General features: G+C 40.3%; 5 protein-coding genes and 1 pseudogene across 8 annotated transcripts; 3 read left to right on the top strand and 3 right to left on the bottom strand.

Annotated features, from left to right (window-relative positions):
• The first annotated feature begins 2,908 nt into the window (after positions 1-2,908).
• LOC148097975 (uncharacterized) lies at positions 2,909-16,305 on the top strand. The gene is made up of 3 exons (XM_087831089.1): positions 2,909-6,488; positions 8,151-8,235; positions 15,510-16,305. Exons 1-3 carry the CDS (start codon positions 2,909-2,911, stop codon positions 16,303-16,305), a joined length of 4,461 nt encoding a protein of 1,486 aa, XP_087687215.1.
• A 15,295-nt stretch (positions 16,306-31,600) lies between these two features.
• On the top strand, positions 31,601-36,033 carry LOC148097974 (uncharacterized). Its single transcript, XM_087831000.1, has 8 exons — positions 31,601-31,638; positions 32,461-32,550; positions 32,998-33,287; positions 33,777-33,918; positions 34,381-34,637; positions 34,713-35,028; positions 35,176-35,406; positions 35,979-36,033. Exons 1-8 carry the CDS (start codon positions 31,601-31,603, stop codon positions 36,031-36,033), a joined length of 1,419 nt encoding a protein of 472 aa, XP_087687126.1.
• Positions 36,034-37,821: 1,788 nt separating this feature from the next.
• On the bottom strand, positions 37,822-45,431 carry LOC118453533 (uncharacterized). The gene is made up of 15 exons (XM_087830842.1): positions 45,309-45,431; positions 43,219-43,377; positions 42,970-43,011; positions 42,060-42,178; positions 41,591-41,765; positions 41,376-41,501; positions 41,047-41,090; positions 40,886-40,955; positions 40,543-40,757; positions 39,762-39,942; positions 39,509-39,592; positions 38,713-38,858; positions 38,350-38,591; positions 38,155-38,264; positions 37,822-37,971 (listed from the first exon to the last, which is right to left on the bottom strand). Exons 1-15 carry the CDS (start codon positions 45,429-45,431, stop codon positions 37,822-37,824), a joined length of 1,986 nt encoding a protein of 661 aa, XP_087686968.1.
• A 687-nt stretch (positions 45,432-46,118) lies between these two features.
• Positions 46,119-50,020, bottom strand: LOC148097973 (uncharacterized; annotated as a pseudogene).
• A 377-nt stretch (positions 50,021-50,397) lies between these two features.
• Positions 50,398-70,849, bottom strand: hps3 (HPS3 biogenesis of lysosomal organelles complex 2 subunit 1). Of its 3 annotated transcripts, XM_087830344.1 has the most exons (25): positions 70,560-70,849; positions 69,906-69,983; positions 69,744-69,815; positions 68,351-68,444; positions 68,087-68,160; positions 66,973-67,185; positions 66,091-66,160; positions 65,783-65,871; positions 65,447-65,561; positions 64,969-65,122; positions 64,806-64,888; positions 64,119-64,293; positions 63,786-63,867; positions 63,439-63,596; positions 63,152-63,253; positions 60,260-60,368; positions 59,925-60,142; positions 59,399-59,576; positions 58,875-59,108; positions 58,491-58,688; positions 58,169-58,357; positions 57,943-58,047; positions 54,573-54,779; positions 54,372-54,459; positions 50,398-53,110 (listed from the first exon to the last, which is right to left on the bottom strand). In XM_087830344.1, exons 2-25 carry the CDS (start codon positions 69,954-69,956, stop codon positions 52,983-52,985), a joined length of 3,186 nt encoding a protein of 1,061 aa, XP_087686470.1. In that variant the 5' UTR covers positions 69,957-69,983; positions 70,560-70,849; the 3' UTR covers positions 50,398-52,982. The 3 variants fall into 3 exon arrangements, with proteins under 3 accessions (XP_087686470.1, XP_087686467.1, XP_087686468.1); XM_087830341.1 differs by lacking the exon at positions 63,152-63,253 and having other exon boundaries at positions 50,399-53,110; XM_087830342.1 differs by lacking the exon at positions 63,152-63,253 and having other exon boundaries at positions 50,399-53,110; positions 64,969-65,119.
• Positions 70,850-73,815: 2,966 nt separating this feature from the next.
• bcar3 (BCAR3 adaptor protein, NSP family member) lies at positions 73,816-141,686 on the top strand. Of its 2 annotated transcripts, XM_087831092.1 has the most exons (19): positions 73,816-73,913; positions 80,200-80,338; positions 85,438-85,552; positions 103,418-103,613; positions 103,721-103,978; positions 111,081-111,123; positions 128,322-128,450; positions 130,047-130,172; positions 130,269-130,385; positions 130,630-130,859; positions 131,535-131,635; positions 132,567-132,701; positions 134,173-134,397; positions 134,540-135,177; positions 137,235-137,350; positions 138,205-138,376; positions 138,667-138,778; positions 139,960-140,163; positions 140,267-141,686. In XM_087831092.1, the coding sequence occupies exons 2-19, from the start codon at positions 80,249-80,251 to the stop codon at positions 140,443-140,445; spliced, it is 3,186 nt and encodes a 1,061-aa protein (XP_087687218.1). In that variant the 5' UTR covers positions 73,816-73,913; positions 80,200-80,248; the 3' UTR covers positions 140,446-141,686. The 2 variants fall into 2 exon arrangements, with proteins under 2 accessions (XP_087687218.1, XP_087687217.1); XM_087831091.1 differs by lacking the exons at positions 73,816-73,913; positions 80,200-80,338; positions 85,438-85,552 and adding an exon at positions 95,900-96,054.
• Positions 141,687-144,179: the final 2,493 nt, after the last annotated feature.

Here is a 144,179-nt window from a genome sequence, read left to right as displayed (position 1 = left end):
TTCTATTTGAGTAAAAGTTATTATGAAGGGAGAAACCCCAGCACACAATGAAAAACCTGTTTGACTGCCACATGAATAGCTTTAGTTGCTAACTGCAATGGCATTTTAGTTGGCTGACAGCACTAGCACGTTAACCCAGTTGTGCTTTCAAAATTCATTTCATTTTATACCCACCAGCAGTAAGGTCAAAATAAAACAACTAATATGACTTTATGTACACAAACTATTGGCATTTCTTAAATCTAATCTACAATTCACAATTTATATTCTATGTTTTGTGTTACTAATTGTGTCTTTGTTAAATTCAAATACAACCCTTTGCCTATGACTCATAAACACTAAGTGATGTACTCCTACAGAGTGATTCATAGCCTACAATGAGAATGAGAATTTTACTTAATAAGATCATGAAGACACTACAAATCAGACACTACCAGATACGACAAACTAAGTTAAACTTCTAGAGATTGTAGTGACATTAACTGTTGAAACTGGACTGTCACCCTGTGATGCTGCATAGTGTAAGGCCCATAGTGTAAGTGTGTGATAATATTAATAAATAATTAAAAAGTAAAAATGAATTTTTTCCTACATTACACAGATATGTATTTTCCCATGCACATACCTATTTTTTTCAGTTTCTATGAACGTAGTCTCTGTCACAAATCCTTAAACATTCCTTTGAATAGTGGAGGGAGGAGCATTTCATGATCTAAGTACAATGCACAATCAGACATAAAAACAGTCTGCGCTGAGAGCAGTGAGAAGTAACTACAACCATCATGGAAAGAAAAATTACTTGCTGGATAATACTGCTTGGACATTTTCATGCAGCACAGAGTAAGTATTTATTACAAGTCATATCTGTATCATTACTTGTGGGATACTAAGAACTAAATTATATTTATTTTAATCCATATTTATTCCATATTTCCACAAACAAGCTCAAACCTGGACTGAATTGTTGTTTAGCTGTTAGCCATTACAAAGTACTGAGTAACGACAGGGTAAGTACATGCACTAGAGCTAGAAGAAAGTATCATACCCAAAGCACATTTAGGTTACATGTATAAAATAATACAGTACCTTAGTAAATTGGGTCGGAGATGGATGGATCAACAGCTCTAGATTGCATTCTGGATAATACATTTTGGACAATATCCATGGAGATGAAAGGGACGTGCAAAGAAAACCAAAAGATTCCATATAAATAAAATGGTAAAAAGACTGATCAGCATTGTTTAATATGACTGGTAGACAATTTCTTGTGGCATTTATACATTAAAATAAAATAAAGGAAGTAGTTAAAATTATACATGGAGCAAACAGATCAAATTATAATATAGAGGGTATTATTAACCCTTTCGCGCATAGAGGTCACTACAGTGAACAGCTATTCAAAGACTGTTTCCTTGTATTTGTGTCAGTGTTGAATGTATACTTGCACAAACTACTACATTGGACACTCATGTGTCACTCTATACCCTGCCACCCACTGGTCTTTCAACATTATTTTCATTGCAATTATTGTCATTTAACCCTGTCATGGATGAATTATGACAACCTCCAGTAGCTGTTTTTGATAAGGGTGACATGGGCGGTTGCCCAGGGCGGCATCGTGGTGGGGGCGGCGTCACAGGCATCTCCACCAAAAGAGTTGCTCGTACTCATGCTGCCCCAACATCAGCCAGCGCATTTTGGAGATGGCATAGGCACCGATCGGTTTTCAGTCGTCCATTTGCTGGGAGTAAGGGGCGCCCACTGTTTGTGAGGTGCACCTGCTGCTTGCAGCACAGGAAGGAGAGGGTGGGTTGGCAGGGGATTTACTGGCTGGCTGGAGCAGCATTTAATAACCAACTCGCAAAATAAAACAAAATAAAAACAAACCAACAAACACGAAAAAGCCAGACATTATGATACAGACTTACCGATGTTTTTTCGAAATTCTATAAAGTGAGCGCAAGAGCCCTCGGTGCGCCTGCTTGCTGCTGTGCTGAAGTCAAAGTAAACTTTATTGTCATCTCCGCTATATACAGTACAGTATAAAGAGAGACGAGACGACGAGGCTCCAGTTACAACAGTGCGAGTAAATGTCACACAGTGGAAATTTGTGTTTTTATGTTTTATCAATCTGTGTATTGGTACATAGTGTTGATTTTATTTGCATGATTTGATTGTGATATTTATATTGCATGTTTGTTTATTGATATTTATATTGCATGGTTTTATCCTCATATTTATATAATGTATTTTAGTGTTGTTGCACAATATTCTTCAAATCCACTGTGGACTAAGCAGACAGTTGTAGACACCTGTGAGGTGGGGGCGTTCCCCTAGGTGGCCAATCAGCCGCCAGGCTGACCTGTTAAAGGGAGTGCAGAGACAAAAGAACGACGCACGAAAGGTGAGCAGGAGAAAAAGAAACGTGTGTAAGCCCACACATGTTTTGGAGGAACTGCTTCCTGACTGTGGGGTGCCACGAGCCTTCGGTGATCCAGTCCCAACGGCATACTATGCATACTCTCTCTCTCTTCATATATATATATACTGTATATATATATATATATATATATATATATATATACACATATATGTGTGTGTGTGTGTGTGTGTGTATTTATGTTTATCTAGTTAGATTCAGTATGGTTCCAACCACAGTTTTTACAGTAAAATATGTTTTATATGTATGTACAATCCTTAATATACATATATGGAGGTTGTCAGAATTAATGCATGAAAGGGATAATAAGTAAAGCGGTTCCACTGCTTTACTCTGCTATAGTACGCACAGTACAACATGAAAACTGTAGTGATAAGTAAAAGTTTATGTTAGGGCTGGGAAGTCAAACTAATTTATGGCGGTCTTCAAAACTATTTAAAACAAGAATAAACTTTTGCATCAACAGTCATGACGAAAGCACAAAGCACAACGCCAGAAACCACCACTACAACAGGAGCAACGAACACCACAACGACACCAACAACAACTGCAAGTGGACATCCGACATCCACAACAACACCTCCAACTATGACAACAGAACTACCAACCACCACAACAGCCCCACAAACCACCACAACAGCACCACTGACCACCACAACAGCACCACCAACTACTACAACTCCACCACCAAGCACTACAACATCACCTCTGACCACCACAACAACACCATCAACTACAAACACAGGGCCTCTCACCACAACAACAGCACCACCAACCACTACAACCAAAGCACCAACTACCACAACAGGACCTATGACCAGCACAACAACACCACCAACCACTACAACTGTACCTCCAACCACTACAACAGCACCACCGACAGCCACATTCACAACACCAACCACTACAACAGCAGCTCCAACCACCACGACACCACCACCAACTACAACAGCACCTCCAACCACCACAACAGCTCCACCAACCACTACAACAGCACCACTGACAACCACACTCACAACACCAACCACTACAACAGCAGCTCCGGCCACCACAACAGCACCACCAACAAGCACAACAACAGCACCACTGACCACCACAACCACAGCACAAACTACCACAACAGCACCTATGACCAGCACAACAGCACCAATAACCACTACAACAGCACCACCGACAACCACACTCACAACACCAACCACGACAACACCACCTCCAACCGCCACGACACCACCAACCACTACAACAGCACCTCTGACCACGACAACAGCTCCACCAACCACTGCAACGGCATCTCCAACCACCGCAACAGCACCTCCGACCACTACAACAGCACCACCAACAACCACACTCACAACACCAACCACTACAACAGCCCCTCCAACCACCACAAAAGCACCAACGAGCACTACAACAGCATCACCGACCACCACAACGGCAGAACCAACTACCACAACAGTGTCTCTGACCACAACAACAGCACCAACAACCACTACAACAGCACCTCCAACCACTACAACAGCACCTTCGACCACGACAACGACATCACTAACCATTACAACAGCACCCCCAACCACCACTACAACAACACCTCCAGCCACAACAACACCACCAACCACTACAACTGTACCTCCAACCACTACAACAGCACCACCGACAGCCACATTCACAACACCAACCACTACAACAGCAGCTCCAACCACCACGACACCACCACCAACTACAACAGCACCTCCAACCACCACAACAGCTCCACCAACCACTACAACAGCACCACTGACAACCACACTCACAACACCAACCACTACAACAGCAGCTCCGGCCACCACAACAGCACCACCAACAAGCACAACAACAGCACCACTGACCACCACAACCACAGCACAAACTACCACAACAGCACCTATGACCAGCACAACAGCACCAATAACCACTACAACAGCACCACCGACAACCACACTCACAACACCAACCACGACAACACCACCTCCAACCGCCACGACACCACCAACCACTACAACAGCACCTCTGACCACGACAACAGCTCCACCAACCACTGCAACGGCATCTCCAACCACCGCAACAGCACCTCCGACCACTACAACAGCACCACCAACAACCACACTCACAACACCAACCACTACAACAGCCCCTCCAACCACCACAAAAGCACCAACGAGCACTACAACAGCATCACCGACCACCACAACGGCAGAACCAACTACCACAACAGTGTCTCTGACCACAACAACAGCACCAACAACCACTACAACAGCACCTCCAACCACTACAACAGCACCTTCGACCACGACAACGACATCACTAACCATTACAACAGCACCCCCAACCACCACTACAACAACACCTCCAGCCACAACAACAACACCAACCACTACAACAACACCAACCACCATTACAACAACACCAACAACCACTACAACATTACCTCCAACAACCACTACAACCACCACTACAACAACACCACCAACCACTACAACAACACCAACCACTACAACAGCACCTTTAACCACCACTACAACAACACCAACCACTACAACAGCGCCTCCAACCACCACTACAACAACACCACCAACCACTACAATACCACCAACCACTACAACAGCACCTTCGACGACAACACCGACAACTCTAACATCTACAACAGCACCTCCAGCCACAACAACACCACCAACCACTACAACAACACCAACCACCGTTACAACAACACCAACAACAACTACAACAGCACCTTCAACCACCACAACAACAACACCAACCGCTACACCACCACCGACCACTACAACAGAACCTCCGACCACGACAATGACAACACCACCCACTGCAACAGCACCTTTGACGACAACACCGACAACACTAACCACTACCACAGCACCTCTGACCACTACAACAGCACCTCCAACCACCATTACAACAACACCACCAACCACTACAACACCACCACCAACCACTACAACAGCACCTCCAACCACCACTACAACAACACCAACAACCACTACAACAACAACACCAACCACTACAACAACACCAACCACTACAACAGCACCTTTAACCACCACTACAACAACACCAACCACTACAACAACACCACCAACCACTACAATACCACCAACCACTACAACAGCACCTTCGACGACAACACCGACAACACTAACATCTACAACAGCACCTCCAGCCACAACAACACCACCAACCACTACAACAACACCAACCACCGTTACAACAACACCAACAACAACTACAACAGCACCTTCAACCACCACAACAACCACCACTACAACAACACCACCAACCACTACAACAACAACACCAACCGCTACACCACCACCGACCACTACAACAGAACCTCCGACCACGACAATGACAACACCACCCACTGCAACAGCACCTTTGACGACAACACCGACAACACTAACCACTACCACAGCACCTCTGACCACTACAACAGCACCTCCAGCCACATCAACACCCCCAACCACTACAACATTACCAACCACCACTATAACAACACCAACAACCAATACAACAGCACCGCCAGCCACAACAACACCACCAACCACTACAACAACACCAACCACCATTACAACAACCACGACAACAGCTCCACCAACCACTACAACAACACCAACCACTACAACATTACCAACCACCACTATAACAACACCACCAACCACTACAACAGCACCTCCAACCACCATTACAACAACACCACCAACCACTACAACACCACCACCAACCACTACAACAGCACCTCCAACCACCACTACAACAACACCACCAACCACTACAACACCACCACCAACCACCACTATAACAACACCACCAACCACTACAACACCACCACCAACCACAACAACACCACCGACCACTACAACAACACCAACCACCATTACAACAACTCCAACAACTGCTACAACAGCACCTCCGACAACAACAACAACACCACCAACCACTACAACAGCACCTTCAACCACCACTACAACAACACCACCAAGCACTACAACAGCACCATCAACCATTACAACAGTGAATGGTGAGTCTAATTTCTTGGAAAAATATATAGCATAATATGCTATATATTTTTCTCACAGTGTATATGATAATGACACTGAGACTTAAACAGATACCGTATGGCTGAATAGATCCTAATGTGTGTTAACACCATGCTTGTTAAATAAATGTCTAACATACTACACAAAGTGAATGGGTTAAATGCAGAGATGAATTTCCCCACGGGGATCAATAAAGTATACATTATTATCATTATTAGAATTTCGATCCATAATGTTTTGGTCAAATTTTTAATACATTTTACAGAGTTGGTGTGACAAGGGGAGCATCATCACAGATAATTCTTTTTTTAGTAACAGTAGCATTTGCTTTCTTTTTATAACTTGAAGGCAGACTCTCCCCAATGATTTGAAATGCTAAGGACTTTAAATACCAGTCTCTTGATTGAGAAACCTTGATTTTCGCTATTATCTATTATGAGCTATTATTTACAGCCAACCATTTTGAAAACAGTCTTTTATTTAATATAAACTGTGGATATCTCAGGATGTGCACTAACTAAAACAATTAAGCTCATCTGCCATTTACTTAGTATAACTCGGTATAGCTCAGAATAGTTACCTTGTGAATTCCTTGGTTACCATGTTTGGTAATTCAGCAATAAAGCTGCATTTAAGGTTAGTTTTGCCTGTATGTCTGCATTTTGTGTCCTTACTTTGCCTGCGTTACACAGTACATAACAATGGGATGCGCCTCCCTGTATATTCCTTAGAAGTATTTATCCCATACTACCTGTTCTGATTGGCTAGTAATTGCAATGACCACATTGGGCAGACCTACCACCCAAATAATTTGCACTATTACGTAGTCATTATTCAAACACATCTTCTCCCTTAGGGGCATATCTCAACCTGCTAATGACCTGGCTAGCTAGCTTAACTGTCCATAGACAGAAGTGTTTAGCTAATTTCTATTTCCAGCTGCTAGCTGCCTCTTTTTTGTTGTGTCATCCTGAGTATATAACTCAGAGTAAGACACTGTACCACACAACCTCAAGTGAGATTGTTTATTTGTACAGTTTAGCAGGCCAGCCAACAACGTTGTCCTTTTCGGGTATAGTTAGCAATGCAATTAACATACACTATTCTCACTGTTAGCATTTCAGTCAGTGAATATAAATTCAACCGTTTGCTATCTCACAACATAGCAAATGGAGATTCTCGACTGTGTGTTTGTGGAGATAACATATCAATTAGCCTCCCCTACTCACAGAATGGATATTCAGAATAACCAGACTGATATTTTGTGGGCCATCATATCCACTACATCATGTTATGAGGGGAAAAAATGCCCCAAGCCACCAGGGCAGCAAAACAGCTAATCCCAGTTTTGCTGAAGTTGTTTTAAGAGGTGACAGTCTCATGGAAGGACAGTCTTATGGCAGTAGCCCAATACAAGGAGCTTTTTCCCTGGATTTTGAGGGGGACTGAGAAACATGGAGAAGCACTGCTTACTTCACATGTCCAAAGAAAGATGTTAGTTCCAGCCTACCTCAATCTATAGCTACCACACTCATGTCAGAGGCAGACCACTTTCAGACTGCCGTAACTGAAAGTCACTATGAAGTGGCAGCTGTAGTGGTAAGGGCATTAATGTGTTTACTTCATGTTCGCTGCTTACCTAGCAGAGCTATCCAAGGACATGGCATCCAAACCTGACTGGAATCTGTGGGAAGAAATCACCGAGTTTACTGATATTTGCCTCCATGCGTAGCACTGTGCCGTCCAAACCATAGGTAAATCTATGGGAATGATGGTGTTGCTATCAAACCCATCAGAGATAGATTATGTGTCTTTTTATGAGCAATATCAGTTTGCTGATCCTGATCCAGTTGCTGTAGAGTCTTCCGGTTTGAGTCTGATGGGCCAGGCTTGCCATCCGATATTGTGTGTGTGAATGTTATCTGCAGCCATCACACATTCAAAGAGAGAAAGCACTGGGGTTAGCCCAGGCCTTGTCTGACATGCAGACAGCTCTTTTGATGAAAAAACATGGGCTGCACAAAAGAGCATGAAGAAAACAAATCATTTACAGCAAAAGAATTATGACAAAGAAAAATAATAAACAGTTCCTGCCTCTTTAAAGAAAGGAAAACAATGTTCTTGTTGAACTGGATAATTCATTAACTGGCTTTGCTCATATATTCCAGTCTTCATGTTCCAAATGTATCAATTTCTGTGTGCATATCACATGATTTGACCAGAAGAAAGACGTTGCAAAAAAGACTGTCACCATCTCCAGTTCATGCATATTCATTCTTGCATAGGTATTGATATTAATTTCAGAAAACATTGCAAATTATATTGATTAGACATATTTTTAATAAAGTTAAAATAGTAAAACAGCCCTCTGGCTGGACTCATACCCGTATTTGTGTGACATAAATAACAAGCGGGCTTTTTTTTCTTCTAACAACACCGAGCAGGTAAAGCTGTAAAGGTTTTCCCGCATACATCTTGGTCACTTTGTCTGTTTAACATCTGCTGCTGATTTAGAAAGCACACCTATATTAACTGGTGATACACTTCTGAGAACAGAGGGGGAAAAAGTATCTTTTTGGGGGTATTTTTTGTGATTTGTGTGTCAACCACAGAGGACATACATGAAAAGATCCTCTCAGGAGGATAGTCACAGTTTAAAGTGCTAATAATTACAAATGATGGTTTCTGTGAAAAACAAATCATTAACTTGATAGTCATCAATTGACATTCATACCCTTGTGCACTCACTTTGCTAAAACCCAACCCAGCCTATGTGCCTAGGGTGTTTGCATCATCTGATCTCTTACCTTAAAAACATTCTCCCTGCCCCCTTTTTCTTCTTTTGAAAAAAATAAACTGGTGACTATAATGCAGCCGCTGCCCCCCACACCCCCCCCCCCCCCCTTCCAAACCTGGAGCTCCATTTAAAGTCACTGATCATCTCCAAGTGCTCTATGGTAAACAGAAGCAGGCCAGCTGTCTGAGGAAATCATACATATAACTGAGCAGGCAATTAAACTGTGAATATCACCAGGTAACATGGGTGTGTTTTTAAAAATCAGCAGCAGGCTGTTTTTCTATTTTAACTTTATTTAAAATATTTTTAATCATCATAATTTGCATTGTTATGTGAAGATGATATTAACACCAGTGCACATATGCATTTGCATGAACTGGAGATGGCAACCTTCTTTTTCTGCAAGGTCTATCTTTCTGTTGTATTACTGTTATATTGGTAACCAGGCTTACAGTACACAAGCTACTTAAGGTGTGTTGTTCTGCTAAGGTCGTTCCACTCACCAGCTAGTTAGAATTGGTGGAATGAGACAAATGTTTGTGAGGAAAACACAGGGAGGTGCATCCCATAGTGAGACGTCTCACTTATGCTACTCTGAGAACTGAGGTTATGCAAGTAACATAAAGTTTTTAATCATATTGTTCTAAAAGAACCAGAAGTGTGTCACAAAGTGAGACTGAATTGCATTTATAAAAATGTATATTCTTTATATTATTTTATTATTGACTTCTAAATGCAATGTTTTCAAACTCTAATGCCCTGCAAGCACTGGCACATATGAAGATGAGGATAACTACCTACGGAGAGGTCAGCAATGCAACCATCATTAAACTTATTAAAGAGGTATGCCTATAAAATTCTATTATTATATTCATATAATATATTTAAAATTTGTTTTCTTTGTGGATTATTTAAACTTGCTTTTGAAACTGAAGTAAATATTTAGATGTTTAGTCTTTGTGTTTTCTCTCTTTTTAGTTTTTTAGCAACCAGATCCTGAATGGAACAGCCCACAGTCTCTCTGTGACAAATATTCAACAAGTGAGAGTTGGCCCATAAAAGCATTGCATGGACAGAAGTCAAAAGTGACTGAATAAAGACAACAATTCAAGGATGTATTTGGTTTAACATAATGTGAAGCAGCAGTATGACTGAACTGTCATACTACCTCTTCACATATCTTGAAATAAAGCAAGACATCAATTTACAAGTCAAGAAAAGAATTTCTGAGTAAAAAAGAAGATTAAATTACAACCAGCTTTGTAATTCCACACTTTTGCTTGTATTTTACATAAATGTGAGAATTGGAAATGTGCTCTTGGTGTGAGTGTCAACTTGCAAAGTATAATAGAAATCTCAAACCAGGAAATTTGATCTGTCACAGATTTGTAAGAGGCGTTATCAGTTCTTCAGCTCGAGAAGCAGAGGTCACTCTGACAAGCCTGGTAACCAAAAACTGTAAAGCTGGCTTCTTGCTTATATAGACAAAGAAAAGTGAGTGAAGCATACCAAGTGCATGAATACTGTCCCTCAAATCGAGAAAATCAATTGTCTGGCAGATATTACTGGCAGAACATGTTATTATGAGTGATTCTGTTGTTCTCAGGTCACCTTTCCAGTTCATTGGCAAGACAGAATTTGAAAGCATTCCTTTGTATTTTACTTTAAAGAATAACTAAAATTTGGAGGATGTACAACACACTGTGTGCAGAGAAACTCTGAGAAAGTTTCTGTCACAAGCATCAGGGATCACTGCAGTCTGGAGAGAATGGTCAAGAAAAATCCATCCTTCTTTTGATATATGATAAATTTGAATAAAAATGAACTAATGCCTATACGTGTGAGTAACTCCTACAAAACCTCCCGTTTAGTATAACTTATGAGAGGTTCACTCTGGGTATTCAGGTTACAAAGTGCTGGCAACCTAATGCAGTTAACAAACGTGTCGCCAAGAGGGAAACTACTGTAGAAAAGCAGTCATCTCCTCTATGAATAGCTCAATGGATGGTGCTGGGGAAAAGTCAGTAGGTGGCACCATAGTTGCTCTTGTTGCAAAGGCCAATATCTTCCGTAATTTGGAAAGTCCTTCTTATTCTGCAAAACAGAAAATGAAAACAATATGCTTTAAGGTATCTTTATATTATCTCATTTGGCCTAAATAAATTGCCAATGTGTTTTCCTGAATGGACACAAAATGCAGACACAATGTCTAAGTTCATTGTGTTTGTTTATAGAGAATGATTTGCAAATAAAGACAATTGAAACTTCAGAACGTTAGTGGTAGCAGGCAACTTCAAGCCGTCTGATCCTCAACCTCCCAGTGACAAAAGATGCCCGTCAACACAATTGCTTCTTCCTTTGACTTTAGTAACTCATGCGTTTCATCTTTCAACAGTCTCAAGGAACTATGTAAAAATGTTATTAAAACTGAGAGGATACTTAAGGAGCAATGGAAGCTGTGTAGTCACCGTTATACAAGTATGTTATGTAATATATAAATTACAGAAATGTGTTTATTGTAAACTAAATTGCCAATTATTTTCTGCATCCTGGAAAAAAATCTCTCCAGAAGGTAACAACCATCTGCTCAGCAGCTCTTCTGTTCCTAGATGAGATAGATGAAAAGATCATCCACCTAAATCAACATCTTCCTCATTTTTGCCTATTTTACCTGAGAATTGTATACAGATCATCAAGTTGTGATCATAAGATATCCTTTGGAAACATGCAAGGCTCCCTTCTGCACAGCAGCGTGATTTATATTAAATTTGTTTTTTGTTTGTTTTTTGTCTGTTTTTTTGCTGATTTTGCTCCAGCAGTATCTGTTGAACTGGCACTTTTTCTGCACTAAAAACGGAAAATAAAACACAAAATTAAATACATCAGCCACATAATCATGTTACAGAATTTGAGAAACCGGCCATGGATAACAAGTTAATGCAATTTATGTGTCATACTCATCACAGAAGTTTAAAGCCAAAGTTTTATGTTGATTTGACATTTCTGGAAAGCTATAATCAAATTTAAATTCTGTGGGTTTGCTGCTCACATGTGACTCTCCAAGCTCACAATAATAGCTTGATTGAAATGCTTATCATCTGAAGAACTGCCAGAAAGAGATGCCATTAGAGTTAAATATGAAGAGTAATCTTCATCATTAACACTCATGGTAGGGATGTAATCACTTCTTGCCATGTAGGCTTGATCACAAATGCTGCTCCCATCACTTCCTTGCTTTGCTCTTCACCTTTTACCAACACTCCCGGCAATCCACTTGGTGCCAGTATCATTTTATTCATCACTGCTTGTGCCAGGGTCGTCACCTTTAACATTACATCTTCTGTTCAGTGTATCACAGACCTTAAAACGCTACTGGTGTATTTCATATGTTTTAAATAATAATGATTTATATCTTTCGCTTCTTCATTTTGTAACACTCATTACACGAATACACACAGTATCAATAAACAATAGTATTTTGCTTGACATCCTCTGGAATGGGTTCAGCAAAGCTATCCTTGATGTGTTTCACGACAGTTTGGTTGTCCAAGGTCTTCTGGAATTCTTCCCCATCTTGTTCCAGTAGTCCACTTCTCATCAGGGTGCCTTGGTTCCTCAACACCTGACGTGGACCTTGTTAATCCGGGTGACGTCCGAGCCAGTATGGCTTCTTATTTATTTTAACCTATTTACGATATGATGTAACCATGACATACAGTCTATTACTTGAATTGTTACGGCAAGTGGATCAGACTCAGGCACAGACTAGAATCACAAATTAAAAGTTCTTTTATTTACACAAAAACACCAGGTTCAGAACATAGGTGGGGGGAAAGCCAGGGGTTCCAGTGGTCCACGGGAAAGATTCAAGGAAGAGAAGAGTTTAAGGTTTAAACTCTGTTTTAAATCATGTATGTGGAAAAAAGCTTTCTCTTCCCTTTTGTCTTCTGTGAAATCAGCAGTTCTGAAGCTTGGACTCAAGACATTGAAAGTTCCAGCAGAGACACTAGACGGACTGACCCAGCCTGACCTCTGAACCTGCAAATTGGTTGCATGTTTTTCATTGTCTTCTCTGCTCATTTTTGCCATGTTAGATGGTTAACTCAGAAAGATTTACATTGTACTTTCACTGAATGCCCAGGGGATGCTGCTTTCCTGTTCTGTGATTGTAATCAACACAGTACATGGGGATAAGTGCATCTTCTGATCCAGTTGTGGTCATCCTTCCTCCGACCTCTCCTTACCAAAGATGAGAACAAAATCAGCACTAACTCAGAGTAGGTTAGTTAGATAAGTATAGTTGAGGTGATTTGATCATTGTTTGTAGTTGAAGAGTCTGGGTGCTAAACTGGTCTGCATGCAGTCTACACTGTTCACCAACTGAACACACTTGTCACATCACGGAATGAATGTAGCTATAAATTAAAGAAAACAGATAGAATTAACAAAGTTGATTGTAACAAACTTTCTATTTGAGTAAAAATTATTATGAAGGGAGAAACTCCAGCACACAATGAAAAACCTGTTTGACTGCCACATGAATAGCTTTAGTTGCTAACTTCAATGGCATTTTCGTTGGCTGACAGCACTAGCACGTTAATCCAGTTGTGCTTTCAAAATTCTGGGTTTAGGAATTAGCTTTAGCTGCGTACTTTCAGTTTCATTTTATACCCACCAGCAGTAAGGTCAAAATAAAACAACTAATTTGACTTTATGTACACAAACTGTTGGCATTTCTTAAATCTAATCTACAATTCACAATTTATATTCTATGTTTTGTGTTACTAATTGTGTCTTTGTTAAATTCAAATACAACCCTTTGCCTATGACTCATATACACTAAGTGATGTACTCCTACATAGTGCTTCCATTCACAGCCTACAATGAGAATGAGAATTTTACTTATTAAGATCATGAAGACATTACAAATGAGACACTACCAGATACACTAAACTAAGTTAAACTTTTAGAGATTGTAGTGACATTAACTGTTAAACACTGGACTGTCACCTTGTAATGCTGCAAAGTGAAAGGATGCTGATGTTTCTAAAGTGTGGTGCATTTTACTATTAATAACAAAAAACAAAAAATTACTTGTTGTACATTACAAATACATGTATTTTCCCATGCACATGCTTAGTTGTTTCAATATAAATGAAACTAGTCTCTGATAATAATTGTTTAACTCTCCCTTTGAATAGTGGAGGGCCGAGCATTTCATGATCTAAGTACAATGCACAATCACACCTAAAAACAGTCTACTCTGAGAGCAGTGACAAGTAACTACAACCACCATGGAAAGAAAAATTATTTGCTGGATAATACTGCTTGGAAGTTTTCATGCAGCACAGAGTAAGTATTTATTACAATGTGGGATACTAATAACTAAATTATATTTATTTTAAAGTAAATAAATGTTTCTAGATATTTGCATGCTTTCAGTGCAACCCCCAAAAATAACTAATATTCTCATTAAAAAAAATTCCAACTAATGTCCCGATGAATTCCATATTTATTCCATTTTACTCTAAACAGGACCAAAATTTTACTGAACTGTGTTTTTTTTTGTTCCACATCAGTAATTTAGTAATCAAGTATTTTAGTAATCAAGTATTCAATCAATTATTCCATCGATTAATTTGATAAGAAATAATTTTGGATTAATAATGAGCGAGAATAAATATTCAAAAAATAAAAAACACAGCTCTTTCAAATTGAACTGCACTTTATTTTCCATTTTAGATACTGCTATCTTTTAAAAGTTTCTTTTACATTCCATACAACAGCAATTCCGACCACCACAAGTGCAATAACTATACCAACCATAATCAACATGACCGTTGCTACAAACACTATAGCAGAAAATATTTAACACTGTTATATACTAACAAAATGCATATCTACAGTACAAGAAAAACTTGTAGGCAAAGTGCAAATGATACAATAAATAATCATGTAAGGGTTGGAAAGTCAAACTGCTTAATAGTGATCTTCAAAACTGTATCAACAGTCATGACAACAGCACAAAGCACAAGTGGAGCATCAACCAGCACAACTGCACCTCCAACAACAACTAATGCAGCTGCGACTACCACATCAGCAGCACCAACAAGAACTACAGCAACATCAAATAACATGACCGCGGCACCAACCACCACAACTGCAGTACCATTTATTACAACAACACCTCCGTCCACCAAAACAGCAGCTCCAACCATCACAACTGCAGCTCCAACCACCACAACTGCTGCACCATTCCTTACAACAGCAGTTCCGACCACCACAACTACAATAACGATACCAACTGCAATCAACATGACCACAGCTCCAAACACTATAGCAGCAGCACCAACCACCACAACTGCTGCGCCATTCCTTACAACAGCAGCTCCAACCACCACAACTGCAGCTCCAACCACCACAACTGCTGCACCATTCCTTACAACAGCAGCTCCAACCACCACAACTGCAGCTCCAACCACCACAACTGCTGCACCATTCGTTACAACAGCAGCTCCAACCACCACAACTGCTGCACCATACCTTACAACAGCAGCTCCAACCACCACAACTGCTGCACCATACCTTACAACAGCAGCTCCAACCACCACAACTGCTGCACCATTCCTTACAACAGCAGCTCCAACCACCACTACTGCAGCTCCAACCACCACTACTGCAGCTCCAACCACCACAACTGCTGCACCAACCACCACAACAGCCACTCCAACCACCACAACTGCTGCAACATTCCTTACAACAGCAGTTTCGACCACCACAACTGCAATAACTATACCAACCGCAATCAACATGACCGCAGCTCCAAACACTATAGCAGCAGTGCCAACCACCACAACTGCTGCACCATTCATTACAACAGCACCTCTGACCACCACAACTGCAGCACCAACCAATACAACTGCAATAACATTCATTACAGCAGCAACTTCAGTTATCACAACTTCAGCACCACCCACAAAAACAACAGCCACAGAAGGTGATTCCAGTATATTTGAAAAAAGTATAGAGAGCATATTTATATATTAATATACATATTAATTAGAAAATTACTAGCAGCAGCCAGTAGTACGCCTAAGCCTAGTAGATGCAACTATGACATTCATTTCAAAATCCTACATTTTCTTTTTCTCGCGTTAATGGATTGACAAGGTTTTTAGAAAACTTGACCTCTGAACTCTAACCTTGAGGTTGAGGTAACTGAGATTTATACTCACAAGATTTTTAGTAGACACACCTGTGGCATTAATTTGCATCTCCTACATCCTACAATATGGAGGGAGGCGCATCCCATAGTGAGACATCTCAGGCATGTTACTCTGAGAACTGGGGTTACGTAGGTAACCTAAACTTTGCATTTGTGTTAGCAATTGGTTGAATGAGAATTTTTAAAATGAAATTGTTACAAAAACGTTGTCCTATTGCCACTGGCAACAAGTTTGTTCTTGTATGTGACAAAGGGAGACTGAATTGCATTTACAATATATTATATAGATAATTTGGCCACATGTTGTTGTTGTTTTTTTTTTAAGTGCAGGGCTCAAATACAAAGGCAAACCTCAAATTGATAGAAGTTTTCACTTGTAAATTTTGTTGTCTTTTCACATGTGAAAAGGGTTACATATCAATTAAAAGTTCCACAATTATATGTTCTTTTATTCACTCCTAATTGTAGTGTTTTAAATCCTAAAGCCCTGCAAGCACTAGCACATATGAAGATGAGGATAACTTTCTATGGAGAGGTCAGCAATGATTTAATGACAATCATTAAACTTCTTGAAGAGGTATAACTATATAGAATTATCTCTTATTTACAATGAATTTGCTTTGTGGATTCTTTAAACTTACTTTGAATGATAAGAAAATAAGAAAAACATTATTGGTATTTTCTTTCTCTTCATTTTTTTAGCAACCAGATCCTGCATGGAACAGCCCACAGTCTCTCTGTGACAAACATTCAACAAGTGAGAGTTGGCCCATAAACGTCTTGCATGGATCGAAGTCCATATGAAGACATAACATGTTTAGCTGCATGTTCCATAACACGTTTAGCTGCATGTTCCATAACACGTTTAGCTGATCTTTCTTACTAAATTGTTGGCTCTCTGAGTGGAGTCCAAAGAACAATGTGGGCTTTATAGACGCTTGGTAAACTTTCTGGGGGAAAATGGGTCTTGTTAGAAGAGATGGTATCCATCTCACTTTGCATGGAGCAGCTCTCATTTCTATAAATCTGGCAAAATTTAATAAACCCCCAAAACGTGACTATCCAGAGGGACCAGAAAGCAGAGTTGCAGTCTTACACACCTCATTGCAGCTTCTCTCCTCCCATTATCCCCCCAAAACCACAGCCTCTTAGAAACTATGCCAGCTCCCAAATAGACAAAAACAAAGTAAAAATCTGCAAAGAATGACTTAAACATAAAAGAATCACAAAGAAAGAACATCACAGTATCCACATCTGCACCAAATAGTAAAACAGCAAAATGTAGATTATTAAACTTCAGGTCTCTGTCTTATAAGTCCCAGTTAGTACATGAATTAATAATTCGACAAACTGCTTTACTCTGCAGAAAACCTACAAAAACCTGATAACAGCAGGATAATTATATTAATTTAAATGAATCAACACCTCAAAATACAAAATCCCCAAAGTACAGGCCGAGGGTGTGTGTGGTAGCAATCGTCTCACTAATCTAGAAGATCATCATTTACCTTGGAAAAATAGTGTGCTGCTTTATGAAAATAAGGCCTTTGGTGAAGCTAGAACATCTTACTATTTATTCATGAATTTCTTCACAAATAAAATTTTAACTATTAGAGCAACAATTACTCATAAACAGGCGTAACATTATGTTCTGCTACTTTCAGTAACATTAATATTCATGTAGAATCTTTTTCTCCAACTGATATTTCTGACTTACTAATTACTTCCTCCAAACCATCAACGTGTCTTTTAGACCCCATTCCTACAAAACTGCACAAAGAAGTCCTGCCATTAATTAATGCTTCAGTCGTAAATATGATCAACCTATCTCTAATAATCGGCTATGTACCACAGGCCTTCAAGCTAGCTGTAGTTAAACCTTTACTAAAGCCATCTCTAGACCCAGCGGTCTTAGCTAATTATAGGCCAGTCTCCAACATTTCTTTCATATCAAAAATGTGGACTCATCTCATCTCTGTGTTTATCCTGCTAGACCTCAGTGCAGCGTTCGATACTGTTGACCATTATATTATACTATTAGAACAATTAGAACATGCTTTAGTTATTACAGGTACTGCACTGCAGTGATTTGAATCATATCTATCCTAGAGATTCCAATTTGTTCATGTAAATGGAGAGTCCTCTTCACACTCTAAGGCTTATTATGATGTTCCACTGAAAAACCATCAGCTGATCCAAAATGCTGCAGCTACAGTACTGTCAGAGACTAGAAAGAGAAAGCATATTTCTCCCATACTGGTTTCCCTTCATTAGCTCAATCCAGAATCGCATTTAAAATACTGGTCCTTACATACAAGGTCTTTAATAATCAGGCCCATCTTAATTTAATGTCCTTATAGTAGCTACCGTATCACCCCATTACAATACTTCACTCTCAGACTGCTGGCTTAATTATGGTTTGCAGAGTATAAAAGTAGAATGGGAGGCAGAGCCTTCAGTTTGGATTCGGGAGACAGACACCCTCTCTGCTTTTAAGATTAGGCTTAAAACTTTCCTTTTTGAGTAAGCATACAGTTAGGACTCAATCAGGTGACCCTTAGTTATGCTGCAATAGCCCGAGGCTACTTGGGGATTCCCATGATGCATTGAGTGTTTCTTCTTCAGTCACCTTTTCTTTTTTTTCTTTTTTTTTTGTTGCCTGTCCGGTTTTGCTCTTTTGCCTTCAGAATTATTGTCTAAAGGCGAAGAAAGATGCCCAACGGATTTACTTTACCAAATGGATCATCCCAGCCTTGCCGTAATGGTCTATTTGATTCACCTTTTATTGTTTATTTTATTTTATTTTCACTTGCTAAATACGGGACAGAGTTGACTGGGGAAAAGAAAGGGGAGAAAGAAAGAGGGAAAGAAAAACAGCGGAGAAGAGGGACGGGGATAAGGGGCAAAAAACAAAAGCCAACAAAATAAGCAGACAAAAAATACATATAGCAATCACCTGGATCACCTGTTGAGAAAGAAAAAAAGAGAAAACAAGCAGAAGAAAAAGAGAGCAAAATAATAAACAACATCACGATGATCTATGGGAATATAACAGTAAATACTAAATATTAAACATTCAGTCACCTTTTCCACTCACATTTTTTGTTTGGTAACATATGTGTTCATACACCTCTCTGCATTTTATTATTAGTTATTACCTTTACCTAACAATATAAAACGCTTTGAGAAATCTTTTGTTGTGATTTCTTGCTAAATAAATAAAATAAATACATAAATAAAATGTGCTTTTTGGTTTGGTTTTGGATCGAAGACCAGGAAATTAGATCTGTCACAGATTTGTAAAAAGGTGTTTTTGGTTCTTCAGCTCGAGAAAAGCATGCTTCTTGCTCCCTCCTCTTCTTTTTATATAAACATGGAAATCACAGTGAGTGAAGTGTACCAACTGCATGAATATTGTCCCTCAAATTGGGGAAAACAATTGTCTGTAAGGTATTACTGACAAAACCTGTTATTATGAGTGATTCTGTTGTACTCATTGTACTTTAAAGTACATGTATAACTAAAATTTGGATGAGGTCCAACACACTGTGTGTGCAGAAGAACTCGGAGGAAGTTTCTGTCATGATTGTTTAAACATCATTTGTCAAACTTGCCTATCTTGCTATTCAAATATCAATTACATATTTATGTCGGGAAAAAATATTTTGTTTAGTTTCTTTTTTTGTTGTTGTTCTTCTTGTTTTATAGCTATAAGCCTATGCAATGTATATATTTTCTATTTAACCAAATTACTTTTATTCCTAATAATTTTTGGAAGAAGATTTTATGGTTTAGTGTAAGTAACCCAAAACTGTCTTTAACACGTTCCCAAGTAATGTTTTACTGTAATCACATTACACTTTTCAGTAACATGGTCATACAATGTGTTACTGTGCTAAATTCAATAATCACAGTTACAATTGTGCCATTATTTGTGCTGCAAAGGTTCTTCCATTGTCTGCTTGAAGGACATATAGATAGAAAGCATCAAACGTGCCTTTTTCTTCCTGTGCACTTGCACTGCCATCACCTGATGTCAGTTAATGTGGCTGAAGGTAAAATGAGATGACAGCCACTGACATCTCCTCAAAGAGGGTAAGCCACAGAAGGTCATTTTAGGAGAGATGCCTGTTCACAGAGTGCTGTGTCAAAGAATATGGAACCTTGACATCAACAATGGCTGCAGTCTGGAGAGGATTGTCAAGAAAAATCCATTCAAGAAGTGGATCTGAGGCCCATGTCAGTGCCACTGAACATAGATGCCACCAGGAAAGGACCTACAACTGTCACAATCCTAAGACCAAGCAACTCCTGAACCAGAGACAACACCTCAGCCCACATAAAAATTTATATTCTGCAGAAAAATGTTCTCTGTAAGTGTTAAATGGATTAATGCTGCATATGCGTAAGGTCGAGCTCATTTTAATACTTTCTATTCTGTTTAATTGGAGTAATATCTGTGTTCCTGAAATCACCTCATATCAGTTCAGTTGGCCTAGATTTATTTAGTTAAATTTTTAGAGCAGCTAATTTAAAGTTTCAAGTTTTATTGTCATGTACAGATAAACAGTGTAGCCACATTTTAATTGTTTGGCTCGTGCTCCTCAGTTTTACATGAGCATACAGAAAGTGTGGAGTTATATTAAGAAGAAAATAGCAGTAATAATAATGATAAAAGAGAAAAAAGAGAAAAATAAATAAATATTTAGAGAATTTAAGACAAGTTGTGCAAGACCTGTGCAATGAGCATTTAAAGACTTTAATGACTTTACCTCCAGTAAGGTTTTTTTATTTGTACAGTTTAGGAGTTCATGTAGCACTTTCCTGTGGTCACTCCGGCAACCAAACTGACCTGTTGGGAACAGTTCTGCCCTCTGTTCCTCTTTCACCTCTTGTCCCAATGTGCTGCTCCAGTAGGGGAGGAGTAAACCAATGATGATCTCAGGCTGTGTTTCTCAGCCTCACCTGGCACTGTCACCTGAACACAATGCACCACCTCCTCTGTAGCTGACCCACAAACCACATACTCCTACTGCTTGACTAGCGAAGGCAAAGGGCCATTCCAACCTGACCTGAAAAAAAGCAGCAGTGGTCCTCTGGAACAAGCCAAAGTTGGCCCCTCGCTGCCACCAGAAGGCTCAGCGCCTCTCCAAATAGAAGTAGCAACCGCATATAAAAATATTGGACAGCTCAAATGCAAACTTCTGTAGTTTTGAAAGACATGTAACACTTTTCACATGGAAGACTAACAACAAAATTCACAAGTTTTAAAATCTTATGCTGTTTTATTCACTTCTGATTGTAATGTTTTTAAAGTCTAAAGCCCTGCAAGCACTAGCCCACATAGAGATGAGGATAACTACCTATGGAGAGGTCATCAATGCAACCATCATCAACGTTCTTGAACAGGTATGCCTATATAAAATTATATCTCATTTAAAATAAGTTTGCTTTGTGGATTCTTTAAACTTACTTTGAATGATAAGAAAGTGAGATAAACATTTAGATGTTTAGTCTTTGTGTTTTCTCTCTGTTTAGTTTTTTAGGAACCAGATCATGAATGGAACAGCCCACAGTCTCTCTGTGACAAACATTCAACGAAAGAGAGTTGGCCCATAAAAGCTCCATGTGGACAGAAGTCAAAAGTGTCTGTATGAAGACAACAATTCAAGGATGTCTTTGTTTTAACATAATGTGAAGCAGCAGTATGCCTCAGCTGTTTTATCATATCTTGAAACAAGACACAGTTGTAGACACCGGCTGTTTCCACAAGCCATCAGATTTACAAGTCAAGACAATAATTTCTGAGTGAAAAGAAATAACAAACAGTTTTGTAATTACAGACTTTTGGTTGTATTTTACATAAATGTGAGAACTGGAAATGTGCTTTGATCTGTCAGAGATTTGTAAGAGGCGTTTTTTTTTTTCAGTTCTCCAGCTTGAGAAGCAGAGGTCACTCTGACAACCCTGGTAACCAGAAAACTTTAAAGTTGGCTTCTTGCTTCCTCCTCCTTTCTATATTAAAAATAAGTAAAATTACAGTGAGTGAAGCATGCTAAGTGAATGAATACCAAACCTCAAAATGGGAAAATCAATTGTCTGTTAGGTATTACTGTTATTATGAGTGATTCTGTTATACTCAAGGTCACCTTTCCAGTTCATTGGCAAGAAAGAATTTGAAATCACCCCTTGTTTGCTGAATGTTGTGTATTTTTACTTTAAAGTATAAATAAAATTTGGAGGAAGTCCAAAACATTGTGTGTGCAGAAGAAGTCTCAGCAAGCTTCTCTTGCTGTTGAAATGTCAGGTACATATTAACTATAAGTCTCATGGGACCACCACTCTACCTACTGAGCTATCCCTGCCCCCAAACTAAATTTGTTTTAATTATTTTGCACTTTGTGGTGTAATATATACTGTATAATATAATGTATAATGCACTTTTGGATAACAATTTTGGGATTATAGCAGCAACATTCACTAAAAATGTCCCCATCAACATGTCATTTGGGCCACTGTGGCCAGCCCACCTGGGCCCGACTGGGCAAGCCCCCATGTACTTTTATTTGAGCCACCAAGTGGCTACTTTCGGCTACTTTCTTTTTCACATGGGATCACACCACAGTTGATGTGGTGACACCAGATGCCCTTCTTCACACAACCCACGATAGATTTATGTTTTATCGGGCGATCGTGGCTCAAGAGTTGGGAGTTCGCCTTGTAATCGGAAGGTTGCCGGTTCGACGAGACTTGGTCAGTCTCGGCCGTTGTGTCCTTGGGCAAGACACTTCACCCGTTGCCTACTGGTGGTGGTCAGAGGGCCCGGTGGCGCCAGTGTCCAGCAGCCTCGCCTCTGTCAGTGCGCCCCAGGGTGGCTGTGGCTACAATGTAGCTTGCCATCACCAGTGTGTGACTGTGTGTGTGAATGGGCGAATGACTGAATGTGTAAAGCGCTTTGAGGTCCTTAGGGTATACACATACAGGCCATTTACCATTTATGCCACTTCCTAAGTTTGAAACAGCTTGAAAGCTTGTTAGTCAGTTAACCCACAATGCAATGTATTCTCACAAGGCAGGTATTGGTAGATGAGAAATCAAGCAATCCTAAAATCAATGGCTATATAGCCAATAGTATTTACTCACCCATCATTCAGGTGTTCCAATCATTTCCATGGCAACAGATACATAAGATCCAGCACCCAGACATGCAGACTGTTTCTACTAGTGGTGTGTGCGGATCCTTCCGATACCAGTAATTTATGTTCTAGAATCGATTCTCATATTAAAATATCGATATTTTAGTTCTTATGGGTAAATTTGTAGTTTTTCATTAACTGGAACACAGTGGAAAGAAACTACATCATTCGGATCGTCTAAATTGGAAGGAACTACTTCCTCTCACGCCTTTCATAGTCATAGGCAAAATACAGTTGTATAAATGTGTCGCAGTGCCTGGCATGCGCACTCACAACAATAGCTGAGCATAAACGGAGTCATGTGTGAAGGTATTTCACCTCTACACTAACCTCTACTAACCTCATCAACCACTAACCTCATCAAAAGCCTCAGAGTAAATCATATCACAGAATATGACGAGCTTATGTTGAGGCAAACTGAAGAGGAGGAGAGGGACAGGTGCTGATAGGGGGAGAGAGACGTCTCTTGCAGAGTCCTTCAGTGCTGCAGGCAGGCAACGTGCTTCAACTTCAACTTCAGGAGTCTTTTTTCTATATGATTATTCTGCATTATTAAGCAATAAGAACAAGTAGTCTGATGTCCTGTAATCATTATGAAGCTATATTATTATATTATTATGACAATTACATAATACAATTATATATTGTATTATTTTGGTATCGATCTGATACCAAGTAAATACAGGGACAGTAATGACAATGCCAATACTTTTATGTAATAAATTTATGTAGGGAAGAGCCGTGTATCATGACTCATAAGATTAATTTGACTCATTAATTTGCAAATTTCTAACACAATTCAATGACAACTAAATCACTGTTAATAAAACAAAACACACCTTTCAGCTTTTCGCGTAATTTGAAACTGGTTTTTTTTGAAGACCTGGAAAGTAAATGTGTCTATCTCTAAAGCTCTTTTGGTCAGCTCCTGTTCTTTTAATGTGTTATATGCTATAAATAACATTGATATGACAGTCAACACAAAAAGCTGACAAAAAGATTTTTCATCGTGCATGTTTGAGGTATATTTCTTCCAAAAAAGTGATTCAACACAATTCAATATTGAACGTAGAAGAGAGAAGCAAAGTATCAACCCTATTGTGCTAGTATAATGTTGATATCATTGATATTTGGATCGATTTGCTCAGCTTAAGCCAGGGCTCAAAATCCAGTTAAGTGTCGGAATTGTAGATCAGAATTAATAATCACAAAATATATTAATAGATAAATGCAAAATACTAAAGCACACTAGAAGTGACAACATGTTACAAGCATACATAAAATAATATTTACAATAACTATAATTGTTGGTCCATAAAACCTCATGTGCACAGTAGACTAAAGTAAAACTATGAAAGCAACAATTCATGAGTGTGTTGGTGGATTTGTTTTAGCAAATGTGGAGCACCCGCTCGCAACAGTCACTTTATCCCATCATGACATATATGTTTCATGTTGTGTAAATACAAGACATCAGCTGTGTTGCAGGGATCCCAAAGTAACATCCACAACACACCAGATTGGTAGACTTAGTTTCCAAGTGTAAGAAAGTATTCCAACTACACAGAGCATTAGATGATCTAATAAGTTTTATGATCATTTTGTGAAATTAAATTGTGTTGGGTTATTATGGTTGTTTGTCATTTAAGTGTCAGCTTGCACAGTACATCAAGGATATTAAACCAGAAAATCTGATCAAAGACCATTTGAAAGAGATGTCATTAATACCATTGTTTTACTGCTATAAAAGCACATCTCACTCTGAGAAGCCTGTCGACTAGGAAAATAAACTTCTCACTCACTCCTCGTCTAAACAAGGAAATTGACTGCTGTAATTTTAGTGTGGGGAGCATACCAAGTGTTTGAGTGTTGTATCTTGCACCTGTTGTATGACAAAAGGCCTCTGGAAATTTTATCCTGAACTATTATTCTACTATTCATCTTTCCAGTTCACTTGAAAAACTTAAAAGCTCTCCCTGTGTATTGGTTATTGTGTACTGTTTGTATTGTGCTTTGAAATACTATAACTAAATTTAGAGCTGGTCCAAGACATTGTGTGTGCAGGGGAACCTTTTATTATGCATCATTAGTTATAATTATAATTCTTAATTACATTTGTAGATACATTGGCACAGATATCTATATGACAATTTAAATCTGGCACACAAAAAACAAACACAAAAAAGATAAAGAAAAATGCAAGTATAGCATTTTTCACACTTTGACGTTATTGTTGAAATATTTATTCATGTTTCAAAGTTCCCTAGTTTTATAGTATAAATTATTTTAATTGTTCTGGCATAGAGCAAAATAAAAAATGTCATGCAGTTTGGGAAAATGGAGCAACAATTGCATATTTTTAAACAGGAAAGTCAATGAGAATTTGTGATTTTTGTCCACAATTTGATACATGAGTAAATAAATCTTAATCTTTACCACAGTTGTCACATGACTGTAGGAACAGTAATGACAAAGCACAAGAGCAGTGAATCTAGTCCAGGTGTAATATGCGTATGCTGCCACCTCCTGATGGAGCTGAGGAGGCGCAGGCTGAAGCCCTGGAAGGTTTCTTTGGACAGAGGCTCCAAAAAAAAAAAAAAACAGGACAGATGAAGCTGACAGCAGAGACTGCACACAAGACCAGGAGCAAAACCATTTACAGAACAATGACTAAATAAAAATAAACTAAAATTATATTTTTGTCAAACATCAACAAGTTATTTTTTAACTTTTCAAAAGCTAAATTAATAACTAACACAAACACCTATGTCTAATGTTTTTTTTATTATTATTATTTCATTCATTTAGCAGCAGCAGACTGGGTGCGTATCTGCTTTATTCAGTGCATGCTCATACGAAAAGACTACATTTGTCTAGTAATTACACTTTCATAACAAATACATTTTCATCGCTGCTTGCTTTTGTACTTTTCTCAATTAAACTATTAAAAGCTCTTTTAATCAAAGGTTGGTGCCTTAACATGACTAAACATTTTAGCCATGATATCTGTGCCTGTGTTACTCACTCTCACAGTTTACTGATGCATTTTGCTAAGCAGGCTAACTAACATTAGAAAGAACTGAACTTGCATCACTTGAATGCAGAGTTATTATGCAAACATTTTGGTGATTAGACTTAGATGAGGCATCATAGCAGAGCAAAGAAGCTCATAATAACAGATGACGCACATGAACGCTTATAGACGCGGATCTTTGAAGCCTACATGATAACATTATTCCAGCAACAATGTGGAGATCAACTTTTTTTTAGACCCAATTAAAATCAATTAACTCAAAAAGATCCTCTAGAAAAACGTAGAATTCTGGGAACAGAATTTAATACACTGAATCATATGAACAGCAAGAAAGTACATACACAAAACAGCAATACAACACATAGCAAAGCAAGCAAAGCAAAACCCCAGGGTGTAAAGCCTTAAACACAATTCTGCTTTGTGTTTTTAATGCTTAAATAATTATTAAATTACACAGGGCATAATTAAATGTGATGTTATATAGAAAATTTTATCTGGCAGACCAATATACAGCATTCTAAACAGATAAGTCACGTCTCTCTCCAGCAGTCGTGTGTGCTGCTGCAGCTGATAGTGAGCTCAATCAAATTGGCTACCATCAAACGTTAGCCTGTCGTTCATCATACAAATATGTTGGAAACAGAAAGTAACCAGAATTCCTGGCAGAACAGCTGCCACTCAAGCATACACCTCAGAAAAAAAGATTGCCTGAGGCAAAGTTTCATTATCAGCCTGATATTTCCTGCACTGAATAAGAAATAGAGACTCAATTATTTGGTTTGGTCAGTCACTCCTAAATTCTGGAGGTAGTGTCTAATAAACCCACTCTGTGGGAGCGAGCGTTGTCCTGTATGAGAATAAAGTTGATTACCAGAAATGTGGAGATATGGGATTTCCAATTGTTGCAGAAACTTATCTCAATAGCTCTCTGAACTGAGATTGCCTCCAATGATGACAAACCTTGCTTTTTCAGTGAGGGAGCTGCCTCACTAAAAGCTCTTATGCTGTTGATGCAGATATCAGGAAAGTGTCATCTGCGTCTTCTCCACACTTTGACCCTACATCCAACTGCTGTAGGCAAAATCTGGACTCGTTGCTGAACTTAATTTCCTCCACATGTTCAGGTTTCACTGGACATGTTGTCAACAGTGGTGATGATGGTGAATTGGAGTCATGGCAGACCTCCTGGCAGCTTTATGAGACCATAGATTGACATGCTTGATCTTTTCCAGATTGCCTGGTAGAGAACCATTGGTCATATCATCCCGTAAAAGTGCTGACATGGTAAGGAAAGTCTTCTGATGTTGTCTTGTTGGGATGCCAGCTTTGCCTTCATCATACTGTGTCTGACATGCCCTGTTATATGGAACTTGGCCTTTAATTTTGGAATAGAACTTGAGTGTTATTCCTTAATATTGCTGCAACTTGATTTTGTAGAACACCAGCTTGAAGATGTTCTATGCCATCTGTCAAATGCAGCGTTGGGTAAGTTACTTTAAATTAGTAACTTAGTTACATTACTAGTTACTTCTATCAAAAGTAACTCAGTTAATTCAAGTTACTCGTTACTTTCAAATTAACTAGTTACTGGGGAAAGTAACTTTGGTTTTACTCAGAATTCTCTTGTTAATGTGTTGCTTCCATAACTTTGCCAGTCTTCTAGCTTGCTTACTTGCCACAAGTGCACTGTGCCACCTACCAATAGAAAGGAAAAGATAATGTGCATATTTCCACGAGAGAAATCCCACGCCTGGACCGTCATTGACCGCTGCCATGATTCTAGCCTACAACACAGCGGCATGTGCGCTTTTTACATCCAACACAAAAACTGCAGTCGTGGTGCTTTCGATTGTACTCAGAACTCGGAAATTCTGCCTTCCGAATAGGAAGATGTAGGCAACACCATACTGCAGATGAGCTGCATACAGGGCTGGACTGGGACAAAAAATCGTCCCGGGCATTTTGACTAGAGACCGGCCTGCCATTATAGGAAAAATCATAAAGCCTTTGAATGAAAACAAACGCTGTTGTGACAGTGATGTACACTGTTTTGATGGTATATATGCATCAATCTATCAATCGTTTGTTGTAAGATTCAAATAATTATTTTTTAAAAGCTAGACATTTTAAATGACATAACAAAGAAAAGTATTTCCTTGTGCCCACCTCTCCCTGTTAATGCCCTACCTGGCCCCCTGGCAAAACTTTGCTAGACCCGCCCCTGCACAGGTACCAGCTGTCAGCTACTTAGAAAAGGATCCTGGTGTTATTTGTCTCTCAGAAACAGTTCATAACTTCCCTTCAACTCATTCATGACACCTAAAAGGTAAACCTGTTTCTCCATCACCTGTTCAGCTCTGATGGTTCAGTAAGGACATCTCCTGGTTCCCTCTCACCACATATCCAAACCAACATCATGACCAGCAGCTTTACAGCTGTGGCTCCAGCAAACATCAGCTGATACTAGAAAGTAATATTAAATAAATTCTAACAACAGCTGATCAAGCTTAAACTGCTGCTGTTGTTTAGCGCGACATCCGCAAAGTGGGCAATAAACAAACAAGAGAGAAAAGCCGATCAGCTGTGCAGCAAAGACACAGAATAAATCCAGCTTTGTATCTTTTTCATTGTAGCTGAAGTCCGGGACAAACTGTGTTTCTTTTCACCTCAATACGAAACGCGTAATATTTTCTCTGAATACCAGATGGGACGGTTGGCAACTCTAATAACTTATGAACAAAATAAAGTTTAACATCATTAACTTCATAGCACCCACCCAGCTGTATAGAAACTCCGTCATGCTAGCTAGTACACTAAAACACCAAATCCACACTTTTAAGCTTAAATTTCAAAACTTAAATTTTAACTACTGATTTTATCTACTGTTCTGATTTTTTTTAATCAATTTTAAATCATGCTTTTTATTTGTTTTTGTTTTTAATGTCTCTGTAAAGCACTTTGAATCACTTTGTTGTTGAATTGTGCTATATAAATAAACTTACCTTACCTTCCCTTAAGGAAAAAGTCAGAATAACGAAAATAAACTCCACCTGAACTTGGTTTATATCTGACCCAGATAGACTGCAGGCCATAACTTCTTACCTGAAGTTCAGTTCACACTCAGACCGGCGGCCGCCTCGGGTCTCTCTTCCTTCTGCGTCCCCTTTCCCTCATCCACCTGCTGGCCTCCACCACTTGCTAATGTTACTGAATCTGTGGAAGCTCCGCGATAGCCACCACACGAAGTAACGAGTAACGACCCTATCTAAATCCCAGTAACGACTAATGCGTTCGTGATTTTGGCATAATAACTAGTTACCGTGCTCGTTACCACAATAATAACATAGTTACTGTAGCGTGTTATAACGCGTTAGTCCCTACACTGGTCAAATGTGGCACGCTTGGTGCAGACACCAACTGACAGCTGTAGCAGGGTCCATGCTTACAGATGCTGCTAATCAGACAACAGTCAGGCACCTGATAATCAGCACCTGGCGTACCAGAAACTCAGCACAAGTCAATAGCACATACTTCACATGCAATTCAAGTAAATAAATTTGAGACTGGCACTATGCATAAATTTAGTCAATAAATACATACAAGTGGCAGCCCCTACAAACAAACAAATATGTCAAACGATATATATGAAAGAACACAAGTTTATTATACCAAGTGATAAGCAGCACACAGGAAAACTTAAATAAGAGTGTAAGATTGCCATACATCTCATAGGAAGAGTAATAGCATTTTAATATAATTACAAATGCTTTGAACCTGGCAACTGCTCTGCCAGGAAAAACAAAGTTACTGAATGAATTAAATGAGAACTGTAAAGTGTTCAGTAATTACAGAGATTAGTGGTGGCTAAGGTGAAAAGCAGGATGACCAGAATAACAGGTGAGCTACATTTTATGAAAAACTGGTTTGCCAACTTCCGTGACAATTTCCAGTAAATCATACTATGACATACGTTGACGTTTTTTAGTTCAGGTGAACTCACATGGCTGAAAGCACTGTACTTCCCTCTTGACCTTGGAAAGTTGCTTTTATATCCACTGTGTTGTTTGTGTGTGCTGTTTTTCTACAATTGTTAAACAATAAAAAGAAAGTGCAAGCTACACCTGTTGAAAACAAATGAATGGCAAGTACTGAGCAAATATATATAAATATCTTTTTAAAAACCCAATGTATTTCAGTTAATTCCACAGGAAGGAAAATAAGTTCATACTGAGCAGTTAACCATCAGGGTGCAATCAAGGATCTGGCTATTTGTTCTATTATGATGATTTGTAGTTCCTTGGAAGCTTTAAAATGTTAGTCCTTACATACTGCATCAGTATTGTCATAACTCAGTCACTCAGATTCGGAGATTGGCAAAGCTGAAGAGAATTTCACAGCAAATCTATAGTAGAATATTAAAAAATTGAATACTGCAGTTCTCAAGCACTTCCAATATTAACTTGAAGTAAAACTAATTTCATCTATGCTTCCCCTGTTACTACACTTAACATACTTTTAATGAGGAAAAGCTCTCAGTATATGTACCAGTACTCCTATCATGCACTTAAACATTTAGTGACATTTACTCATTTTGAACTTTGTGGAGCATTTTTACTATTTAAGTTAACCTGCATTATATAAAGATGTAAGTTTCAGTGCACATACCTTTGGTTTGTGGTTTTTCAGGTCATGTGACACTCTTTAATAGTGGAGGGAGGAGCAATTCATTTCATCTAAGTAAAGTGTGCAGACACAGAAAACACACAGCTAGAGTCTGAGACAATCTGGGAGTAGTGAGTAGTAGCAGAGTTCATCATGGATAAAAGAATACTTTGCTGGATATGTCTGCTGGCATATTTTCAGACATCTTCGGCACAAAGTAAGTGTTCATTGCAAGTTATAGCATTGTTTGTACTTTCTTATATTAGACAGCTTTATTGGAGTGATTCAACTACAACAAATGTAGTACAATACTAAAACAAAATGATAATAGCACAGACTCCACGAAATATTAATAATCTTTTTTTTTTAAACTGTAGTACTGTGAGCAAAATTTTGGTTACCTCCGAGAACATACATCCTGGGATCACTGGAATGCACAAACTCCTGGAGAATGAACACTTCAGTGATCCCATGTAACAATATGACTAGAGCATCCAAGGTGCTCTAGTCATATTGTTACAATTTAATAAACACAAATAAGTTGGGGAATTTATTTGTGTTTATTAAATTGTAACAATATGACTAGAGCACCTTGGATGAGTAGGTTTAATGACAGTTTATTAAACTGTAACATTGGATTGGGTGTATGATATATGTAATGATATGGCATATAAAAAACATTTTCAGTTCATGTTTTTTAGAAATCAAATTTTCTGTCTACAGATGGCTTCTTTGAAACTAAGTGAAGTTAAATATTTTCATTCTCTGCTGACCACACAGCACATATTCAAGATAAAGCTTAACATGTTCAATAAAGCTTACCTTAAGTTAGTGCTTCTAAGCTTGTACTTGAAACTCCTGTCAATATCAAATGATTGCATGGAATGACTTTGAGTTGCTACTAAGATTAGTAGACAGATTATTTTCTGTCGAGTTATTTGGAGAGGGGCCAGCAGTCTGCGGCTGTTACTGAAATTATGGGCTGAAAGTTTCATGGTGTTAAGTCATTCTAATCTGCGCTTGACTCACTGTCTTTAAGCAACTACAACTGCAGCACCAACCACAACAACTACAACTGCAGCACCAGCAACCATAACTGCAGCGCCAACCACTACAACTGCACCAACAACCACTACAACTGCAATGCTAACCGCAACTGCAGTACCAACCACACCTGCATCACCAACAACAACTGCAGCACCAACAACCACTACAACTGCACCAACAACCACTACAACTGCAACACTAACCACAACTGCAGCACCAACCACACCTGCATCACCAACAACAACTGCAGCACCAACAACCACTACAACTGCAGCACCAGCAACCATAACTGCAGCAATAACCACAACTACAGCACCAACAACCACAACCACAACCACAACACTAACCACCACTACAACTGCAGCCCCAACCACAACTGCAGCACCAACCACCACTACAACTATAACACCAACCACAACTGCAGCACCAGCAACCCCAACTGCAGCACCAACGACTACAACTACAGCAACAACCACAACTGCACTACCAACCACCACTACAACTACAGCACCAACCACAACTGCAGCACCAACCACCACTACAACTGCGGCACCAACCACCACAACTGCAGCACCAACCACTACAACTACAACACCAACCACAACTGCAGCACAAACCACTACAACTACAGCACCAACCACCACCACAACTGCACCACCAACCACCACTACAACTACAGCACCAACAACCACAACTGCAGCGCCAACCACTACAACTGCACCAACAACCACTACAACTGCAACGCTAACCGCAACTGCAGCACCAACCACACCTGCATCACCAACAACAACTGCAGCACCAACAACCACTACAACTGCACCAACAACCACTACAACTGCAACACTAACCGCAACTGCAGCACCAACCACACCTGCATCAACAACAACAACTGCAGCACCAACAACCACTACAACTGCACCAACAACCACTACAACTGCAACACTAACCGCAACTGCAGCACCAACCACACCTGCATCACCAACAACCACTACAACTGCAGCACCAGCAACCATAACTGCAACAGTAACCACAACTACAGCACCAACAACCACAACCACAACACTAACCACCACTACAACTGCAGCCCCAACCACAACTGCAGCACCAACCACCACTACAACTATAACACCAACCACAACTGCAGCACCAGCAACCCAAACTGCAGCACCAATGACTACAACTACAGCAACAACCACAACTGCACTACCAACCATCACTACAACTACAGCACCAACCACAACTGCAGCACCAACCACCACTACAACTGCGGCACCAACCACCACAACTGCAGCACCAACCACTACAACTACAACACCAACCACAACTGCAGCACAAACCACTACAACTACAGCACCAACCACCACCACAACTGCACCACCAACCACCACTACAACTACAGCACCAACAATCACAACTGCAGCGCCAACCACTACAACTGCACCAACAACCACTACAACTGCAACGCTAAGCGCAACTGCAGCACCAACCACACCTGCATCACCAACAACAACTGCAGCACCAACAACCACTACAACTGCACCAACAACCATTACAACTGCAACACTAACCGCAACTGCAGCACCAACCACACCTGCAGCACCAACAACAACTGCAGCACCAACAACCACTACAACTGCAGCACCAGCAACCATAACTGCAACAGTAACCACAACTACAGCACCAACAACCACAACCACAACACTAACCACCACTACAACTGCAGCCCCAACCACAACTGCAACACCAACCACCACTACAACTATAACACCAACCATAACTGCAGCACCAGCAACCCCAACTGCAGCACCAACAACTACAACTACAGCAACAACCACAACTGCACTACCAACCACCACTACAACTACAGCACCAACCACAACTGCAGCACCAACCACCACTACAACTGCGGCACCAACCACCACAACTGCAGCACCAACCACTACAACTACAACACCAACCACAACTGCAGCACAAACCACTACAACTACAGCACCAACCACCACCACAACTGCACCACCAACCACCACTACAACTACAGCACCAACAACCACAACTGCAGCGCCAACCACTACAACTGCACCAACAACCACTACAACTGCAACGCTAACCGCAACTGCAGCACCAACCACACCTGCATCACCAACAACAACTGCAGCACCAACAACCACTACAACTGCACCAACAACCACTACAACTGCAACACTAACCGCAACTGCAGCACCAACCACACCTGCATCAACAACAACAACTGCAGCACCAACAACCACTACAACTGCACCAACAACCACTACAACTGCAACACTAACCGCAACTGCAGCACCAACCACACCTGCATCACCAACAACCACTACAACTGCAGCACCAGCAACCATAACTGCAACAGTAACCACAACTACAGCACCAACAACCACAACCACAACACTAACCACCACTACAACTGCAGCCCCAACCACAACTGCAACACCAACCACCACTACAACTATAACACCAACCATAACTGCAGCACCAGCAACCCCAACTGCAGCACCAACAACTACAACTACAGCAACAACCACAACTGCACTACCAACCACCACTACAACTACAGCACCAACCACAACTGCAGCACCAACCACCACTACAACTGCGGCACCAACCACCACAACTGCAGCACCAACCACTACAACTACAACACCAACCACAACTGCAGCACAAACCACTACAACTACAGCACCAACCACCACAACTGCAGCACCAACCACTACAACTACAACACCAACCACAACTGCAGCACAAACCACTACAACTACAGCACCAACCACCACCACAACTGCACCACCAACCACCACTACAACTACAGCACCAACAACCACAACTGCAGCGCCAACTACTACAACTACAACTGCAACTGCAGCACAAAGCACCACAACCCCTACAGAAGGGTCAACCACCATTCAAAGTATGTGATTTAAATTAATTCAGAAAAGTACTTAATGTGTGCAACAGTTTCTCTTCCTACCTTCTGTTGTCCTTCCAACATTCACACTCTAATACTAGGGTGGGGAACTCCAGGCCTCAAGGGTTGAAGTCCTGCAGGTTTTAGATATCACCCTGGGTCAACACACTGGAATCAAATGATTAGTTCATTACCAGGCCACTGCAGAATTTCAAGACATGGTGAGGAGGTAATTTAGCCATTTAAATGAGCTGCGGTGGATCTAAAATCCACAGGACACCAGTTTGAATCTACTCTACTGTTCTGGAGTTCCCCCACCCAGGGTTGGACTGGGACAAAAAAACGGCCAAGGCATTTTGACTAGAGACCGGCCCACAAAGTACTATAGGAAAAGCCATAAAGCCTCAAACGCTGTTGTGACTCCTGGTTTCATCTAAAAATCTAAAAATGTTATAGTGTAATTGTTTCAGTATTGAGGGAAATGTGCCTTATAGCAATAATCAAATGCATTTTATGATGTATAATGGCTTTACACTTACCAATTATACTGTTAAAAAAAAATTCAATTCCAACAGGCCCACAAGCACTTGCACATCTAAAGATAAGGATGACTACATACGGACAGGTTAGCAATGCAACCATCATTGCCCTTCTTGAACAGGTATAGCTATATCTTAAAGTTTGCTTCGTACATTCTTGACTTATCAGTAATTTCACACACACAAATCATGTCTTAAAAATTCAAATGTTTAATCTCTGTGTTTTCTTTCCATTTAGTTTCTTAACACCAAGGTCCTGAATGGAATACCCCACATTCTCTCTGTGACAAACATTAAAAAAGTTGGAGCATAAAAATTGAATGTGGACACAAGTCAAAAATGAAAATATGAAGGCAAGAGTTTAACAGTGAGTTAGTAAATTTGTTTCAACATGATCCGGAGCAGCAGTTTGCCTCAGTCGCTTCATCATATCCTGAATGATGAGTACATTGGTGTGAGAAGGAGACATCAGCTGTGCTGCAGTGGTCGACAACCAGATGGGCTTGGATTGCTCTGTGAATGTATGAAACCTAAACCTGGGTGAAAGCAGATCATATTTAAATATCAATCCCCTTACATGATAATTTCTGAAATTAAATCAAACTGCAGAAACACAATACTGTAGGTCCCATGAATTACAAATGTGCTTTTGGTTTATCATCTTGTAAAGTACAATAGGCATCTCAAACCAGGCAGCTGGCTAATAATGTCAATACTTCTCCTATTTTAGACCAAAAGAAGCAGATGTCACTGACGAAATGGTGACTAGGAAATCAAATAATTTATATGCTTTGAAACAAAAAAAAATTTATTTATTGGTTACATGTTTTAGTAATATCACTTATGAGTCATTTAAAAGTACAGATCCGGAAGAGCATTCAGCTTTAATTGTACTGCACACACAGCTTGGCCTCTGAGAAAGTGGGTGACACTCAGTGGGTGAGAATTCCACAGGTGTTGAAAGGTGTTAGCTTACTGCTCACCGTGTCAATAGAATTTAATTAAATTTCCATAACAAATTCTTGTTAACTCGGCTTTTCCACATGGAAAACAAGGAAAACTATTACCGTTGGTGCATAAATACTGCACCTTAATGAAGAAAATAAATCCGTTTTCAGATATTACTGACCAACAACACACTTTTTTACTGTTTTTCAGAATTTGTTTTTGTATGTCTGCTGATTTGTACTGCACTTTAAACTGTGACTAAATTTTACAAACTTGTCACTCCTGCTACTAAAGTCTCATATACACAGAAATATCCGATTCTGATTATTCTGAATAAAGAGATATAACCATTTGTAATGGCCATTCTTTGTATCATTTATTCTTTCAGAATTCTTTTAAAATGAAACTTTATTCAACTTGTGAATTTAAAGCAGATTTATACCCATATACAGAATATCAAGAACAACAGCTGTTAGAAAATACAAGAGAAAGTGAAAACATAGCTTGCTATTCAACGTTAAATGTGCTCTTCGTAAGTGCCATTTTAATAACTAATGAAAGAAAACACACACACACCTTATCTGCATCAACAAATAAACTCAACATGGATCCATCAAAGCTGACTTGGCCCTGCCAAAAATATCTAAGACCTTGTGTGTTGAGTATCATTCCTTCCCGTTCTTTTAAAATACATGATTCTACTTATCAGAAAATGTGCGCAGGTTCTATTATAAACACTACACGGTTTAAAACCATCAGACTCTGAGGTCTTTACAAAATACAAACACTGGTCTAATACAGCATCGTGTCACCAGCACCAAAGTGCACACAGAGCAAATTGCATCCTTTTAGTCATGTTGTTAACATCACACAGAAACGTTTAATCTCCAGTGAGAGGGAATTCTCTTCATAATCTCATTATCACTTCTCTTCAGTTGTCCTCTCCGTCTCGCAGCAATTTATGCACAGCTCTGTTTAACAGGGCCAGCAGGTCCACAGCCCCAGCCACTCCCCTTGGCAGGTAGAGCTCCAGAGAAGAGGAGGCGGCATGAGGCAGGCGCACATCTTGCACGCTGGCATCCTGAAAAAAAAAAGAAAAAAAAAAAAAAAGAATAGTGAGGGAAATGTGACAAAGATTCATTTCTAGACAAAGGAAAAGGAGCTATATTTTATCATCTTGGACAGTTGATGCTGGTGGTGATTCTTGTGAATTTGAATCATAATTAAAGGCAGGATTTTAAGGATTTTTATGTTAAACACCAACCTGAGAGTAAAAACACAGAGCGATGGATCTGGGGAAGCCAAGAGGAGGCAAACGGTCAGCTCCTGTGATGAAGGTGAGGAGGTCTTCAAAGGAAAACTCTGCCTTGCCATCTGATTGTGCAAACAGAGACATATTTTATCTAACCTGAAACACTAGGAGCATCTTTATTCTTTCCACCACACCCTCCAACCTTACCACGCACTAAAGTGAGGATTGTTTCCCAGTGTCCAGCTGTGGCCTCCTCATCTGCCCTCAGCTGGGCGTCTGAAGTGCTAAAGCTGATGGTAAAAAGCTGCTTGAACTCTTCCAGACTCAGAGGCTGCTGCGGTGCACTCTTCATAACTGGGGCAAAAATTTCCCAGTGGGACTGAACCATGTCCCACAGCCCACCACAGCTATTCAGCCCCTCAGTAAACTGGGAGATCATTTTAGTCACCCTGAAGGACAGCAAGTGGATTAAATTAAACTTTTGTATTTAGAAAGGGCAACATTTGTATGCAGCTCAAGTTGAAACTGTCGACACCATGTGTAGGATGTACGCATTTGTGTGTGCACTACCTGTCGTAGATGTAGTGTTTTACCAGGCGACTATAAATGGCTGGCATTTCATCAGAGTTGGCTGAACAGATCTCAGGGATCCCACAGCGTGACACCCAGTCGCACAGACTGGGAGACAGCAGCTTTACATCAGTACAACTATGTAGCTGTGAGAGCAGAGGAACATTTGTGTGCGGAGCACAGAAGGCGATTATGTACACAGGACTGAGGGTTTAAAGGTGAGAAAAAAAAAAAAAACTGCCATACAAACAGTTCATCATTCTACAGCTGAAGGCAGAAGCAAGATGATGTTATTCAGCACTGTAATTATGCTACAGTCACATTAGGAAACCACTACAATTGCCATGGTATGTGCAGTGATCTCATCGAAATGGTTACTTAAGACAGGGACCAGGTCTGTGACCTGTGTTCAAAGGGACTATCACACATCAGGAGGGTGATTGAATGGCAGTAAGATGCAGTCTGCTATCAGACTGTATTGAATAGCGTCATTTGGCAGTTACAAAGTCTTTTGTCATCTGTTGCTTTCTCTACTACACAGAAACTCACAGTTCCCAGTTATTTTTAGTGTCCAAGAAGAGCTTCACAAATATGAAAAAGAAGGTTGTTGCACATCCAACTTATCCTATTTTTACTCTAGTGTGACTGAGCATCAATAAAATGTACTTGATATAACTGGTTTATATTAAAATCATCATTATCCAAACCAACCATGTATAATAACACAGGTACAGCAATATATCAAGTTTTTAAATATGTTACAATTAGAGTTGTGAGTTTTCTTCTTGTGTGCTACCTCTTTCAGTTGGATTTGGACTTCGGTATCAATAATGTCCCGCCAGTTGAAGTCTTCTAATGTTATACTGTGGCAACACATCACCTGTGACAGTAAAATAAGCCATACAGACAAAGATTGTGCTGGTAATACCTGACACAGCTACAGGGCACCAGAAAAAGTAATCTAATATCACATTCGCAAAGAATAGGCAATACTGTATGACAAATTCTTGTAGTGCCTACACTAGCACACATTCAGTTAAGGACTCTACCTGATACAATGCAGGGTGAAGGCAACAAAGTCCAGGCCCACCCTGAGCCAGCGACCAGCCAATGAGAACCCCAGCTTCATAGTACTTCCTCTCTTCAAGAGCTGTGAAGTTGCAGGTCATGAACAGACTTCCTGGAAGACCCTCAAACACACAGCTGTGCTGCAGCTCCAGCAGAATCAGCCTGCATGAGAAGAAATGTAGACATGAATTAACAAACGACACCTTTATGCTTTGGTGTTTTGGCGGAAACCTCTTTCAGAAGAACTGAGAACATTTCTCTCAGAATGGTGGAGCACCAAAACAAACAAAACAAAACAAAAATGAAACCTAGATGCCATTATTATGTCATTCATCAAAGAAAAAAAAAATGTATTACTGTAAATACCATCTGTTCACATATTTGGGGTTTTGGACGGTTGATCAAACAACACAATCAGTTTAATACCACACTGTCTTCTGGGATCCTGAAATATCATGATGAGCATTTGACACAATTTTCACATTGTTTACTGCAGCCCCAAAATGTATAGAATATGATCCTATTATAGACTACATGCTACCAGAAGGTGGTCCATGTGGAAATCTTTTTGTGAGCCAGTTTTCCAATTACACACACACACACACACACACAAAAAAAAGTGAATATTAAATCTTGATGAAATTCATACGGTTATGTTGGATTAGAGTTTGAATAAATTAGCTTCAGTATAGAAAACAATACAACTTATTTTATGCCTGAGGCCATCAGCTCCAGCAATCATTTCAGGGAAATGGTGAGGACCTGAAAAACTCCCCGACAGGGGCCTCGTGGCCGTCGGGCTCTTCTCCACTGAAGGAGATAACAGGCGTCGCCCTGAAGCAGAAGTCGGGCCTCCTCACCACCTCCAGAGCGCCGTGGAGTAGATCTGTCCGCCGCACCTGGATGTGAGTTTTCAGTCCTGGATCTACGTTCTCCTGTCTGAACGCTCTCAGGATGGTGTCCAGGTCGACAGTGGACTGCACACAAAAGATGCAAGTTTAACAGGAGACAAAGATAATAATAATAATAATAATAATAATAATAATAATAATGCAACAAACTGAATTTAGGATTGACTTTTTTATCTTTTATCCTCCAAACTCACTTTCTTTGTATCCCTGCAGATGCGAGGCTTGATTATTAGCTCACTTTTACCATCTTGGCAGCTGTCTGTGCTGTCCCCCCAAAACACACACAAATTCAGATAATGCAGCTATTTAGTTTGTCAGTAATGTAAATGTGTATTCACAGGAAATGTTTTCTTGCCTTTTTACCACAAGTGTCTCACTTGCTGACCCTTCAGATTCTGTCTGTAAGAAGAAGAGAACTTTATAAACTACAGACAAAAAGGAGGCAGACTGAGCAAAGCTAAAGCAGATTGGAGAAATAAACAAAATAATTAAAGATCCCGTGTTCCCCAGCTCACAGGAACAAGGTGTCCAGTTTTTTCACAGAAGCCAAATGATCTTTAAACTGAATCTTAACACACAAAGTTGTCTTTATGGCTTTTGAAATATAAAAAAAATGTATCAAATCCAAGTCCTACTTTTATAATGATCACATCAGGGTATTAGTAATGAAGCAGCAGTAGTTACCTCTGAGTAGTCGTGGTGGCTCAGGATATATAAAGCACCATGTTCAGAGATCCTGAGGACCTGCTCTCCAGTCCAGCCCTCTGAAGGGGTGTCAGGGACAAACAGCGCTCTGGAGCTCTGCACACACTGGAAACAACCAACACATTTAGCAATGCTCTGTGTACTAAAATGAACAGACTTTAAGACACCTCAGGCAGAACACATCTCACACCCACCTGCAGATATGTAAATGAAAACTTTTGTTCTGCCTGTTTTACAAAGTGCCCCTGAAAGAGCATCGCCAGTCGACCCTTCACCTGAGTGGCTGACCAGCTGTGGTCAATGGTGATGCGAGCAGTCATTACCACGGCTTCCAGAGCTGCTTGGTCTTTATTCTTTGGAACCATTTGTCTGGAAGAACAGAAAATAACATTTACTTTACTGTTCATAACATTTTTCAGTGGAGTAGATTCAAACTGAGCTATGTAAACACCTTTTATTGCCACAATCATCGCTTTAGAAACAGTGGGAGCTACTCAAACATTCACTGACCTAAAATGGCATTTTGAATAAGATTTTATGGTATTCTGGTCATTAGATTAAAAAAAATACCAATGCCAATAACCCATCTAAAATTTCTACCAATACCTTCCTTATTAGTATTGTTGGTTAGTAAGGGCTATTCTTTCCTACATAAACACTCACCTGTCCAGCTGTGACATAGAGTGTCCTCTGGGTAAACAGACCACATCTTTAACCACCAGTCTTTTCTTCTGAGGAATCAGTCTCTTCCATTTGAGATGACCAGCTTTGTTAGAATATGGCTGAAATACACAGAGTAAACCCTCAGCGTTACATGTTGGATTCACGAACAAGAGAATATCTTAAAGTAACAATGGGGCAAAACTGTGCAGGAAATGGGAAATATGGTTTCCATTTTGGCAGAAAATAAAGTTTGAAAAAACTGATTGAACTTTGATTAAAAAGCTTAAATCGTTGATGATAAATAATGTGCTGGAGACTGAAGTTAACATTTTTCTGACTCTGCGCAAAAAGATGAACAGATTCATCAATATTAAGGTCAAGCCTACAATAAAAATAAAAATATAAAGTAGTAGTAGTAGTAATGTAGAGAGCAAAGGTTTTTTTAATACACTTGAAAGTGTGAATATTTTCTGAAGGAAATTTTATTTCAATCTTATGATGTCTAATTCAGTTTTTTACCAAATCCAGCTCCATCCCCATATATCAAAATACACTTTGAATAATATAATATAAAGAAGAAGCTATTGTCCACCTGGTTTGGGATGAAGAACCAATTTCATATAATACAGACGTTAACCAATGTTAGGGAGGCAATTTAAGCTCCTTGAGTCAACTGTTGTTCTGATTTGGTATGAACTGATTTGAATTAACATTGCTGTGCTTTGTTCTAATTCCAGTAGGGGAACTGGACCACTGCACCATATAGTTATATACTGTTTGCACGGCTCTCACTGTTTGTATGCAGCATCCCTGCTCTAGAGTCCAGGCTGCAAATCAAATGCCTGAGTCGGTGATATGTTATGAAGAGTCATGACATATCAGTAATGAATAAAGGATCCCCTGACTTTACCATTGCTGGATGACTCTTCGCCTTTCTGATAGAAGGAATCACCTAGAGGAAGGAAAAACAAGAAGGGTGAATAAAAACAAGAAATGTGAACTAAAAAAAATTAATACAAATAAGATGAACATTGTAGAGAAGCAATAAAGTAAAGTAAAAGCCCATTCCTGGAGGTCCTGACCATGGGATGTCTTTTTTTCTACTACAAATGTCTTACTTTCTTACCAAGTGGTTTATAACTTCTGCCTTATTACTAACCTCCAGCTCTATCTCTACTTCTTGTTTGCAGACCACAGCAGAGCACTGAGGTTCTTCCTGGTCTGGGGAATCTGTTTCAGCCTGGTGTCTGGGTTGAGTTTGGACTTGCAGCTTATGGGCTTCCTCTGAGTCAGAGAACAGAGAACTCGCCATGTATCGCTGTGTACAAGAGGAGGACAAGGAGCTGGCTTATTATGTATGAGCACACGAATGATGCAACAAAAGAATATGTGAGTCCGCATCATTAACCATCAGGCAGCAAAACACCATTGTTGTTTTGAATACATGAGTTGTAGTTTCAACATTGTGGAGCCACTACAACATCAGAACAATTCTGCTCACCGCAATGATTAGAGCTGATTAATCACAGTGATTTGAAATTATGGCTTTGGCTCTGGTTCAGTTGTCCTTTTGCTTGATTGAACAGTTTCAGTGATGTATCTGAAGTAACACTGATTGTTGGAATAACAACAATCAGTGATATTAGATCATGTTGTGGCTTGTAGTCTAACTTGGTGCTTTTTGCTTGACAGGTTTGACAACAGATTGTTATTTAGCTGTACCAACAGGATTTCATCAATTTTATATCAGAAATTCTTGAGAGAGTAGTAGTAAAGCTAATCATCTACAGAGAAATGACTTATCTGAAGAGTTTCGGTCAGGTTTCAGAGCTCATCAGAGTACAGAAACAGCTTCAGCAATGGTTACAAATGGTGGCCTCTGACAGTGGACTCATCTCTGTGCTTGTCCGGCTAGAACAGATTGATACTGTTGACCATAAGATTTTATTACACCAATGAGAACATGCAGTGGATATTAAAGGTACTGCACTGCAGTGGAATCATATCTTTCTAACAGACTCAAATTTGTTCATTCCATTTACATTATACATGTTTCCTTTAGGCCAGAGGGCCACTTGCGGCTCACGTCATCCCTATATCGGCGTGAAGAAATATAATGCAGTTTGGCCCTTTAAGTTTTTTTTTTTTTTTGTTCAAGAGGATTTCTTTGTTGTTGAATGCAACGTTAAAATAAGTTCTTTAAAAAAGCAGAAAAATGATTTAATGATGGCAAACGCGTCGAGTGATTGTCTGTGTTAGTTCAGTGAGAGTTATTTGCAAAGAAAACAATTTTCACTTGCAGTCAATAACTAATGTCTGCATTATTATTTTGTTAGATTCAAACAAAGTTATAGCAAAAGTGCTGCCATGTGTTTGGCCAGAAACACAGTACCAATTTGTTTATTTGGTAGTTCAAGAAAGTCTTCAGTTAGTTAAGAGTAAGAAGAAAAAAATGTGCGTTTACGTGATTGATGATGATTGTTGTCTTCCCATTCATTTTCTCTGTTGTACCATTATAGGGTCTACCTTACAATATAAAAAGCGTCTAGGGGCGACTGTTGTTATGATTTTGCGCTGTATAAATAAAATTGAAGATGAAGATGTCTTGTTGATGCTAGAGGTGAGAAAGCATATGGGCTACAGGAGCAAAAGTCCACACCAGGTGCCACTCTTATCAGCTAAGACCAGGAAACTGAGGCCACAATTTCCATGGTCCCAGAAAGATTCAGGAACAGAAGATTGGAAAAATGTATGCATGTACGATGTAGGAGACATCTTCTAACACATTTGGTGCACTTGGTACCAACTGAGATGTGGTAGAACAAGAGATTTGAATCACGAGTGTAGCTGACAAATCTGCAGCAATTATGTTGTTGAAAAATGCCATGAAAGCAGTTCTAAATTGAAAAAGGGTTTCCATCCCAGTACCAGCAAGGTGCAAGTGAAAGTAAAGTCTGAATGGAAACGCAGAACAACATCTATACATCTACAGTTCTACATACAAAGTAAAACCAAACAGGTTTGGTGAGTATCTAAAACAATACCTCTCTGTACTGTCTAGAAGTAGGATGTCGACCCTTTAAGGTGTATTTATATGTTAGTTCTGAGGTTAGTCAAAAGATATTGGATCTGATTATGATATACCACCACTCTGCTCATCATATGAGCTTTAAAAAGTTTCCTGATGGGGTCAGCACTATTTATAAATCACACATAATGTCTTGTAGTGAAGTATTTAAAAAGACACACCTGGTGAACGCTGTGTTCCTCCTCTTCCTCCTGTGTAATCAAGACCTTACAAGGCTCCTTGGAAGAAAACACTTTCATTTCAATGTTTTCTTTAATGACCAGTGACTTCTTCTCACACGCCATCCTTCCTAAAATGACACCGTTTACGGTATCTAACCTTTGCTTGTTCTTTATTTTATCCTTATTCTTATTACCTCTTTTTTGCAGGCTTCTTGTGACTCAAAGCTGATTTCATGCTAATTAAGTGTTATCTTGCTTAGCTGAGAGGCTACCACCAAACATCTAAACAGGTGAAGTTTCATTACCTCAAGCTGCAACCCATCAGTCTAAAGCTGTGGTTGGCTCACAGTTGTGCTCTCAGGCTGTGATTGGTTGTGTGGATAATCTAGAAGCTGATATTTGTGGGAGTTCTGTTCAAAAACAGTGTGACCTTTGAAAGGACGGTTTGTGTATAGGAAATGAATTACTGCTGTACCACGTGTGAAACAAAATAAAAAATGAATTGAAAAAAAAGCTCTGCCTGATTCAAAAGTAGCTTTAGAAGTACAACATGTGGCCCAAGCAATGCCACTTTGTCTCTGTAGAGCTTGAAGGAGACTTGTCCTCAAGTTATAGACACTGTCATGAGAAAAGGTCACTAATCATGCTATCCTAAGAATTTCTTTCATCATAAGGCTGATTATTAAAATACTGCTCTTAAAGCTATCATACCATTATTAACAAAAACATTCATTTACCTTATTAAAATATGGACTGCAAGGAGAAAGTCTGTAACACATTATTTCAGAATCCATATTTTTATTTCCTTCTTTAAAATTATTATTCAGGCTTAATTTTCATTCACTTCAACTTTCCTGTTAAAAGTACTGCAAAAATTAATTGTTACAACATGTAAGTTTACAAGTAAGACGTTTCAGGACCTTTGATTTGAAACTGTGTAAAATAACAGCTAAAACATCATAAAGAAATTACTTGGGCTTAAGCGTGAGCTTTGGTAGCAGGTACTAGGAAACAATGATTCCATATCTAATTATGTTTATTCATTTCGCTGAGACTGAGGCGAATAATAAAACTCCACACTGAACAGACTTTAATCAGCAGGATCAAAAACTGAATATTTACCATTTAATATCCTTCATGAGGTTCAAATGGATCTGATGAAATGTCACATGGATAAATGGAGTTAGTATCTTTGTGTATTTCTTGAAACTTAAATCAGAAATTTGTTTTCACGTGGAAAGACCTGGTGTTGGATGCTTTCACCAACACCACCTTCTTTACGCTTTCCCCTTGATTCCTTCAATAATGTTTCACAGACAGTCAGAGCTCAGGGTCCTCTTGGTGTCACCCAAGTGTCCATCAACAGTGTGGTTCCCTACTCCCTGCAGGGTCTTGAACACGGACCTGTGGCAGCTCAAAAGTAGAATGGACCTTAGCTGTAGAAATATGGGTATGGCATTCATCTCCAGGTTTTTTCCAGCCTTACAAATGCACTTGAAGGGAATCTGTCATTCTTGACTGACCTCAAGCCCTTAGTTTATCATACCATGCAGAATTTAAGTTCTTCTCCAACAAGGAGACCATGTCAGAGGCTCTGGGCTGCATTATCTTTGCAGTACAGAAACTGTGATTTGGATTTGCTATATCCACTCCAGTCATTGCATCTGAAAGTGCAAGGGATAAGGCTCTGTTCAGATAGTGACTTTCTCACTGGCTTGGTGACACAATAAAACAAGAGTATGAAGCAGCACGTGTGCCTGCCCCCCAGGGGAAATCTGTGCAGTGGCGTCCCCAGACAACATTTTACATATTCACTAGGTTCTACTGTCTTAATGTGGCCTTTGGGTCCACGCTGGGATCAAGTGTTCTGCCATTAGCATTTCTTCCTATTGACACTGCTTTGTCCCATCATCACCTTTCAATTCTAAGGTTTTACATATAAAAATAAAATAAAAATTGTCTGGTCTTTTTTTTTTTTTACACAATTGGGTAGATATAACCTCAGGTGAACAACATATGAAATAATGCGCTGTCATTATTTAAGAAAAGCTAAGCCAAATGCAGAAGGAGTAAGTGAATCGCTTAAAACACCTTACTGCTGCCACAGGAATTAAAAAGGAAAGCAGCAACCAGGTGCTTCTATTCAAATGCTTTTGGTTAACCGACTAATTTTCTAACTATTTAAAGTCCATGGTTGTGTAGTGAGATTCATTAGTGGAAAGACTTGCTAGTCCTCTCTGGAGTAGATCATCATTAGACTCAACCAGCTAAACATGTTAAATGTTTATTTTATTTTGCACTTTTGTTAAATAAACAATTAAACAGTGGAATCTGTTGTGTGCAATTTTACACCTGAGGTTATATTTAAATTATTTTAGAAGCTCCTAAAGACCAGATTATTTTTAAAAAATCGTGTTCTGATATTAAAAGACAAAAAAACATCTGACAGAGGGGGTTTTCTTTTAACTATGTCTGCAAGCTATCCACTTTGTTTACTGCCACTTGCAATCAGGAGGGAAGGGAACAGAAATTATGATGGTGGTCCTGTGTTCCCTGATAATGGTGATTCGCGGCAGTCACTCCAAATGTCTTGGACAAGATTCTGAGAAGTCGGGTGTGAGCTACGACTTGGTATTTCTAATGTTACCTTTGTTTATCACATTATCTAACTTCCAAGAAGTCTTGTGCATTTCCTTTTCACTGTCATGGAATGCATACTGCTCCATGCACCACCGTTTTCCCTGAGATGACTGGAGGCTGATGTGTGTCCCAAGTTTGTCCCAAAAAATTGATTCTGTTCATCTGGACGTAGCGTTTTCAGTCGGAGAAATGTTTCGTCACTTTTCTAAGTTCTTCAGTCTCAGTTAACTGCAGGTTTCCCCAATCTTATAAACAGTACATTTGCATAATGACTGAAACTAGCACCACTGAATGAACAATGGGCTGTGAGGTCAGTTCCCTTCATGCAAATTGTCATGACCATTGATCAAAGACCACTGATCAATGGCCATGAGTACAATTCACAGCGAGTTGGGGAATGGCTGCAATCACAGCATTGTAAGATGGCAAAAGATGGACCCTTTGGCCCCCTCCTCGATTCAGAGATGGTCTTTCCCTTTTCACATAAATGGCCTCCTTGACTCCCCGTTCAAACCCGCGTTCCTCCCTGTCCAGGATGTGTACATCCTCATCATGGAAAGAGTGTCCACTGGCCTGTAGGTATAAATAGACTGCAGAGTCCTGGCCTGACGAGGTAGCTCTTCTGTGTTGTGCCATCCGCTTCGCCAGAGGTTGTTTGGTTTCCCCGATGTATAAATCCTGGCAATCCTCCTGCACCTAACAGCGTACACTATGTTACTCTGTTTGTGTCGGAGGACCTGATCCTTGGGGTGGACCAATTTTTGGCGCAGCGTGTTTTGGGGTTTAAAAGCCACAGAGACCTGGTGTTTAGAAAAAATGTGTCTCAACTGCTCTGATACTCCTGATACATATGGGATCACTACAGGTTTTCGCTTACTCAGCAGTTGTCCTTCTCTCCTGGATCGGCTGGAGCTTTCTTTAGGTGCCTTCCCAGCTTTGACAAATGTCCAGATGGGATAACCACATTTACTCAGGGCCTTCTTGATGTGCTGTTTTTCTGCCTCCCTGACCGCTGTGTCAGTGGGGATGGTGTTCGCTCTGTGTTGTAGCGTCCTGATGACACCCAGGTAATGCTCCAATGGATGATGAGAGTCAAACCTTAAATACTGATCCGTATGCGTAGGTTTACAGTACACGTCAGCTTTTAGATGTCCCCCATTACTGATGGAAATCTCACAGTCCAAGAAGGCGAACCTGCCACATTTCATATCCTCCCTGGTGAATTTGATGTGTTGGTCCACCGAGTTAATGTGATCCATGAAATGTGGTACGTCCTGAGATTTGACTTTCACACAGGTGTCATCCACATACCTGAACCAATGGCTTGGTGGTGTTCCAGGGTAGGATAGCAAAGCCCTCTTTTCCACTTCTTCCATGTACAAATTGGCAACGGTGGGTGAAACTGGGGAGCCCATGGCACACCCATGTTTCTGCCTGTAGAACTGACCCTTGAATGTGAAGTAGGTGGAATGAAGACACAGTTCCAAAAGAGAGTGGTCCTGTTGCTGAGGTTGGGGTCATTCTGTAATCTCTTACAGACCTCCAACGCTTCCGTGACTGGAATGCAAGTGAAGAGAGATGTAACATCGTACGAGACCACGGTTTCATCTGCCTCCATAATGACATCTCTCACCTTCTCAACACAGTGTTCTGGGTGTTCTGGATGTGGTGTTCAGAGCTGCCTACCGACGGGTTGAGGATCGAAGACCTCCCATCCCAGTGTTCCCTCAGTGGTGCTGGTTTCAGCCATTCTGCAAAAGTACTGTTTATAAGATTGGGGAAACCTGCAATCAGCTGAGACTGAAGAAATCACTTGGATAAGTGACGAAATGTTTCTCCCACTGAAAACACTACATCCAGATGAACAGAATCAACTTTTTTGGGATTTACTTACCAGGGTTATGATAATAATAATTGATTGCTTTTTGGGGCCCTCAAAGCACTTTACAATTCCACTATTCATTCACTCTCACATTCACACACTGGTGGAGGCAAGCTACAGTTGTAGCCACAGCTGCCCTGGGGCAGAAGCGAGGCTGCCATGTCGCGCCATAGGCCCCTCTGGCCATCAGGTGAAGTGTCTGTCCCAAGGACACAACAACCGAGACTGTCCGAGCCGGGGCTCGAAACGGCAACCTTCTGGTTACAAGACGAACTGTAACCGATAACGATCGCCCGGGTTATGAGGAATCAGCTGTGTGAAGACAGATTCCTCATAACCCTCACTTGACTGCATTCCTCTGCTCAGCTTTTCCTCTTCCTTAACCTCCTAGGACCTGGCGTCCACATATGTGGACATCACATTTTGGGACGTCTAGACCAAAATACTTAATTTTTTCCCATTTTTTTCTACAAGGGCCTGATATCCACTTACGAGGACATTATACTGCCACTGTTCTATCAAAAATTGATACAAATGTCCTCATATGTGGATCTCATTTTTCTCAAAAACAAAAATTAGGTAAAAAAAAAAAAAAAATCTGGTAATTCTTTGTTTTTACATTCTTTAGGTCCCAATCAACCCAAATAGCGAAGAAAAATTAAAAATGCATGCCATGAAAGAGTTCGGGTCTTAGTTGTTGATTTACATGATGAAATATTCAAATAAGTTTTAAAAGGCGTTCAATGGAGAAGATGTAATTGATTATGATAAATGATTTTGTTCACATAGACATATGAAACCAATATTTGTTCTACTGTGCTTATTGTTTACCTGAATCCTAAAATGTTTGCAGAACCCAACTACTTCACAAACGCTTTCTGGTCGCTTCAGCTGTTCATGGAAAGCATAGTCAAAGTAAACTGTCATTTGAGAAAAAAAAAAAGTGAGCTGGTAGACTGGTTGGCAGCTGCTTGAATACAATATCTCTATGTCTGCTACATACTCAGATGATATGTAACACTTGTTTGTGACAAACAGGTTTAAAGTTTCTGTGGCCAAAACTAAACTTTCACACTCTGTGACAATAAACAGTAAATACAGCAGGAAGAAGATGCCGGTATGTGTTGAGGTATGTATTTACCGTTTATCTGAACAGCGTTATCACTTAACAGACATCCATGCAATTGTTTAAAAAAATAATAATCAGTGGACAAATCAGTGCTCAAAGGTCACTCACCTCTAAATCTCCACACTTAAGAACTTTAGTTAAAAAAATAAAATAAATTGAATGTTCCTCTGCAGTTCTAACAGTAAAAATCTGAATTTTAAAGTGTTTCATAAACATATAGACTCACCAGCCACTTTGTTAGGTACACCTGTTCAATGCTAAGTACATTCTGATGAGAGAAGTAGCTCCAACTCAGTACTAGCAAGGTGTACCTAACAACGTGGCCAGTGATAGTAGATTATGAACGGGAAAACAAAACGATATCTACATATCGACAGTTCTTCAAAAACAACCCCACCCCCACTCCATAAAACCAGATAAACAGGCTTCAGCCCTGAGGAGGGGGATTGCTAAAAGCTCTCCATGACCTAAAGGGGATACTATGAAGCAACTTCAGTGTAGGAAGGCTTTCTTGGCATCGCTCAGACATATGAGATGGTAACAGAGGTTATCAACAGATCTTGATGTAGAAAACCGAGAGCAGCTTCACTAGTAATCTGGGCTTTCCACTTCAGGGTCGAGAAACTTTAATAACATACAAGAAAATATCGTGCCAAAAAGCAAAATGAGTGAGGTGGAACAAATCCAGCAAAAGAGAAACCGTGCAGGAAAGTGTCTTAATGCCTGCTCAATCATCCAGGTAAGTAAATCTCCAAAAGTTGATTCTGTTCATCTGGACGTAGCATTTTCAGTGGGAGAAACGTTTCGCCACTCATACCAGGACTCTGCAGTCTTTTTACACCTACAAGGCCAGTGGACACTCTTTCCATGATGAGGATGTACTCATCCTGATGAGGAAGGGACGCTGGTTTGAACGGGGAGTCAAGGAGGCCATTTACCTGAAAAGGGAAAGACCATCTCTGAATCGAGGAGGGGGCCAAAGGGTCCATCTTACAAATGCTGTGATTGCACCCGTTCCCCAACTCTGAATTGTACTCATGGCCTTTGATCAGTGGTTGTTGAAGAAGCCTGACGAAACGTTTCTCCCACTGAAAACGCTACGTCCAGATGAACAGAATCAACTTTTGGAGAGTGCAGAAAAAGTGTTAATCTTGTGAATTTATAACTGATTAATGCCAATTAAAAAAAACAACTGGTAAGTGACCAAACATAAAAGAATATGTGAACATTTGCTGCATCAGTAACCAAACACCTGTAAATTCCAGTGACAATGTGAGAGAGAAAGCATGAGTAACCTAACTGCATGGTTTAGGTTAAGTGGTGTTACTAACGTACCAACCAACAGGTCTGCATATATAAAGTTCTCTCGGGTAGTGATCTAACCATGGTGCGTGCTTTCATTAACAGAATTTATGATAATGGCACTGGTTTTAAACCTAAAACTCTAAACTCTAAACACACCTCACTAAGCCATTAATCTCACATAGCATGGGGTGGCTGTAGCTCAGGTGGCAGAGCGGAATCAGCCACTAACCAGAAGGTCGGTGGTTCGATCCCAGGCTGCTCCAGTCTGCATGCAAGATACTAACCCTATGATGCTCTCCGATGCATCCATCGGAGTGTGAATGTGTATGAATGTTAGATACTTAGCAAGTAAGCAAGCACTTAGAAGTGAATGGGTGTGATTGGGTGAATGAATTAGCTGTATAAAGCGCTTTGAGTGCTCGGACAGAGTAGAAAAGCGCTATATAAGAACCAGTCCATTTATCGTTTACATAGTACACCCCCGGCAGGCCTGTTCCTGTATTTGTTCAATCACATCAAATAGGAGATATGTCCACCATAGTACTCTAAAGCCTTTGAGTTTAGTTGCACAGTGCTTATAATACATGATTGCTTGATCTCAAACAAATAGTTTAAATACTGCAAGTTGAGTCATCCACAGTGGCTGGCCAACAAACACAACTCTGAAGACTCTTCTGAAATGTTTTCTCAGTATTCATTGTGTGTGTGTATGCACACTTCAGGCCAGCACTTGTCTCTGGCTGCACGTCAACAGGTGTGGCAAGAAGTATGATGCTGTGCCATCATCAGGGATGAGCTCCAGGAATTCTGCGGGGCTCATCTCCATAGCAACTACGACAAGCGTCTCTGTTGACAAAAAACAAGTCTCATTAAACTCAAGTACACACACACACACACACACACACACAGAAGATGTTACTTCCTCATACTTCTAGTTTCTTTGCCAATATCAGTAAGTAATTTCCTGATATTTCTTTAATTCCCATCATAATATATCCACTTACAGAAGTGGCTTGGGGAGTGCTCACACCAGTCTACCCAAGCCTGCTGCACCCTCAGAGTTCACTTTGTTTAATCATATTGTAATGAATTGCTATTCATTCCCCAGCACAGATCTCCAACACTTTCCCAATGACAGACGCCTCTATAAAAATTACTGCAAGAAATTAACAAATATGTGAGAGGACACGTGTCACCACTTCCCCAAATAAGACACATAATGCATAAAAACATCAATTTCCCTGTGCTTTTCAAAAGAACCCGAGTGAGGAGAGTAAGTGATGGGTACTCTGACCAGGATAGTTTAGATGAGTGTGAATGCTCGCCAGTGGTGGATTAGAGAAGAGAATCATGCACGGCAACAGTACCCAGTGTGAGTACACCTTTAGTCAAGTTTAATGGAGGCTTGGAACTTGTTGGTCAGTAAAGCTACATTTAATGTGCAGACAGGATTTAAGAAGCTGAATGACTGAATGCCTTTCCCTAGAAATGGGACAGAAGAGCAATTTAGTTGCTGAAGTTACAATTTACTGATGTTCCCTGAACACATTTCATGCAGGCAGTCAATTCTGCTTTTGAAAAGATTGACTGTGTCTGTTCAAAACATGACTACACAGAACAGACAGACTGTGGGTTTGGGCTTCAACCAAGATGAATGACTGAAAAAGTCGCTTGGCACACAAAAACAAAGACCAAACAGTAAAATAAAATTACATCCAGCTATTTTTTTTAAGACCCAGTTTAAGTTTTAGACCATTAAACTGATTAAACTGTTGAAACTGTTTGAAGATCTGGACTAAGATGACTTCATTGCTTGTCATTTTAAAATTGTATTCTACAGTTTAAATGATTCAAATCTTTTCCCTGAGCACGTAATCCATTATTAATTATAGGTTTCTGAATAGCTGAGGATGTGACTTAAAGTAGGGATTTAATGTGAATTCATTTCATGTCAAAAATGTTGTCAAACCTGCCAGACGGCTTTGCCGCGTAATAAAATTATAAGTCTGAACAATACAAGGTCATTAGTGAGTCATGACTGACGAAAGCACAGCAAATCCTAATTGTTTTAAACGAAAGTGAAAGTTCTTTGGAAAAATACCTCTACCTTTGAGAGCAGCCAGGAGGATGCTGTTGTCTGAGGCCACTCTTGTGCGATGACAAAGCTCTGGGAGGAGCTTTTGCCACCAAAGTGCCTGCGGAGATTAGACATGTGATTGAGACGGGAGTTGAATTAGGTGCGAAATTAAAAATAAACTAAAAAGTGTAGCTACAGACTTCAAATGTAAGCCCCGTGATCAGTACAGACCATGTTTTTCTCCTGTAACTGGTGATTGGCGTAGGGTATGATCGCTTGAGGACATCTGTCCAGCAACTTCTCAATGCTCCTATCATACTGCCCCCTTCTGGTAGCGCAAAGGAGGTGAAGGCTGAAGCCCCATAAGGTTTCGTCTGACAGGCGCTCCAACAAAGGCACGACGGAGCCCACAGACAGAGATGGACCACACAGCAGAGACTGCACACACAAACGGGAACACTTAAAATTACAATTACAGAAGAACAGCAGCTAGATTTTAAATTAAAGTCCACGAGAAGAAAAAGAAACATAAAGAAACATAAATAAACTGCTATATGTCACCAAGTCCACTACTGATAGCACAGATAAATGTTTTCTCTTCAAATGTCACTGACCTACATATTTATTGCAACAAGTTCACAAGCCATGGAATGCATGATGGCCCCGTATTACTATAAGTTCCAGTAATGACGGTGAATAGGGCCTCACCCTATGTGGAATGCAGCCATCAATTGTACACCTGTGCTTTGCCAGCTGAGACAAGTCAAACGTTTGCCACAAACAAAATGTATTTGTCACTGTGGCGGCGCGTTGTCTGCGGTGCCTCTGCAGGGGAGATGGAAGCGGTTCCTGACTGTCGTTGTTGTAGTCTGTATGTAATTGGCTGGTGGCTGAAAAGCTGCAGCTGTGTGTGTTTCAGAACAGCAACCGTGTGTGTTAGTAATAAAGATGCTGAAAAGCATTAAACTGTCACACACTGAAAGTCACCGGGGGCTGAAAACCTCAGTTACTTCAATGGCCAGTTGAAGATGGCTCCAAAAAACAGCTCCCAAATTTATAGCAGAAGGAAACATTTACAGCAACAAACAAAATAGATTTCCCTCTTCATAATGAATGTACTGGGGATATTTGTTTTGTTTTATAAAAAGGCATAAACCACAACTATCAGCACTTTCTCAACAGGAGTTTCATTTACTGCTGTAGGAGTACTGAGGGTTTTATTGTAAAAGCATTTAAGGGTTTTATTGTGAACAGAAAAAAAGGGGTCTGTTCACAACCGAGTAGAAGAAATTGTGTTTCCTGCACAGGTTGGGCAGCAATTCAGTGATGTCTCAGTGGCTGCATTAGTCTGTTATACACTAAGGTCCAACTATATTTGTTTTTTTCTTCTTTTACCTGTTTACTGAAACATCTTCCAATTATAGTTATATAATGGAGATCAATGGACTCAGATTGCATTTGAGGATATCCACATTCAGATTGGATGAAGGGTTGAGGAGTTTTAGCTTGTTAACATGTTCCACCCTCTTTTTAAAGTAATCGGACAGTTAACTCAAATGCCATTTCATGGGCAGGTGTGGGCATTTTCTTTGTTATGTCATTATCAATTAAGCCGATCAAAGGCCTGGAGTTGATAGCCCTGGTTTTTTGCTGTAAACCGACAACATGCGGTCAAAGGAGCTCTCTGTGCAGGTGAAACAAACCATCCTTAAGCTGCGTAAACAGAAAAAACCCTTCTGAGAAAGTGGTACTATAGTAGTGATGGTGTGATGAAGCCCCGTGAATGTGTCAAATCTTTCCGGCCAATCGGTTCACCAAGAGGCAGATCACACAAAGCAACGTTTAACAGCTCATTTGGATGTGCTGACATCTGCTGGTCATTCCATGTACAGCAGCCCTACTGTGATAATGCAAGGGGCTGACATAACAGTCGATATATAAATGTAAAAATGTATCAATTGGAGAATACCGATATGAGGTCCTGTATAATATAAATATACACACACACACACTAACAAATTATTTAAATGTTTTAATTGTTTTTTTTAATTTATGCAAATTCTCATGACCATTGATCAACAACCCCTGATCAAAGACCACTGATCAATGGCCATGAGTACCATTCACAGAGAGTTGGGGAATGGCTGCAATCACAGCATTGTAAGATGGTGAAAGATGGTGAATGGTACTCATGGCCATTGGTGGTCTTTGATCAGCGGGCCTTGATCAGTAGTTGTTGATCAATGATCATGAGAATTTGCATAATTATGATGAAGGAACTGACCTCACAGCCCATTGTTCCTACAGTGGTGCTAGTTTCAGTCATTATGCAAATGTACTGTTTATAAGATTGGGGAAACCTGCAGTCAGCTGAGACTGAAGAAGTCACTTGGATGAGTGATGAAATGTTTCTCCCACTGAAAACGCTACGTCCAGATGAACAGAATCAACTTTTGGAGAAAGAAAGCACTGCTGAACTCAGCAACGCTAAAAGACCTGAACACCCACAGGAGACAACAGTAGTGGATGATCACAGAATCATTTCCATGGTGATGAGAAAACCCTTTCACAACAGCCAACCAAGTGAACAACACTCTCCAGGAGGTCGGCGTATCGATGTCCAAGTCTACAGCAAAGAGAAGACTGCATGAAAGTAAATACAGAGGATTCACTGCGAGGTGCGAGCCACTCATAATCCTCAAGAATAGAAAGGCTACATTGGACTTTGATAAAAAAAAAAAACATCCAGAAAATCCAGCCCAGTTCAGGAAAAATACTGTTTGGAAAAATGAAACCAAGATTAACCTCTACCAAAATGATGGAAAGAAAAATGTATGGAGAAGGTGTGAAACAGCTCATCATCCGAGGTAGTGTGATGGCTTGGACATGCATGGGTGTTAATGGGACTGTGACACTGGTGTTTACTGATGATGTGGCAAAGGACAGATGCAGCCAAATGAATTCTGAGGTATTCAGATACACTGTCTGCTCCAATCCAGCTAAATGCAGTCAAACTGACTGCGCCGTGTTTCGTAATACAGATGGACAATAGCCCAAAAAAATACAGCCAAAGCAACCCAGGAGTTCATTAAAGCAAAGAAGTGGAATATTCTTGAATGGAAAAGTCAGTCATCTTAACCCAAGTGAGCATGCATTTTACTTCTTGAAGACTAAACTTGGGACAGAAATCCCACAAACAAACAGCAGCTGCAGGGAAGGCCTGGAAGAGCATTAAAAAGGAGGAAACCCAGCATCTGGTGAAGTCCATGAATTCAAGACTGTCATTGACAGCAAAGGGGTTTAAAAAGGTTTTCAACCAAGTATTAGAAATTAACATTTTATTTTCAGTAACCTTTGAGCACCTGAAATGAAGGGATTGTGTTAAAAAACGCTTTAGTTCCTCACATTTTTATACAATCTTTTTGTTCAACCCACTGAATTAAAGCTGAGAGTCTGCACTCCAGCTGCATCTGAGTTGTTTCATTTAAATATATATTGTTGTAACATAGAAGCAAAATTAGAAAAAAAGTTGTCTCTGTCTAAATATTTATGGACTTAACTGTATTGAATCCATGCAGTCAAAGCAGACTTTAGAAAATACCTGCAGTTTGTGCAGCGCCTCCAGGTGTTGGGAACTGGTAATGTCTGTTGGACTTAGAAGAATGAGCCATGGATACAAAGCACCGTAATGAGAGCACGAGTTGATCTGGAACAGACACAAACATGGGAGCAGCTGATTGGGTGAAACTCGTGTCTTTAAGATCTGGTTATTGAACAAATTAAAAGAATTGGGGGGTTACTAAACAGAGACCACCAAGTAGCCGTACCAGGTCATCAGCACTTTTCAGTGACTTGCGCTTTGGAGCCGTGTGCTTTTCTGACTTTGTATTTGTTAGACGGTCGATGTAGACAGAAGCCAGCCGAAACAGAAGCTCCTGAATGACAGCGTCATTTGATGATGCCATGAGCATCGCCTCCCAGAAATCGACCTGCAGGCTGTTTTCACAACGCAGCTCCTAAAAGTGTAGAAAGCATCAGATTCTGTAAAACTGAAATTAATTTTACATCCAAGTGTAGAAAGGCAGTAATACAAATCAGCGGGTTGATATACTATCCTCCAGGCACTGCACTTCCAGGTGCCAATAGTACCTTGAATATGTGATCGGCCTCTTCCAGCTTAACTTTGCTGTTCTCATGTAAAGCCACCATGGCAGCCACCAGCAGTCCAGGCTGAGAGTCAGCCATCTGGCGGGTTAAAGCTGTGGGATAAACACGTCTATGCTGGTTTGCACATCCACCATAGAGAAGCAGCCTTGGCTCCTCAATAAACCCGTACACTAGCAGCATCTACGCACAGAATGGAAAGGGACCAACTTTCTTTATTTTGGTCCATTTTGTGTGGAAAAGTATATAATATAGAAAAAATATGGACATACAATTATAAAAAAAAGAAGCAATATCATGTAGCAAACTTTGACCTTGCACTGCACCTTGAGCAGTTAGTACACCAAAGAAAACAAGTGAAATCCTGACCTCAGCGTGTCTCTCCATCAGCTGTGTGTACTGCTGCAGGTCACCCAAACGCAGCATCATGGTAGCCATGGTGATTGTCAGTGAAACCGACACGCCCACCGAGTCCTCCAGATTTTGTAAAATTTGCAGCGTCCGAGCAGGACTGACATTTATCATGCAGGGGCTGGTGCACACGCTTATGAGCATTACAGGCTCTGATTGGCTGAAAATGTCAATGACCTGATCAGCTGCTTCCTGCAGGGAAAGAAAGATTAAAAAGGTTTCTTCATTTTCATTCCCCGTCTCTTTTGATTCAATATTTTATATTTTTTGTTCCCTTACTAATTTCTTAAGGTTTGTTGTGCATATTTGTCATGTTTAAAACAAATTTTAATATTTGACAAAGACATTCTAAATAATTACAAAATGGTTTAAAATGATTATTTAAATTATTAAGGGAAAAAAGCTGACCAAACCTGCCTGGCCCTGTGTGAAAAAGTAATCTCCTCAACTTGTCAAATCATGCTCATTTAGATTTTGTGTACCTGACTGAGGGTCTGCTCCGAGTCTTCTAACAGGAAATGTTTCAGGTAAAACAGGAAGCCAGGGCCATAGGAGGAAGGGCTGCCCGGAAATGGCCGATTCCTGGACATGACCTCTGTGAGTGACAGACCAGACATCCTGTAGTAGGGCAGAGCAAGGTGACACTCCTTCTGACCGCCCCTTAGAGAAAAGAAGAGATTAAAAGTTTTGCTGAAACAAATTTTAATAAAATAGCCAGAAAATACAAAAACTGAAGGTAAAGGTGTCCAACAGAGTAAAATCTCATTAACTGAACACATTTAAAAACCCATAAAATGTTATTATCAATGCAGAATGTGCATGGACCTTAAACTTTAAAGGCTAAAAATAACAGAGGCTTCATCAGTGCCCTCATTAACCATTAAATTAAAGTGTATTTAGGTTATTTTGTCAGCGAGTTAAGCCAGTGAACATATTAAGGAGACATTTTCTACACATTCAAAGGGATATTAGCCCTCTAACCTGCCTGCAGGAGAGGTTGTGTGTTACCTGCTGAAACTGTCTCCCAGCTGGGCACAGTTCTCCCTCAGCGCCTCCTCCAGCACTTGTCGATCTGTCCTGTGATCTGCTGGGCCACCTGGGCCCGTCTGTTGCTCGTCTGATGCGTGTAGTAGAGCAGCACGCAGGAGGAGGTGAGCTTCGCTGAGGAGGTGTCGCAGACTCTGGGCCTGTGGGTTGGTCTCTGCATAACGCTGACTGTACTCAACCTGAAAAACGCACACAGACAAATCACAAGTGATTGCACAGCAGGTCTGTATTTGTTTAGTTTTTCATATTCATCATCAACAGTTGCGCAACACACAATTCAGGCAAATGAGAGTTACCATCTCCTGGTAGAGAGTAAAGGGGGTGACGGTGTCCACAACATAGAGGTTCCATCCATGTCCCGCTGCACGGCTTTCTTTGGTAGAAGACACCGTCCACCTCCTGCTCCTGAGATCAAACATTACACAGCAACATATAGAAAAATTAGCAAAGATTTTGACCATTGAGTCACAACATACACAGGAAGAATCCTGTACTTATACCCACCTTTGTTGTGATCTACTGTAGATATTTTAACTATAAAAAAAAAACTGCCTTTACAGGACACCAACAAGACAGTACAGACACACACAATAAACTAAACATTGCACAACAAGAAACAACAAACCAATAAACAAACAAGATATTCCCAGGAAAGAAAAACATTTTGGATGAAAAACAACAAAAACAAAAATATCCAAAATACACTGGATGGGAAACAAAGTGCATATTGCTGAAATGCAGTACTACATTTTACAAATTCAAAGAAATTGTTAAACTGGGCACACACTAAACAACTGTCAGAATGATCATGAGGACATAATCTAGCCTATAAGATCCGCTTCATTTGCTCTCAGTTAGTTTTTAGAACCAATTATTGCCTGTTGGTCTTTAAACAGGTTTATCATTTGACACCAACGAGTACAATGGTAGCCTGGGAGACTGTAAGCGCCCCTGGCTCCTCGCTTAGTAACTCTGCAGTAGGTCTGGATTGATACACCACTTTCCATTTAATTATTAGTTATTAATGATGTTTTTATCCTGTCTTCCTCCCCTGCCATCTGGTAAACTGCAGATTATACCTAATTTTTTGGCACATTTAGATCACGTGAAGCTACATGCGCTGTGCTACATCAGTGACTAACACTTCACAGCATAATTCAGCTGTTTGTTAAGTGTCTGCCCAGCTTTAACAAACAGTTAGTGAACAGGGTAACAGGAGCTTCATACCAAGGGTATGTTGAGGTGTTTGTTACACGGTGAGGGGCTTGTGTGTGCATCTGTGTCAGTCAAAGAGAAAGAGTTACAGGAATCCAGGAACCTCTGTGATAAAATTGTCTTTTTAGGTCAATTCTAGCACGATTAGTTTGTGAGAAAAAAAAAGACACAAACACACACTGAGGGCAGTTAGGCAGGTTACCATGGCTAGGTTTAGAAACTAAAACAGGAAGTGCTGTCTCTTTTAGACCAAGCTGCAAAACTCACACAAACACTTTAATCATTTGGTTTTTTGGGGCGATCGTGGCTCAAGAGTTGTGCGTTCGTCTTGTAATCGGAAGGTTGCAGGTTCTAGCCCCGGCTCCGACAATCTCGGTCGTTGTGTCCTTGGGCAAGACACTTCACCCGTTGCCTACTGGTGGTGGTCAGAGGGCCGGCAGCCTCGCCTCTGTCAGTGCGCCCCAGGGCGGCTGTGGCTACAATGTAGCTGCCATCACCAGTGTATGAATGTGTGTGTGAATGGGTGGATGACTGGATGTGTAAAACGCTTTGGGGTCCTTAGAACCAAGTAAAGCGCTATACAAATACAGATCATTTACCATTTTTTAAACAGAAATGACTGACTGCATACTGTCACAGGGTTTCTGAACTTCTTCACAACACATGCAACTTACTTGCTTAACGACCTTTTCTGCTAAGCAGTTCTTTATTTCTTATGAATCCAAAAAAAGTGATTTTAAATTTTTATATAATTTTATATTTGCCTTTCTTTATTTTCTATATCAAACGGCATGATCACTAAGTTCTTATTAATGAAATAATATGTTGTTCGTGATATTAGGTTATGCTTTTGGTATATTTGCATTTCTTTCTGTCTGTCAACACAATAGCTGGACAAGTTTTGAATGGATGCTGATAAAAGTTAGTAGAGTCGGGTCATGTTAACAATACGTTCAAATTCTGCCTTACACCCACCGAGGTCCTTAAAATCAACACCATGATTTATTGGTTGCCAAAAAGCTTATAACTAAGAAACTACGATTCTTACAAGTGTGGTATGTATTGTCAACATATAGAAAGTACCGTATAAGTGTTTAAAATTTAAAATTTGACCTCTGACCTCTCTTTCATGATCAATAGATTGATCTGAAGGTTGCACGGCTTTTAAAAACAATGTTTCTTAAATAAACTTGTGATCAAAAATTTATTTTACTAAAAAATGAGTTGAATCCCACACATGTCCTATATTAACATAAAAAAATAGGTTTCAGCAGAGCAAATAACAAACACCTTCACGCTTTCTTTATTTTTGCTGCACTGCAAACTCCTTAAAGTACGTTTAAAAAGAACAGAGATATACAAATATACCGAAAATACAATACTATTACCTTAAAGAGTAAATACTGCTTAGAAAGTGACCTCCCTTGGTGGAGGTTTGTGTTCTTGGAGTGCTTTTAGTTTTTTAAAATGTTTTTAATGGATTTCCTCTAACCTCTACACGGAAGCAAAGAAGAATCATTTAGTTTTTGAGGTGGCTGTAGCTCAGGTGGCAGAGCAGGTCAGCCACTAACCAGAAGGTCGGTGGTTCGATCCCAGGCTGCTCCAGTCTGCATGCCAAATATCCTTGGGCAAGATACTAACCCCGCGTTGCTCTCCGATGCATCCATCGGAGTGTGAATGTGTATGAATGGTAGATTACTTAGCACTTAGGTCAGAAAAAAGTGCTTGTGTGATTGGGTGAATGAATTAGTTGTATAAAGCGCTTTGAGTGCTCAGACAGAGTAGAAAAGCGCTATATAAGAACAAGTCCATTTACCATTTAGTCTTGTAACATAAGAGAAACAAGGGTTACAGAAGGGGACTTTATAAGGATTTCATTTGAGAACGAGAGTGTTTTGAGGGTCTCGTCATTGCAGCTTGGCCTGAAAGTGACAACAAGGACGGGGGTTGGATGGGTTTTGGGTTTGTCTTACAGTAAGGGGCGTGATAGAAGGCTCTCCAGAGCTGGCGTGGTTGCGGGATCAATTCCCACCGCCAGGAAAATACCAGTCAGCATGTTGTGTTCTTTCAACTCGCTATAATAACAACACACACGTACACACATACAGCAAACAGGCTCATAAATGTTCAAATATTTGTGCGTACATGCATGCACATGCAGGTAACTGCAGGGAAGTATCTGAGGTCAAACCTGAAAAAGCCTTTAAAAATCAAAAGGCGTACAAATCAACATGGCGGCGTGTGTGTGCGTACAACTTACAGGCCCCTGCGCTGTGTGCCGCGTTCTGTCTCCCCCGGTGTCTCTGCGTCGGCGGCAGAGAGCAGGATGACATGGCGCCCGTACACGCACATCGACCGCAGGCCGATGAAGAGCTGCATCCTGAGCGCACAGACCTCCAGGCTGCTGGGTGGGCAGGCCTTACAAACACAAACACAAACACACACGCGTAAATGTGTCTTTACAGACATGTAATAACAATCCATACAGATATTAGCGCCACCAACTGGATCTCTGCAGTGAGGGGAGCACTGAGGCTGAACTTTCTTTTAAATTAGCTTCACTTATTGTAAATACTGTAAATGGCGCGAACAGTGCCAGGCTCATACCTTCATGGTCGTATCGATGTAGGGGTCTTCAATCCTGGCTGCTAGAGCTGCACATCGTACTGTAAAACACTGCAATGCACTCCTACCAGCCACACAGAGAAATGTACTTGTAATCCACGAAGAAAGTAAGAACCACAGATTAAAAATTACACACCAACTTTTCTATATTTGGGTATAATTGGAATATCATGGAAATAAGGCTTGATGGGTTTGATGAAAAAGGTAATCTATCTGATGTTTGGTGAACTGTTGAATTTAGAGCCCTATTTTTTTGAAACCCTGTAAAATGTAAATACACACAGAATGCAGGCTCCTTCAAGGCTGCAGACATACTTTGTTATGACGTGCAACAGGTGGTCTGTTAGCGCCGCCTCCAGGACCTTCTCTGGATACTGATATGCTGACAGGAGCTCAACTCCACCCTTCAGACTGTACAGGTAGCCCGTGGTGGGGAGGGAGAAGAAGCAGAACACACATGTCGCTTCATTGGGAGACACAGACTGGTTACCTGGGGAGAGAGTAACAATCCCTCAAAAACAATGATTGGGCAAAAACACACACAAGGACAAAAAGAAAACGGATTATTTTTTACAACATGAGCAAACTGCACCGAAATGTGAAGGTGCTGTAGAAATACCACAGAGATATCTCTATAGCAATGAAGCTTTACATGCACTCATCACGGGCATGAATGTCATGGTATGACACTTTACTGAAATGCAATGTTTTTTAAAGTCATTAAGGATGTGTGCTGCGCAATCATTTCACACTAGAGCAAAACAAAGAGTTCAAAACATCATTAAAAGTCCAAAATTACCATGAAATTCATGCCTGTGATGACTGAATGTAAACTCCTGAACAGACTACAATGTCTAAGAAAAAAAAATTCTAACGCCATTTCTCCTCATTTCATAACAGATCATCTTGCACTGTTAACTTGTAGCATCAGCTACTGTTTCTTCACTCCAGTCAAGAAACCTGAATCTTGTCACAAAGCACCGACACTGATGTGGTACTCACCAGTGAACAACGGGTAAAGCTGCAGGGAGTGAAGCTGCATCTCATCCATGCTGCATCCTTGGAAGAACTCTGGAGAAAAGTGCCTGCAGGACCGGAGGGAGTTCAGTCAAACCTCAGCTGGGAGAAATATTCTTAAGGAACAAACTCAGAAGTGCAGACACACCTGAAAAGAACGTAAGAAAGTGCATACTGCCTTCCTTCTTCCAGCCCGGTTTTTTCAATGCTAACTGGGATGTCGCAGTCTTTAGCTCGATCGCCAAGTAACTCCTGGTGTCTCGGAACAACCAGAAAGTCAGCCTGGTCTTCCAGATATTCTGCTGTCCATGCAGAAAGATCACAGATCGCATATCACAGGTCACGCCTACATTTGATAAAATTTCTCATGCTCTGCTGCATGTGGACAATGTAAAAATATGAGCTTGAATGCATTTTTTATGTTGTTTTTTTAGTATTAAATCTGTAGAATAAAAACAAAAAGAATGCTTGAGAACTCTGTAAAAATGTCTAATTGTCAGCTTTAGTAATGTAAGTCATATTCATAAAGGTTTCTCTACTCATCCTTTTCTAGTTAAATAGAAAAAAATAAACCCCAAAGCCATGACTTAAAACACATTATAGAGCATTTACATGTGTGCCGTTACCGTTATTTGTGTCCAGTGGTTCCTCCAGAGTTTGGGGTTCAGAGGTTTCATCCAGTTTTAATATCAAGACTTCCAGCTCTCCTTGCACAGCCACATATGTTTCGCACAGTGCCACCTAGCGGTCAAAATATTTAGGAATAAAACAAAAACAAAAACAAGGAAAAATGCTCAAGTTAGAAATTTCCCAGTACTACAGAAATTGTTCTCTTTCTCTCATTATGTAAATGCAAGCTATCCACTCAGAAAAGGCTTACATTTTTAAATATAAAAAGCAGTGAACATGCTTGATATAACAGTTTGACACAGCCACAAATAAAAATAAGTGAAGAAAAGCACCTGCTTAGGTGTGAATTTTGGAAGGTGCAGGATGACGGAGCGTTCAAAATCCAGGACGGAAAGATTCTGGCTGGAATTTGAAGACTGAGCTGTTGGTAGAAAACAGGCCTATTGAATAGAAGCTTTTTAGTCCTAATTCACATCTAATGTAAACTCTTTGCTATATGAAATAAAATACACACGGCTCATTGTAAGACATCCTTCCCTGATCAATGATCAGATGATGATTTGTAGATAGTTGCGAAACAAAATGAGTGTTCGACTGAAAATATCTTAATAAATTAATAAATGTGTGTTTTTTTAGTTACCTTGACTCTGACCGCAGCGCTGCCGAGTGTTTGGCCAGCTGCTCTGAAGACTCTGATTCTCCTGATTTTCCTCCCAAAGAAACAAACATTATTCCAGTGTAACATAGTGTGTAGGTTATCAGTGAGTCTGCTCATTTTCGATGAAAGACGTTACCACAACATTTGATCTTTTTACAGCCAGCTATTAAAATAAATGGTGCTAAGCTGCCACCTTAACAAAACCTTAAAGTACCCTAAAGGTACTCATTATATTTGGAAAATACTTTAAAATCTTCTAAAAAAGAGTGCAAGTTATCAACAGTATGTGCGGAAAAAAAATCTTTATGTCCAAGACGTCCATATTATATTGAAGAGATATTATTTAAAGCAGGGATGTTAAACATAGGGTGTGGGGGCCTGAATCGGCCCATTAAAGACTCCCATCTGGCACACAAGACAACTTCAATTTGAATGAAGGAATTCATTTTTGGTTCAGTCCTGAAGAATAGGACTTTGGTTCTGATATAGAGCTTTTTTTCCCCTTAACTTGAGCACTCAAAGCACCGTATCACAAATCAGTACCACAAAATGGTGTATTGAATAAATGCAGCATCCATTCTGTCCTGAGTCCAGCATGAGAGGAAGACCAAATCCCAACGGAGATGCTTAAGAAGCACTAAGATTAATGTGGAAGGTATTGTGGAGCAGCAGACAAAGGTTGAAGCACCTTGAAATCGACCCTTATCAGAGAGAAGCTACACCGGTTTGCACAAAAGAGTAACACAAACTTAAATAAACAGTCTTTAACAAATTAAAGACATTATTGAATTGTAAATTTAAATGCAGATAAACTCCATAACGGCAATAAAGCGGGTAAACTTTGATTAAGAATTGAGTTCTTACCAGGTTCTGCTGGTTGTGTTGTCTCAACGTAAAGAGAACCAGAGTGTTCTCAGAGCCAACCAGCAGGTCTCCTCTAACCGGGCAGCAAGACACGGCAATGGGCCGCTCTGACAGAGGGATCTCAATAATCTCCATCTGCACTCCACCCCACACAGATGCTCCACCCAGCAAGTGGCCCAACAAACGAACCCCAACGCGGGCCTTCTCCTCTGCCTGAACAGAGGGAAAATAAGGCATTAACATATTTCCCAGTGTGTAATTAGAAAACAGCAATATACATGACAGCTGCAGACTGCCTTTGGTGGAATATAATTTGCTTATTTCTTCTTGCTCTCAGCATAATTTATCCATAACTACGCACATGTTTAAATGCTCTTTATACCATTTGCTTTGGCAGTCTGTCTCTAACATAGGTAAGCTTGGACATCTGACCATTGAGACTGATTGAGGGTGCTCGTGACCTCAATTTGAAGGTTTTGTATAGTGTACTGTGATATGAAGATAACAGGATGTACAGTTCAAATGAAGACAGCTAGCTAGAGAGCTAGAACAATCTGACAACCACATCTGAGTACCAGTTACAAAAAATTCACAGTAAAAATCTGACAGATAGTTTTTTCTTACAAAAGCTTATTATATTCCTCAGTTTAATCACATTAAAGCAACATAAGATTTATGTATAGAACCATAATTAAACTAATTCACAATGAGCCGAGTCAAGTTTGCCATTCCAAAGAAACGCATTGGAGATGATCTGCATCCATTAAAGCAGACTGATAGACTGACTGACTGATTATGTGTTAGCATCTATCTGCATTCATAATCTAGATGCTAGTTATTTACAAACCTTTGCTACGCTTTGTGAGACTGACCGCAGCCATTTCTAGGTGGACTGCAACTGCTTGGAGACAGGTTGCATACCACCAGAGCGAGGTAATCCTAGTTAAAGGTGGTGTGCATTCAACTGCTGGGCAACCAGTTGGTCACTGCAACTACTTGCAATCTGCCGCCGAATGAAAAATCACCTCGCAACCACTTTTTCCCCTAACCACAAGGAGGTTTCTGTCCTATTTTTACTCTTGGGTGATTTGGACTCGAGATGGTTCTTGTGTACCTGGTAACGCCAGTTGGTGTAGGCTCTCAGGTAGGTGGCATTGTTCTTTTCCTCAATGGTCACCAGGTAGTCTCCTAGAAGTGAGTGAGCACAGAGGAGGCAATGATAAAACCCAAGATTTTTCAGTGTCTAGTGTCTTTGTTTTTGATGCCTTTCCAGTTTACACTGTCATCACTTGAAGCCATTTTGCTCACATATGGGAGACAGACAGCAAAAAAGTGCATGTCAGTACGGAGGGTAGAGGAAGACAGGAAATGTCTTTACCTATCTTGCTATGCTGGATGCTCCTCACAGCGCCCATGGTGGAAAAGCGGCAGATGAGGGGGCAGCCCTCCACCTCCAGATTGTACGCCTCCACCTGGATTCAGTTCAGCACAACAGTGTCAGGCTACTACAAAGGGTTAGTTACTAAATGCTTAAGTAAGATGAGGAAGACAAAACATCAATAATAACTAGGGATGGGTACCGGTGTCCGGTAGTAACCAGACCGAAAAGCAGCGCACATTTCGGTGCTTTATTTCAGTGCTTTTTTTTTTCCTGAGCTGTGATACACTTTAGATTCTAGCCAATCGTTTTACATTTCCGAGGATAGTAGGCGGGTCCAGGTACGTACGTTCTTTTAGAGCAGAGCTACAGATTAAAAATGCCCAAGGCGAAGCGGTCAAAAGTCTGGCTGTACTTCACAGCAAAATATGCAAACTCAGCAGCCTGCAACAAGTGCTTTAAGCTGATACTGTGATACTGTCAAAGGAGGTAACACCTCAAATCCGATGAAACACCTGGCGACGTATAGCATTTTTTTAAAAGCCGAGAAATGCGCCGTATTTGATAGCTTGCTGCGAGACCTCACACCGAGCACATCTACTGCGGGTGTGGTGCCTGTTATCAGACCCGGAGTCAGCAACATCCCCCAAAAACCCGAAGAGGAGAGTCCTGGCCCCTAGCCCTGCCAGTGTGCGTGAGTAGCTTAATGTTGTTCGTGTGTAATTTACGTTGAGTAGGTTAACCACGCTATTACCTTAATGCATGTAAGGTGAACTAGCAAACATCATCATAGCTACATGCGGCTGCCTTCTTGTTTCATGGCAGATACTCCCTTCACCCTGGCCAAAAAGGCTAAAATGACCAAAGAAAAAGTGGAAAACAGTTAAACATGAGAGGTTTTTGGACAAAGTTTGTGTTTTTTCCATTGTTTAAGCACTGCTTCCAGCCAAGAATGATACCATATATGCCCCATAGCTGCAGAAAAGGCTAACATTGTTATCTTTTTACAAAAAAACAGCTGAACATGAGAGGTTTTTGGACCAATTTTGTGTTCTCCATTATTTAAGCACCGGTTTGAGCACCGTTTAAGCACCGGCACCGTTTCAAAAGTACCGGTTTGGCACCGGTATCGGATAAAACCTAAACGATACCCATCCCTAATAATAACCTTTGAGCATGATGTAATTCAAGTGGTCTGGAGCAAAATTAACCCGTCCCAGTGTAGTTAACGGGACTGATATGCCCTCAAATACCTTTGCACATCTGGTGGGAGAGGCTTAACACAAAACTGACTGTTTTATCTTATTTTGCCTCGCTACCACCAAAGTTATTACTAAAATAAATACATTTTTAAAAAGGTCACAAACTGTAAACATAAGCACATTAAAGCAACCTTGCATCCTCCAGTCGCCACCACAAAAATAGCTCCACCTCCACAGCAGACCAGTCCGGGTTCCTTCTCCACCTGAGCCACAGAGAGGGAAAGCAGTGAAGACGAGCGTAGGTAATAAAACACGGCTGACACGGGATCAGCGTCAGTCAGGTTTCACTTTACCTGCACAATCTGCTGAGAGGAGAAAGGATGGCAGTTGTAGACGTGCACCATGTTTGGTCTTCTTCTGGCAAGAGGACTCTGTACAAGGTGGAAATTTAAAACAAGAACAAAAAACCAAAACATTAGTTAAGGTGCTTCATTCTTACTTTATCTGTGTTTCTCAGAGGCTTCATCCATCAGGGTAAACAGGACTACTTCAAGAAAAGGATGCACTTAGTCTCAGGCGCTGGATTGTTTATTGATGAGGACTGATGCCATCTGGAAAGTTTTTCCTTTATTTGACACATTGGGCTAATTTGCATACTTGCACATATAATTCTCGTGCAGTTTTTTTTTACTTTTTACACATAAACATCATATCACACACACACATGAATTTCACACGAAAGTGTCCTTCCTCCATTTCTTTGGTAGATATTTGTTGGCGTTTACTAGGAAAAGTTGTTGTTTTTTTACTGATCTGCAGGTCTGCGTCACAATTCAAACTACTTTTGACCAGTGAATGAGGCTAAAAACTCTTTCTGCAGACTTTCTCTCAAACTTTAACATCAGTCAGGGGGGAAAGGCGAAACTATTGCAATTAAATCTCGAGGACTGCGGGAACAACACGGTTGTAATAAAGGTAAAAAGAAAAAGAAAACACACACTACAAACCTCTGTATTCAAGCCTGAATTTCTAGCCGTCCATGTGGGCCCGAAGCAGGGCTGTGGTCATCCCTGTGTTATTTCTGTAATCGATATCACATGCAGCAGTCTTGTGAGCAGCAGCAGCCCCGGATTGTTTCACTTCACATCACATGAGCTCTTCGACCGACTATTTTCGTTCTTCTTACTTTTTTTGACTTTCTACATAAAACATGCGACAGACGTTTTCCTTCGTGAAGTCGCTTTTCTCGCGGATTCTCCTCTCTTCCTACTTGAGCTTCGCTGCTGCAGTTTATTGATTTCACGCCGCAAAGAAAGAGGAAGTAAAACGTCAACCACAACAATCCAGCGCCCGCCCTTTTCTGCTTTTGATTGGCTTACGAGCCTGCTTGTATTGCGTTCAACTTTTTTACTGGTTATCGAGCTGTCATAAAGTAAAGGGCTGGTTCTGTTTTGTCTTTTGTGTTTTGTCTTAAATATTTGTTGACATTTTTCATATACTTTCGTGACTTCTTGTAACCCATTACCATTTTGCAGATAGTATGATATATCATAGTATCGCAGAGCAGTTTACCTCCTCCATTCAGTTTAGAGTATGAGTCCTGAGAGACAGGGCACCACTAAGGAGGGCCGGGGGGGGCACTGGCCACCCCTCAAAATTTGAGGGTCGCCCGGTAAGATTGTCTTATGTTGGTAATAATTTTAATAAACGTGAGCACAAGAGAGAGGAAGGCACCCTGCAATGAGTTGAAACAGTAACTTGTTATTTATTCCTGATTATACAATTTTTGTCATTCGGATTGTGTCACTTTGTATGTTCCTCACAATTTCCCGGCGTCACCCCCTCCCCTCCGCTGCACCCCTGCACTCTTCTGTTTTTGGTGTGCCAACCCAATATTTTTAGTGGCCCCCATATGGCCACCCCATTAAAAAAAATCTGGAGGCTCCCCCTATTATTTCAATAAAAGTAATAACTAAACTATTAAAGTAAAATAACAAATTAAAAATTAAAATTCAACACTGCAGATTAGTCTTCACAAGTGATCCCTACTATTTTAACGTATCAAACACAGCACCTTCACCAAAGCTGGAATGTCGCTGTCTAAAGTGAGTCTAATTATACTGTGAATGTCACATCAGCACCAATTCACCGAACAGTCAAATGTGAAGCAACACTGGGGCTGATTTATGCGAAGTTGTAAGTCAGACCACTGGTTGAAAGAACATTACAAATGACACACTTTGTAATTATCAAGGATTTATTTTTACATTGGTGACAGAATTATTTTATTATGTATTTATTTTGTAACTAGGCAGATCAGATCAGTTTTATGTTGCCGTTTTAGGTGACTGGAAAGAAAACAGGCAATGTTATATTGTATAGAGTCAATAATCAACTTCCAAAGGATGAAAATTAAATAAAAGAAAACATTTAACAGATTTGAACATGACAGCAGATATCCAAAGGGGGGCTACCATTATATCTGCCCTCTAACCTCTGTATCTGTAGATAACCTACAAAGGGGCACCAGATATAGTGAATCAGTGATTGATTACCTCTGTGAAATAGTGACTGTGTCTCTAAAGGGAGAGCTGAAAATATTTCAGAAATCTTTTGGCACCATTTTACCTGGTAATACATACATTTTTCTTTCTATTTCCTCTCTGCCTACTCTTGAGAACTACTCGTGGCACACTATTAACTATTTATTCAAATTTCATCAGTTTAAAAGACTCAGAACAAAATAATTTCCACATATTTGGAAAAGCAGTTTTCCAGATGAAATACGTAACATACAGTGCAGATTAGTACTGTATACCAATAATGTTTCTATAGCCATTTAAATATATGACTTTCAAAGCTTAACGTTAGTGGAGTAAAAGTAGTGCTACTTTGGAAGGAACAATTTCAGTTTGTGGCTTTCCATTTTCCTCCACAAGATGGCATCGTCCCTTCTTAAATACGACACGATTATTCCCAGTTGTTGCCCAGTAATACCAGTACTTAGATATTGTGATAATGCAAAGAGCCGTATGCGTTTTGGGATCAGCCCTTCTTGAGGGATTCTTGCTGATTCGCTTACGTTTCTTGATGAATTTATTTGCTATATTTTGTAACGTCAGATTTAGTTTCAATCAAAAAGTGTAAAGTGAGGTGACAAATACAACAAACAAACAACGCAGAACAAAAACTCACGTGTAAAATTAAGTGGTTTTAAGTTTTAGTTCAGTCTTTATTTTGAAGACGGAAGTCTTTTATTTTGAAAGGAAGACGATTTCGCCTGAAAGTAGCAGACGAAACATGAAAGTTGGGGAGACCAGGTGGAAACGTACATTTAATTAAGTTATTAATTCTATTTTTCTAAAAAATAAAGTCTACAATGTGAACAAGGTATATACAACTTTAGAGTAGGCTAATGACTATTTGTGGGTTGATTTTTTTTCCACCTTTTTTGTCCAGGTTTAAACCAATGACTATAGAAAACAGTTTTCTACAGTCATTGGTTTAAACTTAATTTGAAAAGGCGCCAGGTTGATTAGCATGTAAATTATCAGGATGTCTAAGCCGGAATGCTAACTAGCTACTGCATTCGACAGTTTTGTATCCGTTTAAATATTTTAATTTTAATTTTGCTTACCTTTGCTCTTGAAAATAAATACATCGCAAATGGTGCTAACTGTACAACCTGCAAGTGACTCAATAATCAAGTCTGCAACCCAATGGTCATAATTAGATTTAACTTACACTCAAAAACCCGAAAAGCCTTGTGTAACCTAAACGTTTGATGATATTTTAATCGGGGTTTTTTTTAGATCATAATTTAAAAGAAATGACGGTGCAGAGAAACAGAAACGCCTCCAGCCTTCATAGCGGATAACACGCAGACTCAGCACACGGGTTCCTTTTCTGACAGAGGAGGACACCCTTTAAGTCCTGTTCCTCCACCCTCCAAAGACAGTGCTGCCGGAGGGCTTTTCCAGCCAATTAGCACCACCTTGATTTGCATTTGCCCCGCCTGGTCCTGCCACAGCATCAGAACGTAACTTTAAGGTAGCCAACGAAGCGCCACTTTTACATGCCTTTGAATTGGCACTAGAGAAATAAAACGAAGACGCGTACTGTAGTTCAATTTTTCGTTGTCTGCTGCGGTCCTGACAGGTACTCCGGGGTCGGGGCTTTTCTCTGACTGTAGTAGCTGAAATGGATGATACCATCTGCCCGCTAAGACACAGTCCCAAAACCAGGGTGCTGTAATCAGTACTCTGGCAGTGGGGGTCTCCTATCAGCTTTGCATTACATCCCCAGCAGATGTGCAGGCTGCAGGCAGCAGCCCGTCTGTGTCGCTCTGCAACTCTCTCAAGGTAAGACTGGTGTATGGGCACTTTTACCTTTAGGATTATTTGTTGCAAAAAAGCGAGAGAAATACAGTAAAACTGAACTAGTGTGCATGTTTGAACTGCTAGGAGTTAAGACTTTGTGTGCTTGGAGGTGAAAGTGAAGCAGAACTGTTTTGCACTCACTTCTTTAACTTCTTTTACTGTTTTTCTAAATTGGCTTTTAAATATAACTATTAAGTCACAATTATTGCAGGACACATTCAAGTTACATGGCATAAAAACTTCCTCACAAATATCCCTCAAACACTGGATGGGTTTTTTTTTTTAATAACATTTTGAGGACATTTTGCTGCATTTAGCAAGAAAGATGAAACTGCAGAACTGCTAAATTCCACACAAGTAATAACTAGCTGTAAATTATCCTGGGTACATATCTGCAGTCATGTTTTATAGGCTAGAAATTTGTTGGCTCAGGGCTCATGAAAGCATTTCAGAGATTCAACCAGGGGTGTAAAATTAAACCCAACACACCCCTTTAAGCGTGAAACAACTCTTTATAATATTAATTTAAATCACTGGCATATCAATTGTTGTCAGTCAAGCTGTTATAAGTATTGTCCTTGAGGGAAAGAGTGCAGTGTAGGTGAACCTTGACTGGAAATTGTGTACTTTTATGGGCTTAAATTACACTGCCAAAGTATTTTCCTCTTTCCCTTGGAGGTTGTAAAGATGCTTGTATTTAAATACTCTAATAAATCAGGGTAAATTTGCATCCCATAAAACACCGAAATCAGCTTGGGAGAAGAGAATGAAAACTTTGAATGAAATGTAACTTTTGGAGGCAAAAATCCAAACCAAATGAAAGTTGCTGGTATTGTGGTGCAGTGTGATAGTAACTTCTCTCTTTGGACCAGGAGGACGGTGAAAGTCTTTCAGCGTTTCGTACAAATAAGATGTTTGCTGTTGTGTGGCTACTTAGCTGCAAGCCTGGCCTTGCTCGATATGCAGGTGTGTGTGATAACTTGATGACGTTGTCAAATTCACATATCCCCTTAGGCAGTGGTTTAGCGTCGGCACACATGTACACGTTCACAAAATCCCGGCAGCTGCCAAGCAGATTTAACTCCGTTTCTTTGAGACGGAACTGTAGAGCAAATGGATAGAAATGCATAGATGATGGTAGGGAGGACAGCTGGAAATGAAAAGGATGCACAAACATGAAGTGAGGAGGATGAGGAAAACACAGATGATGAAAGAAAATGAAGAGAGGGGAAGTAGTTGGAAAAACAAGAAGTTTTTCAAAAAGAAAATAAAGTGAAAGAGGAGAGACTCAAAAGTATTTTTGCAGACTAAGAAGAGAACAAGCAACAAGAAAGGTTTTTTGATTTTGTCCTACTATGGTAACTCATTGACTTCTCCTCATCTGTTATATTTCTTCTGCTTTTATAGTTACTGTAACCTACAGATAAACATGTTTTGAAGGCGGCTTCAGACTTGTTCTTAAGGCGAGCACCCGACCACAGGGAGAAAATGATATTCCACATCACTCGCATATTTATTTTCACACCTCAGAAGAGGCCAGGGAGTTTTTTGACTAACTATAATGTTGCCTGCATTTCAGTGCACAGTTCAAGTTTCAGTGAACACATTCAAAGCGAGTAAATTGGTGTTTATGGTGCTCACATTATAGATGTATGGTTTTTCTACTTGGTTTTTGATGCGCTGCAGACATTTATGCCAGGTAAGCCCTGCAAAGCCCAAGTATTGCAAATGTACCCTGCATTGAGCTGCAGTGATGCAAAGCAATGCTGGCAAGCAGCTGAGATCAGTAATGAAAAGATGCATGCGTGGTGTGTAATTTGAAATGGGGGAATCAGTTCTGTTAGATGGCTGGATCTGCCATCTGTGATAATTTCCAGTTGCAAATGACTGCATGTTTGAGTTTACAATACATACTGAAAGATGGCAGCTGCCTGCGTCCAACTGTTTGTCTTCCAGTAATGCCTTACCATAACTAAGGGTAGGTGTTTTACAAATAGCACACCATATAGAAACAATAAAAAAAATAAGGTTTTCTTTTCCTTTTTATAATAGTAAAAGTTTGTTTTAATACCTCATTATTATGATTATGTCTCTTGCTATATATTGCTTCTATAAGTGGCCCCACCCTTTTTTTAAAAAACAAAAATTTCCCCAGTTGGTTTTGCATTTTTCCAGCTAATAGCACAGTAGCATAAAGAGTGTGACGTTTGAAAAATGTGCAAAGTGAGCTGAAATTGGTGGATGTATTTCAGCAGACAAACGTGAAGAAACCTTACCTGCCACCTGGAATGTTGGCCTTTTGTTCTATGTGAGGGGAAAGCATCTTCTCTCTGCACAGTGCCCTTCATTTAAAATAATCAAACACTTTGCTGCGATGCTGAGTAACAGGAGCTGGAATTGCCTTGGTGGTGATGCTGATGTTATTTTTGCAGCTTAATTCAATTGGTTGGATTGTGTCAGTCTAATGTGATTGGCAAAATGGATGCCCTTGGACTATAAAAGGCAGCCAATACAGGCTTTAGACAGTGGCTGTGGGGGGGAAAGGGGAATTGTCCTCTAATGCTGTCTTGGCTTCTCTGGCCTTTGAATTTGTTGTTTGCCATAGCTGCTTTGGTATTCGGTAAGTATCCATCAAATAGCCTGGCCTCTTTAGATCATACAGCAAGTGAGTCTATTTATATGCTATAATAAAAATGCTGTGACGGCGCCCCAGAGAAATGTGGTCATGGGAAACAGCTGAGGTCAAAATCAACAGGAAGTGGAGAGGAGAGGAAGAAGAACTCTCAAGGGACAGAGTGTAGTTTTCTTGATGGTGAACTTGTTGACTGGTTCTACTGGAAATTCCAGCATGATTCTTTACTGCTCACTTTATTTGTACTCATGTGCTGGTTTCTTCTGAGCTTTTATGTTCTGACAGCTCTATTGGGAATATGCTAGCAGATCCCATTTTTTCTATATTAAAGAAAAATGTAGAAAAGACATCCCAGAAATTTCTGATGAGACCTTTCTCTTTGCCCGGTTGTTGTCATCTCCATCAAACTGTCTTATGAAGGCAATATATGACTTTTTTCCCCAAGCAAGGCTTATCCAACTCCCTTAAACCTCCACCACAGTTTTCAGATTTGTTCCTAGATTTTGGGATCATCTGGAAAGACTCTGTTATCTTCCAGCAGCCATGTGGAGCCTTGTAAAATCTTTATGAGATAAACCACTCGCAATATCTGGGAGAAGCCTCAACACTTTAAAATGATATACAGCTGTTCAATAGTCTACGCTACTCAGTTGTTACACGAAGCATCTGGCTGAAAGATGCAGTGAAAATGTCTTGATATCAGTAGTAGACAGGGTGTGGCCAACACTGGTTCACTAGCATCCTTGTACTGCACAAGCTCAGTTAACCCAGTCATTAAATTTCCAAGACTGGATGGCACATTTTTATAGTAACCACGTTACGTCGACCTTTCTCGATCTGTTAACAAGCGAAAGCGAAATGGACAGTTTGTGAACCTCACTTAGATCAATTTCTGTTTGTTCTTGCGAGCTGCTTCACATATGGCATGCTAGAAAAGTAGATTAAAATTGAGAACAAATTTAAAAAGCTCATGCTAGTGATCACATAATGCTGTTTTAGAAAAAAAAAACTCAACGAGTTTTAAGCCTCTGGATTGTCTGCTAATGTATCATAAACTGGATGACTGGACCAGTTACCTGTGACCAAAGTGTAATAAGGTGTGTGAGTCAGAATATGTGTGTATTTATGTATTTAGTGTTTAAAACGTGGCGTCCCAGTACTCATTACTCATTTTTGTTAAACCTTAGAAAATGTCAGTTTCACCATAAAACCTTGGCAAAAACATTACATTAACTACACATCTGTGTAAAGGATGACCAAAACAACAGCACCGTGGCCAGCATTAGTGGCTTTCATTAGAATAATGACTGTCTACCTTTTTCCCGTGTCTCATATTTTGTTTGTTCCTCTACCAGCTGTCACAAAGATGATTTTAATGTTCAGTAAATGGGGTATCAAGCTGAAGCTCTGCCATTTAGATAATTTGTTTGCTGTGTCTGTAGATGCTATAGGGCTACTTTGTGATACAAGTCCTTTACTGACTTTAATCATCATTAGTGTCTTGTTGCATTGTGTGGCACAGTTGTACTCATAAAATTGACTTGGAGTAATGTTTAGGAAAACAATACAGCTTGATGGATCAACTCACAAATAATGTACGGAGATTAGTTATATTAGTGTGTGTGTTTGCAGCGGCAGTATAATACCATAATGAAATTGGACAGTAAAGTGAATGACTGTGCATTTGTGTATGTATGTGCACTCACACAGAGAGAGAGAGAGAATAGGTGAGCTTGCACAGAAATGCTTTCACTGTAGGTTAATGGCCATATAGAGAATTTTATATCCGGATCAAATAAGTATTGGCTAGTTTTATTGACAGCATTTTTTTATATGATGTTTGCACAAATGAAAAAATACACTCAGTGTTAACGTTTGCTGACGTATCCAAAAAGCCTTAAACGAACAATCAGTTGTTTTTGGAGTTTATTACCGTATTTTTTGGATTATAAGGCGCATTAAGCGAATTAAAACAGTCAGATAAGTCAAACTTAAGTCAAACAGATAAGTCACATTCAAATAAATATAAATATTCCTGACATTGTTACTTACAGTTAATTACTGGTTGTCAGCCGATTAGAAATGCAACCCTCCTGTCTCCAGATAGCTGAATGAAGGTGAGGCAAATGTCTCTGAGTATTTATTTTTTTTCTATTCCTTCAGTAGTTTACTTCCTTCAGTATCCAGATTAAGGAGGAGTGAATATTTTTTCTGATGCCTATAATATACACTGTGTAGAGTACGTACTGTATATATGCTGGTGAGTAATATACAGAGATTACTCTCTCAAATGACCTCTATTGGGCTGAACTGGAAATGGTGTTAGACACTGAATGGAGTCCCTATAGTGCGTGACTGACTCTTATTCTCTAATCTATATAATGGCACACACAGGTTAGATTAATATGGATGATGGATCCCAGCAGTGGTTGATGTTGGTAGGTTCTGACAACCTTTGGGAACGTCACTGATAAAATGTAAATCCTCATAACTTCACTTAATGTGATTGGTTGGGGTGGGTGGGGGTCGCTGCGCGTGCTCAGTCACTCCGTCATTGCTTGACAAGCTGTTAGATGTTCTGTCTTTGTATGTGACATGCCACCACACACACACACACACACACACACACACACACACACACACACACACACACACACACACACACACACATGCATGAAACACAATACCACCCCATATGTACTCTGCCACCTACATGACACAATATAATATGATCACACAGATGATACACAATGATACTAGCTTTCAAAAAGAAAAAGCGTGATGATGTGCAGCAAAGAGAGCGATTACTCATTGTTCATCAGTCAAATGTTTCCTATTGAGTTCTTGAGTTATTCTGAATTGAGTGATTCTGAACACAGGTTACCAGAAAGGCTCCAAAATAAGAAAATGTGAAATCCAAGGGAAGCGAATACTTTCTGAATGCATTTTATTATGTTTGACTATATGTTTGACTTGTGCTCATGTGTGAATGTTAGCTTGGGCTTCTAGATAAAATGATGTGTGGTGGCAATCGGTAAGGGCGTTTTGGTTATATCAGCGTTATTCCCCAGTATCATGTTCATTTTTTAAAATGATTTCAGGGTGTATCTAGGCCCTGGCAGCACAGGCACAGACAGTTTGATTTGCATTATCAGTATCAGTTAAGATTGAGACATCATCGCTCTGGGGTGTCCTGTAGCGATACTGCTAACAGCTCATTAGACTGATAAAGAGTAAGACTGAAGAAAAGTTGTCAGTTTAATATCATACAGATACAACGGATATCATCCAGGCACACACAGAAATTAGTTTGGGAAATATTTATCATAGTTTGCGAGTCTCTTGCACCATTCAGTCCAGCACATAATTAACTGGCAAATTCCAGAGCCATTAGTTATACAAGGTCACTAAGCAGAGAAACACTGATTAATCTTAGTGTATGTGTGAGAAACTGCATACAGCACCAAATCCGACACTGAAATAGGCAACTTGTAGTGTTAAAATTTGCAACTTAATTGTATTATTGTATTATATGCTTAACTGCTCATTAAACACATATTCTCTCTCTCTCTCCCTCTCTCTCTCTCTTTCTCTCTCTCTCTCTCGATCTTTTAAAAAAAAAAAATTGTGTTTCAGTCTCTGAAAGACTCAACTCTGCGTGCATCTGTGTGGTTGATCTGTCACCATGAAGCATCAGTCTATTTCCCGATGGTTGAGTCAGCTGGGACTGCCACAGTACTGCACAGCACTGGAGCAGGAATATGATGGCGTAGAGGTAATACAAGTACACGTGCACACACAGCAGCACAACCCACATGTTTTTTAAGCATCCGATTTTTTAAATGACTCGTGAAGCTGTTGTAAATTATATAAAACAACAAGTTTAGAGGAAAACCTCTTGAGGAAAATGATGTTTACTGGAAAGTAAACATCATTTTCTAGCACTCAAGAAAAGGTTTTCTGTGGGTAGTTAACCTGCCAACGCTTTAGAAGTGTTTTAGTGTTGAATGTTAATCATTTTAACTATGGTATTCAGACATGGTATAAAAATGCCAAAAATGACTGAAATTGCTACCAATGAGAGCGCGGGATGCCGCTGATTAGAGCTCCGAATCGGTTACCTAGGCAACCAAATGGCAATCCAGTATGAGCCAGCTTAAAGGACATATAATACTTTTAACATTTTTACGTATATATTTTTAGTTTTGGTAGTTCTTGTCCTAAGTTGGATGAAAAAACAAACAAACAAATCAAATACAAGAAGAACCACAAAAGGACACCACTGATGATTTGGATAAACATTTTGAACTACAGAGGACATTCAAAAAAAATTAAAAACAGTTGTTTGAGCAGATAATGAGATTTGCATGATCATATATCAGATGTTGAGTTAATTTAAGTTGGAAAATCTGAAGCAAGACCTATACAGATGGCACAACATCTTTGTTTCTCTAGAGAAAGTGACATGATTGATAGTAATAATATAAAAGGTGTTTTATTGTCCCCGTGAGCTGTAAGTGATAAATACATTGTAATTTGAATGAACTGACCTTTTTAAGTAGTCACACAATGTTTGCATTCCAACAACTGAAATAGTGGTTGTTATTAAGGCAGTTTCCCACGACTGACTACTAAAGCAGCCTTATAAAACTTCATCACCGGCCTGAATGGACAGCGATGTGGAGGCTGTTCAGCCATTACCCAACTTCATGCTGAATGGTGCACAGCCTTTGGCTAGGGGACAAGATTCATGAGCCAATAAGACATAAATTATTGCGTTACCTCTAGCTAATGTTTACCCAGAATGCATCTGTGCATAGTGAAGGGATAATAGAGAAAATACAAGAAAGCTTGTGCAAGAAAAGGCTATTCTAGTCATGTTTAAACAAAAGAGTGTAGATATAAGTTGTTACGTGAAATATTTTCTCAATATTAAAAAGATAAAATTCTGAGCGTAGATCTACATGTAGCTAATACTTTAGGATGTACACTGTGTATTTTTTTTTCAGTGTAAAGGAAAGTCTCTGTAAGGTCTGACATATATACTTAAGGTGATGGTGAGGAGTTGTTTGTTACACTGTAATTGCTGTTATGGGAGGATAAAACTAAGAACTATCCCCTACCTCTTTCTTGACCATCCTCCATTCATAATGAAGTCAGTGCAGTGTTGCTAACCCTCCTATTCATATTAGAACAACAACATGAGGTTCAGTGCCTCTGAGCCAGCCATGCTTGTGAACACAAAACTAAACTAACATCATTAACACAGCCTTTGCCAGTGTTGGGGTCATTATTCCAAAAAAGTAATGTATTACATGCTACTTCTTACTTTTCTTGCAGTATGTTACTTAAAGAGAAAGTAATTTGTTACACTACTAGTTACATCACTTTCTCGTTACTCCGTGAATTAACCTAAAATGCATCGTCATGTAAGTACCAGCTAATAATATAAAGCTTGGGTTACAGTTCCACACACCAACACAAATGTAATGTACTGCTAATGTAGACGCACATAGAGCTTTCTTTTAGGGTTTACATAAGAAGAAAGCTGACAATACAACACGAAAACATCCCTAATAGACTTTAAATCCATTGGGATTCTACTTTAGAAACATGCACAGGTAGAAATGGAGAATGGAAGTCTGGCTGTACGTCAATGCCTTTGTTGAAGTTCAGTGTCCGGGTGCTGGGCTGCGATTAGCATGAACTCAGCAAAGAACCCAGAAAGACGATAAAGCTATCTTTGTGTTAGCAATATAATGTTGTTGTTTCTGTACTTGATGCTGTTAGCACTTACCCGTCACACTCTTATCCTTTCTAAGTATGTACTTTGATTATAGTAACACATTAAACCCAATACTTCTTGCTGCAGTAATGTTTTTTCAATATCTGCCTGGATGTTGGATGTTTGCTTGGGTTCTCTCCGCTTCCTCCCACAGTCCAAAGATGCAGTTAGTGGGGTTAGATCAATAGGTCATTCTAAATTGTCCATAGGTGTGAATGTGAGTGTGAATGGTTGTCTGTCTCTATGTGTTAGCCCTGCAACAGACTGGTGAGCTGTCCAGTGTGCACCCTGCCTCTCAGCCTAAGCCCCCTCCAGCCCCGCCGCGACCCTGAAAAAGGATAAGAGGAAGAGAATGGATGCATGTATTATAGATTTTGAGGTGATGATGATTCTTGATTTCTCTTGATTATCCCCAAAACTACAGTTAACCGTTAACGTACAGCATTTAGTTAGAGAACATAGCTGTTGTCTTTCTCAGCCCCACCTAATAATTTAACCTGTGTCTCCACTGGAGATAGAAGTGCTGCTTTTTTTTTTAATTTTCTGCCACATGATTCAAATGTCAAAGAGTTTGACATTTAAATTCAACAGGCCATTTTATTACCAAAAATATCGATTCATGCAGGATTTTAAAAAATTCCAGATCACTGCGCCACAGTGAGATGTTTAATGTCCGGAAACATCCCCACGTCTCTGCTTGTCTTTTCATTTACTTGCACCTTCATTGTTGAAATAACATTTACGCTGGCAAAACCAACATCCACAACTGCTATGTCAACTCTCCACAGGACTGGTATGGGAGTTCATATTGTTGTTCAGCTCTGCGTGATGTGGAAAACAGAGAAAAAAGAAAACATGTCAACTTGCTGTTCCATGCAGACGGAGATGAGAAAGACAGGAGAGGGAGGGAGAGATTCTGAGATAGAGAGAGACAGACAGAAAGACTTATCTCTCTCTCTCGCTCCCCCTCATGCACACACACACACCTTATACTGTGTGTGTGATGAGCTGAACAAATGTAGTATCTTTCTTGACTTGCCAGCATGTTATTATTGAGCTGTTTAGGCATGTTGAGCCCAGTGACCATCTGTCACATGTGTTGTACGCACCTTGATAAACTCAGGTTCATCTCTTGTAATTTTCATTTTTTTCCTTTTGTTTTTCCTTTGTGTGTGTGTGTGTGTGTGTGTTTTGTTTTTCCCATTCAAGGTTATTTTTTAAACCATTTCCTACTTTGTGTGCACTTTTGTGCACGGATGAGGCAGAGTTGGTTTGTGTGCATGTATTTGGCTACTTGTGGATGCAGGTGAGCAGTTTCTCACTTGCAGTATGCTTGTGCGCCCTTTCACTGTGATTTTAATTTGTGTGTGTGTGTGTGTTTACATTCATGGGTGCCCACTGCATGCTCAGAGTCTAAATAGAGCAGTGTTTGTCATGAGCCATGAGAATAGTCATATTGTTGAGCAATCAGAACAAAAAGCCCTTGGTCTGAGCTGAGAGCAGCGTGTGATGACACACTGTGTCACATGTTCATGTCTGTGTGTGTTGTGGGGTTTTTTTTGGGTGTTTTTTTTTTTTTTCCGTTTGGTAACAAGCATACTATAGAAGGTTGGGTTATGGTTCAAAGATTTGGTAGGTCTCTACTTCAAAGGTCATGTAAGTTAATAACACAGCGAGTGTGGAAGTGTGGCAGGGTTTGTGTTAAGACAGTGTAATGACAGCAGCAGGATGAGAGGTGGAGATGACACATTGGAAGATAAGAGGTCACTTGTGGTCTCAGCCTTTTTATTATGCACTGCTTTCTGAAAATCTTGTGAATGCCATAACTCAAGATGGAAGTCATCTAGGATCTTCAAATATATATCATACGTGCATCTATTAGTAGGCTGAGGGGCAGCACTGGTGCCTGCCAGTATTTTTGTATTTATTGCTCTTGATGTGTTTTATTCTTGTTGTTGGGCTTAACAAGCACCTGAGTGCAAAATACAATTTCACCTCATGCGAATATTTGCTGGAATGACAATAAGAGCCTTTAAATAAGTATTGGAATAGTTAAATCTAGTTAAAAGTGGCAGAAATGGTTTTGCTTTTTGACTTTTCTCTAATGGACAAAAGGATCAAAATATTATAGACTGTAAAAATACTGCTGCCCAGTACCCCAGCACCACCCACTGTGACCTCAGTAAAACCACAAGTAGAATTGTTGCGGCACGGGAAGGCGGACGCACCTGCACGGCATCACAGTCACGCCTCGCCAGCTTGGTGTTGGGTCCTGTCATGTTGTTTTTGTGGGTATGTGTGGCTGGCAGCTAGGGAGCTGCAGCCGTGGAAGTGTGTTAGAACGCAACCGTAAGAAAAATATGTTGAAGAATGCGGAATTGTGGTCACGCCATGCCTCATTCCTGCCACAGTTGCCTTTTTCACAATGTTGACAAAAAGATTGGTTTGGATGCATTAACTGGGAATTATATTTTTGCGTTAATGGTATGCTGCAGGTATGTTGTAGCCCAACCCAGCAAAAAACATGTTTGTCTTCTATCTGAAAATGAAACTCTGAGATCAAATTTTAGTTTGTCCTGAGGGTCCAATGAGTCCTCTAGACCCAGTTTATGTTAAACTTGTGTTTAAAAAGTGTAAATATCAGTAAAACCATAAGTCAATGCTTTACTGTAACCTGGGACACAGCTTATTTGAACCCAATATGTAACTGATACGATACAAGGACAACATAGTACATTTTTAAAATGTTATTTTTATTTGAAAAAATGAATTCATGTCTATGATCCAGACATTATCTCACAGTAAAACATGCAGACTATTTAACTTCACTATGGTTAAATGCAGCTTTGTTTGTTTTGTACACCTTGAATTAAAGGATGTCGTTTCTAGGATTAATTTGCCCCAACAACAAACTGAAACGCTGAGCAGAAAGTTGCTGAAAGCTGTCGACTGCTCCACAGAACTTCGTAGCCTGTGGTAGTTTGAAACATTTCAGTGGTTTAGTATTTATTTTTACGATCCAGTATCCAACACTATTTCCAGAGCAAGCTGATTTTACATGCACGTTTTTGTTTGCTTATATTTTCCAGGATCTGCTTCACCTCACAGAGTATGACCTCTTGGTGCTTGGAGTCCACAATCACCTCCACTGCCTGCACCTTCTTACTTCTCTACGCCTCCTTCAGGAGCGAGAGAGGAGGAGAGGTACTCTAGCACTCCCACACGCTGCCGGATGCCTAAACACTTTTTATCTTACCTGATCTTTTCCATCAAGTTGTTGATTCTGGATCTGTGTTTGATTTGATTCCTGGTGTGCCCAGCGACTAGACAGAGACAGAAGCATTAGTGTCATGTAAAGACTTGCTTGTGCCTGGGGGTCGCTGGTGGAGGGGGTTATCTTACTCAGGATAATGCTGTCTCTCTCTCTCACTCACTCACTCACTCACTCACTCACTCACTCACACACACACACACACACACACACACACACACACACACACACACACACACACACACACACACACACACACACACACACACAAACAGCATGTGAACCAAAGCTGTCAGCAACTAGGGAGAAGAGTGCTGAGGCCTGCACTCCTGCTGGGTTTAATCACTTTTGGAGGTGTGCATGTATGCATGCGTGGATGTGCTTTTTAGTGTGTTCGTGACAGACTGCTTTGTTTGCTCTGGTTCCCATGCATTATAAAGTGAAATCTAGCTGTTGTCTTGGTGACTGCTGTATAAGAAAAGTCACTAAATTATTGTAGTGGATCTTGTTGGCTGTTGCTGTTATCATACCTGCATAACAGCAGGCATAATCAGAAGATGCAAACTTGGGGCAAAATAGCCACTTTGTGATCAAAACACTGCGCCCGCTGCATCACTTACAAAAAAAACAACCCACAGTGTCTTTCTTGGCTGAACTTCTGAACATTTTTCAGGAGCCAGACTTTCTGAAGTTGTTAAGAGGAAGCAGGGACTATAAAGAGTCTCCTCCTGTCTCATAGTAAACCTAGCAATTTGCAAACCCATCTGGTATGAAGTGTCTAAAAAAACAAAACACGCAAACAAAGAGACCTCAAGTTAAAGTAAGTATAAAAACATTTGACTTTCTGCATCTGGTCTGGCATAATTTAGGTTTTGTGGAAGTTTGGTTTTACTGCTGGTCATTTAGCAGTAAAGTATTTCTTTTTCCTTTTTCAGTATGTTTTACTATGCATATCTGTTGTGTTGCCTGGGTTTATTTTGAAAATGTGCATGAATGAGGATGGATGACCTACTAACTGCAGACCAAATCTACAAACGGGTACAGAGAAAGTAACCTGAAACTGGACTCGGTACAGTCCTGTGAAATGTGCTTCCACAGGAATTAAGAGGGAATCTAGCAACCAGGTGCCGTGACCATCCTTATAAAGGCAGAGGTTGTGTTAGTTTGCTGGTCTGGACCATATAGCTGTGTGTTAACACAATGTTCTGGTCAAAACATGAAATGCTCAGAGAAATTGCAAAAAACCCAAGAGCAACATCTCAGACTGTGAGGCCTCAGTTAACATGTTAAAGTTCATGATGGCACAGTTGGAAAAAGACTGAAAAAGTCTGGCTTGTTTAAAAGTGTGTCCATCAGAAAACCTCTTCTTTCTAAACGAAACATGGCAGCATCGTATAGGTTTTCAAAATGAACCACAAAACTGAAACAACAGGCCTCATTTACTAACAGTGCGTGGGCACAAATCTGTGTATAATTCATGCGTATGAAAAATTAATGTACAAATCAGTGATTTACCAAAATGTCTGTACCTGAATTTATGTGTACTTACAAACAAACATGACAAACACTATTATTAATAAACAACAACAAAACAGTACCTCTCACCATGTGCATGAATAGTGATAACACCAACAATAAGGATATTTCCTTTTTGTCATCATTCGTTTTCCCAAAAATATTATAAGCCACAAAATGCTCAGGATCACTGAATTACAAATAAATACATTTTTAAAAGTTAAATTGCAACGAAAGAAAACAAAATACTGATGGAAAAGCTGTGGACTTTAATGTTTTAATTTAAACATATTCCAGTATTCCTTACCTCATTATATGAATTAGAACTATCATTGCTAGATATCATGACTTATATTTACAAATAGTGGAAACTCTTTTTTTTATTATCATTATTATTATTATTATTATTATTATTATTTTATTTTATTCATTGACAAGTTGTCATTACCTGTGAGTGAAACTGGAGCACTGATGACAGATATGTAGACGAGGTATACAATGAGTAGTTTACCTATCATTACAGCTCACCCCTTATAAAAACATTTATTTTCACATTCCTGGGATCACTGCGTGACCACTATTGGAGACCTGGCCTACAGGCTGACGACTGCTGCTGAGATGAAATGGCCTTTGGTGGAAATCACTCAGTCACCAACTACTGTGGTATTATCTGTCTGCCTGGCAGGCTGCCAAGCTTATCATTATCACAGAGTCCAGTTTTGTTCAGCTAATAGCATCTCTCTTACACACACACACACACACACACACACACACACACACACACACACACACACACACACACACACACACACACACACACACACACACACACTGTGTTTTCATATCTTAGTGGGACATCTAATTGACATAGTGCCTTCCTTAGCCGCTCACTCTAACCCTTAGGTTGCGGTCAGGTTTAGCCTAACTGTAACCTTGACACTAAAACCACATTTTGGGTCTCAAAAATGCCTTTAAATTCGTGGGCACGAGCATTTTGTCCTCATAAGGGCTGTTAGTTGGGATAGTAACATTCCAATTTTTGGTCCCAACAACGATATGTAATTTTTTTTTCTTAAGAATATAACGTAAACTCACAGACTGCATTCAGGCATATATTCATTTCATCATATTACTTTTTATTGGTGTGTGTGTGTGTGTGTGTGTGTGCGCGCGCGCACCCACCCACAGGCATGTGTGCAGCAGGTACTTTCCTTAACAGCAGGTATTAAAAAGCAGTGGAAAAGAAGAGATGTTCTAATTAGAGCATTTAGAGGGTGAAATAGAAGGCATCAGTAAAACCCCCACATGCATGCTCATGCCTCACATATTTGAGGCATTTTATTTTGAGGCACTGTTTTGTTACAGCTGTTTGTGTCATTGAGGCTATTCTGTGTATGCTGTGTTGAAATTCCATGTTTAAATACCTGAGCTCGGTAGTTGTTTAAGAGGTTTTTTGTTTGTTTGTTTGTTTGTTTTTTGGGGGTGGGGGTTTCCTTGCATATAGTTTTAATTTCAGTTTATAACCACATTCATTAGCATTATGTGATAATACCGTGTTATCAGCATCAGCATGGGAAGCATCAAGGTGTACATAAGCAGATATTAATGAATACTTTTATATTCCTTTCAGGACTGTGGTTTACAGCACTCAGGTTTATCGAATCAGTGCTGTACTCTGAAAGTAACAGGACTGTGTGTGCTCTTTTCATCTTTCAAGTTCAAATTCCAGTCATGTGCTAAATATTTTCAAGGTGATGCACTTGAACACGCTCAATGTGTACCTAGCTGCATGGATGGTTTTATATAATGAGTCACCATCTTTAAGCTCCCTCGCCCTACCTGGTCACTACTTGCCAAATAAGCAGCAACAAAAGTAGAGGCTGTACTGTAAACACTACAACCAAATATTTGAAATGTGACTGTTGATGCAGCAGTGTCTGACAGTAGATCTATTATGTCCTCTGAATCAGGCTGTTTTATCGTGTGCCTCACCTTGCTGTTCACTCCTGTCAGGACTACCTGTCTTGGACTATTTGTCATGTTTCTCTGTGCATTTATAAGCAGCTTTAGTTGTGTTGCAGACACTGTCTTGTTTTGGGAGGCTGCTGAAGGGAGTATTGATGCTTCAGGGGTTAGTTTGGACAGCAACGTATGCAGCTGGTGTGCATCAAAGTAACATCCTCATGGTAAGAGGCATAGTTCTAGACGGACATGTAATGTTAGCGTAAATGAGATTTCACTTTGTTTGCTGCTGCTTTTTGTATTTGATCACAACGAGAGAGAGGAAGGGACAGCATGAATGTGAGTTAATGAGACTTGACCTCAATTTACAATGTGGAAGAAAATGTGACTTTGTTACTAACAGCAGAGAGTAGAACAAGAACCAAATCAAGTCTTTTTAAATAGAATCTGGCGCAGTTCGCAGCGGAGACCTGCAGATTCTCAGTGCACATCACATACAGTTTATGTAAAAACACAAGATGTGTGCACTGAGTGCACTCACAGACATTCTTCGTACTAAATATTAGATAATTCTCGGTGCCAGGCTTCAGGCTGGTTAATCTCCCTTGTGAAGGTGATAGACTCATCAACATGACCTTCAGTTAATACTAAGTGTACTATAAACATCTTCCTGTTTCTGTCTGCATGTGTCAGTAACACAAACTCAGCTGTCAACAATTCTGCTCTTATCTCACAAATGTCAAAACAGGGAATATCTAGCTCCCAGATTTATCCAAATGGTCGAATTCTTGGAGAAAAAGTAAACTTTGAAATGTTCCTTATGTACTTCTGGAATCTGTCCAACACTGCTGCTATATGCTTCCATGTCAGTGTCACGTTGTGAAAACTGCTCGAGGTCCTGTGAAATTAAACATTCACTATTTTAACCATCTTAACAAATGACCATGTTTGTCCTTTTCTGAAGAACAGAGCCACTCTTAATTTCTTTATATTTTGCAAGGAGAGCTAGGATTTATTCTGCAAACTTTTTTGGAATTGCAGTATATAATGGAAAAAACTGAGTTTGTACAGCTAGATCAGTGTTTGGTATGAACATCTTTATTCAACTCTGCCCAAACTTTCTTAGGCAAGTGTTCTCCTAATTTCTGTATTTACTCTTCAGGAATAGTTCTCCAGGCTTCTTGAAGGGCATTTCAAAGTTCCTCTTTGGGTGTTGGCTCCCTCCTCTGTGTATGTTCTAGGGCTGCCACAAACGATTATTTTGATAGTCGACTAGTCACCGATTATTTTTGCGATTAGTCGACTAATCAGATCATCATCCATTGGACATACAGCTTATTGCACCAGCAGCATCTGCTCTTATATAACTATCATTAGCTTACAGCTTTAAGTTTTTATGGTATGTGCTAACTAAAAATAAAGACAAGATGATAGTTTATTAAATTTTAATGACATCTGCAGATTGTTTCAATGAAGTTTAATAAACTCCTTGCTATCTAAAATATAACGGGACACCAGAGTATATTCTCAAGCATCTCACACTTCTGATAATCAGCTGTCTGCTTGACGTTTATTCAGCTGTGTAAAAACTATAACTTTAATCTCAGCCAAACCGATTTACTCAGGAACAAATAAAATACTACAAAAAGCCAAACAATAACATTTTTAAGTTATCTAAGTGACTTATGTATGTTTAACCTGAGTAGCGAAAGACAGCCACGGCTAGCTATCGAGCTAGTGGGTAACAGACGTCTCCGAAAACGTCGGAGTGCTTTTGAAAATATGTGGCGTCTTGATAAACTGAGCAGATATTTGAGGTTTACACAGTTACATTCTCGCCTGAAAATACGTTAAACGTTTATTTTGTGACCCAGAAAGAATAATAAGAGTAATATTAAAACTAACTAGCTGCCGCCATTGTTGGAAACTGAGCTGGGCTGCGCTATGAATTCTGGGACACAGTTTCTTCTTCTTCGGGGTTTAACGGCAGCTGGCATTCTTGTACATGCAGTGCTGCCATCTTCTGTTTCAGTCCGTTATTACACTCTTAAATCCTACTACTTATTCCTGCGTCTTTTGGGATCTTACAAAGCTTCAAACGACACGTCGACTATTAAATCAGTCGTCGACGATTTTGATAGTCAACGTAATCGTGACTAGTCCACTAATCGTGGCAGCCCTAGTATGTTCATGACGATTTGAACTAAACATTTTAAATGTGGATCCATACATAAGGGCTGTTGAAACTGAGTTTCAGTCCAGTTCTTGTGTAATTTGGCATACCTCAGCCTTTTCTCTCCTTTTCCCTTCCTCAATAATGGCTTCTTGACAGCCACCCTTCCACTGAGACCGTTTCTGATGAGGTGAGTAGCAGGGGAATGGAAAGAGCACATGCATCGCTCAGGTCCTGTGTCAGGTCTTTGCTGGATTATTTCATGTTTTTAAGGACATGATGTTCAGATACTGTTCATTTCATGTAGATAGTTTTTAGGTCTGCCCCTCCTCCTTTTGTCAACCACTTGTCCAGTTTGCTAAGATTTTTTAAGGATACACTGTACACCATACACCAGGTTTTCAGCTAATAGCTGATTGGGAATCACCTTATGGTACAAAAAGACTATTTTATTTATGTCAGACACTCTTTGGCATTTTTGTAGCTTCAACTAAAGGATTTGTTTTATTTGTTTATTTGTTTTTTCTTTTGTGATAGCCTGCTCGTAACACATCAAGTACATAAAGATGGCCCTATATACAATTTAACATGAGTTCTTTAAGTTGTCTGTTATGTATAGACGGCACTGGTTTATTCTTTGAGTTAGGTGTGTTTTATTATGATTGAATGAATTATAGATCAATGTCATTCTAACTAGGACAGTGTGAATAACACTGTATTTGGTCCTTTTTTATGAACACATTCAGTTAATTACTAAAGATTGCACGTAGCAATCTTTATGGAACACATTTACACATAAATGTGTTTGCAGATGACACCACTGTCATTGGCCACATTCAGGATGGTGATGAGTCCGCATACCAGCAGGAAGTTGAGTGGCTGGTACTCTGGTGCAGTCAGCACAATCTGAAGCTGAACACTCTTAAGACTGTAGAGATGACAGTGGACTTCAGGAGACATCCCTCAACTCTGCTCCCCCTCACCATATCAGACAGCCCTGTGTCGACTGTGAAGATCTTCAAGTTCCTGGGTACAACCATCTCCCAGGACCTAAAGTGGGAGACCAACATCAACTCCATCCTCAGAAAGACCCAGCAGAGGATGTACTTCCTGAGACAACTGGGGAAGTACAGTATTCCACAGGAGCTGGTAATCCAGTTCTACACTGCGGTCATTGAGTCTGTCCTGTGCTCCTCCATCAAAGTCTGGTATGGTGCAGCAACTAAACGGGACAGGAGCAGACTGCAGCGGACTGTACGGGCAACAGAAAGGATCATCAGCGCCCCCCTGCCCTCCATCCAGGACCTGTACCTCTCAAGAACCAGGAAACGGGCAGGGAAAATCATCGCAGACCCCTCACACCCTGGACACAGACTTTTTGACCACCCGACATAGGAACAGTTTCTTTCCCCTCGCCATCTCCCTCCTAAACAGTTGACCTGTCACACTGCTCCCACTGCCAGACTACAACTGCACCTTATGTACATTCTGTAGTATTCATTCCACCTCATTTCATTTCTGTCATCCTGTATTCTATGTATACAAGTTTAGATTGGTTATTTATAGTTGGTTTACACAGGTGTGTGTGTCTGTGTGTGTGTGTGTGTCTGTGTGTATGTGTGTCTGTGTGTGTGTGTGTGTGTGTCTGTGTGTCTGTGTGTCTGTGTGTGTGTGTGTGTGTGATATTTACATTGCTGTGCTTGAGAGTCACCATCTACCGGAACCAAATTCCTTGTATGTGTCTGCACATATACATGGCCAATAAACACGATTCTGATAAGCTGCTGTAATTGACGTATTGACTGACGTAGCTGTTCCACAGAAACCATGACTGGATAAGTCAGAAACCAGCAGATTTAATTCTACCTGAACTGATTCTTCAGCCAAAGACCTGCCTTTTCTTTTTCTTTTTTTTCTTTTTTTTTAAGACCCTGAGGCTGCAACGGATGAATGAGGAGTGGCATTAACAGAGAAATGTTTACTGATCAGAAATACACACATGGAAAGACAAGCATCTGTAAACAGAGCTATAAGAAAAATAAAGGAGCAGCAAGGAGCACGGGAATAAGGAGCTGATGGAGAGAAAAGTACAAATGGAACAAAGGTTGAAATCTATGCTTGATTTTTCTTTACTTCAGAGCTTTAGTGAGAAGCAAGAGGAATACCACAGAATGAGGGAAGTGACTGTAATAAACTTGTAATAGCAGATCCTGTTCTTTGCAGGAAGCAGCTTCAGTTGGGAGTGACGCCAAGCCCATCTACTTAATGGTTTACTTGCACCCTGATGTGTATGGGTGGAAAACAGTGCCAACCTCAAAGTGCCAGCAAGGCTTTGTTCCAGTGTGCTACCTTAGTGTCCATGTGTCAAAGGAGGGTTTGGGCTAAGGACTAACACCAACAGGAAGTGCAGGAAATGGCTATAATGGTGTGGTAATCTCCAAATATTTAAAAAAAAAATGCAGTTATGTAAACAGTTTGTTTCTCCACTTTTCTAAAAGATAAAGCTTTGATGTTGCACGCTTCTTAATATTTAAGCAATCAAAAACAAGAAGAAACAGCAAATTCAATCAAACTTCAAACAGCAGGAAATCACTGGTACTTTGTAGACATTGTAGTGCTAATTTAATCTGTTTTGCTTTAGAGTGACATTTCAGCCCCAAACTCCAAGTATGTCGTGGTGTTTCAAATTGGTAAAACAACTTTACCTCATCAAAGTTTACAAGACTTGTGACTCTTTTTTTTTCCCATTGCATTATTGCCACATACTCATTTACCGTAAACTATAGATGCACCTCTGTGTGGGCTTAGATGAAAGGGTGGTTGCGTTTTCATCACAAAGACATGTGCCAGTCAGTTTGGAAGGATAATGCTTCTGCTCCTCACTCCAGGGCCCTCACATTTTGGGAAGCTCAGGTGATTCAGGAGATGATGACAGATTATACTTCTGACTCACCGTGCTGCTTTCTGGAAATACCACCCTTGCGTACAACATGCCAAGAATTTTTACATGCCTTTGTGAAAAGGCACTTTAAAACAAAATCGGCTTCAGATGGATTTAGCTTTTACTTCCAAATAGCACTCCACGCAGGCAGGAGTCCAGGAGCAGCTTCTAGGCTTTGGCCTCTAACATTCACAGTGTGCTCTCTGTTCATCGTCAAGAAGAGGCCAAGAAGTAAGTTTCGTTTATTTATTTTTTTAATTTAAAGAGATAATTTGTTAGTGACCAGATTTACTCAATATTTGTGGTGTTTTTTTAAGAAATGCAAATCTTTAACTACTTGTGCTGCCTCACTGCAAATACTGCTAACAGGCAAAATCAAAATAGAGGATAAAATGCAAACGTAATTTGGCTTGGTCTTTCCGTTTCTCTATAGCTCCTTCCCCAGGTTATAGAAATCACTTGATCCCTTTATAGAGACCTTTACCCATAGTAAAGGAGTCACAGAGCTAAATGTAAACATGTTCATTGTTTTGTTTATCATTCTTATGGTTTACAATCAGATTTTACTAGAAGGCATGATCAGACACAGACAGGAACAAATGATTTAAATCACTTAGAAATCAAACTAGAAGATGTAGTACCTGAAATTTCTGTGCGTGTCCTCGTTTTTATTTCAAACCTGAAAAGTCAGGCGCAACTTCTTATAAAAGTACAAACTGAAAGTTAGTGCCTTCCTTCCTGCTGGGCGATAATGTCGTGTTCCCAAATGTTGGAACATTAATGAATACCTAAAACCTCTGAACTGCAGGTAAAAGAGAAATTAAAAACAATATTCAGGTTCCTCAGTTCTGACAAATGTAGTGTGAACAACTTGAGATCAAAACACATGCATGTATGTAGCATTTTTGTGTGTGTGTCTAATGTGGGTCATCTGATCATCCTGGCTTTCACCGCAGCAGGATGGGCTTATTGTATTGTCTGACAGGAAACGCACACACTCACACATAAACATGCATGTGTGCACGTGTCTGTGTGTTATCACCTCTAGACAATACAGAGGAACAGGAGCACAAAGACAGGAGAGTGTTGTCCTGAGGGCTGGCGAGCAGAGCCGCACACACATTCAAACAACACGGGCTAAAAATGAGCTCATACCTGATGTAATGACACGAGGAGAGCTCTTCTTCTTGCTTCTTCTCTTTCACAGATGAAATTTAATCATTCTCGCCAGCATTCCTGTTAAAAGAATGCACCAAAGTAGACTCTAAACTCTACTGATTTATGTTTCAGCTGACACTGAGTCAAGTGCTTAAAGTCCATGAGGCTTGAGAGCGCCTTAGGTTGCTCAAACGTGCAACGTTCATGCCAAGACCACATTTTTCAGCCTCTCTGCAAATAGCAACATTAGATCACCTCTAAATCTTCTTTAAGTACCAGACTAGTTGGTGGTGTTGGTGTCAGAGGTACCAAACAAAAAGGTTGAGAGCATGAAATATGAGGCTGTGAAGGCAATACGGAGGAGGGGGAGATGGAGGAGAGGAGGGTATGTGGGAGTTTTCTTCTGTGCTGGGGGGTAGAAGACAACTCTGCTAAAAGAGAAAGAAAAGTCCTCCCAAACACAGAAGTGCATGAAAGGCGGGGCTGAGAGCTCACAAATCACTCCCCAAAGAGAGGAGGAGGAGGGCAGAGTTTGTGACAATGCTGCGCTACTTGTTGTTGCCCATCCAAAGGAGCCGGTCAGCAATTTTTAGCTAGTCAGTCATTCAAATTATGAAAGTCAATAAGTTTGTGAAGTGAGAGAAAAGAGCAGCGATCACACACTGAGGAGGAGCTCACACTTGCAGGTAGGAATGAGAAGTTTGTAGGAGCGCACTTGTATGCAGTGGGGTGTAGGAATGTGTGTGTGTGTATGGGGAAGTTGACAGCAGAGGAGACGGAGCTGAGGCAGCTATCTTTATGATCGTCTTCTGAATGCAATTTCTTTTCCCCCCGTTTGTCTGTTTTTCTACTTGTTACTTTCTTTCTCTGGCTGCTGTTTATCTCCCTACGCCGCTGTGCTTTCCCTTCATCTCACAGCTGTCTGTCCGTCCATCCCTCTTGGTTTGCTTGTTTACAGCTCCCAGTGAGTAAGATTTATTCTGGGATTTTTTTTTGAGCAATAAGTTGCCATCCCAAGGCGCTGGGTGTAACTGCGGTTGCTGGAATTGGTGGTGTTAGCTGTGGAAAACCCAGCAGGAAATAATTACACGAAATATGAAAGATAAGACCAACGACATTTCTTTCATCATTTTCTTTTTCTTGTTAGGCTCGCTCACTTAAGCATTTGCTTATCCTGACTCGATGTGATAAATGACTCAAAAATCTGGCTGCTTATGAGAGATGGCGTTGCTCAACCATTTACAACACCTAAAATTAGTCGTTGCTAAATACGGAGATGATGAATATGTGTTTGTGACATATGACTTAAAAGATTTGTGAGTTTAAAACAAAACTGTAAATTAAAAGCTCTTATCAGACAGCGCTTTGCTGTTTTGCTCACGATCAGTTTGACAGGTCGAGGCTGAAACTCTGACCTCTCAGTTATGAGATCACATCTTTAAACAGCAAGCCACCAACTAAATGATGACAGAGTTAGGCATGTGTGTCTGTGTGGTGTTGATGTTGGGGGGGGAACACATGCATGCAGCAGGTTGTTTCAGACATTAGTCAGTGTCACGTCTGAACTTCTCAGTGGAGTTGGAGTAAACCAATGAGATTCAGCCTTTAATTAATGCTAAAATGTGTCTGTGTCAGATGCAAGGATCACAGATTTGTGACGGTTGTGTGTTTCCAGGGTCAGTATTGTATGTGTAGTGTTGTGTTACTTGGATTCCCTGTGGTGTCAGTTGTTTGGTATTCCAGTAAGCCATCAGCACTATACAACCTACTGATCTTTGCAAAGACAGAGTCCCTGCATAGCCGGAAAAGGGGGAAAAACAGATATTTATGGTTGTTATTTAAGTACATTGCTGCATTACTTGGTCATCACCAATATGTGGTACTTTAAATCTGAAGAAAATATTGTACATTTTCCTCTAATGCTGTCATCCGATGCCCAGAAGACTTTAGAGACACACAAACATGTGACAAGTACAGAGAGTACGATCCAGATTTATCCATCCAGCAGTATACTAAATAATATAGGTGAGAACTTTGAAGCATCTGGGCTAGACACAGCATCTTCAACATTAGTGATGTGGATCGTGTCAAAGAGGCTGAGGCTGAGTGTTTTTGAATTAAACTTAGAACACTGCAATTTTTCTTTAAAGCAGTAAGAGAGATGACGTGGAAATATGGACAAAAACAGAACAATGGTACCTTTCTACTATGCACATTACATGATGTTTAATGACATTTTAAAAAAAGCTACAAGCTTTACAAGATTTGAAATGGTGTTACAGGTACCCCTCGTCCTTATGCTAAGCTCACATCATTATCCTCTAGCTCTAACTTTCCTCATTGTTGTACAGACAAGTATGAAAAGGCTTGAAGTGGGATCAGTCTTGCCATCGAACTGTCAGAGAGAAGGCAAATGGGTCCGTTACCCAAAATATCAAACACTGATTTAGTCATTTATGTGAAGAACTGTTGGGTGGCTGTGCTTCAGGAGGTAGAGGAGATCATCTACTAATCAGAAGCTTGGTGGTTTGATCACTGGCTTTTTGGCAAGAGACTGAACATCGAGTTGCTCCGATACAACCATTGGAGTGTGAACGCTAGGTGTGAAACACTTGGACACAGGAACAAGCCCTTGTATGAATGTGTGTGTAAATGGGTAATTGGGGCTTGTTGTAAGAAGCGGTTTGGGTGATCAAATTAAGTATGTAAGTACCAATCAATTTACATTTAGAGTAACATATTTAGCAGTTTTTTTCCCTGCTTCATATCGATCCATTTGGGATCCTTTTGAGTCCACATGTAGTTAACGTAGTGGGTATGTGCTACCTTACCTTACTTAACCCGTTTCCTGTTTTTGTTCTGCCTGTTTTCTGAACAAAAGCTTGAGTAAATGAAACCAATCACTGTCCTGGTGATTTTCCTTTTGGAGACAAGCCAGAATTTGTTATACAGCCTGGCTTGCACTATTCGTGCTTCCTTGTAAGTAACATAGCTTTAGTTGTGAAATAACAATAAGATAACAGTGATAACACTAACCAATGCTTCAGGCTTATATAGCCTTTAATTTGATCAGTTTAACAAATATTTAAATATATAAGCTTTTTAATTAAATTGTTTACACATAAGAAGATGTCAGAAGTGCATCCCACAATGCAGTGCAATCTTTGTAGTTCAAACATCATTTGAAATACTTGGTTTCAGATTTAAGGTTGCAGGTTCTTCCTGACAGTTCTTCACTCTGCATCTTTTACTGAAGTGAAAATCTAAAAGCTCCATTCATCACCTACTCAGCTGACACTTCGTGCAACTGTCTGACAGTGTGGTGTACAGTGACTGTACAGTTAAGACTGATGCGTGAATGTACAAAATGAGTGCACATGCTGAGGGGAAGTTAGGTGTGACTGTCTGACAGAGTGAGAGATGTGCACAAAGGTTTAGAAGTATGAAATGGCAGCTACTGCTGTGGGATTTAATAAGAGCCTCATTAATATGTTAAACACATCTCTCACACACACACACACACTGGTGAGCCCACGCACTGAAGAGCGCAGTAGGACACCTCTCCCTCTCTCTAACAAAGACTGGCTCTACACAGTGGTCATGTGACAGTTGTTCCCATTGTTCACTTCTGGCCAGGGGTGGTTTTCCTAATGTGTGTGTGTGCATGCGCATGAGTATTTGCGTGCATGTTAAAGCAGGAAGACACTTTAAGCCAGCCAGAGGAAATCCCTCATTCCCAAGCATATTGATGTTTGCGCTCGTCCTCCCGGTTGTGTGTATGTTCGTGTGTAATGACAGACCACCTCTGCAGCATCCGAAGCTTAATGTTAAAACCCTACTTTATTTTTGAAGCATTTTATCGAGTGTGTTTTTTAATCTAGACGCTCGGTTTGTGTTTTGTAAACCGTCTGTCCATGGTACCAAAGGACTAAAAGAGATTTGTGGAACTCTCTTAAAGACTCCTGATGTTCCCCAAAAAGGCCAATATTTTAAAACCACTACTTGAGTGGATTAGCCAAAGAGCTCTCTGCCTCCTGGCTGATGTGTTGGGTTGGCTGGAGAGATGCTGAGAGAGCTCACCATCAAAACACTAAATTGAATTGAACTGATTGCAAAAATAGCGTCCTTCAGATGGAAAGCAAGCTCAAGAGATACTCTGTGAAAAGGAGGAAGGCATATTTGTTTTATTGATAGTAATTCTTTATAATGAACTGCTGTCTTCTAAATGTTTATACTGCCATTTCCTCTTCCTGTTAATCTACACTCCCCCCCCCCCCCCCCCCCCCCAAGGTCTTGTGCACAAATGTTATTGTTCCAAACCCAAGGCCTTCACTAGTGTTGGTGACAAAACAAATCTCACTTGAGGATGTTTTGTCTGTTACATGGCTAAAGAATAAAACTTTTTATTGGCTGTCAGACCTTTATGAACATGTGAAACTGTGTGAATTTCCCTTTTAACCATTTATTTTGGAATTGTCTAGCTACCCAATCTTACTGGGTTGAGGTAATAACAAAAATTTAACTTGTACTCAGCGTTGCGCTACCATATGTTAAGGTAAGATAGCATAAATACCTTCTTAAAATATTCCTCATAACCAGTTTAAATACAATAACAATGTGACAGTTGGATAAGGATCCACCAATTGCAGGGGAATGATTGGGCATTTTGAAGGATATTTATTAAATGAAACTGAGGAATAAAAACTGAAACTTTATTAAATTATGACTGTTTTTCCTCGTTGTAACCGTCTACATTGCCCTGTTAGTATATGAACATGAGTACATTTGTGACATTCATGAAATATGTAAACATAGTTATTTCTTGTTGTTTCTGAAGGTGAGACTGCATCAAGTTTCTGATATGTTGATTTTTCTTACTGCTGTTTCATTTTAGTTTAGTTTTGATTTAAAAAATAATAATACATTTATAAGCAAAAACTCTCTTAGAATGAATAATTTATCATTATCTAGAAATGTTCATTCCTGTGTGTTTGTACGAAAGCACATTATTTAAAACAAACAGTTTTTCTGTAAAACATCAAGCAAAAATTGATGCCAGTTGAAATGTGGGTCAAAATGGTAGAAATAACGACTCAGAATTCTTGATATGTTTTTTTGTTGATACCGCTATCTTCTCTGCTGTCTACTGATTATATTGTCACTTGTGCTTCTGAGGGATTATGTTATGATTATGTTATAACCGTTACGATTCTGATTTTAAGATGTTTTTACGTTACTTAACGTGCACACACCTTGATGCATGTACATGAAAAAAAGGCACTAGCAAGTGTCACTCAAACCTAATGTGAAGTTAAAACTTGCTGGTATAAAACACAAATTCTTTGGCATGGATGTCTTTTCAAATCTCTCTGACCCACTATAGCGTATACTGTCCATACATAGGAAATAATAGACTTGGTATAGGAAGCACTTGCACTCATTTGCAGAGTTATAACTACTGGTTGAACAGCTGTGGAGAAGAGAGGGTGAACCAGGGACAAAGATAAAAGTGGTGGGGAACTAGACGAGTCCATTATTATAAGAGGTAAAAGGATAAAGAAAAGGGAGAAGGACAAGTCTGGGAGCTGCCATGATGGACAGGCAGGGAGGGAGGGAGGGAGGGCATGTCTGTGTGGAGGAGGGCGTGAGACTACAAGAGAAAGGGGGAAGATGGATGAGTAGGGACCAGTGAGAGAAGAGTGAAATAATGCAGAAAAAAATAAATGGTAGGAAAAGAGTAGGCAAATGATACAGGACAAGAGTGTAGCTGTAGCTCTCAGAATGAATCATTTATGTATTCATTAAACTGACCCAGTATACGGGAGTAAGTGCTAAGTGTTTGTGTTTTCAATCAGTGAGAGTCAGTCAATTCTCCTCTGCAGGAGAGTGTGTGTGTGTCTGGCAGATGGTCAGGGCCACACACACACAAATACACATACAGCTGACCGTCCCCGAGGGTCGTATAATAGCTTCTCCTGTTGTAGTCGTTCTACCCTTCAGAGGAATCCACTCTCTCTGACCCGGCATGCCTTAGAAGGACTTTTACTGTGTACACTGAAGAGTCCTGAACCAGCCAGCTGTTCCTTTCTCTAAACCATTATTTGCATTTTTATTGATATTCATGATTACAAGCTGGTGGCTCAGTGACCCCCTGCTGGAGTTAAGTTTTAGCATTTAGTTCCAGTTTAAGGCGGTCCTGGTTTATTTAGGAGTGACCAAACTCCAAGAACCTACTGAAAAGTTGTGTCCTCTCGTTTGTAGCCTTCTCCTTTGAGCTGGTGTTAACTCTAGTGTTTGCCATTTAACGTGACAGCAAACAACAGCCGTAGATGAGAAACTATGCGAGTATTTTTGCCAAAAGACCAAAAAAGTGCTACTAAACACAAATCTTGGAGACATCACACAGGGTATCAATCATCTCAGTCATTGAGCATACTTTAGCACAGCCCTGGAAGCGGGGAAATTGACTTCTGTGGCTGTAATGCTGCTTCAACAAGTGCTCCAATTTATGCTTTCACATATTTTTAAGCGCTAGTTCTGTTCGCATTGGCAGAAATCTAAACAAAAATGCTACAAAGATATTTTATCATTTCGGCTTGCTAGCAAAGTATTCAAAATAAGACAGTTTGCTGCTAAGAGGCACGTTTCTGTACTGTACACATGGTCTGAAATGATGTCCGTCTGAGCTGTTAGTTTTTGTTGTTTGTTGCGGATCATCTTTTTTGTTATTATCACGCACATGTAAATGTGGTCCAGCAGCATTTTTCTGCAGTTACTGCAGGTCAGTTGAACACCAGTCAGTTTGATTATGTTCCTTCAGCTTGTGTTCTCTGATCATAATCAGGCTGTTTAACAATAGCAAACACAGGCTCAGTTGTTCAGATCAGATTCTTAGGTTTGAGATTAGAGAGAGGGTCAGTTGAATCCAGTCTGCTACCGTGTTATTTTAGTTTGTACAGTGTGACTAACTGCTGCGCTGTGAGTGATTCAGAGCGGATAAAGCTGTGCTGTTCACTCATCATCGCACAGCAGGGGAATTTCTCTGTCCTGTGTTTTAGGTCCCTGTCATCCTATCAGTCATGTTCATCATGCTGTATTTATAACTGTGTCTGTCTGTTCATTACACACGATCTAGCTAATGGGCAAAAATAAAGTTGGGTGCAGTGCTGTTCTCTTTTCTTTTTTTCTGTTTTTTCCCTTTTTTTAAGTATCTGGTGTATGAATCAGTTTTTAGGGAGATTACTGGAATACAAAGTATTTTGAAAATGTCCTAGTGTTATACTGATACTGATACTCAGAGGTTGTTGCTAAAAATATCACATAACACTGAGGCACACAGGGTCAGACCTCTATTCTGTTCTCATATCCACTAACAGAGGGCTGAAGTCAGCCTTCAGTCTGGTGTGGGGGAAAAGAAAACGTGGCGCCGATCCAACTATTGTATAAAAATTGGCTCAGGCGAAATTCTCAAACACATCTACTTTACTTTAATCTTCCCCTCTTCAGTGGAAGTATTAAATTGTTATCCATTTGCTAACTTGTGTGGATTTTATTGGCTTCATTTTCAGACACAGTATAGCTACAGATTTTGTTTCAGACTGTCCACATGAAATTTTTTGTTTTTAAAAAAGGAGGAAAAATCTATTAAACAGAGATGGGGTGTTATTCAGAGGTCAGATTAACTTGCTGCATTTACTAAACATTAGCGAAAAGTGCTAGTAAGTATTTCTGTATGTATGAACACTTGAAAGACAGTGAGAATGATGGCTTTGTGTCTGCATTAAAGAGAGACAACTACTGTATACTGGCTGTGTGCGCCATTTCACCTCAGTCAGTGCTTCATGTCAGCCGTTGTTACACAAATGTATAGCTGAGATTACTGTTCGTTATAACACACCTGAAGACAGCTAATTTGTTTGATTCATTCAGTTAGTTTCCTTTATATTTGCAGGAACTCAGTAAAGTTATTAATCTTTATTAAGTAATCCAAAGTCATGGTGTATGTCATTACTGTTTAACAGTAAATGTCTGTATGTGTTTTGTTTCCAGAGTTGAGGATGATGGCAGAGGGGCGTTTTGCAAGTCTGCCCAGGTCTCTTCAAGCACACCACACCCTGGGAGGAGGCACAGGCCACTCTGGAGTACCCAGCAGCCCTCTTGGTGCCCCAAGCAATAATACCTGCTCCTCCAGGAGGCACCAGGCCTCTCTCACATCCTCCATGGATCTTCTCAGCTCCAGACCTGGGTAAGCTGTGTAACCATCAGAAGCTCACTGCTGTTGAGTCATTTATTGGAAATCAGCAATAGTAACATTTCCCATTGTGAGTAACTGTTTGCTTTTCCTGCATGCAGCCTCCATCCAGGCCAGTGTGGCAGCCTATCAGAAAAGCCAGCTGCCGCCTACCAGCCAATCTCTATTCATGGGACTCTGCCTCGGCGCAAAAGAGGAGGGGTCAACCTCGCCACACATGGAAACTACACCTGGGACCCCAAAGCCAATCACACAGAGCCTTTAATTTATGAGAATGCATTACTGACTGCTGAGTACCGTCATCAGTCCATGACCTCTTCACTGGTCCAAAATATCGCTGATGACTTCCATGGTTACAGGTAAACATGTTCACAAACATGGATAATGCTTCTGGATGTTTATAGTTTCATTTTCATTCTGCGGTTTGTTCTTGCACATTCTGGGCAAATGATAGTCTTCATCATAAGTAAGACTGTTGCTTATCTTTATATCTGTCAGATGTTCTGTCAGATCTTTCAGAAGAAGCACCTTTTGTTCAGTACTATCATGATAAAAGGTGATTGTTGCAGCGGTGTCTTGTCATTCTGAAGGTTGGCACTGTTTGATGATCAGAGACTAAAAAAAAAAAAAAAAAAAAAAGATGATCAGAGACTGTTAGTGCTCTCGAGAAAACACTGCTCCTCTTCAGACTGGAGAGTGAGACAGTGTGGAGTTGGATGGAGAAAAGTGAGGTTGAATAGAGACCCCTGAGGGGGTGTAGTGATTAGCTCAACTTCAGAGGGAGAACACACACACACACAAACCCACACACATCTCATCCCTCATCATCATGTCCTCCACCTTTCTATCTCTAGTGTAGAGTTACAACAGACTGTATCTGATGTAGCCAGCTTTGTGTGTGCATGTGATGTGCGTCTGTGGGCGCATTCGTGTAGCCCCCAGCAGTTGGGTTACCTTTGTTGGTCAGGGTGTGGCGTGGCAGATCAGAGACTACTGTGAAGTCTTTGTCTCTACTTTTTATCTGTCTGCCTCCATGCCGGATAGATTTCATAGACCGCTGACATACAGTGGGACAATTTGTCCAGGTCAAATTCAGCCTGTGCAGGTGGCAAAATAATGAGTAGCATATTCTTCTTTTTTGTGTGTGTTCTTTCATAACGTTAATACAACTTCATGGGTATTTTCTTGTTTTTTTTAAACAGCTAGCACAGAAAGTGCCAGTTTTTACACCTGTCATGCATAAATGAGCCTTTTGGCTGATTACAGTTCATCAAAATTCAGCCATTACTTGATGATAAAGTTCATCAAGAAAGCATACTTCTAAAGTTTTGGCATGTTGGTTCTCATCCACCCAGGGGCGTAATTTCCAGGGGGGTTAGGGGGGGCTATGACCCCCCCCCCCCCCGCCCCAATAATAAGACCCAGCCATTATAACCCCCCCAGTAAAATAATGAATTATCTTGCATAAATAGGCTGTTAATTTTCTTTACTCATTTCGAATGTGAAATAGTTGCATGTTTAATCATCTGGGAATTTACCCAGATTTATTTATTTATTTAGACAGAGATCTTGACACCCCCCCACCCCCTCCCAGCCTTACTTCAAGTTAAGACTGTGAGAATCAGGCAAAAGTCGCTTTTGATTATTCCTTCAGATTACCTGTGCAGGTTTGAACCATTCAGATGTTGAGTCCAAATATCGAGACTACAGATAATTAAACATATCTTAATTAAACACAGTCTTATCTTTTGCTCAGCATGAAACTGGAGATAAACAAACCACCAGGGACCTGCTGTGATAGCTTGATAACCTGGTCGTTTCAGTGATGAATCAGCACAGTTGAGTTTTTAAACTTCTCCATCTACTGACTCAAATCCAGAGTATTTCCAAATAAGGCTCAGTTAGTATATTTGTCTCTCTCGTGTTGTGAACTCTCTGTCGTCATTACCACTCAGTTGTTGAATTATTCCAGGCCCCCACTGGGGCGAGGCACCTTGAGGAGACCGTTGTTGTGATTTGGCGTTATACAAATAAAATTGAGCTGAATAACTTCAGGTGATATAACACAGTTTTGCATTCTGAGCTACTTTTCATTTTTTTAAAAATGTGTCTAATTTGATTTAGATTGTTTGCCATTAACTCCACTTTAGGCTGACAGCAAAGAATGTCAATAGTGTTCCCTTTAAGCAGTCAGAGTAGATCCAAAATTATTGCAACTTTAAGTAATAAACTTTGGATCTCGATGCCTTTGAAATGGTTGCTTCAAAGACGAGGACCAGGTTTGCACACACTCAGTCAATTGCTGTCGTCAGATTGATTACAGTGTGTTGGCAAGCTGCAAGTCTGCATTTATGAATTAGACGGCAATAATTTGCTTGCACACTCCAATCTGTCTGTGTGGGGTCGCAGTCAGTCCAAGTTGGGCCACAGTTTTTGTAGCCATGTGCTTTCTGCACCCAGGCAAACCTTGTGATTGAAAATGATCACCCTGAGGTTGAGGACATGTGCAACCATGACAACCACCTAGTCACACGCTCTTCTATTTTGACTCTAGTGTGACTGAGCCATAATGTAAGGATGGCAGCTAATGACCTGACAGAAAGGGAAGTATCTTATTCAAGTCCACGTCCTCAAATTTAAAGTTTCCTGTTCAATTATGCTGGTTCTTCTTAGTTTTTATGAGTTGACACAAATTCTTTTTCCTATTCAAACTAAAACATTCAAACTTTTTATTTTTCTATTGCATATATAGATTGCTTGCTTACTGTGATCTTAACACTCCCAGAAATTTTCCAAATTCCAGAATTTCTTCCCACCTCTGGTCATTTGGTTTCAAACTACAAACAATTCACAGCAGAGATTTCTATAAAATGATGAGTATGTCTTTATGGAATGTAACCACTAACTGTCCATTGCTGGCCTATGACCCCTAACCTTATGTCACACTATCTTCCCATTGGTCCATGTGTCTTTGTGTTGACCTCTGAGGGCAGCTCTAGGACCACCAAGAAAGGAGGGGGAGGAGGAAACTGAGCAGAGAGAGTTCAGAGTTGGAGGGAGTATAGATTGACAATAACAGACTGGTGACATCTGAAACTTTTCCTTTTACTTGTATAGTGTAAATGAAATTCTGAATTCCCCACCCGCTAACAATAACTCACTAACAAGTACTTTATGTAAGGTTTGTTCATATAGTGCTTTTTAAGAGCCAGAAAGTGCTTTACCATATAAAATGAGATGCAACAAATTGTATAAATGGATAAAACAAAACAAACGCAATCGTGCACAGGTGGATCTTAAACTTGTTTTTAAAGATAGCAAGGTAGTTCACGGATTTCAAATCCAAGGAAAGCCAATTCTACACAAACAGATATCAAACATTTCTTCAGAACAATAGTTCAGTGTTTAATTTTAAACATTATGCTACCTTGGATACCTTGGATGCACTATAAAATGCATACCAGTAAACAGATCATCATTGATCATCAAGAACAAAATGGACTTCCTTTTTCCAAATGCACTCAATATTATTGTTTTTTTGTAGTTTTGTGAAAGCTGAATCATTGTAGGCTAAACCCAACAGATTGTCCTGGAAAGGGGATGATTCAGAATAAATCTGCTATCTACAGCAGTGCAAATGACATTTAGCCTTGTATTTTACCTATTTGTACTGAAAAGATCTTATTCTAATTTATTCTAATTTATCAATTTATTTAGTTTTTGTTACTCCGTTTCCTTTCTGCTTTGCATTGTAGGACAACTGTCTGCCAACAGAGACAGTGTGTTTTGCAGCTTATTGTATGAAACTAAGATCAAATGCATTTTGGGAATTAATTAATGCCATTTATTTTAGAATAACTGTTCAGCCTGTGGTATTAAAACTATAATGCATAGAAATCAGCTAAGATAAACACAAACTGACAGTAAATTGAGACTTTTCACGGAGTCTTTCTAATGGAAGCACACTGACCTCTGTAGGCTGCCTTCAGACTCTGCATGCTGCCATCAACTTTTTCCATTTCTCCCTATCCTTGTCTGTCTGTCTGTCTCTCTCTCTGTCTTAGCCTCCCTTCAACACAATCTCTCTCCCACACACACAAATATAGTGTAGTTCCTAACTTAAGCCAGTTGTGGTCATGCCGAGTATTGTGCGGTGAAGTGCAAAGAACAACAGTAGCCAGAAAAAGATTGTGGCGAGTGCTGCCTCGCAGTGGTCAGCTCGTGTCCCCTGGAATGCTTCGCTATCGCACATCCATCATGCTCTGTTTAAATTCTTTTAACGCTGTAGCCAGGATGAGTAAACATTGCTAACCTAGCACACAAGGAGCGACACCGAATCTCTGTTTGCTCCGGGGCTATCACTCTGTTTGTGAGCCTGACCTTTGACCTGCCCGAGGGGAATTTTCAAAAAAGGGAATTTCCCTCCCTCAATTTTGGCACTTTTAACCCAGGAGGATATAGATGGGTGTTGTCTGTCTGCATTGAACCCACCTAATCCTGGAGATCCAGGCCGAGGTTACAAGGGGCAAGTGGTTGGAGTGGTAAAAAACTTTGGTCCCATCAAAGGTCCAGCAAACCACTGACCTCAGAGAAGCAACACACATGGATACAGAAAATGTTCAGTGAGTTTCTGATTTTAGTTTAGATTTCAAACCACAGACATTCCTCTACTGCTTCTATGTCCTTTATCTTCAGCGTTGAATATCAAGCACTAATCAGTGTATGCCAAACATAATGCATTACCTGCAGGTGCTTTTATAACATAAGACAGAGGCTCTGCAGCCACTCACAGCTCTTTTCCCATTGGTAGAAGCTTCCTATTGCTTTGATATAGAGTATCACCAGCAGTTCACATTTTAAATTTTGTCAGCATGTCAGCAGTGCAGTGGTTAGTGCTGTCATCTCACGGTAAGAAGGTCTCTGGCTATTTATAGCTTCCTCCCACAATCCAAAGACATATGTGTTAGATTAACTGGTGACTTTTAAAATTGAATTTAGGTACAAATGTAAGCATAAATGTTTGTGTCTCTATTACCCTGCAGTAGGCTGGTGACCTGTCCAGGGTGTACACAACCTATCAGACAGCTGGGATAGGCGCCATCCCCACTGTGACCCCTATATTGGATAAGTGAAAGAGGATGGATGGATGGAGTAAATGGAAGCTATATCTGTCGCTTGGTGATTCATCCTGTAATTTTGGAATAGTGGGGGAGAGCATGGATGCATACACGTACCCATCTAGTTTTTTTATTCCTCGTAGTTGTATATTTTACTTTTTTTTAAAAAAAGCAAAGGAAAATTGAGAATTTAACAGCAGGCAAACAGATTCGTTATCGAATACCTGAAACTTGTCTTGTCTTACTTCTGTAAATGGTCTACAGTGAAAAAAAATAACCCCAAAAATGTGAAAAGACGTTTCAGGAACAAGCACACGGCAGCTGTATGGGAATGAATGAAAGGGAGCAATTTCGGAAATGCTGTGGAAAGTAGAGTAGATCGAAAGCACTTGATCACATCTTCAAACTCGATGCTGCTGCTAGTTTTGTGGCAGTTTAGGAGGTGAGGCAAGGGGGCGGTTCAGAGCGTGAATTCCTGAAAGAGCGCCCCCTTCTTAGACTTCAAACACTTTCACAACATTACATTTATGGCGCTTTTTCCAAATACAGTGACAGACTGAGTCATACAATCATCAAATAAACCTCACAAAGGAATTAGTTCAGCTCCAGTATACTCAAGTGCTTAAAGTTTTACTTTATAGTACATTTAATTTGATTTATTTTGTACTCATCTGTTTCTAAATAGGACTGCACATGCTAATGGATGTTGTTTTCATCTGTTTGGCAATTTTTAAGTTTTGTTGGTAATCATTCTAAAATGTCATAAATGCAACACACACATGGTATTATTGTAATGGCTGAATGTTTAGTGTATAGTGTAGGGGTTTACACTGGTGAAGGATGCCCAGTTTGATTTTAGGTGGAGACACTACGAAACAAAACAAAAAATCAACCTGGCGGAGCGACCTACTGTAGCATCTCCTTGTGGTGCAGCTGAAAGTGCTTTCTCTCAGCACCTTCAGGAAGTTCCTGATGGTGTCAGACACGGCCACTGAGAGGAAACCTCGGTGCAGATTTCATCTGTAAGCCCTGACGACCTGCCAGATGACTGATCTGTGCACCTAAAATAGAATCAGGTTTAATGTGCTGCATGTCATCGGTTCTGCAAACTCATTAAGGGTAAGAGAGATCTGAACACCTTCCATGAATGATGACTATACATTGTTGTGAATGGGGGCTTCTGTTCAGTTACATAACTAAATCCCACTCATTATTTGGGGCCATGTTTAAACTGCGAGGGCTTAGAGCTGCACATATTTGGTTTGGTAAGTAATGGACTGTGCTAATATTCCCGTGGGAAAACCAGTGCAGGCCTAAGGGATTTAAACTACCAACCTTGGTAATGTAGCCACGGATTTGAGCTAATTACCCCTTTCACTGAGCCCCTGGTTGTAAGCCTCCTGTCGAGACTCTGAGCTGCAACTCGAGTACCCAATGTTCAACGCAGAGATGGAGAGCACCGAAAGAGTTTTGTTAAGGGATAAAATATGACAAGCTAACATTGGCGGAAAAAACAAACGGAGAACAAAAATACGAAGATTGAAAATGAGTAATCTGATCTTTAAACAATTGATAAACAAAAGTGATTAAAAAAGCAGATAAAACTGCAGCGCGTGTAAGCTGAGATTAGGAAGGTGGACAAAAGCATTTTTTTGTGAATAAGAGATTTACAGAAAAATGCAAAAAGAGGAAATTAGAAAAGTGTGTGTTTGTGTGTGTGTGCTCTAACCTCTCTGTGAAATTGTCAGTGGACTCTGAATGGCAGGCGTGTGGCTGCGATGTGTTATGATGGGGGAGGAGAGAGAGAGAGAGAGAGAGAGAGAGAGAGAGAGAGAGAGAGAGGCCAAGTCAGACAGGCAGTAAGGGAACATGTTTACCACTAAAAGAAAGGGAGTGAAAGTCAGGCAGCAAAACCGGGAAAACAAGAGACTTAAAGCAGTGTAGTGCAAACTTTGGTTCCACTTGATTCTTTTTTCTTTTTCTTTTCTTTGAGAAACCCACTCCCAAGTGGGACCTACAGTAGTAGATGTGGATTAACTCTGCGTTGCCACAAGAATCAGCCCTCTGCTTTAGAGCGCAGGTTTGGCTTCTTATCAAACAGGCACTTGTTTGGATCACCCTGTTAGACCTGTTAGAAAAAGTGCCACACCTCCACACCTATAATTCATCTCCTACGGAGTGACGAGGCCTGAATACCCATCTACCCAGCACCAGTCAGCGAGCGGCCTTGACTGTGCAGTTTATTTGTAATAGGAGCTATAAGAAGGACCTAAAGGTCCCATCTGGGTCCTTTTGGCAGGATGTGTTCTCTAAATCGGACCTTGTCTCTGTCTGTGTTCCCCAGGGAGCCTGCAGCCGGGCCCGACGCCACAGTGGACTACGTTAAGGTAGGAAAAGCAGTGGTGCTATATTGTTTGTCTGCTGTTGCTGAAAATAAGCGGTTCCATGATAATCAATGTAAATATTTTGCTTACTGAAAATACGGCTGCTTATTACTGCCTCTATAACGCATAAAACAGTATTTAAAAAGACTGATTGTAAAATGGTAAAACACACAGAAGTAAAATAAGATGTACGACCTCGGCAGGCTTAATTTAGTTTAGCAGACTAAAGTGGAAGCTTGTTGTGTGTATTATAGTAGGAAGGAAAAAGTTATACTAGCAGTTATGTAAAACCTCAGACCTCCCACCCTGCTGTGAAAATACTGCAGTACTAAAGTAAAGACATTTTGCCAGAGGGAATAAAAGTAAAACATTTAGTAAAGCCCACCAATAAAGGATTACATCTAACGGGACACATCTGCCACTGGATATGAAACACCAGCTGTTTCTGCAGACTGAGGTGTAAACATCACTCTTAGGTGAGGTTAATCTAATTGCACCTTGACTACTTGGATAATGTGCCTTTAAATCATACGCTCAGTTTTGTTGCTGTCACACAGCTTTAAATCATTTTCGTACCACCTGCACCGCAGTTTTCAGTCAAAGACGGACGACGACCGAGATGCGATGGTTCTGTTAACACAGTTCTTTGCCTTTCTTATTTTTGGCTCCTGTCTGCTCGGTTGTTAAGAAATTTGTATTATTAAGACCATCAAACAAAATACAAACCTTCTGTACTGCACATTTAGTGGAGAAAAGGCAGGGTATCTAATCTAAATACATTTTGAGCAGCAACCAAATTGAGTGCTGAAGCTGGTTTACCTAATCTTTAGTCAGACATTGCCTTATTTAAATCATAATTATGCCTGTATTTTTGCAGGTTTCTTAGAACAACAGTGTTAAACAGACACTGACATGATTGCATTACTGGGAAAGAGTCTGTATTTTTATGTTTTGTTTTGGTTTTAAATCAATGAATGAAATTAAACAGGAACAATTTTCCGATTCCCACGCTTGCAACTGTGTGGCTAGAGAAGAGACAAGTAAACAAATAAACCAGCAAAAATCAAATTGTATTATGAGGCAAAGGCATGGGAGGAAAAAGCGCAGCAGATAATCAGGCCTGTAGTCACAGACAGCTGTTCATGTATCAGCACAGCTCATCGTAGACGGCTCGTCTGTACCTTCTGTTCATACAGAAATGCGCAGGTTTGTGGACGATTTACACTCAACTTCATTATCTATCAAAATAAATAATTTTTTCATTTTCCTAAATGATATTTGTTTGTGTGAAATTGGTAAACTTTCTTTCCTCAAATGGGAAAAAAAACTGTTTTTATACCTCACAATTAAAAAATTACTCAAACTTTACAGTCCAATCCCTGCATCTCTGTCATAGATTGTAGACGTAGGCAAGAAACAGTGGAAATCAGAGAGAGGAGGGTGGCATGCAAATATGTCCTGAGCTGGAGTCATGCATGAAGTTTGCATTATGTGGTGTCCACACCGACGCTTTGGCCCTCATGACACCGACCTATGTGATCTAATTTTGTCCTGTGAACAGCGACATCACTAGTTTCTTTCAGATCTTTGCAGATGTCATAACATTTACTGCAAACTACTAGATTTTACTGTAAATAAAGCCTGTCATTACATACAAACCCACAGTGGTTTCTCCACTTTTCTTTTTCCCAACATTTTCTTTCAAATCAGTTTTTTTTCTCTGTGTACGACCACGTTCCAACTACTCCTCTCTCCTCCATCTGTTGGCTCATATGTTTGGATGCTAACACCCCATTGTAAAAAGCAAACTCTGTCCTTCCCATGGGAGCGGGTCACACATGTGGGAGCTAACCTCACAGAACACTCTCAAACCTGTGAGCCCACATGCACAAATAGTACTTTGTGTGCATTTCTTTGGTCACACACATGGTGTATCAACAGAGTGCGTAGCCTATTTTGTGCGCGTCTGCGTGCTGACCGCATATGTGGCCTACTGTATTCCAGGTATTATATAATATGTGTGAAAGCCTAGCTGTCAGCTCTGCTTCTGTGCTGCTCCAGGTGTGTTTGCATTTCCACTGTGGATGAAAACACACACATAGACCGTACAGGTACAGTACAGGTGTTGTGTGGCATATGCTTTGGAAACTGTTTTTTTACAAACAGTTGTCAGTACAGTGAGTGTTGCATTGTTCTCTGTGATTATGTCAAGTAGATGTGAGCAGAATGGGTGTATGTGGGGAAGGAAGTCTCTGTGGAAAACAATAGTTTTAATATATTCTCAACTTCACCACCTTATGGCCAGTTTCTCTTCTCTTTGACAGCCTCTGTTTGATGTTCGTCGCTAAGCATCCAATCAGCTTGTTTCCTTCTCTAGAAATAGACATAACATGAAGAAGAAGTCTAGTGCCCTGTCTTCCACGTTTAAAGACAATGGAACCAGATTTTGCTAAATGTAAAGGTTTTTCCTTTAATCGTGCTCCACCTATTGACCAGATTTAAAGAAAACCAACAAGGTGTTGTTTAGTAATCGTGCTGACAAAGAGGCAAAAGCACTGGTGAAGGAATGAAGTCAAATTGAAGTGTCTCTTTCTCACAGAAAGTAAAATTTACTGAGGATTATAAAGTAGGTATCAAGATAAGTACTGTATAACTTTACTGAGTAGAAGGTAATAGGAGCAGATTGTTGATTTTACTATGACTTGGCCAGACTTAATAGTACAATAGGTGGCAGTAGTATAATACAGCACAATCTCTGTGTTATTTGATGACAAATTAAATGATAGAGCGAGGAAAAGAAAGACCCTCAGTGATTCAGTGTGAACACAACTCTTCTTCTACTAAGCCTTTGCTAAAAGACTCTTTTGCACTCTTTTCTTCCCACACAATGAGTTGAAAGTTGCTGTAAACCCTCATGAGAGAGCTTTAGGAAACAATAATGCTCTCTGTGTGTGTGTGTGTGCGTGTGCGTGCGTGTGTGCGTGTGGTCTGGTCCTGGGTTGCAGTAGCTATTAACTCTGTGTGGATGACACTTGTATAGAGCACACACACATACTGAAGGCACCAGTTTAAAACGGTGCTTTCCTAATAATAAAGATAAAAGAGCAGTAACTGTTTGAATTCACTTACAAACAGCTATTCAAGCATTTGTTGAGTTTTAGAGGAGTGCACCATCTGCTGGCCAAACTGAGGAAAGGGACTGTCAGACCCGAAAGTAGAAATGTCGCTGTAGATGGATGTTGTTGTGAATGTTTGTTAATTAGAAGTCCAAACAATAGTGTGACTTTCATACCAGTCTGTCAGTGAGCCAGCATGACTTCAACAGCAAGCAGCCAGCCACGCTCGGCACCCCACCAACCAGCTTGGTTTGTCTCTCTGCTCGTCCATGAACTGGACACCCAGTCAGTTATTCAGTTTGTCAGCCTATAAGTGGAACAGGCAGCTGGCCAGTAACCCCCACCAGCTTGCTACAGAATATCATCAGTAATAATTTTCCTGTTAATTCATCAGTGGCTGTTCAGTCTCCAGATTTTCTCAGTGATGATTTTGAGCAAGTGTGGTCAGATTACAGAAATCGTGATCATACGCTCTATGCTCAAGGGAGAAAGCAAGTAACATCAAGGTTTGTCTTTGTCATCTTAGATTCAGATTTACCTAAAAAAAAAAAAAACATTAAAACTTTTGGGTAATAATCTAGACACGGATATTTTTTTCTCCTTTATTGAAGCTATCGCCCGTTTTTAAACAGTTGTAGCTCATGCTGAGTAATTGTCTGTTTTTAGATTTGGGTCAAACCATATGAGCCAGTTTCCCAGACATGGATTTAATCTAAATCTGGGCTAAAGAGAGAGTCACAGAATAATCGTACTGAAGAAAACAACAAGAAAATAGTCTAGAACCAGTCTTCATGTCATGAAAATGGAAGTCACGTTGCTCATATGTATGAAATACCCTCAACCTTTCTGATACTTGTCTTTCATGTTATATTATATTGTCTGCACTGTAAATAAAAGAGGAAATTTTTTTCCAGTGTTCAAACCAAATATCAGATGCTGCATTAACTGTGAAGCTGATCTTCTCTTTGTAAAATTGTTACGTTTGTATTCTTGTTTTTCAAGTATACAATAAAGTAAATAAGTATGAGTAGTAGTTTGTATTTTTAATTGTAGTTTATGGAACTTTGGTGCTCCAGTGTACTTTACAAAAGCAAATACACCAACAAATTAGTTTCTCTTTTGACCCACATAAGATGTATTGTAGCCTCTTACTGCGTGCGCTTTCACTGACTATATAAGGATCACGTTGAACCAATCAGTACGGCTCGACACCAAGATCGCAGTCTATTATATTATTGATCACTCAGTCACCCCCACATCATATACACACACGGTCTGCACATGTGTGCATGTGACAGACTCACCCAGAGGGTGAATAGAAGTGTCACTGATTTTATTGATGCATTAGGGGATGAGGAAGCGTGATGAATGCTGCCTAACTGGTACAGAAGGACAGTGAAGCTTCGATTGTGGTGTGATATCATACTGCACCGTAGAATCCAATTTCTGCCAACCAAGCTTGCAGCCACTGTCAGGAAATGTAAACCTGTGCCTACTGCATGTCTCCTTTACTGTATTCGTTATCATTGAGACTGTTGGGAATCGTGACCTTGTAAATGGATGTGTAGTACATTTGGACATGAATTCTTTATGAAGTTTACTACCTAATGCAATTTGATGCAGATTGTATGAGATGTGTTTATAGAACAAATGCAAACTGAAAGATGAATCACTTGTATTTGTTCGTTCCCGTAGAAAGCACTTCTCATCTTTATATTTTGCTACTGTTCTGATCAGTTTTGTATATTGGTGGCAAAATCCTAAACGTGCATGGGGTGTAGAACAGTTTTACATATTACAATCTGTCTAGAGTTAGAAAGAGGTGTCTACCAGACCTTTGTACCACACTCCTCATCTCTGCTCCTGGCAGTTCAGGCTTACATTAGCATCCTGTTGTCCTATTGTACTTTGGCCAGTTAAGCTGCATTATGGGAAATTTAGGTGCCTTGTATGTCTTTAGATACTTCAATTCAGGCTTTGGCAAAATAAGTTAAAATAAATCCTAGGATGAGTGGAATATTCTGTTAACACATCATGAAAAGAGAAAAGATCCTTTACTTTCAACATCATTGACTGCATATAGTTTCTCTCAGTCCCACCGGACAGTAAAATATACATCCTGAAATAAAACTACATATTTAAGCCAATTTTTACATAAAAAACAGCCCTCTTTCATCCCCAATTTTCCATTTTATTATGTTTCATGTAATTACCTCAGGTTGCTGAAACAGCACAGTCTCTCGTATTTGACAGAACCAACAAACAGATAGAAATAGAAAACATAGAACCTCAGCGCCCCAATTTCTGTCCTTCACTGTTTTTCCAAAGCATTCCTGGAGCGACGGATGTGTGTATTTTAAGGTGGACGTTTAGCCTAGCTGGTGATTTGGGGCTGCTGTGGTCGCCAGTCGTGTGTGTGTGTGTGTGTGTGTGTGTGTGTGTGTGTGTGTGTGTGTGTGTGTGTGTGTGTGTGTGTGTGTGTGGGAGTGTGTGCGCCTCTATGTGGTGCCTTAGGGAATGTTCTACATGTATTTCCTTCATGGGTCCTCATGAGAGTTCACACTGTAATTAGTGGCTCAGTTTCCTGCGACCGAATATTCCCTTCAACTTGTTGCTGCTGGCGTGTCACCCTCAGTGTGTGTCTAGTCTTTGTGTACAAGTGGCTGTTCTTATGTAGAGATGGTAGTGTTTGTGCTGTATACTCATGGTTGTTTCTTTTCTTTCTGTCTTTGTACACTGCTATATTTTCTCTCGGGATCTAGTTACGTTTGTCCAACCGACGTTTTCCTCACTTTCTTCCCTGAAGAAGTTGATAAGTTTTACTGGCCTGAAAACGACATATTTATTAACTTTATCATATTTTCATGCCAATATACTTTTTCACTTTCCTGCTTTGGGGCCAGTTTCCTTATGTCGGATGTCAGTATGGGTCTGTGTGTGAACTGGTGTGAAAGCCTAGGAGTTTCACCAGTGTGTGGGTGTAATTGCTCAGCTGGCATTAAGTAACACAAGTGGCCAGCGTCAGTCCACAGCACACATGCACACACTCTTAGCAGACCCTTCCCTTTGTCTCCAAGTTGATTATTTAGTACACAACACTGGTTGAACAGCAGCTATTTCCTATTGAAACTTTCTTTGTGACTCATTTCTTAAAATACTTACTGCCAACTGTGGAAGTGATATACTTTTAGTTTTTTTTGTTTTTTCTGTGATGTGTTTTCTGTTCTCAAACTGCTGGTTTGAGCAGTTGGAAGAGCCGCCAACCATGGCTTTACACCAAAAAAGAGCATCTCTTATGGAAACTTTAACATCATCTATATGAGACTGAAAGACAGTCACACAAGGGCTGGACATTGTTTTTGCTAGGCAGATAAACCTAAAGTAGTAATGCAGAAACTCCACAGCTATGAGTACTCAGACAGAAAAGGCATACATAATTATTTGGCCAGTATTTTGGTCAAACTGTCACTTTAGAGACTAAATTGAGTAACAAACCAATCAGCACACTCAGTGCAAATTCTGAAAAAATCATTTTGAGTCAGAGGGAAACAATAGCAACAGTTTAGGTTTGAAATGTCAAACTGAATGCATGCAGAGGATGCAAAGCCGATGTACACAGTTTTCTTTCCATTGCCCATGTGTTTGCAGTGAGAGCAGGCGGGAGACTCTGCCTTTGGGTCACTCCCAGTTTATCAACACATGATTGGTGCAAACCAGCTCACATGGGTCTTTCTCTCTCCCATATATGGAGCTTAGGGGGGCAGGGCAAAAGGGAAATTTAAAGAAAAAATGTGTGAGAAAGTGGAGGGCTCACTCTGCGGGGACTGTGGAGGAGAGAGGCAGAGACGACAGAATGTTAGTAACAGTTATCCCAGGGGAGATGTTCACTCCTTAGTCTGAGAGACTGGAAAATTTCTGACTTGTCATATTGATCCAGCTGCAGAGTTAGTACTCGACCATCTGTGTAACTCTTAATGAAGGTTTTACTGGAAGAGGCAAATGGGAATCATTGGGAACTTGTCGTTCAAGTTCTTCAGTCACCTTGACCGCAGATCTAACTGAGCTGGCCGAAGGCAGCATTTGTTACCCCGTTAGTGTCGGCAGATAGAACAAGTCGATAATGTCGGAGAGATGCAACCTCAAAGCCCTGACAGCAGCTCTGTGTTGCTTCTACCACAAGAATTCTGTCATCGGTGCAAAGGTGAGGAAACACAGGAGAGTGTGTGTGTGAGAATGTGTCCATGTTACCAATTTTTATCATTGAATTCATCTTCATGTTTTGTACTTTTGCTTTGTGTAAAATTCCTCATACAAGGTGTAACTGTAAGTGCCCATGTGCAGGTGTTTTGTGAATGCTTGCATGCTACAGACTTTATGCTGGTGTTGTCCATCATGAGATGATCTTAGTCCAGGGGTAGATTAAAAAGTAAGAGGTTTGTTTGCCTTTAAAGTATTAATAGCATGCAACTTCAGAAACATTCTTTAATGCAAGCCTGCTTTTCAAGGCTCGTTTCATCTTGTTGTTTCAAGGAGATGGTGGAAAGAAAACAACATATTGCCCTGCAGAAAACAGTCTGAAAAGTGTGTGGTAACACTTCCAGCCTGAGCAAAATCTAATCAGCCTAAATAGTCCTTCTCTTTTCCATCACTCTCACTGTGAACACTGGGCTTTTATTAGTCAGACCAGACACTCTCATAAATGGCCAACTGTGCGACTGTCTGTCTGAGGGTGTGATTGTGAGATATATGCTGGCTTCATCCATAACTAGTGCTGGCAGACAGATAAGGCTGTGTGTGAAGGAAGTGGTGAGATGGTTAGACAGTTAACAGGATAGGGGTAGTAGTCCTCATGTGGATGATAAATTACCAGCTTGTGCTAGTTTGTCTTCTTTATGACATCAGTAAATTGTATGAATGTCATTACTTGATTGGATGCAGCGAGCAGCAGCGGGGCAGGAGGCTGAGGTGGGGTGGTGTGTCCCTCTGTGGATCAGCCTGGAGATTGTCTTCAGCGAATTCTGTACATTTCCATCTGCTGCTAAAATGCACTTTGTGCCTGGATAAAGTCTGTTTACAGGTCTTTATATGTATCTTCTAAGAGCACACAAGGTGATGCACTGATCTCACCACAAAGTATGCCAAGAAGTTGTTCTGAAGTTTTCAGCATATTGCATCTTCATCAGACAATATTTTTCTGTGCATTTTCTCCAGTCAACTCTCAACCATATGTAAGTGTTATGGAAAAATACACTTAAAATCCATTTCCCTTCAAATGGAAAGCTGTCAAAGAGGGGGAAAAGTATTACTCTGTGCTCTCAAACCAATCCAAACCATCCAGGAAAACTTGGATTCCTACTTAATGCATATGGCAGTTCATCAGCACTTCCTCTCACTAAGAGTTGCCTCTAATGACTGTTGTTGATGTGTGCTGTCTATCCAGACCTTCTGTTTCAGAGAGAAAACAAATGACCAATAGTTAAATTACTGCTCATTTAGAAATTGAATGAATAAAACCTGAGATGTTCTGTCTGTGACTCTCTTGGTTATTTTAAGAATCCTCCAGTCTGTTCATTTAAATGATGCTTCGATGCAATGTGAACTTGTTATCCTTATTTGATATCTTTGTTGTTTTCTCAAGAACCAGAACTGCACAGCACCGCTCCCATCCATCTCATGCTCTTCTGTCTCTTTTGTGAGTTTTCCCCCAGCTCATCCTCATCCTCTTCATTAGTGCTTTTCTATTTTCTCTCTGTCTCTCTGTGTCTTTACTTTTGACTCCATATTGCCTGGGGTTTTGTTCCATTCCCCTTTTCATTCTCCCCTCCATCTGTTTCTCTGGGAGGTTGCCATCCACAGAGGCCCTGCTTCCTGTTTCTGTGCCTGCTGAGATTCAGGCTTACTTGTGCTGGTATCCTTAGCTATTAGATCATATCATTGACACTTTTTCGTTTTTTTGTTTGCATTAGCTGCCATGATCCAACATAGCTGGGTTGTATGCATAGTTAGATTGCTTCTGTGCTTACATTTGCTGTAAAACTATGCATTAAAAAGTTTTTATCTTAATCCCGTTGCATGATAAGGTTCTTTCTCTATCGTTGTATAGCAGAAACCATTATTCATCTTTAGCTCTTAAAACATGATGCTCTAAAACTTAAAAACCCTCAGTTGCTATTTCAGGCTTAGCTCATTGCTTGGAGATCAATCCTTTCTACTGTTTCTAAAAAATCTTTTTACATCACTAAGCATGAATCTCATCTGTATCTTTTGAGGCAGTCGACCTCAGATATCGCTGTAGGAGTTGAATCTGGAAGCAATCCCCTTTTGACTTTCACAGTATATGACCAACAGGCTATAGCCATTCAGTCGTTGTTCATACAGGTTCAGGAACCTAGCTGCAGAGATTTGTTCCCACTCATCCACAAGAGCATTAGTGAGGCACCGATGCTGGTGCTGAGATTGTGGCTTACAGAACAAATTAACATGGCACTGACGATGAACCCTCTTTGGCTGCCCCAGGCTGACCAATCAGATGCTCTCTGGCCTAAACACAGGAAGATGTTTGTATTTAGTTGTGTGTAAACAGGAAAGGAAGGGACCTTTTTGATGACGAAGACAACACGCAGAGATAGAAAATCAAAACACCAACAGCTATTAGGTTTTATCAACTGTCCTCATCTGTAATGATGCCCATTTAATTCAATGTTAGAGTCAAACACAGTGTTGTTGTCAGGCCCTAAAAAGCTAAACTGAAGCTGCTCTGAGGAAAAGCATTTGGATGCTGCATGACTGTTCAGCAGGAATATTCTCATTAAGCCCACCTCAATTCAACATGTATTGTTGACACAACCTGCACTGCTGTTTGCATTCATGTATTCACTTTTTAAAGCTTTGACTTGATTGGGGATGCATACTATGCAGTATGTAGACACAGTGGGAAATGGTAGCATGAAGAGAGGGAGGAGGAAAAACTGAAATGGTTAAGTAAGAGAGATGAAAAGGAAATGCCAGAAGTACAGCAGACCAAAGAGTTGTTATTTTAATGATGATTGCCCCAGTGAAACCCATTTAATGGGTATCCCAACTCTCATTTAAGCATTTTGTTTGTTGAAGTTTCAAAACTTTTGCCTTCAGCACCTCAAGACTTTCATAATACTAATTGGTTGCATTCTAAAAATAGAAATAAAGAAGATGAAAAGCTGCATAGCCTGACTTCACCTCTAAAATGATCTCAGACGTCACCATAATTGTAATGATGTGTCTGTTATGGTGCTGCGTTGCTTGTATACTGCTGCAGTGGTCATAATCCCACTGTACAGTGTAGCATCACAGATAAAGATTATTTTGAGACCCAACCAGAGACCAAGGCAATAGTTTTTATTGTTTCTTCTTGAAAGAAATGTGTTGCAACTGAGGCAGCAGAAGAGTTTCCTCTATGGTCTTCTACAGTATTTTAGTTGGTGTTTGAAGAATTGTTGATATACTGACTCCGCTGCATATTTGAACATGATTCAAATGGAGCTGCTTTTTCTAGTCAGTCTTCAGGGTTTTTTGTTATCTGCAATCCTGCAGGCTGGCGGTATCAACTAAGAATCTCAGGTTCACTGCTTTATTTCAGCGCATAAGCCACAGAGGGTTGAGGTAAGGTGAGGATTGAAGTACCTTCAATCTTCAAATCCATGAAATCAGAAGAAAATCCAATCAGTGCAGAGATCCTTTTTAACAGTACCTTTGTTTTTAGTTGGAGATTATTTTCTGTGGCATGTCAGTTTTTTTTTTTGTTAAGCTGCTTAACACTGAGCTATGAATCACAAAACATAATCCAACTCGAGGGATGAATCACTGTTGTCTACACATAACGGATGACAAAGAATCAATTTTTAGGCGCCTTGTTACAAGCAGTCTATTGTAAAAACACATCATTTGTTCATCTTGATGCATGCTCATCCAGGTAAGTAAATCCCAAAAGTTGATTCTGTTCATCTGGATGTAGCGTTTTCAGTGGGAGAAACATTTCTTCACTCATCCAAGTGACTTCTTCAGTCTCAGCTGACTGCAGGTTTCCCCAATCTTATAAACAGTACATTTGCACAATGACTGAAACCAGCCCACTTAATAAACAATGGGCTGTGAGGTCAGATCCCTTGATCATTTATGCAAATTGTCATGACCATTGATCAAAGACTACTGATCAATGGCCATGAGTACCATTCACAGAGAGTTGGGGAATGGTTGCAATCACAGCATTGTAAGATTGTTAACGTTTGCAGCAGGGTCTACCTTACCATATAAAGCACTTTGAGGCGACTTTTGCTGTCATTTGGCGCTGTATAAATAAAACTGAACTAACTAAGGTTGTGAAAACCTGCAGTCAGCTGAGACTAAAGAAGTCACTTGGATGAGTGACGAAACGTTTCTCCCATTGAAAACACTACGTCCAGATGAACAGAATCATCCTTTTGGTACATCATTTATTCCCATTTCTTTAGTTTAAGCGATGAAAAATACCAAAGATAACAGTTGAACAGGTATAAAATAGGATTTTTCCAACAACAAGGAGGTTCCCAAAGTGCTGTTAGCTGAAAACGTGGTGCATGGTGTGCAGTGTATCCTCATTAGAAACGGTCTCAGTGGCTGTTACGAAGTCATTCTTAATGAAGGGACTGAGAAAAGGCTGAGCTACGACAAATTACACAAGAACTGGACCGAAAATCACTGAATCCAAAATTGAATGATTTGATACAAATTATCATTAATTTGTATGGGGACTGTCAGGAGATTTTGCTAATTTAAGAAGAACATTTATCTTAATGCATGGGTTTTATTTTGATTTCAATTTGGGTTTCAACAGTAAGCATCACCATTCGATGACGCTGAGCAGGTTTTGCAGTTCATATGAAATGAAGCTTAGCGTCAGTGTATTGTTTATCCCATATTTTGTCACAACTGAAGTCATTCACACTAGAAGGAAAGGCTGTATGCCATGAAGCAGGCCAGTCCAGTTCACTGTACTTCACTGCTGTGTTGTGGTCCACACAGAGGCTGGTACGGTATAAATGTAGCCACTCACTGAGGATGACATCATATTGCAGAGTCTTATTAAAGGCCAGGCTATTAAACAAAACCTCACATCCAATATATCCATCTCCTTCCTCCTATTTCCTTCTCTGCTTCCTTCCTCTTATTCCTTCAGTTTCTCTTCAATTTTTCTTTCTGTGCTCTTTCACTCTTCTGTTAATGTGCATTAACCATCTATCCCCATCTCCATTAATCACTGTTCAACTTTATATGTACATGTCATCCTTGCCGCTGCCGTGCATCCCTCTTCTCACCAGCTCTCCCGCGCTTTCATTCATCAGTCTGTTGGCACTGAGACTGCAGACGTAAAAGCAACGTATTGTGTCTTTTGAAATAAGTGTGAGAATCACAAATGCAAGTGGAGTCGGTAACAAATCCAGATAAGCTGGGAATAATACAAACCAGCAGCCCTCATGTTTTCAGTTATTACAGTTGATCATGTGCATTTTAAAATTGTTGCGCAATGCCCGTACAACAGGAAAAACATGCTGCAAGTCGTGCGTTATGGGTGTAGTGTATCCTGTTTTATCACATCACAGCACCTAAGGAAAGAAAATGATTAAAAGCAAAACAAAAAGTGAAACAAAAGAAAGGTGCGTGAATTTGGAGTTGTAGTTTGGTCCCTGTCTATCTCTGTCCACGTGTTGTCCCTGTCGGAGACATATCCAAATAGCTATGGATGATCTATAAGTAAATATAACAACAAAAAGTGCATCTATGAGCAAATGTTTGTCTGTCAGTCAGCTGTTAGATAGACAGATGTTAGATAGACCATTACCTTACTCCAGTGGCACCAACTGTTAATGTTAATTGATAAGAGAAAGCTCCAATAAAATGATCATGTAATTCAGACTGTCTGTTATCATTTACTTATTCGTTGAATCTTTTGTTTAAAAAATGGCAGGAAAAAAACATGAGCCCAGGAGACTAAGTGACAGCACAATTACACTGCCTCAAGTATTTTCCACTGCTGCACACACACATACACAGTGGTTCTGGTTCAAACTGGAAATAAAGTAAATTGTTGGATGTGCACTATGGTGCCAAGCCAGTGATCAGTTTAATGTTTGCTGTAATGTGACACTTTGATTTTCTGTCATGTATGGAGACTCGGGGCAGGGGGTCTATTCTAATGACTTTAGAGAGGAAGAGAGCTAGTCTACACTAGCAGAGAGATAAAAATGGCACAGATATGATATTCCAAGTTTCCTGCATGGACATGGATTAGTAATTCCTGTTTGTGTGAGCGTGTTTGCTTTTTTCCTCAGTGTTCTACCTCAAACCTCTTCTTCTTCTTCTTGGATCAAAGCCTTCTTCTGAGAGCGTGTCCATGACGACCTTCAGTCTTCAGACTTTTAGCTGAAGACTGTCAGTTGAAAGTTTACCTGTAACTGTACCTGAACCTGAGCCAGTACTGTTACCCCAGAGGCTGTGAGACATGTAAATATGTATTTATCATCATCATAACAGTTGCCTAACTTTGGTCATCATCATCATCATTACATTGGCAGTGTTTGTCATGCTAAAAAATCTGATGATTCTTTTCTACATTTATTCAATTGTAACAATATCCCCGGCACCACAAACGCATCCCAAACCGTGACAGATCCTCCATCGTGTTTTAAAGATGGAGGTAGATGCTCCTTGTGGTACCTCTCTCCTCTTTTTGGACCACGTTGACAGCAATTTTAACTAAAAGTTGCCAATTTGGATCCATCGCTCTACAAGTCTTGTTGCCACAGACTTTCAGTCCAGTTCTTGTGTAATTTGGCAAAACCTCAGCCCTATTCTCCCTGTTTCCCTCAGTTAATAATGACTTTCTGACAGCCACAGAGACCATTTCTGATGAGGCTTCGGTGAACAGTAGATCAACTTAAAGGGCCAGTTGCTTCTTTAAGGGGCTTTGCTGTTTCCCCCTATTTCTTAAGTAGAATAGAATAGAATAGAATAGAATAGAATGCCTTTATTGTCACTATACAGTTGTACAATGAGATACAGAGCATCTCATGTATGTATGTATGTATGTATGTACGTAATGTAATGTATGGATGTATGGATGGATGGATGGATGGATGGTTACAAGCCGGGCTTCCCTGAGAGAAGCAGGCTGAACATGTTGAAACCAGGGTGGGAGCTGTCCTTGATAATGTTTACTGCTCTGCTGAGGCAGCGGGAAGAATAAATGTCCATCAGGGAGGGGAGAGGGCAGCCGATGATCTTTTTTGCTGTCTTGACCACACTCTGAAGCCTCACTCTATCCGCCTTGGTGCAGCTGCCGTTCCATACCGTGATGCAGTAGGTTAGCAGGCTCTCAATGGACGAGCGGTAGAAGGTCAGCAGTAGGTTGGAATTCAGCTTATACTTCCTGAGGACTCTCAGGAAGTGCAGCCGCTGTTGGGCCTTCTTGACAACCGCTGAGAAGTTGTCTGTCCAGGAGATGTCAGCAGAGATGAGGACACCAAGGACCCTCTCCACACACTCCCCGTTGATGTAAAGGGGGGCCAAGTCAGTGCTGTGTCTCCTGAAGTCAACAATGAGCTCTTTGGTTTTCTTAGTGTTCAGTGCCAGGTTGTTTTCTGAACATTATGCTGCCAGCTTCAGGACTTCCTCCTTCCTGCCTCGTCTCCCTTTGAGATGAGTCCGACTACCATGGTGTCATCAGCAAACTTGATGATGAGATTGTTGTTGTGGGTCGGACTGCAGTCGTGGGTGTAGAGAGAATACAGGAGGGGGCTCAGCACACAACCCTGTGGGGAGCCGGTGCTCAGTGTGCGAGTGGAGAGATGAGGGCCGAGTTTTACAGTCTGGGGCCGGTTTGTGAGAAAGTCCTTTATCCAGGCACATGTGAGAGGAGGGAGGCCAAGAGCGACCAGTTTGGTGATGAGGATGTCCGGGATGATTGTATTAAAGGCTGAGCTGTAGTCCACGAAGAGCATTCGGACTTAGCTCTGCCGCTGCTCTAGGTGACTCAGCACAGCGTGGAGGGCTGTGGCGATGGCATCTTCTGTGGATCTGTTTGTGCGGTATGCAAACTGGTGGGGGTCGAATTCTGGGGGGAGGTAATCCTTGATGTGCTGAAGGACTAGTCTCTCAAAGCATTTCATGATTACCGGCGTGAGGGCCACAGGGCGGTAATCATTCAGGCTGGAGATGGGAGACTTCTTTGGCACTGGGATGATTGTGGCTGATTTTAGACAGGATGGGATGGCTGCCTGATCCAGTGAGAGGTTGAAGAGTCTGGTGAAGATGAGGGTGAGCTGGTGGGCACATGCTCTTAGTACCTTGTCTGTACCGGCCACCTTCCTGGGGTTCACTGCTAGGAGCACACGTCTGAAATCGTGCTCCGTTACATTGAGTGGAGCGGTGCACGAACCAGGTGAGGGTGAGGATGGGAGCAGGGCTGAGGCAGACGAGTGCTGCTGTTGTGATGTTTCAAAGCGGGCGAAGAAGCTGTTTATTTCCTCTGCCAGCTGCACACTTAGGTTTTCCATTTTCGCAGTGCTGCCTCTGTGGTTGATGATGTCTTGCATTCCCTGCCACACCTCCCGTGTGTTGTTGCTGGACAGGTGGGACTTGATGTTTCTTTTGTGGTTTGGCAACGAAGGGAAGGAGTACTATCTGAAAGTGCATGACTTTCAGATACTGTTCATGCTGTAGGGAGCTTTTAGGCCTTACACTTTTTTATGTTCCTTTTTTCCTAACATTTTTTTTTCATGGACATGCTGCACAACACGCCAAGACATTCCATGTTTTCAGCGTATAACCCTTTGGGAATCACCTGTTGGTATGAAAATACAATTTTAATACTAACCTGTGTTAGATGCAGTTTGACAAACATACAACCAGCATAAAACCAGTGTTATGTCTACACAGGCAGTGTTGTTTAGACACAACACTGGTTTGTCCATACAGTTAGGTGTTTTATGCTCAAATGATGCAGGTCAGTGAGGTCAGTGACGGGTACTAGAGTGCAAATGAGTGAAAAAGCAGCCAATGTCCAAAGAACCATTTGGAAATCCCTTCAGAAAGTCTGGAGGAATATTGCTCTGGACCATTTTAAAAAAATGATAATAAAGTCCTGCTGCTTGGATAAATAAATAGCTCAAGACATTTGTACTGACATTTAAATGATTGAAATGCAAAAGTGTGGTGTCTCTCACTAGAATAAACTGACTGAGTGTAGCAGTCTCTAATGGGTTAAAAAGAAAAAAGGTTTAGTTTAGATAAGTTTATGCGTCACTCAGAGGTGTGTGTGTGTGTGTGTGTCTATGGGTGCGTGCGTGTACTTGTCTACGTCAGGTGAAGGTGTGCATAGAGGCCGGTCTGGGTAGCTGGGCGGTGTCAGGATGATGACATTTCTTTGAATGACTCTGGACGAAGGCAAGAAAGGAAGTGATAAAGGAGAAAATCACAGAGGAGGCAGACGCAGGCTGTGTGCGGGCTTGTTGTTTGAGCAAACAGAAGAGACTTAACTATAGTGTGTGTGAGTTTTAATGTGTCTGCTATGAAGTTTGTTATTGAAGATCAGAGAAAGGTGGCAGGATGGAGAGACCAAGCAGCTGTCATGTAAGTGTGTGTGTGTGTGTGTGTGGTGTTTGGGGTGTGTGTGTTGTGGTTCAGGTGGTTGTGTTGACTCGACATCCTGTCAGGGTTAACAGAGCTGTCTGTCCTTTACTTTCCATTTAGGCAACTTTTTTGGGCTTTGCTGGGATTAAAGTGGCTGATCAATAGTTTCAGTAATCTCACTGGAATTAGATTACAGTCCTGGTTTCTACCTATCCAGGCTCTGCAGTGTTTTATTTGGTGTTGTTTTACTGTAGAACAGCAGAGGCGACTTTAAAAAAAAATCAGTCATAAGTTTCCTATTTGTTCCTACTTCCTTTTTTACTTTGTTGAAACAAATAAACTAAAAATTAAATATGTGGATGTTGAATTTCTGTCATCTGTCTTTGGGTTTCTCAGCTATGCAGGATAAAGTTACAAGATCAGCCTTTTCTGCTTTTATTCCAGTTCTCCAGAGATCAGTTCATCCTGGACTGTCCTTCAGAGAAACTTCGCAAGGAGCTCGAGGAAGAACTGAAGATGGACTGCGAGGAGCCGAGAAGTCACGCGTGGTACCACGGATCGATTCCCAGACAGGTAACACTGCTCGCACACAAATCTGAGTCACGAGTCCCTCCTTTTAAAAGCCAGGTTAGAAACTTGTTGAACCAGATTACCTATTATTAGTCTTCCATGCTACACACATGGTGCTTACAGGAAGACTGTTGCGTAAAGAGTGGCCCCTGCAGCAGCGCTGACAGAAAGAAAGGCTTCATTCTGTATGGTGTGTTTATGTGTGTTGTGTGTGCGCGCATGTGTGAGAGAGAGATATTGTGTGTTCCCCTGAAAACCAGCACTGAGATGTAATCTTTTTTAATAAGCTGCTTCCCTTGGCTAAACTAAACCACCGTTCTAACTTATACAAACATTTGCTTAATTAAAGTCTGAAACTGTGGATGACAGAGAGTGTATGTGTTCGAGAAGAGCGAGAACCAATAAATGTAACAAGGCAGGTAAATAAAGAGCACTGCATGTGTAAATGGTCAAAGAAATATCCTTTTTTTTATCATATAATAAATGAAAGTCAAATTTATTTTTAAAGTGCATTTAACAGTGCTTTATTATACTTTATAACACATCCAACAGCTGACACTGGCCAAGGTGCTGTTTGAAAGACAGAATGGATAAAAATAAGTAAAATACATGCTAGTAGGTGGTAAATATAAACAGTCACGGCTTACATAGGCACATATAATGACCACAAGAATCAAAAGCCAATGAATAAATATAGGTGTTAAGTCTAGTTTTATCAGTCATTTGAGGGAAATGCTGTTCCACAGTTCAGGGGCAAACACAGAGAGTAGACTGAGCTGGAAGGAGCTAAAACAGGTGAAATATGATCTCTTTTTTTTCGTCTTCTTCTTTGGGTGCCTGTGAGGAGCCTACAACTGACTGAGACCCGTGTAAAGTGATTTGCAGTAGTCCAGGAGGAGGAGATGAGGTCATGAATGACAATCTTGAGATCTCTTATGGAAAGAAAAGGCTTAATTTTCGATATGGAGCTTAGTTGGAAGAAGTTGTTTTTAACCACCGAGTTACTTTGATAATAGGTCTCATTTTTTCTGTGGTAAATGATAAACAGGGATCAAAAATGTTGTCATTTGACTTGTGCATTAATAGATGCACAAAAACACTGAAAAATTTTCTGGATGAAAAGCTTTATTATTTTGATTTCCCATATAAAGGTTTTAGCGTGAAATGAATGTGATTCTACATAAAACTGTCCCTTAAGCGTGTAGGTCACTAACTGGATAAATTGGAATGGTCCTCATGTCTTACATAACCATCACTAAGCTCACAAAGCTGGTACTAGCCTACCATTAAACGTTTGTATTGTAAACAATCACTGTGGGCCACTGTATGTGTTCGTGTGTGTGTGGGCCGGTTATTATGGGCTCCTAAATCTGTTTGAACAGTCACGTGATGCAGGCTGGGCTTTCTCAGGGGCCAACATTATCTACGAATTTTCAGGTTAGGACATGTCTTAAGGTTAAGGTAAGGGTAACGGTTAGGCAAGTAGTTGTTATCGTTTACAGTAAGTCACCAGGAAGTGAGTGAGACAACGTAAAGTCCTCTAATGTCATGGCTGCGTAAAGTTCAGTGTGCCCATGTGTCACTTATTTCTTTTTGCAGGTTGCAGAAAACCTGGTGCAGCGAGATGGAGACTTCCTGATCCGTGATTCGCTGTCTTTACCAGGAAGTTACGTTCTCACATGCCAATGGCGAAACACTGCTCAGCACTTTAAAATTAACAAGAAGGTACATATGAGCTTCCAGCTACACTGAGATGAATATTTGACTAGAGTATATAAAAGGTACAATTGCTAGGTCTGTTATTTTGCCTGTCGCCTTCAGGTCGTGATGCTGAATGAAGCTTACTCCAGAGTTGAGTACCGCCTAGACAGAGAAGGGTTCGACAGCATCCCTGCACTCATCAGATACTATGTTGGCAACAGAAAACCTGTCTCACAGGTGGGTTTAGTCACTATTTTTCTTTTAATTAATCTTGCTTCAAAGTTTATTTTATACTGTTATTATTCTGGTTGGTGGTTTTCCTCATTATAGCACATAAAAGAAAAACTTTCGGCAGTTAATAGTAAGTTGTGTTTAAGTGCTAAGAGTTTCAAGCTTGTGAGATAAATATAGTCGCAGATAAATAAAATATGTTGAGGTTTCTTTAGGTCACCTTATCTGTTCTTCCGCCCACACATTGAAGGTGGTAGGGGCCATCATCTTCCAGCCAATCAACCGAGGGCTGCCGCTGCGCTGCTTAGAGGAAAAGCACGGACTGTCGAGCAGTCACCGGGAGAGGCTGATGTCGCAGGAGAGGCGGAACCAGAAACGCCTCAGCCTCAATATTACCAACGGACACACATACGACACACAGGCCATGCACGACAGCACACACTGCCAGGACAATGGCATTGCCCGAGGCAGCCAGCTCAGGTTTGCACTCTAGAAACACACGTAAACACACTAATTAACACCTAAACACTGTAATTCCTCGCTGGCTCTCATAACGTGGTTGTTGTTCCACTGAGCATGTGAGATTTCTTGGATTTGATTAATATAAGCCTATTACTGCAAGTGGATAGTGGGCTACAGACCAAATACCAATCTGTCTGCTGTGTTTGAATAGTAGAGACCCACCTTTGCACAGCCTCCAACTCCACACATCGTTCTGCTTTTAAGGTTTTACTCTTTGCACTGAGCTGTTTACATTCAATCGTTTTGGCTGAAGTTCGCACATACACACGTCCCATACATATCATACGTCCTCTGTAAATGAAGAGCTGTTGCCTGTGTGCAATTTCAATGCACACAAACATTAAACAGGGTTCTGTATCTATCTGAGAGAGGTCAGACCAGCTGTGAGGGGATAATAAATACAGAGCTGAGAGTGAAACAGAACACAGAGATGAGGATATATGGACAGAGAAAAGGCTTTTTAAAAAGTCAAAGAAGGGATGAAAGGATTAGTGTTTATAACGTGATTTACTTTTTTTTTTTCTTTTAATACTAATGGTACCTTTTTATTATTATATTGGAAATATTTGTAAGAGGTTTTTCCGATGCCCATGTGTGATTAGGATGTTTTTATCGCCCTTCCTCCTCCTTCAGGTTGAAGGATCGCTGCGGCAGCCAACCAGCAAGTCTCAATCAAGTCCAGGAGCGGCGACACCCACTCAAGGCGCACCAATCAGAAAGCTTCCTTCCTCTTGGTAAATAAAAGCTAGGAGGTTCTGAAAAGCTGTGTGACCTTTGAGGAGAGGCTGAAAGATTTAGTTGTTCCCTTTATTATAATTACACATCTGTATATTAAACACTCAGAGAGAGCGGAGCGTAAAAGCGAAGCTGTCGATTTACCACTCGACCCAAACTCCTCAGCTATGGTAGAGACTGAAAGAATGAGGTCATGGACACGAGCAGCAGAAATGAACTTTCTCCAAAGGGCAGCCGTGCTCTCTGTAAGTCAGAGGTCAGCAACCTGCAGCTCACGAGCCACGGATTACATCTCTCCAATTAACTCTAACAAGTTTAATACATAAACTATATGTACTAATTTATGCTCTTCCAGTTACATCTGTTATACACTCGTATCCACAGTCGCACGTGTCTACCGTTTGTTTTGGGGGGGTTTTCTTGCCACCACTCCTCCACATCAAAAGGAGCCCATTGAGGTGGTTTGAGTGTCTGACAAGGATGCCTCCTAAGTGAGGTGTTTGGGGCATGTTCTGCTGGGAGGATGTCTCGGGGCAGGATGTCCAGACATGCTGCAGAGACGATAAGCTAGAGGGGGTCTGGGGAGAGAGCGGTCTGGGTTTCTCTACTTAGGCTGCTGCCTCCATGAATCGGTTAAGTGGAAGAAAATGAGATGAATAGATTTTAGTGGCTTGAAGTATTTTGAATCTTTTATTTTTCTCTGTATCTGTTGTATATAATTTTTACAAGCTGATCTAATGTATATGAGACCTCAAAAACAAAAGTGGAAATTCTAATAAACTCAGTGCCTTTTTTTAAAAAATTATTTCCTTTCCACCTCATCTTTTCCTTTTTTTTGTAACCTTTTTTTTATTTCTATTTACCCACCGTCTCATTATCTTCTCTGTCATCTCTGTAACTCCATCTTCTGTAATTTTGTTCTGTCTTCAGGATCCAAACCGCAGCCCCTGCAGACACCTGACTCGCTCCTTCCCAGCCCAAACTCCAAGTCGCCGGTGTTTCGGACAGGCAGCGAGCCACTGCTGAGCCCCTCTTTCCCACGGAAATCAGCAGAGCCTCTAGCAGGTATAAATATTTTGGTGGAGAAGAACCAGCAGTATACAGATGAGTTTCTTCAGCGATCATTCAGTTTATACAGACGAATCCCTGAAGACTTTTACGTATACTGGTTCATATAATAGAAAATGGTAAATGGCCTGTATCTGTATAGCGCTTTACTAGTCCCTAAGGACCCCAAAGCGCTTTACACATTCATTCATCCACCCATTCACACACTGGTGATGGCAAGCTACATTGTAGCCACAGCCACCCTGGGGCGCACTGACAGAGGCGAGGCTGCCGGACACTGGCGCCACCGGGCCCTCTGACCACCACCAGTAAGCAACGGGTGAAGTGTCTTGCCCAAGGACACAACGACCGAGACTGTCGGAGCCGGGGCTCGAACCAGCAACCTTCCGATTACAAGACGAACTGCCAACTCTGCCAACGCCCCTAATAGAGTTTATTAAACCTAACAATTGCAAGACATGTGATACAAATAGATGTTTGGCTTTATTTGTAGTTTTACTGTCCTCTTTATCAGTATTAACTTTTATTGTTAACTGTAAAATAGATTAAAATAGATTTGCTTGGTCATAGTGCATAAAATGTACAGTATAGAGCAGCACTCATGCTAGATACAGAGCTACAAACAGACCAATCGAGAAAAAACTGCAATTAACAAAAGCAGCCTGAGCGCCCACAGCTCTGCCAAGACTAAAAGTTCCCTATACAGGTTGTATAAATCAAGTCCCAAAGGACAAGGATGTCCTGATCCAGGGATTTAGTTTGATATTTTGTTGAGAACATCATGATGATGTCTCCAATTTTTGTTTTGGTATGAATTTCTAAAGATTAGATGCAAGATGACAAGTTTGCCCTGCGTCATAATGACAGTTTATGGACAAATCCAAAATGTACTGACTTCTAAATGTTGGTACTTTTCACCTCTTTCTTTATTTTTAATCCTGCAAACAAAACCACTTTGATGGAGGAAATAAATGACAAGAATAGCAATCGAGGTTGAAATAAAGTAGTCTTGGTCCAGGCATCTGAATGGTATAGAAATAATGAAGCTAAACAAAGTGGCAGTTTGGACTGATTATCAGGCTAAAAATAACTGTGTGGTGCTCGCTAAGAGCCAATAAAAGCCCACGTGGGGGTTTTAAAATTAATCAGCCGTTGTGCCTTCCTAAGTATGTGGGTGTAATATAATACACTCTCCCGGGCTGCTCCTGCCATTGCTTGAATGTTAGACAATGAATTTTCCTCCTGTTCTGCTGGGACTCTCTGCTCTAATTCACAATCTGATAATATAGCTGAAATCTGAGTGTGATGCATGCTTTTCATTGTATTTGAATTTAAATAATAATATCTTAAAAATGTTAAAAAGTCAGAGGGGTTGTAATATTAGATACTTAAAAACGTTCCAAGTCTTTATATGTATAAAAGCCAAAACAGCTTTTGTGTAACTTTTACGGCACTCGTGTTCCTCCAGGCCAAGCGATCCGGGGCTCTGACAGCCAGCTGTGTCCTAAACCGCCTCCCAAACCCAGCAAGGTTCCTCTGGCTAGGCTGGCTCACTCCTCTTGTCCTCAGGCTAGAGTTCCCTCCTCCAGCTCCTCAAACCTCACAGACACCTCCTGTGTCTCTCCCAGACTGGCTGCACCTCCACAGGAGCCCAGACGTGTAGAAACCCCTGATTCTTCCTGGGCGAGTGGAGGTATCCTTTTATTTTATATATCTTTTTTATATATTTATGCAAAGTTATTTTATTATTATTGGATGGTAAAATCTGTTTACATCAATATTGACTTTTATTTTCAAATGCAACATTATAGATGGATGTGTTTGTTATTCCACAGCCACTGCAGGCCCTCCTGTTCCTCCAGTGAAGCCCCTGAAATTGCAACATCTACGGCTTCCTGCAGACTCCTGCTGCTCCTCTGGGTCTCTAGTTTCACCTGCTGATGCTGCTAAGTGTCCCGATTCAGAGACAATAACAGGACAGGGTGAAAGACTGCAGCCCAGCCCTGCAGACCTGAGGTCTTGCAGCCCTCTGGAGTGGGAATCGTCAAACTCTCCTAACCCCATCACAGAGCACAGCCGTGAAGCTCAGCTAACACTCTGCAGCTATGTGGAGAGACTGAAGAGAGAAGGGGAGACGGGGAAAGAGGAGGAGGAGGAGGAGGAGGAGGAGGTGGCAGGAGACAGAAGCTCCTACCATCATGCTATCGCAGCCTTGGAAAACACCAGCGAAGAAGAGGATGAAGATGCAGGGAAAGATGAGGAGAAAGATAAGAGGAGGAAAAAAGAGAGGAGTAGTTTTCAGCGGCCTGTCATAGAGACGGAGTCCATGTTCAGGCCAGCAGAGTTCGACTCGCGACTTCTGCCTCTAGAAAACAAACCACTGGAGATGGCGGTTCTGAAGAGAGCAAAGGAGCTGGTGCTCAGCCACAATCACCACAGCCTAGCCAGACACCTGCTGATGGCTGACTGCCAGGTATACATACACTCTCTCTAAACCTAAATATAACAACCGTAATTTATTTTTCACATGGTTATATCCTCCTCTGCAAAGTCATTGTCTTCCTGATTTTTTTCTTTTTATAGACTGATTTTCTGGATGCTTTAGAGCTTTTCTTTTTTTAATTAGTTAGTTGGTGGTGACTCTATATATCTATATATAAATATAAAAACAAAAACAAAGGAAGCTTGTTATGAAACGACTACTTAAGTAATAGTGAGCAGTGAAAAAGAAGGAAAATAAAAGAATATTTCTATTTTCTGTTGCCTGCGTTGTTGACTGTGAGTTTCCCTGTAAACAGGAAAATGAGTAGGGAAGAGGTTTAAGTGGGATTGAGCGTGTGGTGAAACTCTAAAATCAGCTGTCGTCGCTCAGCGTGGGGAAAAGAATCACAATTTCTATTGAGGGCTGCAGTGAGTTTCTTTGTGTACAGGCTGTGATCAGCTGATCTGGGCTACTGCTCTGAGGTTTACTGCCCTTTGTGGATTTACACACCTCAATTTAAGATGTAAGCAGATGTTTTATGAGTTGTCCTGTTCCATCCTCTACACTGTTTGTACTGTGTTTATATTAGACAGTATAAAGTTGGTGAAGGTGGAATTTGATGAATGAATCTCAGCATCATCAGCTTAACTTCAAATTCATCTGTGCTGTACCTGATATAACCTAACTCTGACCGTGAAACACAGCCACTGTGCACCAGTCACACACTGTTCTTTACTTTAAATCCATCACAGTGCAGCAAACTAACCTGTTTTTATCTTCACTACCTGCAGAGGATCTTCATCCAATTCTTAAAAAAACAGTCTGCCTCAGTTTGATTAGCAGTAGTTTTCGCATTATGATAAAGCATAATGTGACATGTACACACATAATATTTGGGTTAAAAAATGAGGATTTATGTTAAAGCTTTTCCAGTATATCAAATCCCACTGAGCATCCTTACCTTTACATCTAACCTCTGTTCTTCCTCTCTTGTCCTGTCTTTCTCTGGGTGAGCTCTTTCTTTTCTCTCCTTGTGAAATACAGCAGCTGGACCTTTAGCTAGCAACACACTGTGCAACAAACTGCACACAAGCAGTTTGTGTGATTGCTGGTGTTTGTTAAGCTGATAGAATTATTAAAAAAAGATACTTGTTTTGCTCCTCTCACTCCTCGTTCCTCTTTTGCCGCACTTGTGCACACCTGCAGTCGTTCTGGTGTCGTGCCCAAAAAACACAAAACAAAAAACTCACCCCAGAACACCAGCCCACTTTAATTCCCGACTATGGTACATGATTTTACCTCTTTCATCTTTTTATACAACCTGGTGATTAATACACAAACAGAATTGTCTTTCACGTGTTACTGTTTAGGCTCAAATTGGTTTGATGTTTGAGAGGGAGTGACATAAAAAAAGGTTTGCCTCACACCTCAAAATGCATCAAACCAATAGTAACGAGCCTGTTTTGAAAATGTAAGGAGAAGAAAGTACAGATTTTTATTTAAGAGAGTAAAAATAAAAAGTTGTCAGAAAGATAAAATAGTCAAGATACCTGAAAATTCTACTGAAGTACAGAAACTAAGTATTTGTACTTCATTACTTCCCACCTCTGGCAGTAACTGATGGTTTTAGAATTTAGTAAATGTACTAGTGCTGCAAAGACCCGGCATGATTCATTGTTAATAATAACATATCAGAAAGTGCTGCAAACAGCAACACCGTGCTGGGAAAATGAAAACTGACACTAGACAGACGTCGACGCGTGCATTTAATCTGCAGGTAAACATGTTTACTGCTGCTGTGACACACAGCTCCTCTCTGTGTGTATGTGTGTGTGTGTTTGTGCACTATAGAGAATTAGATTTCCACCCTGCACCTGATGATGCTGCTGCAGAACAAAAATGATCTTCATGATGCAGAGACACATCCAAATAAAATGTTTTGCCTCATCCAAACACATGCGCTAGGCACATACAATGAAACAGGGTGGCAAACTATAATAGAAAACTGTTCTAACAGCTACTTGTAAAATTTCTTTTCTTCCCACCAGGTTGCCAGGATACTGGGAGTGACTCCAGAGCTTAAAGGTCAAATGGGCGTGTCCTCCGGTCTGGAGCTGGTGACGCTGCCGCACGGTCGTCAGCTGAGGCTGGACCTGATGGAAAGGTACATAAGTGAGAGGACAAATCACAACTTAAATCCACACACTGGCGTATATTGTGAAGTAATAGTTTTAGTCTCTTTTTAAAACCTAATGCAAAAAAAAAGAGGAAAGATAGCCGTTTGCTTTCCTGCAAGGAATAAAGATAATCTATATTTTTGTGTTTTGTACAAAAATCCACACATAAGCAAAAGCAGGGAATTGTTATAGCATAAATCTCCTTATAAATATTTATCTTCATGTACAGGTAAATACACTGTATTGGTTAGCTCTTTTGGGGTAGTAGCAGACACAATTCAATTCTCTTCTGTTTTGATTGTATAGAACCAAATCACAACAGCAGCTGCCTCAAGGGGCTCTATACTTTAAGATAAAGATCCTACAATAGAACAGTCAAATGACCCAGTATGAGCAAACACTTGGCGACAGTGGGAAGCAAAAAGTCCCTTTTAACAGGAAGAAACCTCCAGCAGTACCAGACTCGAGAACAGCCATGACCAGTTCTGGGTGAGGGGAGGAAGACAGGACAAAGACGAGATGTGGGCGAGAGCCAGAGATTAATAACAACTAATGATTAAATGCAGAGAGGTGTATAAAGACATGGAGAGTGATGGACAAAGCTCAGTGCATCATGAGAAGCCCGCAGCATAACTAAGGGACTAGTTGTTAGAAGTTTGAACTGAAGCTGACATACCACCATTAAACATGTCGTACAGGGGAACCCATCGTGGAACTCGCCCCTCCAGACAGTGAGGTGTGTAGTTGGACTACCGCACCGCTGGACGATCAGACAAGGAACAAAAGACAATGCTGTTGGGGGCTGTTTGTAATCCACCCATCTCTCCCCTCTGTCTCCTAGGCACCACACCATGGCAATAGCTGTTGCTGTGGATATTCTGGGATGTACGGGTAGCATGGAGGAGCGAGCTTCCACTTTAAATCGCCTCATTCTGGTTGCTATAGAGCTGAAGGACACGGTTGGTGACCTGTTTGCTTTCACAGCCCTGATGAAAGCTCTGGACCTGCCTCAGGTAATGGATGCCTAACCCTAAACCCTAAGCATAACCCAATCGTAACAATGACACTAAAGCCACATTTTGAGTCTCAAAAATGCCTTCAAACTTGTGGGAACTGGATTTTGGTCCTCATAAGTTTAGTAAACTTCCAATTTATGGTCCCCACAATGATATGATTACAAAAAATCATAAAACCAGGTAACGAATATGACAACTAAAATCTCTCTACTGTGTAAAAAAACAAAAAAAGGAGAGATTTAATTGTAGTTTGAAACTTTTAAAGTTGATGTTTGTTGTTGATTTAGATCAGTCGTTTGGAGGAAACATGGACGACTCTACGAAGGAATTTCACACAGACCGCTATCAGCTACGAGAAAACACTCAAGCCTTTCTACAAGAATCTGTACGAAGGCACCGGTAAGGGGACAAACACAGCCGCTGATAACAGCTTAAAGATATAATATGTATTATTTCCTAAAAAGAGAAAAGAAATTACGTCAAATCATCATTTAGAATTTCAGGAAGTGTGAGGCTGTGTTTTTGGGACTCTCTGAAAATGTAGCATCCAGGTTACATGGTCTCCATCTCTGTGTTAGTCAGGGCTGTATTAAAGATATCGAGGATGTGCATGTCACTTAGAATCCAGACACCACATGACTGACTTCATAGTTTTCATCAACAACCTTTGTTTTTCCTGGTGAAAGTAAGATGATAACCAGGTCTGGACTGGGACAAAAGATTGCCATGGCATTTTTGCTCCAGGCAGCCCACCTCACTCTCTGCTAGCAACAGCAGCCTCCTGTGACTGTGAGGGTTGTTGTTGATGCTACTGTTAACGGTACAGCAGCAGCAGCCCGATAACTAACGTGTCGGCTAATTTGACACATTTTGTTGCATATGTTTTTGCTTTATTTTTATTTTTCTCTCTTAGTTTTGCCCCTAAATCTTTTCACTTTTCTTTGGCCAGCAACCATGTTCTGCATGGACACACAGGGTAGGTAGAGGAAGGGCCGGTTGCCAAGTTGATCGTAGCATGTATGACTATATCGAAAAGAACAAAATTTATATATTATAAGAACAAACATGCCGTGTTCGAAGTCACTTAAATAACCTTGCTTTCCCATTTTAAAGCTCAAATTAAACTTCAGCAGGTCGCCTTGACCACGTCTACGTGACTAAATGCATCAAGTTGCTGCCATGTGATTGGCTGATTAGACATTTGTGTAAAGGAGCAGTTGAACAGGTGTGCCTTATACAGTTGCTGGTGAATGTGAGAATTTGGATGATAGCATTACTGTAATTTAAAAAATATATATCCTATTGTTCATAAATGAAACATCATCAAATAAATTGAGTATATTTTGTTTCGTCTTTTTAATAAAATACATGGGATATGTAGATCTTCAGCATTGTCTTATAAAAGGGTTACTGTTGCTATGTTTAAAAAAACATTTAAAAATCCCCTTTGTTCAAATTCAGCCAGTAAGGATGAACATTGCATTATTTTTTTTTCTATATTTACAGTTTAAAAAAAGCAAAAGTCAGTGTTTACGTTTTTTATGGCACTCATAAACTCTACTAACCTCACTCTGCTGCAGCCTCCTCTCCTCCGGTGGTCTGTGTGCCCCTCCTCCTGCCACTCCTCACACTGATGGAGCGTCCTTCAATTGCACCTGACGGGGTGGAGCTCTGGGAGACCAGCGACCAGGGCTGTGACATCATGCTGCGCCACCTGGAGGCTGCACGCAACGTTGCACGCAATGCGCACGGCTACACTGCCAATGCACAGAAGATCTTACAAGGTAAACACCAGAAGAGTCCACCAAATTCTACCAAAAACGGGCGTCACGTGTTCCTTTAAAAACAAATGAATAAATAAAATCCACCTGTGTGTTTGTTCTTTAGGGTTTCAGTGTGACGACGATCTGCTCGAAGTGTTTAAGACAGACTTTCAGCTGCGACTGCTCTGGGGAAGTCGCGGAGCTACGGTCAACCAATCAGATCGCTACAACAAATTCAACCTCATCCTCACTGCGTTGTCGCGGAAACTGGAGCCTCCATCTACAACACCAACCATAATCTGACTTCTTCTACGCGAACACAGCAGAACAGAAAAGACAGGAAGTGATTAGTGAGCCAATCAGGATCATCAGGAGGATCACTGTTCTCTGAAGGCGCTCAGCAGCACAGCAGGCGGGAACGTTGACCTTCAGGTCAATGTGCTCTGATGGAATGTGAACCAAAGCCGGGCTCATTTCATTCATGAAAAGCTTCAGAACATCTGTGAAAACAGAACTCCTTTTTTTCAGTCCAGATGTTCACTGTCCCATCAGGTCAGCTTTAATTATGTAGCCCAATATTACACATCCCAGGTTGGCCTGATGGCTTTTTAGAGTGAAACAGCTTCTGATTCCCTTTGTCTGAGAAAAGGATTAAGGGGAATAAATACAAATTTTAGGAAGGAGAAAGAATGAATTTACAGTACGGACAATCACCAGAAAAAACAGCTAAGTAGTTTCAGTCAAATAAAACACTGGAAAGCTCAAAAAATATTACCGCTGTCATGACACACTAGAAGTGATGTCTGCACCCAAAGACCTCAGACACATCTCGCTTTTAACTTTTTTAATCAGACTGATGCAGTGGAAATATTTCAGGAAGTGATGTGAACACTGATCCACTTTTAATCACATTGATAAGTTAATATCACATGGCTGTGTTTAACTTTGCAACAGTGGATTTGAGACTAACTTAGGTAAACTGATTCATACTCATTCATGTTCATTCATTTTCAGTGGTACAGCTGCCCATCGTTTCCAGCTGTTTTAGTCGGTCTATATCACTGTTTTGAAAATCAGGGTGTAGAGGGGGTAACAAGAAAAGGGTGTGTGTACTATCTGTACACAAATCACTTGTGCGTCTAACATTAGAATGACTGACGAGCAGCAGCACGGTGGCGCGGGTGTCATCTCACAGCAGGTGGGCCTTTGCATGATCTCCCTGTGCTTGCATGGGTTTCCTTGCACAGTCCCAAGACATGCACTTCAGGTGAAATAGTCTTTCTACACTGACTGTAGGTGTGGTTGTCTCTCTGTGTTCAGGGTTTAAATGTCCTGGTAAAAAAATAAATAAATAAATAGCCACATTGTTGTTCTCATACTGTACATTGCTCCAGCAGCTGTTTTTAGCCTTTGTCTACAGTACTCTCTTTAAGATGGCTAACGTGTGTGTGTGTGGTCATTTCTGTCAGATGATGTTGCTCGATGTTGTCAGTGTACATTAGCAGGTTGAAAAATGTCACAACACCTGCGGCACCTGAACAAGTGATAGAGAAAAAATGGACGATTTCCAACAGTCTTAAAGTTTGTCAGAATTGTATTTTTGTTTTGTTTTCTGTTAGCCTCATTAGCTTTGCACTATTATGCTGGTATGTTACATAACAACAAATATATATAATAATCAGGGCACTTTAAATCTATGTGGCCATTTGCTACAAACACCGCTCACCCAGCAATGAAAGACGTAAATATCTGAGATGATGAATTCTTCCACTCAGCAGGCAACAGAAGGAATCAGCAGGTAATCATTTTTGCGAGCAGAAAGTCATGATCTGTGTGCCTGAGTAATGTGTTTGTACAGACACACATGAAGAAATAATGGAAATATGTTAATAAGCGAGACATTAAAGCTGTACATATTTAAAGCATGTTAATAATAGACTGTAAATACTTTCTGTAGATGACTGTTTAAGAAAAAACATGCTGATAAATTTTAATGTTTATATTATTATGAACTACTGTGGTAAGATTAAATGCCATAAGCACGATCTGGAGAAGTTGAGCGTGTTACCATTGAATGTGTGCACTGTCATTGTTCTAAAATCTTCCACAAACTTCCACTGAACCAACTCCACTTCTTTTCAATGCTGCTTATTTTATTAGAACAATATTCTGAGAGAAGAAAAAAAAAAGCGTTTTGTTCACAAAGTGTCCAAAGACATTCAAAGTAAAAAGATGTGCACAACAATACGAAAAGAGAAGTACTGCAATTGGTTACAACATGGTAGAAACACAGATTTACATGTTAACATCCTGCTAAAGCACCTTGTACCTGCTGTTCTTGCATTTCTTTCTGATTTTAAATAAAAAGTTTAAACAGCTGGAAAGTATCTTTACATGGTTGCTGGATACAAAGTTTCCACAGGACAAAAACAGGAATGTGGAGAACATGTGGTTTTTGCTGGGTAGTGAACAGCACCACGCTCACAGTGTTATTAAAAAACAAACCGTTTGTACATAAAACTTACTGCAGATTTAGTATAGCGTCAAAGCTCAATTGTTATTTAGTACTTTTGCATTATATTCAGAGTTACAGCACAGTGTCCATTAGAATACACAGTTTTATGCATATATTTGGAGTCTGGTATGTTTTCTTACTTGCAAACTGCTGCATCACTCAGCAGCTTTAAAGGGAAGCACGCTCCAAACGGGCCTTGAACCAAACCAAAGTGTAGCAGTCACATTTAAAGCATCACATCTAGTTAAGGGTTTGCATGAAATGCTTACCACTCTAAATGCTCCGCAACATAAATGTCAGCAAGATTTTAATCGTATTCCTGTTGGAAGTTTATCACACTCACAACATGATTTCGCTGTCTGACAATAATGGCCTGAAGATTATGGTGGGGTAAGTTTGAATGCTGAAACAATCAGTGGAACATTCAAGCTTCTCATATGTGAAGCTAACTGGAAGTCATGTCTTGCAGTTTGTTGCAACTCGTTCATAATTGTTACATTTGACTGTCCGGCGATTAAAAACTATTAGCTGTGGTCTTCACTGCTTTAAAGCAGAAACTGGATGACCTGATATGACTGCATTAACACTGGAACAAAAAGTCATATGTACACATAAGAAAAATCACTGACGAAGCTTGGTGACGTCTTTGCAAATCAAATCAAATGTACACTGAACAAGTCCTGGAAGTATCAGTTGTAGTCCTAGATGAAGAGGGCGGGGCGAAAAGTTCAAGTAACAACATCTACAGCATTGCTCTGCACGGTTCACAGCTTCATCAAAGAAACACAGATTACAACGAAAGCATGGCCACCTGCTGTTTACACTTACGTCACGTGAGATGAATCGTTGGCGGCTTTTTACGTTAAGCAGTAGGTGTATAATTTTGTTAGTCTAACAGAAGATCGAGTGGGCCATTAAAAAAAAAACTAACTGGTGAATGAATTCAAAGACTACAAAATCATGCACAAAAAAGCCTCTTTGCTCAAAATGAGATACAAAAAGAGTATAAAACAGTCAAGAGAAATTACTCACGCTTATTTGTTTGGTTTCTCACTTCTGCACAAGGGTCATTCAGATAGTTCACGTGTCTCTCACCTTCATTCATTCATTCATCTAGTCACTGTTTGTCAGATTTAAATGCTGTAGTACTTTCGGACAAAGTGCATCGGTTCAATTCAAAACTTGTCTCTCATAAAAATGGCCGATAAACCTAAAAACAATCACCACGGAAACACATTCAACATGACAGATGTTAATATGTACAAATCATTCAATGGTTAAAAACTAACAAAAACGCACATGTGCACAAATTAACATGTTCACATGTATGGAAAGCCTATTAAGCCGGGGGGGGCAGGGAGGGGACAAAAAACTCATTGGTATGTGTAAATGTTTGGCCTTCCGTACATGTGTACATGTCGCTGATGCATGCGTGCTTGTCATCACATTCACATGTACAACCGATTAAATGGGAAACCTCTTCAGTCGCCCGAAAGAGGTCAGGTCAGCCCAGTTGGCCGAT

The sequence above is a fragment of the Neolamprologus brichardi genome, chromosome 17, assembly GCF_056152115.1.
Source record: "Neolamprologus brichardi isolate AB-2024 chromosome 17, ASM5615211v1, whole genome shotgun sequence".
Classification (NCBI taxonomy): Eukaryota; Metazoa; Chordata; class Actinopteri; order Cichliformes; family Cichlidae; genus Neolamprologus; species Neolamprologus brichardi.
The sequence above is the reverse complement of the archived record's forward strand: the minus strand, read 5'-3'. Positions and strand labels throughout refer to the sequence as shown.

What these genes read in the sequence shown, in the direction of transcription:
- bcar3 (XM_087831092.1), top strand. Translation starts at nt 80,249, where the DNA reads ATGAAGCATCAGTCTATTTCCCGATGGTTGAGTCAGCTGGGACTGCCA. An exon ending in CTTCTCAGCTCCAGACCTGG is followed by an intron (nt 103,614 to 103,720) that starts GTAAGCTGTGTA and finishes TCCTGCATGCAG; the next exon opens with CCTCCATCCAGGCCAGTGTG. An exon ending in ATCAGCAGAGCCTCTAGCAG is followed by an intron (nt 132,702 to 134,172) that starts GTATAAATATTT and finishes GTGTTCCTCCAG; the next exon opens with GCCAAGCGATCCGGGGCTCT.
- LOC148097975 (XM_087831089.1), top strand. Translation starts at nt 2,909, where the DNA reads ATGACGAAAGCACAAAGCACAACGCCAGAAACCACCACTACAACAGGA. An exon ending in AACCATTACAACAGTGAATG is followed by an intron (nt 6,489 to 8,150) that starts GTGAGTCTAATT and finishes CTGCTTACCTAG; the next exon opens with CAGAGCTATCCAAGGACATG. An exon ending in ACTGATATTTGCCTCCATGC is followed by an intron (nt 8,236 to 15,509) that starts GTAGCACTGTGC and finishes CCACCAAAACAG; the next exon opens with CAGCTCCAACCATCACAACT.
- LOC118453533 (XM_087830842.1), bottom strand. Translation starts at nt 45,431, where the DNA reads ATGGCGTGTGAGAAGAAGTCACTGGTCATTAAAGAAAACATTGAAATG. An exon ending in CGAAGAGTCATCCAGCAATG is followed by an intron (nt 42,179 to 42,969) that starts GTAAAGTCAGGG and finishes TGTGTATTTCAG; the next exon opens with CCATATTCTAACAAAGCTGG. An exon ending in AATCCTCACTTTAGTGCGTG is followed by an intron (nt 38,265 to 38,349) that starts GTAAGGTTGGAG and finishes TTGCACAATCAG; the next exon opens with ATGGCAAGGCAGAGTTTTCC.
- hps3 (XM_087830344.1), bottom strand. Translation starts at nt 69,956, where the DNA reads ATGGTGCACGTCTACAACTGCCATCCTTTCTCCTCTCAGCAGATTGTG. An exon ending in GCGCTGCGGTCAGAGTCAAG is followed by an intron (nt 65,872 to 66,090) that starts GTAACTAAAAAA and finishes TTCTACCAACAG; the next exon opens with CTCAGTCTTCAAATTCCAGC. An exon ending in TGATGGAGAGACACGCTGAG is followed by an intron (nt 58,689 to 58,874) that starts GTCAGGATTTCA and finishes TTCTGTGCGTAG; the next exon opens with ATGCTGCTAGTGTACGGGTT.
- LOC148097974 (XM_087831000.1), top strand. Translation starts at nt 31,601, where the DNA reads ATGTCTGCTGGCATATTTTCAGACATCTTCGGCACAAA. An exon ending in TCAGACATCTTCGGCACAAA is followed by an intron (nt 31,639 to 32,460) that starts GTAAGTGTTCAT and finishes ACTGTCTTTAAG; the next exon opens with CAACTACAACTGCAGCACCA. An exon ending in CTGCAGCACCAACAACCACT is followed by an intron (nt 34,638 to 34,712) that starts ACAACTGCACCA and finishes GCATCAACAACA; the next exon opens with ACAACTGCAGCACCAACAAC.